Genomic DNA, 144,179 nt, shown 5'->3' with positions numbered 1-144,179 from the left:
AAGTACCTGGCAAACTGTAACCTGGCCATCCTATTTTTACAGTTAACCAGTGGTTTACATCTTGCAGTTTAGCCTCTGTAATTCTGTTCATGAAGTCTTCTGCGGACAGTGGTCATTGACAAATGACTCCTGAAGAGTGTTTCTGATCTGTCAGACAGGTGTTTGGGGATTTTTCATTATTATAGCGAATTTTTCTATCAGCTGTGGAGGCTTCCTTGGCCTGCCAGTCCCTTTGCGATTAGTAAGCTCACTAGTGCGCTCTTTCTTCTTAATGATGTTCCAAATAGTTGATTTTGGTAAGCCTATGGTTTGGCTGATGTCTCTAACAGTTTTATTCTTGTTTCTCAGTCTCATAATGGCTTTTTTGACTTTCATTGGCACAACTTTGGTCGACATGTTGATAAACAGCAAGAAAAGTTTCCAAAGGTGATGGAAAGACTGGAGGAAAGAGTCGGGGCTGAGAGCTCTCTTATACCTGCATTAAGGAGGCATTTAAACACACCTGAGCAATTACAAACACCTGTGAAGCCATGTGTTCCAAACATTATGGTGCCCTGAAATGGGGGGGATTATGTATAAACACAGCTGTAATTTTTACATGGTGAAACCAAAATGTATAAAAATACCCTTTAATAAAATCTGACAATGTGCACTTTAACCACATGTGACTTTTTCTATTACAAATCTCAAATTGTGGAATACAGAGGCAAATAAATAAATGATGGGTCTTTGTCCCAAACATTATGGAGGGCACTGTAATTCAATCCAAGTGATGGCAAAGCTGCAGCAGCTGCCTACACTGTCCAACTATCCTTCTACCCACCTTACACTGTGGAGATAACAGATAGGTTGCCATTCAGTATTCACCACATTCCTTAGGAAGGAGAAAAAACTGCTGCTATGTAACCTCTGGTTGAGAATATGTTGATTCATAGATCATAGATTTATAGAACTAAACAACATTGAAAGAGGCTGTTTGGCCCCAATTCATCCATGCCAACCTAGATTATATTCTACAGAACTATTTGCCTGCATTTTGCCCATATCCCTTTTTTAGAAGAGGATAAACTATTCCTATCCAATGTATTTGCCAAATGCCTTTTAAATGTTGTAATTATATCTGCCTTTGCCACCTCCACTGGCAGCTCAACCATATACCTACCGTTGTCTGTGTGCAAAATTTGCCCTTCTGATCTTTTATTAATTTTTCCCCTCATACCTTAGACCCATGGCCTCTAGTTTTTGAATCCCCTACTTTGGGAAAAAGACTGTCTGTTTATCCCTCTCATAATGTTATAAACCTTTATCATGTCACATCTCTGCCTCTTTTGCTCCAGAGAAAACAGTCCTAGCCTTTCCAGTCTCTCCTTATCTTTCAAACCCTCCAGTTCAGACAATATTCCTGTGAATCTTTTCTGCACCCTCTCTAGCTTAATCATATCATTTCTATAGAGAGGCAATCAAAGTTCCACACAATGCTCCAACTGCAGCTTTCACCCATATCGATTATACCTTCACCAGTCCTTGACTAAGTCAACAAAAGGAACTTGATTTGATGCTTTATCTGACCAACTTTAATTCCAATGGAAACAATTCCTTACAGTGTGTCAGGTCCATTAGGAATGCGAGGAGGACATTCAGGTCCCTGAACCATTCAGGCCATTCTATTCTAGTTGTTTTAGAAATCAGAGACCAAGATCAGCATCTGTTTGTCATTCAGTGCTAATTTGTACCTTAGCTTCATTTACCCATCTTCCACCCAGTAGTAAAGTAGGAATAGAAGAGATCAAATAATCCCTTGTTCCATCACTAAATTAGATCACTGCAGATTTGTTGCTTGATTTTATGTAGCTGTTGATACCCTTATCCAACAAACATCTATTGATCTTAATCTTGAAAAATTTAGCACTTTTTGTGAAAAAGTATTAACTAATATCACTCCTATATCATCTGGCATTAATTTTAAGATTATGTTTTCTAGTCTGGGTTGCCTCATAAAGGAATTCATGTTTCTGTATCCACCTTATCAAATCTCTTTATCAATTTTAAATGCCTCAAAACATTTGATCATTCTCACGGGAATACAAAACAAGGTTTATGATTATAATGGCAACCTGAGCCATATTTATGTTGTGAGATTGAATTCTACACAAGTGAGCATTTTGTTCTGGCCACGAACCTTCTCCTTTATCAAATACACATGGCTTGTGGTCTATCCCAAATGCACTTGCAGAATCACAATCACAATCATACTTTATCAGCCAAGTATGTTTTGCAACATACGAGGAATTTCATTTGCCATACAGTCATAACAATAAAAAGCAAAATAGATTTTAACATGAATATCCATTCAGAATGAAATAAAAGAAGTCTATTGGCAACCTAAAACATTCCAACTTTGGACATTCTGGCTATTTCTCCCCTCTGTAATCCAGAAACAGGACACCATGCCAAAACTATTCCCTCAAATAATATCCTATGGTATAGACATTGTCAGAGAACTGTCAGACTGGCTATAATATTTGAAAAGAGCCTTTTTTTTAATTAATCATTGATGCATAGCAATATCTCCTCTGAGGATCTGCCTTCACTCAATAGTTTTTCCCTTCAAATCAATACAAGACAATTAATTTTGATCAGCTTAACAGTTCCCTGCCACACACACACCAGGAAACTCACAAATTTGGTTTCAGATTAATGCTAACACATATCTGGGATGACAGTGGCAAGGGAGTTAAATTGATATTAGTGCTCATGAGTAGGGAGAGGAATTGAAGAAAAGCATACTGCAGAGTCCAAGTCCTTATTGTCATGTAATGATCCTGCCAGATGTGCATGACTAGTGGATAAGGGCAGAATTGACCAGCTACAATGCTCCGAGGATTTGAGTTTGAGTTTAGTTTATTGTCACGTGTACCGAGGTACAGTGAAAAGCTTTTGTTGCTGCTAACCAGTCAATGGAGAAACAATACTTGATTACAATCGCGCCATTCAGTGTGCAGATACATTTAGAGTTTTGGAGATACAGCGTGGAAACAGACCCTTCGGCCCACCGAGTCCATGCCGGCAAGCGATCCCCAAACATTAACAACATCCTACAGGCACTGGGGACAATTTACATTTATACCAAGCCAATTAACCTATAAACCTGTACATCTTTGGAGTGTGGGAGGAAACCGAAGATCTTAGAAAAACCCCACGTGGTCACAGGGAGAACATACAAACTTCATAGAGACAGCACCCTTGGTCAGGATCAAACCTGGGTCTTTGGCACTGCAAGCTCTGTAAGGCAGCAACTCGACCGCTGCATGATAAAGGGAATAATGTGAATAACATTTAGTGCAAGATAAAATCCAGTAAAGTTCAATCAAAGATAGTCTGAGGGTCTCCAATGAGATAGTAGTTCAGGACTGCTCTCTCAGAGGTAGGGGGGAGAAGAGCGAGTGGCCAGGGTAAACTCATCCTTGATTATACTGGTGGCCTTGCCGAGGCAGCATGAGGTATAAATGGAGCCAGTGGAAAGGACGTTGGTTTGTGAAATGATCTGGGCTACGTCCGCAATTCTCTGCAATTTCTTGCAGTCTTGGATGGAGCAGTTCCCAAACCATGCTGTGATGCATCCCAATAAAGTGACTTCACCAGTACTTTGGAGATTCAAGGAACTTTTCAACAAATTGAGAACATTCAGCCCATTATTTCAATGCTGGCTAAATATAAAACTAATCTTAATTCCCAGCTTTCAACCTACAACCTTTCAGATTATGACACACTGTGTACCCTTTAAGATACTTTTCAAAAGTGAAAACTATTTTTGCCTCCACTGACCTCTCAGAGAGAGACACACCCACCTCTCAGTAAAGCTACCGTACACAGATTCTATTATTTAACTCATCATTCAGAGGAGGCATTATTGGGAGTAGACACAAAAAGCTGGAATAACAGCAGGTTAGGCAGCATCTCTGGAGAGAAGGAATGGGTGACGTTTCGGGTTGAGACCCTTCTTCAGACTGATGTCAAGGGAAGGGGTGGGACAAAGATAGAATGTAGTTGAAGACATAAAGACTAGTGGGAGAACTAGGAAGGGGAAGGGGATAGAGAGGGAAAGCAGGGACTATCTGGTTAAAGAAGTCAATGTTCATACCGCTTGGGTGTAAAATACCCAAGCGAAATATGAGGTACTGTTCCTCCAATTTGCGCTGGGCCTCACTCTGACAATGGAGGAGGCCCAGGACAGAAAGGTCAAATTGGGAATGGGAAGGGGAGTTGATGTGCTGAGCCACTGGGAAGTCAGGTAGGTTACGACAGACTGAGCGGAGGTGTTCAGTGAAACGATTATCGAGCCTGCGCTTGGTCTCGCCGATGTAGAGAAGTTGACACCTGGAACAGCGGATATGACCTTTCTGTTCTGGGACACTTCAACTCCCCTCCCATTCCCAATCTGACCTTTCTGTCTCAATTGAGAGGGAAATTGAATTATTATTTTCCTATTGATGATCTTTCAAGAGATAAAAGATGCCTGCAGAAAGTTGGATGAAAGGCCTGCTGAATGTTTTGATGTCTTTGTTTTTATTTCATATTTCCAATGCATTCACATATATATGTATATATGTATCAGTGTCCACAGATACATATATACATGTGCACACACACACACACACACACACACACACAGATACATGTAAAAACAAATAATAATAATGTGAAAAGATAAAACCATTGTCCCCAAGTCTATGTAGTTCAGAGCTTATTTGGAGGATGTACTATTTAATAGCCTGGTGGCTGCAGGGAAGAAACCATTCCTGAACCTGGACTTACAGTTTTCAGGCTCCTTTACCTTCTTCCTGATGGCAGGGGTGAAATGAGTGTGTGGCTAAGGTGGTGTGGGTCTCTGATGATGCTGGCTGCCTTTTTGAGGCAGCGACTCCTGTAAATCCCTTTGAAAGTGGGCAGATTAGAACCTGTGATGGACTGGGCTGTGTTCACCACTTTATGCAGACGTCTGAAGGGTCTCGACCCAAAACATCACTCATTCCTTCTCTCCAGAGATGCTACCTGTCCCGCTGAGTTACTCCATCATTTTGTGTCTAAAGGGGGATTGTGATCGGTGTGTGTTTTGGAAGAACAGCACCTGATTATTTTGCTTGGGTAGCTTACAATACAAAAGGTATGAACGACGAATTCTCCAATTTCAATTAATACCCCCCACCTGCCTTCTCCCACCCTGTACAGACACCATCTGCAGTCAGGATCAAACCCGGGTCCCTGGTGTTCTAAGGCAGCTACTCTGCCGTTTCTACTCGCCAAAAAGTATGACTCCCAAGTGGGATTTATTTTGTTGCCTTCGCTAGAAGAACATATTTCTTCTATCATCTTCCCCCATCCCAGTCACTCTGCTCCTCTCCTCCATCTACTCATCTTCTATCACAGTGACTCCACTCCTCTCCTTCCCTTTGCTTTTCTCGACCCATAACCCTCTCTCTGTTTTTACATTTCACTCCTCCTCTTCGTTCCTTATTAGACACCCTTTTGTCTCTTTGGCACCTCTAGCCTTGTCAGGCGTTGCCCAACGCCCCCTCTCGTTTTCAGCTCCCCACCCCCTCCCCACTCCACTCAGTCCGAAGAAGAAATGTAAAAACAAATGGCAGCAGATACTGGTTTACAAAAAAAGGCACAAAGTGCTGGAGTACCTCAGCGGGACAGATAGCATCTCTGGGGAACAAATTGTCCGGGGATGCTGCCTGATCCGCCGAGTTACTCCAGCATATTGTATCTCAGTCTGAAGAAGAGCCATCTGTACATTAGCTCCACACAAAAAATCCCTCCACACATGCTGGATGAACTGCTGCGCTTTGTTTTTGTTTTTGCTCAATTAAACGTATGCGTTTTGATAGAATGGTAGGGTGAAGTAATGGTAACATACGTCTGTTGCTGTGGCGGAGCGAATCAAAGCAATTCAATGGCTCCAGTATATCACACATATGTCCCCTGTCACACATTGTATCTGGATCCAGAATTGTATGTTACTATTAACTTGCCAAATATATCTATTATCAGAATCAAATAAGCACTAAGAGGGCAATAAAGGACCATTGCTTCTAAAATTATTCTCTCATACCATATTTCCTTAGTTAGTTGCCAGTTGTTATTTCTTTCAAAGGCATGTTTCAAAACAGAAGGTCCCACTCCTATTAAATAGACACATTTACTGTGGACACAAAATGCTGGAGTAAAGGGTCTCGACCTGAAACGTCACCCATTCTTTACTCCAGTTTTTTTATGTCTACCTTCGATTTAAACCAGCATCTACAGTTCTTTCCTACACATTTACTGTGGAGTTTGTGCCTTTCTTACAAGGGGGTTATTGTATCGGCATTTCATTCTTCTCCCCTAAAATGATGTTTTAATTCAGTTTAACTTTCAGCATAAAGTTCCAACCAGTAAAACACAAAAAAAAGTTAGAGCGCTCAAGTTTTCTACTCGGCAAAAAGTATTGGACTCCCAAGCGGGATTTATTTTTGTTGCTTTTGCTCCCTGCTGACTCGCTCCACCGCCCCCTTCCCGTGTTATTCTCCACATTCTGTGCTCACCTCCCCCAAAACAAATCGCAGAATCTTTGCTGCACGAGTATTACCTAACAAAGAGCAACTCCTGCTCGTAATCCAACCCCGGACCGACTCTCTACACAAACAAACCCAACCAACTTTTAAGGAATGTTAAACATTAACTGGAAGATGGCTCAAAGCAACAATAATCAAGTCCTGGCACGAATCAATTCCCATGACAAATATTATTCTCAAAAGTTTCTTCAACCAAATCAGGCTTGACGGTGGGTTAGGGAAGGATTGCAGCGGGCGAGGGAAGATTCAATCGTTATCTGACAAAAGTAAACAAAAAGGGACTCGCTTCCGAGTTGACCTCAAACGTGTCTTCTCAATGCAATGTGGACATTGTGCAGCAATTGTAGCAAACGTTAAAGTCCGGCCGTGTGATGTGTTGATACGGTCGCTCCTACCTGTGTGCAGCACAGACTCGCAGTACCATCCAGCCATAGTTTGTTTGCAGTCATCCCAGAGGGAGAGCGAGGACCGCTGGGCAGTGACCCAGGCTGGACTCAGCAAAGAAACCACGTCCAGACTCAACGCCACGAAGACACAGATCAGGGCGATCAATTTAAACGGGCGAACGACGCGCACTTCATCCACAGCCATGATCCGCTACGAGTGCTCTCTTCGGCAGGAAGAGACGGACGGACGGACGCTCAGCTTCTCCTCCTCCAGCCCAGCCAACCGCAGGAGGCTGTCCTTCTGGAACTGATTAGTGGAGGCTTCTGCCCACAGAATCGTAATGCCTTCACTCACTGCCGAGTGCTCTGTTGATCACCCAGCACATTGGAATGACGCCGCATGCGGGTTTTCGGACTGCCTACACTCTATCACCGCCAAGGGCCTCTGGAAAGGCAATTAACGAGGAGAGCAGTTATTTTTTAAATTACTCATTTGATCTGCCGTGCCAGTGATCATAACTTATTTATTTCCATACAACCAAGTTTCATAGAATGATACAATGATTACAGCGAGGTAGAGGCCATTCGACCTGCTGAGTCTGTACTAGCTCTGTACTCCTGCCCTCTCCTCGAAGCTCGGAAAAGTTATCCACATAGTCTCGCCTGAGACGTGGGCTGCTGGTAACATGGCTGCTGAGTCTGGGTGAGCTGGGGATGCCATGGAAATTGGGGATACGATGATTGGCAAATGGGAAGAGTAGAGGTCAATGGGTAGAGGCCAACTTGGAGAATCCGCAGCTGGAGGCTGGGGAGAGAATAGAGTAGCGTGGAGAAGGAAGGGTAGGGAAATTAAATCGTAAGGAAAAGGATATGGGGTGAAAGAGGATGGAGCTGAGACGGAGTGAGGCGAAGGGAGGGAGTGGATTGGGGGAGGCAATTAGTGGTAGGTAGTCAGTGATACGGATACTGAAGAGCAAATTCTGAAGGAAGGAAAGGATCAAGATTGGTGAGAGTAAGGGAGCAAGGCTAAATAAAAGGGTATGGACAAGAGGTAACTAGTAGAGTGGATAAGGGAGAACCAGTCGATGTGTTATATCTGGACTTTCAGAAGGCCTTCGACAAGGTCCCACATAGGAGATTGGTGTACAAACTTAAAGCACACGGTATTGAGGGTTCAGTGTTGAGGTGGATAGAAAATTGGTTGGCGGACAGGAAGCAAAGAGTAGGAATAAACGGGTACTTTTCGGAATGGCAGGCAGTGACTAGTGGGGTACCGCAAGGCTCAGTGCTGGGACCCCAGTTATTTACAGTGTATATTAATGATTTGGACGAGGGAATTCAATGCAACATCTCTAAGTTTGCGGATGACACGAAGCTGGGTGGCAGTGTTAGCTGCGAGGAGGATGCTAGGAGGCTGCAGAGTGACTTGGATAGATTAGGCGAGTGGGCAAATGCATGGCAGATGCAATATAATGTGGATAAATGTGAGGTTATCCACTTTGGCGGCAAGAACAGGAAAGCAGAGTATTACCTGAATGGTGACCGATTGGGAGAAGGGGAGATGCAACGGGACCTGGGTGTCATGGTGCACCAGTCATTGAAAGCAAGCATGCAGGTGCAGCAGGCAGTGAAGAAAGCGAATGGTATGTTGGCATTCATAGCAAGAGGATTTGAGTTTAGGAGCAGGGAGGTTCTGCTGCAGTTGTACAGGGCCTTGGTGAGACCGCATCTGGAGTATTGTGTGCAGTTTTGGTCTCCTAACCTGAGGAAAGACGTTCTTGCCTTAGAGGGAGTACAGAGAAGGTTCACCAGATTGATCCCTGGGATGGCGGGACTTACATATGAGGAAAGACTGGATAGACTGGGCTTGTACTCGCTGGAATTTAGAAGACTGAGGGGGGATCTTATAGAAACATATAAAATTCTTAAGGGGTTGGAGAGGCTAGATGCGGGAAGATTGTTCCCGATGTTGGGGGAGTCCAGAACCAGGGGTCACAGCTTAAGGATAAGGGGGAAGTCTTTTAGGACCGAGATGAGAAAACATTTCTTCACACAGAGAGTGGTGAGTCTGTGGAATTCTCTGCCACAGAAGGTAGTTGAGGCCAGTTCATTGGCTATATTTAAGAGGGAGTTAGATGTGGCCCTTTTTGCTAAAGGGATCAGGGGGTATGGGGAGAAGGCAGGTACAGGCTACTGAGCTGAATGATCAGCCATGATCATATTGAATGGCGGTGCAGGCTCGAAGGGCCGAATGGCCTACTCCTGCACCTAGTTTCTATGTTTCTATGTTTCTAGATCCAATGTCTCTAACCTTGGGCTTGTGTGGTCAGAGTGTGACTAGGGTTCATATGCCTCCACATACATGTTTATGCTAAGTCTATGGCTGAGACTGTTGAACGCTGACTTTCCTGCTTAGCTTCAGCTCATCAAAAAACTGGATATATTATCACTGATTTCCTCATCCAGTTATTGATGTAAGTTGCTAATAGCCAAGACCTGAGCAGAGACCCATGCCAGAGTTCAATAGTTTAATCCTGCCACCTTGAAAACTACTCATTAAGTAATCCTCCACCCTTACTAATATGTCGAGTGGCTAAGCATCTCAGCCTTCTGAGGTTCTACCCATCATTGATACCCGCATTTGATGCTGAGTGTAGTCACAGGGAACACTACGAGCTCTGGCATCATCCCGGCAATGCTGCGGAAGATTGATACAGTTTAACTGCCTGTGCCAAACTGTCGCAGTACATCTTCAGTCTAGCTATCCATTGTCAAAGTAAAGAACTGTCCAAGCATTTCCTGTCAAGCTAGAGCAATACAAATCCAGCCAGACCCTATTACTGCACCATCTGTCCACTGTGAATAATCAGCAAAGTGGTAGAGATTGTTGTCAACAGTGCTATTAGACAGTCTTGCTCATAAATAAGTTGTACACCAATTGTCACGTTGGATTCTGCCAAGAGCATTCATTTCCAGACCATTAAAGTCCTGGCCCAAAAATGGACCAACTGGCACATTTCCACAATTGATTACCACTGAATCTAAGGCACCAACTAGTGCATGAAAGAGACATGGAATCAAGTTGAGCATTCTCTACTAATGGAATTTAAATAACTCAAAGGAAGATGGTTGTGACTGTTGGTGGTTATTCATCTCAGCTCTTGGACATCACCGCAGGACTTACTCAAATTGGTGTTGGAGGTCCAACCATCTTTAGCTGTTCCAATGATCGTTCCTCCATCATAAGGACAGAAATGTGGATGTTCATTGATGATTACACAATGAACAGTTCCATTCACAATTTATAGAACATGAAGCAATCCTACCTGCCTGAAGAAAAACATGGACAATCTACAGACGTGGAGTGCGAGGTGGCAAGCATAATCATCCCATTCATTTGCCCAAGAATGACAATCTCAACAAAGTTTAATTTGCTCTTCTTGGCATTCAAAGGCATTACCATCATGGAATCCTCCACCACCAACATCATTGGGGGAGGTCACAGCAAGAGCATCCATATATGGGCCTTGGTGGTATATGTGATCACTGACAAAACCAACAATAATGAACAGTACCTGAAGCGTACTACAATACAATAGACAATAGACAATAGACAATAGGTGCATGAGTAGGCCATTCGACACTTCGAGCCAGCACCGCCATTCACTGTGATCCACAATCAGTACCCCGTTCCTGTCTTTTCCCCATGTCCCTTGACTCCGCTATCTTTAAGAGCTCTATCTAACTCTCTCTTGAAAGCATCCAGAGAATCGGCCTCCACTGCCTTCTGAGGCAGAGAATTCCACAGATTCACAACTCTTTGGGTGAAAACGTTTTTCCTTATCTCCGTACTAAATGGCCTACCCCTTATTCTTAAACTGTGGCCCCTGGTTCTGGACCCCCCAAGATCGGGAACATGTTTCCTGTCTAATCCCTTAATAATCTTATATGTTTCAATAAGATCCCCTCTCATCTTTCTAAATTCCATTGTATACAAGCCCACAGTTGCTCCATTCTTCAACACATGACAGTCCCGCCATCCCGGGAATTAACCTTGTGAACCTACGCTGCACTCCCTCAATAGCAAGAATGTCCTTCCTCATATTTGGAGACCAAAACTGCACACAATACTCCAGGTGTGGTCTCACCAGGGCCCTGTATAACTGCAGAATTACCTTTTTGCTCCTATACTCAACTCCACTTGTTATGAAGGCCAACATGCCATTAGCTTTCTTCACTGCCTGCTGTACCTGAATGCTTACTTTCAGTGACTGATGTACAAGGACACCCAAATTTCGTTGTATTTCCCCTTTTCCTAACTTGACACTATTCAGATAATAATCTGCCTTCCTGTTCCTACCACCAAAGTGGATAACCTCAAAACACTAAAAAAGCTCAACAATATAGTAAGTGGAGGAAGCAATCCACTTGACTGTTCTCCCCCGCTCCACCATCAGGATGCAGCCCACCTGAACGTTCTCTCCCTCCACCATTGGGGTGCAGCATGTACCATCTACAGAATTCACTGCAGACTCTTTCAAAGCTTCATGGACAGCTCTTCCCAAAATCCATATCTTGCATCACCCTGGAGGACAGGTGCAGTTGGCACATGGAAGCATACCTAATTGCAAGCTCCCCACCTATCACACCCTGACCTAACTTGATCAAAATCCAGTCCTCACTAAATAGAATGCAATGGTTGAAATGGTTGGCTCATGACTATCCCCACAAGGACAGGTAGAGAAGGCAACAAATTGTAACCTTGCCTGAGAGAGCATCTTCCCATGAGAGAATCTTTATAAAATCATCAGGAAAATATCAGTAGAAAAATAGTTGATTCATGGACCAAAGGCCATGGTGTGAATCTTTCCAATATTCAGTAGGAAGATTTTTTTTCTTCTCCAGTGTGGGATGCTAGTCAAGTAGTCTAACAATGTGGAGATAGTATAGGGATTAAGAGATGGTGGTTTGTGTGTCATTAATATACATGTGTAAACTGATACTGCCTTTTCAAAACGATGGCCAGGGACAAATTGTAGATACGAATGAAGAAGTAATCAAAGTTTACATCCTTAAAGAATGGCAGAACTTATGATGCAGGGGTGCAAAGTGGAACTATTGTGGGTGAGTCTCTGAATGTCAAGTTTAGTTTAGTTTAGTTTAGTTTATTGTCATGTGTACTGAAGTACAGTAAAAAGCATTTGTTGCGTGCTAACCAATCAGCAGAAAGACAATACATGATTATAATCGATCCATTTACAATGTATAGATATATGATAAAGGAATAATGTTTAGCGCAAGGTAAAGCCAGCAAGGTCCGATCAGGGATAGTCCGAGGGTCATCAAAGAGGTAGATAGTAGTTCAGCACTGTTCTCTGGTTGTGGTCGGATGACTCAGTTTTGCCTGATAACAGCTGTGAAGAAACTGACCCCGAATCTGGTGGTGTGCATTTTCACACATCTATACCTTTTGCCTGATGGCAGAGGGGAGAAGTGGGAGTGACCAGAGTGTGACTCATTCTTGATTATGCTGCTGTCCTTGCCAAGGTAGCGTGAGGTATAAATGGAGTTAATAGAAGGGAGGTTGGTTTGTGTGATAGTCTGGGCTGCGTCCACAGTTCGCTGCAATTTCTTGCGGACTTGGATGGAGCTGTTCCCAAACCAAGCTGTGATGCATCCTGATAAGATGCTTTCTCTGGTGCAAAATATGGTGCTACGGTCCATGCTAAAGTAAGGGCGAATCCAGTCCCAGCCAACTGGATGAGAAGTGATAAGGAAGGATGTTATGACTGTCACTTAGATGGAGGTCAAGGAAGGAAGAAATTATCATATAAAAATCATTGTGTTTGTGTTTTGTGGTATTTATATTTTAAGGAAAGTTGTTCAAGGCTTACACATTTGCAAATTTGTATTCAAGGACTTAATCAAAATGTTTAACATATTTTGATATCTGCTACCCTAACAATTACCTTCACCAAAGGACTGTGGCAATGCAAGAAGAAGGTGCATTACAGCTTTTCTCCAGGGCATTTGTAGATGTGAATAAATGTTAGTTTTGCTAGTGATGCCACCTCCCAAAGGCTGTAAACTAAGTTAGGTGTTGAAGTGTGAACCCAGTAGTCAGGCGGCTCCAAACCTACAGCCCAGCTCAGAACCACTGGGCTTCTCCACAAAATGTCAGCTGCCAGGATTAGAGCAGTGGGGAGGGATTAGTGGATGCCATCAGCAATCAGGGAGTGGCCCTGAATAGGGCAAATAGCAATGGTCTTGAAGAGACAATCGAGTGGCAGTGGCAAATTTTAGGGAAGGCAGGGAAAGGGTGGTGGGGGGGTGTGTGGGTGGGGGGGGGGGTGGTGGTGGGGGGGGGGGGGGTTGGGGGGGGTGGTTGGGGGGGTGGTGGGGGGGGGGGGAGAGGGAGCGAGGGGTTTAATGGAAGGCTAGGTTTGGGGAAGGGAAGACTAAGGAAATCAAGAAAGGGAAGGAAACAAGTAAAGGGAGAAAATGAGTAAGCAGACTGAAGGAGATGGATAGGGGGAGAGGGGCAGAGGTGGCTTAGAATTGTTTCTGCACGTGCATGTACACATTGTCAGTTCAACAGAGCCTGGTCTCCAATTGTCTTTGATCTTGAATCTTCTTGTCATTCAACCAAGACCTCACAGTCAAGATCATGTGGTAGCTAATGTGATGTACATTATCTCCTAGTGAGAAGAATTAATGCACAGGCATTTTCAACTTCTCAGAACTGAGTGCAGACAAGTATTTCGCAACCCCAAGGGACTGCCTATGAAGAAGACGGTGATTGAAACGTGATTGAATCTGTTTCTTTATCTATTATATAACTTTTTATTGTATTTAAAGTTATATTATACTCTATATAACTTTTACTTTCAATGAATCCAATTTGTAACTTGCAGCCTGGTCTGGGTGTGCCAGTGCACCATGGTCTGAATGTGCCAGCCCTCCTGCTAGATGAAGCCCAAAATAGCACACGAGGGCGCATGTCAATTGTCATAAATGAATTATAGTAACCAAGAAACTCAGTTGGGCTGCCAGACAGTGTTATATTACTAGATATCAAGGATATAAAGTTACATATAAGTAAACACAAAATGCTGGAGTAACTCAGTGGGTCAGGCAGCATCTCTGGAGGGAAGGAATGGGTGACGTTTCGGGTTGAGACCCTTCTTCAGAAGACCCGCTGAGTTACTCCAGCATTTTGTGTCTATCTTTGATTTAAACCAGCATCTGCAGTTCTTTCTCATACAAGTAAAGACTTACTTTAAAAATTGCTGCTGGATACTGAGCACTGAAGAAATATTTAGTCCAGACCAGTCCAGTGTAACTCAAGCTTCCTCTTTGCAACAGAATAGACATTGTGCATTGCATGGCATGCTGGGCCTGTCCTTGTGAAACAGCATTTCAATCAATGACCTTGGGCATGCCACACAGGATTTGCTGGTAATACAAGATCAAATTACACATTGAATTAACTATGTAAAGAATTTCACTGCAGTGCAAGATGTCTGGATCGAATGATGCATTCCAGGCAAAGTGATTTTTATCTGTGCATGTGCACAATCCTTCCATTTACTGTTAGTACCACTAAACTCCATTATACCTGGACCAGAGATACTACATTCAGTCATTTTATATTTACTTATTGCAAAATCATTTTGTTATTTCATATTTTTTTTAATGCATATATTTATGTGGTGAGAATCCAAACTGGCAGAATTTCAGGCAATATAGATTCAAACAGTTACACTGCTGTTAGTTCTTAGTATGACCTGATTTTTACAAGACAAGATTACAGGCAGTATCCTATAATAGTATCTTTCCAACAATATTAAGATGATGGGCTTGCACGGTAGTGCTCTCGAATAGCCTTTTGCATTGGCCAGATTTCGCTAATGTGTCTCAGGATACATCCTGTACTTTTCTTCCAGGTTTCCTACTACATCCCAAACATGTGCAGGTGGGCCAATTAATTGGTCAATCTGAATTGCCTCAGTGTTACAGAATCTGGGAGGAATTAATGAGAATATAGGTTGCAGTACTATTAATATAAAAATGGGTGTTTGTATTCAGAAGGTTTAAGAACTGTTTCCTTGTTGTATTTCTTTATGACTTTATAATCATGAGTTTTGTAGATATAATGTGCTGGAGAAATTCAGTGGGTCAGGCAGCATTTCAGGAGAACATGGATAGGTGATGTCAGGTCCTGATCTTCAAACACTCTTTTTTTTCATTGACCAGAAGCTGTACTGGTGCAATGAAGGTAGTGGGGAATTTCATCATTGTTGTCTGCATTGGACAATACGTAGCTCTGGAGATATGAGAGGTAGTCCATATTTTCCAGGGTCGACTTGTCAAACTTTATTGTTGAAGGGTATTTCGGTGCAGTAGGGGTAGACAAGTAGAGGACATTTGATTTGTGGACAAAGTACTGAAGCTTTGCTTACACTCTATTTGCCCTTGCTTACACTCTATGCCCTTGCTTACACTCTATTTGCAACATTGGGAGATGTCATGTCACTCATATGTCTGACAACAGACTCCCCCAAAAAAGAGTAAAAAATAACCAAGTTCTGGGGAAACAGCAGGCCAGATAGCATCTGTGGAGGGAATTGTACGGACAACATGTCTGATTGGAACCATTCTTCAGACTCAAGAAGGTGCCGAACCCAAAACATCTTCTACCTCCCTCCATTGATGCTGCCTAGCCTGCTGAGTTCCTTCAGCACTTACTCAAGATTCAAGAATCTGCAGTCTTTTGGGTCCCTTCAAAAAATATCATGAGAAGACATAAGCAAGAGAAGACCAATTTCAGAACATCATCTTGAAGAAGTGCTACTAGACAACGAGCACAGGAGAAATATTTAGCAAAGATCTTTCCACCGTAACCTAAGCTTCCTTTTTGCAGCAGAATAGACATTGTGCATTGTGTGGCATGCTGGACCTGTCCTTATGAATGCATTTCATACATCCTCTCAAATTACATCCTTTTTTAAGAAAGGCCTCTTTCAAAACGTGTAGTGTTTCTGCCAACTCGTGGGAATTCCTGGCCCTAAACCGCATAAAATGGAGAATGAACACACAGGATGGCATGGAGAATCATGAGTTAATTCACCTGGAGCAACATAAATGAATGGCAGGAGTATAAATCTTCACAAAACCAGCAACACTCCTCAAGTATTTTGTGCCCCGATGTCTGTGTGTCACTTATCAGTATTAAGAATGGAAACAAATAATCCCTGATCTTGAGAGACAGCCTATGAATAAAGTATAGTAAAGATTTAGACTTTATTGAAAGAGCTAAGATTAATAAGTTCACAGATAATGCAAACATGAGTTTGTTGGTACAAACTGGAGGAATATTTCAAAGGGCTATTAAATCATGTAGAAAAGTGAGATTTTAAAGGGAACATGGAAAGAGAGCCCTGGATGTGAACATATGGGGATCTCTGAAGATGGCATGGCAGCCTAATTGGAGTATGCAAAATGTGTTCTGAATCCTTGGCTTCTTTATTGGAAGCATAGAGTACTAAATTAAGGAACACTCAATCTACTGGATGAACTCAGTGGGTCAAGCAGCATCTAGGATGGAAAGGATTGGTCAATGTTTTGGCTCAAACCCTTGCATCAGGACTGAGAGTGAAGAGGGAAGATAGCTAGTGTAATGGAGAAAGTGGGTGTGCTGAAACAAGAGTAATAAATAATTGGTAGACTGGGGTAAGTGAAAGATGATGGAAGAGGGAGCATTAACAGTATGGAGGAGAGCAGGTTTCATTGCTATCTTGCCAATCATGTGGGCTTTATAACATGTCTGAGGTTTGATCTTCAAAATACCCTTTTCTTCAGTTGATCAAATGCTGTGTGGGTGCATTGAAGACAGTGGTGAATTTTCATCATTGATGACTGCCTTTGCCAAGAGATGGTTCCCAGAATATTGGAGGTGGTCTACATTTGCCAGCATCTCACAGTTAGTCTTTATTGTGGGAGGACAGTGTGGTGGAATGGCGACAGGTTTGTGGAGGTCCTTTGTAGACAAAGTATGGAGGCTCTAATTACACATAGAAGGCTCCTTTGCTTGCCTGACACCAGAATTCTAAAATGCACAAAGCTGTGTCATGCAACAAGATCATCAGATGGACAGAGTAGAAATTCAAGCATATGCTCAAAGCCACCTAGAACAAATGCAACAACTCCACTACCACTGGGAATCTCTGGCCCATGACCACAGAAAGAGGGGAAGAAACATTGGAAAACCTGGAGTTCAGAGTTTGAGAGCACACAGAGTCTCTGTGCCAAAGGTGGAAAGAGGAGACTACTTCACCATCTTCCCCATCAACCACCAACTGCTCCATTTGTGGGAGAGTTTATGATCCCCACATTGGCTTCATTTGCCACTGCACTACCAACAAAACCCATGTAAAAAGTAGTCAAACCTTATTCCAAAGTACTACCTAGGAAGCATGATTGGAACTTAAGATGAATTGTCAGTTACGTTCAGAAATTGTACCTTTTGCTAGTTGTTGAGACTAGAATTTTGAAGTAATGAAATGGATATAGTAATGCAAGGTGATTGTAAAAATACCAACATTTATTGGGGGCTGAATTGTGAGGAAAAATAAAGGCTTGATATGTTGGGGAAGGGTTGATCTTTATAGAAGCTCCCTCTGTTGGAGGGAGGATAACACTGCGGTTAAAATAAAGAATGAAATGACTGTAAAGTTGTCATTCTAAATTTGGATTTAATTCATGGAAGAATTTGAATGCAGTCCACTATCATGTATTTGGCACTGGAGTGTGTTGCATTTGAGAACGTTGCAGGCATTGGCATGTTGCCTGCTCCTGGGGGAAGTGCTGATTTATATAAGTAACTCCATCTGGAGGAATGAGAGTAAATCTGTGGCTAAAGAAAGGACAATGGTTTTCAATCTATTTTTGAATTTAATATTGGGGGAGAAACTTGATGCATTTTCTTGCTACCATAAAATTCTGCAGTGGAATATCCTGCAAGGTGCGGTACGGTGGCGCAGCAGTAGTTTTGCTGCCTTACAGCGCTAGAGACCCGGGTTCAATCCTGACTACGGGTACTGTCTATACGGAATTTGTACGTTCTCCCTGTGACCGCATGGGTTTTCTTCAGGTGCTCCAGTTTCCACCCCCACTCCAAAGACGTATAGGTTGTAGGTTAGTTGGCTTTGGTATAAATTGTCCCGAGTATTTAGGATAGTGTTAGTGTATGGGGTGATCGCTGGTCGGTGCAGACTCAGTGGGCCGAAGGGCCTGTTTCCGCATTGTATCTCTAAACAAAACCAAACTAAATCTGGGGACACAAAATGCTGGAGTAACAGGGGACAGGCAGCATCTCTGGAGAGAAGGAAAGGGTGACATTTCGGGAAGGATCTCGACCCGAAACAGTCTGAAGAAGGGTCTTGACCCGAAACGTCACCCACTCCTTCTCTCCAGAGATGCTGCCTGTCCCACTGAGTTACTGCAGCATTTTGTGTCTACCTTCAACTTAAACCAGCATCTGCAGTTCTTTCCTACTAAATCTGGGGATATTGTATCGACAGAGTTAAGAGTGATATTGGTATTTTTTCCCTTTGAATTTACTGTAGTATAATAGTTTGGAAGATCGCATGATATTTCATTTCTTTAATTTGTTTATTATCCATAAAAGGAAGAACCACTCTGGTGCATGGAACTGTGCATTTCTAAAACTGACCTCTTGATTCCTGTAGATTAATGTTCTGGTGACTAAGGGAGAGAGTTCTGGCCGATTATAAAATCAACGCTTCCTGTTAGCACAGTACATCTGCAGCCTGGCATCATACTATAATGCCGACTAAATAAGTTCTATTATAAAGATACAAAATATGATGGTGACACTAACGACTGATGCTGCAATCCAGAGCAAACAACAAGCTGCTGAAGGAACTCAGTAAATCAGGCAGCATTTGTGGAGAAATTGGCTTATTTTTAGACAAAGCTGATGTTTCCTTTTGTGCAGATTAACATCGAGGAAGCACAGTTGAAGGATGGAGTTTAGTACAGGTAAAATACTTAATAGCATCGATGAAAAGAAACTATGGCTTTCAGTGGACCAGTTCAGTCCATACAGATTTAATTGAATTTTAAATGTTCAGGAGTACAGTTATTCTTGCAAAGACTTAAGGAAATCTGGGTATCTTCCCTCAAAAAGCTGGTACACATGGAAGTCATTTGATAATTGAGGGGGAGAAGGACTGCAGGGATTGGGGAAGGAGCCGGAGAGCGGGATGACAGAGACTCACCACCTCAGTGGGAGTAATAACCTCTTTCAAAATAGTCAGATAGATTATTTTAAAAGAAAAGCTCCTGAGGTTTTGGAAACAATGGCTCAAAGAACTAAATTGTGTATTCCTATTCCTTTGTTAAATATTGTGAGGAAATTGCCAATCATTTTTTTGCCAGCAATATCGCAGCAAAAAAAGTATGGGTACACACCTGGCCAAACATTTGGCTCACAATCTACAGTATTAGATTCATAGTCTAGAGCCATGAGTCAAATCCCAAGGCAGCTAAATAAAATTTTGCTATTTAAATAACAATGAAGTAAAATGCAAGTTTTCGTAATAGTGTCCATAAAACTATCAGATTGATAATAAAAACATTGTAGTTCATAATGTCTTGGAAGTACTTACACAAACTTGTTTATATGTGATACCAGATCTAGAGCAATAAAGTTGTCCTTCGAAATGTTAACACATCTTTGGCTACTACCATCCCTTTTGATATTAAATCTAACCTTAACTCCATCCCATCATAAGCCATCCGACAGTTTTTCTCATTCTGTCAGCTATCCCCATTTCCACCGGATTCTATACTTGATTGGAATGATTAAATCGCTATTTGTTCAGTTGCAATGGAAGAACCAGCATCTGCATTTTTGTAGAATTCAGGTTTACAAAAAAAGAGGCACATGGTGCTGGAGTAACTCAGCCAGTCAGGCAGTAACTCTGTATCTCTGCATTTTTGTGCCTCTTCATTTCACTATCCTAAATACTATCCTGCATAAGGTATGGTGAACCTCATTAATATCATATCATATCATATCATATATATACAGCGCGGAAACAGGCCTTTTTGGCCCACCAAGTCCGCGCCGCCCAGCGATCCCCGTACATTAACACTATCCTACACCCACTAGGGACAATTTTTTTAAATATATTTTTTTTAATTTTAATTTTTTTTTACATTTACCCAGCCAATTAACCTACAAACCTGTACGTCTTTGGAGTGTGGGAGGAAACCGAAGATTTCGGAGAAAACCCACGCAGGTGACGGGGAGAACGTACAAACTCCTTACAGTGCAGCACCCGTAGTCAGGATCGAACCTGAGTCTCCGGCGCTGCATTCGCTGTAAAGCAGCAACTCTACCGCTGCGTTACCGTGCCATGTCGATGATAGTGGAGCAGATTTAGTAATGAGCTGTTGGTGTGTAGAATACAAGAACTCAATTACTTTTATGAAAGGAGTAAATGCCGATATGCTGTGAAGGGATCTATTTTTGCCAATGGTTTAAGCGCAGGGCTATGAGAATTGTAGTTCTTTCTTCAAGGTTTTAGTTTTGGTAGCTTTCACATGGGTGGTAAAGTGCTGGCACAAAATGTAGGATCCTGCTGAAGCTTGAAGATCATCCCACATCCAAATACTAACTTCGCTTCTTTTCCACAGATGCTAGCTGACCATGTGACCATTCCCAGCATTTTCTGTTTGTTCTCTCCCACCACAGAATTATGTGAAAAACATAAGGTATTTGGGCTCATGATCAATGAAGTTTAGAAGATTAAGAAACAATGTTAGTTTAGTTTCAATTAGTTTTAGACGTGTAGGAGCCATTTGTGTTTATCAACTTTTGAAAAACAGCTTTTCCAATAAAGCTTAATGCTATACACTGGCTTTCGAAGTTTCCAATCTCCGTAGTCAGATCAACGCAGATAGTGCCTCTTATCAGTCTGTTTCAAGTTCAAAGCTTTTGCAATAAAACAACCCATGTTCCATCATTAGCTACACAAGCTCCAGTCACACTCTTAGAGCCAGTTATAACTTTAAATGACTCTAAGAGACAGGTTTACTTTATATTCCCTCACCGAGGATAGCTCTTGATCTATTCACTCTGGCTGTTCTCCTTGGTTCACCATACCTTATGCACCATACCTAATTCTTAGCACATTATATTATTTTGTATCCTGTGGTATTATTTTTGGACACTTGAGGGTTGTCGTGAGATGAATACTAGGCTTACGTCTATGGACTGGGAGGAGCCGGGGAGGAGCCAGAATTATGAGTATAATTGAGAATTTACTGACGTAATGCTTCAGACACGAAGACACGAAGAGCGACGGTAAGATATAAGTTCTTACCAAAAATTATACAACGGGAGATATACTAATCTGTTTGTATTACTACTTCAATAAACGACTAACTAAACTGAAACGTCGTGAAGATCTTTGTTGTTGTTTTGCGTCAAGGAATACTGCTCCGCTCCTTCGTCATACGGTAAGCTTAAGGACTTTATTGGGAAGGACTAAGTTGCCGCTATATTGTAAGAACATAGGTCCCATAGAAGTCAAAAGAGGACGAAGTTTTGTTAAATGGTATGGTGTAATTTTCACCTGCATGGCAAGCAGGGCAGTACATCTTGAGGTTGTATATACACTTGATACAGACTCCTGTATCAACACATTACGAAAATTCATTTGTCGACAAGGTCGTTTCATCTTTAAGATCAGATAATGGTACAAATTTTATCGCAGCAGAAAGAGAATTGTGAGAAGCTTTTAATAGCTTGAATCAGGACAAGATCCAGAATGCTCTGCTTCAGAAAGGGATAAAGTGGTACTTTAACCTTCCAGCAGGATCCCATCACGGTGGTGTTTGGGAACGATTGATCCGTATGGTTTGTAATGTGCTGCACTCAGTTGTTTAAACCAACAAGTTCTGGACGATTAAGGATTGCAAACTTTGATTTGTGAGGTTGAAGCAGTTTTAAATGATCGACCCATCACCAAGAGTTTTGATGATCCAATGGACCTACAAGCGCTTACACCAAACTATCTTCTTCAGTTGAAAGGCAAGCCTACACTACCACCTTGACTATTTGTGAAGGAAGATTTATACATCAGACGCAGATGGAGACAGGTACAATATATGGCAGATCTCTTTTGGAAACGGTGGATATGAGAATATTTGCCTCTGATCCAGGAACGACAATGGTAGTCAAAGGTGAAAAGAAGCTTCACTACAGGTGACATTGTTCTGGTGGCCGATTTTACTGCTCCACGTAGCTCCTGGCTAATGGGCAGAATATTAGAGACCATACCAGATGCATAAGGTTTTGTGCATACTATTCGACTTCAGACGAAGAGCAACATCTTGGAAAGAAGGATTGCGAAGATATGTGCTACTCGAAGCTGATACCTAGGTACTGCAAAGATTGGTGGCTATAAGATTGAAGAATCACTATAGTAGATTAGATGCCAACATATTGTACATGCTTTATTTTGATTACGTGTGAAGTTTTTATGGCTCCTTTTAATGTTTATTAGTAATTGTTTTGTTATATACTTAGAACAATTAGGGGCTGGTGTGCAGGAGCCATTTGTGCTTATTAGCTATTTTAGCATATTATATTATTTTGTATCCAGTTGTGTTATTTTTGGACACTTGAGGGTTGTCGTGAGATGAATACTAGCCTTACGCATATGGACTGGGAGGAGCCAGGTTAGGAGCCATAATAATTGAGAATTTACTGACGTAATGCTTCAGACACAAAGGAGCAACGGTAAGATATAAGTTCTTACCAAAAATTATACAACGGGAGATAATAATAATAATAATAATAATATTCATTTATTGTCATTGCAACGAGTACAACGAAATTAAAAAATAGCCAATCCTGACGGTGCGTAAAAACATATATGCAATAAATGCAAAAACAAATAAATACAATTATATTAAGTACAAAAGATTTTTTAACAGTGTTGCCTAGTGCAGAAGGTAGTGTTCAGTTCTCGTATGGCCCTGGGGTAAAAACTGTTCTTAAGTCTGTTTGTTCGGGATTTGATCGACCTGAAACGTCGACCAGAGGGCAGATGAACAAACAGACGGTGGCCGGGGTGGGATGGATCTTTTATTATTTTGCCTGCTCTACTGAGGCAGCATAGGCTGAACAGGTGCTCCAGGGAGGGCAGTGAGCAGCCGATGATCTTCTGGGCCGTCGTGATGACCCTCTGAAGGGCCTTCCTGTCCTTTACTGAGCAGCTGGCATACCATGTGGTTCTACAGTATGCCAGCACACTCTCGATGGAGCAGCGATAGAAGGACATCATGAGCTTCTCCTGCAGGTTGGTTTTCCTGAGGATCCTCAGGAAGTGGAGTCTCTGCTGTGCCTTCTTTACTGTGGTGATGGTGTTGGTAGACCAGGTAAGATCCTCTGCGATGTGCGTACCCAGGAACCTGAAAGCGGGTACCCTTTCCACACAGACCCCATTGATGTAGAGTGGGTCGTATTCTACACTGGTTTTCCTGAAGTCAATTATACTAATCTGTTTGTATTACTACTTCAATAAACGACTAACTAAACTGAAACATCGTGAAGATCTCTCTGTTGTTGTTTTGCGTCAAGAAATATCGCTCTACTCCTTCATCATATGGTAAGCTTAAGGACTTTATTGTGAAGGACTAAGAGATATCGCTTGAAAAAGGCCCTCCGGCCCACCGTGTCTATGCCGACCATCGATCGCCCGAACATTAGTTCTATGTTATCACAGTATGACATTCTACACACTAGGTGCAATTTACAGAAGCTAATTAACCTACAAACCTTTACGTTTATGGTATGTGGGAGGAAACTGGAGCTCCCGGAGAAGACCCACATGGTCAGAGGGAGAACGCACAAATTCCATACAGATAGCACTCTTAGTCAGGATTGAACCTGGGTCTCTGGCGTTATAAGGCAGCAACTCTACCGCTGCGCCACTTGCCGCCTTTTATTTTATTGGAAGATGTATTATTCTGAAGGCAATTGATGAGTAGATACTGAGAAATATTTTCACTTATGGGAGAATCTAGAATGAAGCCATAGAGCTTTAGAATAAGGGATCAGCCATTTAAAACGGAAGATTTTATTTCAGAGGACCATGAAACTTAGGAATTCTCTACCCAAAGAATCTTGGAAAATATTCAAAGTTGAGAAAGACAGATTTTCGGACTGTAGGAGACCCAAGGGTTCATGTGGGAAAATGGAAGGTGGCCAAGATAACATTAGCAATGAGTTTATTAAATGACAGCACACTGGAGGGGTCATATGCTCTGGCTCTGCCACTGTTTATTTTGTTCTTATTTTCTTACATTGGCAATGTTACTCTTGATTCAGTTGATTAAAATTGGACATGACAATTAGAAGGCAGGGTTCTCTGCTCCGCCATTAGGAGAATGGGTGTGACTGGTTTATTTTGTTCTCCTTTGCCTGAAGATGCTGAAGCCTTTTTATAATGCTCCTCAATCATGGCAGCCCACTGACTCCAGCATCTTCCTGGATGAAATTCCTATGGTTGAATCTTATTAACTGAGATGGAAGTTGGAGTAGTTATTACTTGAATAAAAATTCTAATCTTGCAGAACATATGAAGATGGAATCTCATTATTCAATGTTCTCTTAGCTGGTTGAAGATTTATTGTTAACTGGATGTAAGCCAAACTCTGTCGGGTCTGCAAAAAATTTCAGACAAAGCTAAAAATAAGCATAGTTGCAAATATTTTTCCATTTGTCTGGAAACATATGTTGTGCCATATGCTGAGGGAATCTCCTATGGTGCAATGTTATTGTGAGAATAATCTGCAGAAACTTTCTGTTACCTCTTCAGCACCATTTTAACTTTTGAAAGGTAAACATGAGTCAGCCTACTTTGCAATTTTGAAAGATTTGTGTGCACGTGACTGTCATTTAGCTCCGTACATACCTATGTTGTGAGTGCAAACTCTCATGAACAGCTTCGCAGATAAGCCTTGCCAAGAGATTTTGGTCTGCAGCACACACGGCTGGGACTTGCAAACTCTGGCATGGCTGCAGCTCTTAAAATACTTCAGTTGGTCAAGAAACGGAAATATGATGGGACAGAAAAATGGCTAAATAGTTCAATAATGTGAACAGAGGAAATATGTGGGTAGTTACTTATGATGCTACAGAATTGGAGGTCCTGCTGCAGGCAGTCCGTAAAACAATGTAGGCTTATTTCAAGCTGAAGACCATTCTTGTATCAGATCAGGTATGGCAGTTGCATGGAGGAGATTATTGGTTGAGTAAGTGCACAGTTACTCAGTTCACAGGATCCAAATAAGGACGAGATTTAATGGCATCAGGATAAAGCCTGTCAGCCGAGACCAATGCCACCCTGGCCATGCTTCCTGCCATCAGGAAGAAGGTATAGGAGCCTGAAAACTGTAATGTTCAGGATCCGGAGCAGCTTCTTCCCTACAAGCATCAATCTATTAAGCACTGCAACCTCCAAATAAGCTCCAAACTCCATAGACTTGGGGACATTGTTTTTGTCTTTGCACTATTATTGTTTACACAAAACAGTGGGTCATCTCTTGCTTTGCCATGAACTTGTTTTCTAAATTGTGTATTTTGCACCAATGTCTTAGATTTTTTGCAGTCTTTTTCTTTCCATTGTCTTCTAGAATTTATAACTAGAAAAGGGTGGACCCATTGGGCCCAAACCTCTCCAGCATTGATCGAGCACTCTCCCCTCCCCCACTCCCCCCCCCACTCACCCACTCCCTCTCCCCTCAACCCCTCATCCTCCCTAATCCCCCCCTCACCCACTCCATCCCCCTCAACCCCCTTATCCCCCATTCCTCCCCATCCCCTCACCCCCTCAGCCACTCACCCACTCACCATCCCCCCTCAACCCTTCTTAAAACATCCCCAAACCTCTCCTGCATTGGTCTAGCACCCTCCCCTTCCCCACTCCCCCTTTCCCCTCTCCTCCCTTCCCCTCCCCCTCCCCACTCACCCATTCCATCCCCCCTCAACCCCCCTTATCCATATACAAACATATAAGATGAGAGTTTTAGTAATATATCTATATATATAGATGTGTGCTCTTGCATGCTGTTTGAATATGTGTCCGTGCTGCTGCAAGTAAGATTTTCATTGTGCCTGTAGCATGTGCATGTGACAATAAATTTGACTTGACTCAACTCAAGATCAGAGGATAGATTCTACATTTTGCTTTCCCTTTCAGAGTAGAACTAACCCCAAAAGGACAAGATTCTTTGTGATCTCTACATCTTATTTAGAGGGTACCGTTAACATTTTAAAGTTGTTAATCTCCAATTTGTGTTTGTTTTCCACAGTTGTGCTCAACCATGTAATCTATCAATATTTTGCAAATTAAATCAGTGCCTACAACACCACCTATGTGTGTTTAACAAACCCAGATATATTTGCACTCTATTCTCATCAAAGTTATGTAATTAAAAACAGCGGATAATTGCAGCCTCAACACATATCTTTGTGTGATTTGGCACATACTGTCTATTAAAGTGTATGACCGGCAATGCCGATTTTCTGAACCCGTTGCTTTGCCAATTTTTTGCACCAATGCCTTAGGCCAAAAATTTGTCTTCGGTTCTTTGAGTTTTAACTTTATGAGGAACTTTGTTCCCCAATTGCTCAAGAGGATATAGAATTTCATTGTAATAATATCGGGTTAGATTTATTTAAGGGAGCCCAGATCCGTTCTCTTAAAGTGTCATCTTTGCACATTTACAAGTTATAAATACAGCACTGACCTCTTTCTCAGGGATTCACATAGAGATGGAAGCATTCAATTCTGGCCAACTCTCTCAATTGTAGAAACAAACCTATTATGTGCTGCTAAATGAACTATCAAATTTGCCTTACCACCATTTAGTGAATTTTCCATCTGATATGTTGTAAGAAGCCAAGCAATATAAAGGCAATGTAACTATACTTCAATACTTTGTAATCCTACCTTCAATGAATTTCAGAATAGTGAAAGAAAACACCAGAATCATTAGGAGAGAATGGAATAATGGAAGGATCAAATAACACAACAACAAATAAAGCAGATTATATCCCAGGCAGAGGCACATTTCCAACACATTGATTGTGTTCAATTAGTCTGTTATTTTATGAATGCTCTTCTTTGCCATTTTGTGTAAACAATGTTAATATCAATAAATTGGAACATGTAGTATTGGTTTTTAAGGCATAATGCAATTAAAAATCATTTTTTATCTGAAGTTATGCTTGTGATCAGTTTCAGGGAAGTCATGCCAATTGAAAAATGTTCCTGTTCTTAATGTCAAAACATGTAATTATTGATGTAACACACATATATAGCTGTATAGACAAAACTTGAATGAAAAGCTCATAGAAACATAGAAAATAGGTGCAGGAGGAGGCCATTTGGCCCTTCGAGCCAGCACCACCATTCATTGTGATCATGGCTGATCATCCACAATCAGTAACCTCTGCCCTGATTCCATTGAATTGGCGTCCACTGCCTTCACTGACCAGTTAGCCTGACATTGGTGGTGGGGAAGATGCTGGAGAATTATTAAAGAGATAATAATGGCGCATTTGGATAGCAGTAAAATGATTGGTCCAAGTCAGCATGGATTTATGAAGGGGAAATCCTGCTTGACTAATCTTCTGGAATTTTTTAAGGATGTGACAAGTAAAATGGATGAAGGAGAGCCAGTGGATGTAGTGTATCTAGACTTTCAGAAAGCCTTTGATAAGGTGCCACACGTGAGGTTGGTGAGCAAAATTAGAGCACATGGTATTGGGGGTAGGGTATTGACATGGATAGAGAATTGGTTGGCAGACAGGAAGCAAAGAGTAGGAATAAACGGGTCCTTTTCAGAATGGCAGGCAGTGGAGAGTGGAGTGCCACAAGGCTCGGTGCTGGGGCCGCAACTATTTACAATATATATTAATGATTTGGATGATGGAAATAGAAGTAACACTAGCAAGTTTGGGGATGACAAAGCTGGGTGGCAGTGTGAACTGCGAAGAGGATGTTAGGATGTTGCAGGGTGACTTGGACAGGTTGAGTGAGTGGGCAGATGCATGGCATGTGCAGTATAATGTAGATAAATGTGAGGTTATCCACTTTGGCGGCAAAAATAAGGAGGCAGATTATTATCTCAATGGTGTTAGATTAGGTAAAAGGGAAGTGCAACGAGACCTTAATGTCGTACAACAGTCACTGAAAGTAAGCGTGCAGGTACAGCAGGCAGTGAAGAAAGCCAATGGCATGTTGGCCTTCATAATGAGAGGATTTGAGTACAGGAGTAAAGAGGTCCTTCTGCAGTTGTATAGGGCCCTAGTGAGACCACATCTGGAGTATTGTGTGCAGTTTTGGTCTCCTAATTTGAGGAAGGACATCCTTGCTATTGAGGCAGTGCGGCATAGGTTCACGAGGTTAATCCCCGGGATGGAGGGACTGTCATATGAGGAAAGATTGGAAAGACTGGGCTTGAATTCATTGGAATTTAGAAGGATGAGAGGGGATCTTATAGAGATGTATAAAATTATAAAAGAACTGGACATGCTAGATGCAGGAAAAATGTTCCCAATGTTGGGGGAGTCTAGAACCAGGGGCCACAGTCTAAGAATAAAGGGGAGGCCATTTAAAACTGAGGTGAGAAGAAACATTTTCACCCAGAGAGTTGTGAATTTGTGGAATTCTCTGCCAAAGAAGGCAGTGGACGCCAATTCACTGGATGAATTTAAAAGAGTTAGATAGAGCCCTAGTGGCTAGTGGAATCAGGGGATATGGGGAGAAGGCAGGCATAGGTTACTGATTGTGGATGATCAGCCATGATCACAATGTATGGCGGTGCTGGCTCGAAGGGCCAAATGGCCTCCTCCTGCACCTATTTTCTATGTCTCTATGTTTTTTCCATGCTTGCTCTCCAACAGACTGAACTTACTCTTTTACGGGCTTTCACAATAATTGTCCTGCATTCCATCACAAATGGCTTTTGCTTCAGTGATGTCCCAAGGGATGTTTAAGCTTGCTCTCTCAAGCTCTTAATCAGTGTTCTGTCCTGAATTTATTATTTCAGCACATTCCTTACAGTCAACATCATTTTTTGTTTTTTCAATCATCATGGTTTGCTTCTTGACCGTATGCCATATTAATACAGAGTAAATGCATATTCTAGTTGCTTTAACAATCTTTGGAACACTATTCCACACAGCGCTCTGTGACATGAACGAATACATGATGAATTGGAGTTAGGCCTCTAAATGCACACAAATGCAAGTGCATCTGTGCACAATAGCCCGACTACTGAGTTGAGGTAATCTTGGTTCTGAAATGAAGGCAACATAGATTTAATAGCTTCCCATTGGTCCTGAAGAAGAGTCCCAATCCGAAAAGTCACCTATCCATTTTCTCCAGAGATGCAGCCTGACCTGCTGAGTTATTCCAGCATTTTGTGTCTATCTTTGGTATAAACTCTTATTGGCAGTCCCTTTTTATTACATTGCCGTTATAGAGTAGTTCCATTCCGGTGGGAAGCTTGTATTTGGTGAGGTACAGCATTATGGTCTACAAGGTTGATTAAAGTTTTGGAGCAATGATCTGGTCTGCCTTAAGACGAACTCTGCTGTTGATCTTTTGGTTAGGAAGCTAGTTTAGGTGAGGTCTTGAAGCATGGATTCATATTTATACCATTCTTAAGAAAGGTTTTCCATGGTCCCTCCCAAGTGATGGTGTCAAAGGTTGTGTTTGGTTGAAAAAGACCATGTACAATAATTGATGGAACTGAATTTCTCTTGAAGTTGATGCCCAGTGAAGATCATGCCCCTTGTGTCTCTGGATGGATGGAATTCACACTGCAATTCATGGAGCAGTTCTTAGCCTAATGGGAGAAGACAGTTGAGGAGGACTCCAGTGATGACTTTACCAACAGCACACATCAAAGACCACTCTGTAGTTATCTAAGTTGGATCCGTCTCTGCTTTTGAAGTCTCTAACATCCCTTGATACATGATCCTCTCCCCAGATGAGGGCAAAGTCTAGAACATCAGAATGGATACATGGTGGTAGTAGTGTATCACCTCAAACTATTCAGCCACCATTCCTGTCAAGCATCTCCTTCCCCATTTATGATAAACCCTGAAGGTTCCACAGTAGCCCTCATCAGTCACCTAAAAATCCTCAGAACCAGTGTAGAAACAAGTCATCAGTGATCCCGAGAGTCTGAGAAGGTAAGTTGAAAACACCCAGACCTATCAGAAACACCTTTAAATAAGATTGCATATTCACACCTTTATGTATGATATATTTTACAGCAGGAAGCTCGTGACAGATATTTGCAAATGTCTGCAGTGTTGCTCCATGGCCCCAGGTCTGTGCCATTGCCTATAATGCTACCATCTCAATCACCTGAGCTATCTTTCGTTTCATAGGTCATGTCCACAGGGACACTATATTCAAAGAGCCAAATGAAAAGAGGAAGTACCTGCCTGATGGCTCAAACAATGGCTCAAACAATGTAGCCTGGAGTTCTGCCTTTGCAAATCCTTGTGTATGTATAAATTCTCAATAAAATGTAATACAAATTATTTAATTTTGTACAAGAAAATCATTGTTTTTCTACTTTTAAGCACAATGGAATAATGGTCAATGGAGAGTAGAGAACAATCAGGCTAAGGTGGGAGGGGAGGCACTCAATGTGGAAAAATAGAACACTGGCTGGCAAGGGAACATTGAAGCAACTATTAATGTTCATCAAACTGTGTAATGTAACTCAATTCCTCCACCCTGTGGTACACATGACAAAGTACAGGACAGATATGACTGATAAAATTACTCGTACAATGTTGCCATTTCAGATCAAGTCTGAACTAAATCTTTATTAGAACTGATTTTAACTTTGGGTGACACGTGCAAACAAATTTTCTATGAAGTATTCTACAAAATTATTCTTGTGAAAGGTAAGTGAGGGGAAGAGAATTATAATTGAGACACAAGAGATTTCTCATACTGGAGTCGAGTAAAACAGAGTGCTGGAGCAATGTAGTCCCAATGATCATCTGGAAGATAATTACCCCATAACATTTGGATGTGCCCCAACATATGATGTTCAGTACAGAAGGCCAATGTGACAGTGGCCCAGTTTTGAATGCTAGTGGCATACCCTTGGCATTGGGCATCAAATAAATTATGGATAAGCTATGACCCAGATCACCCTACCACTGGTCACACATCAACATATCTGCATTTATTGTCCATCCCCATATTCTTTTGAACCAAGAAGTTTGCAAACCAATTTTAGGAGGCAGCTTGGAATCAACCAAACTATTGTGAGTCAATGTTCACATAAAGGACAGATCAGATCAGGGTGGTATATTTCCTTCCTCCAACATTTTTGTGAAGGAGTTGATTTTCTTGAAACAAGCTTTGTTTTTTTTTAAATCACTGTTACCGATAATGCTGCAAATATAAATGTTAAATTTTGTTGTTTGTGCACCTTTTCATTCCACAATATTGAAAGGCAGGCACATATTCCAGGATTTATTTAATTAACTACGATTATTTTCCTAGCTACCATGCTAAGCTTCACACATCTCTAGATCATCATTCCAGGCATCTGGTTTTACTGGTTCAGTTACTTAAACATACTGGTTCAGTTACTATAATAATCCATCTGATAAATTTATGATAAAAAACATGTACTACGAATTTTGCAGACACTTGCTCTGTCAAAAAGGTACAGGTTAATTCAGTGACATGATTCCAGTACCCATTTTCCAGTTTTATCCAACTTAATACCCAACATCACATTAACAATATTTTAAATCTTGAATGTTATTATCCCACATTTTTTTGTTGTTTCTTCAGATTTTTTGCCCAGATGAAAGTGAACTAAATAGATACGGGGCATCTGGTTTATCTCTTGTGTGTAGCTAAAGCATCTTCCTACAGTTCGCCCCAATATAAAGGGAAGGGAAGAATGCAGTTAAGGTTTCTGCTTCTAACCATAACCCAGTCAATTCTGCATCTCTCTTGGTCAACATGGTCCAGCCAGCATGTAAAGAATGCCACATTGGTTCCGATATTCCCTCCTGCCCATGAAACTGTTCCCCAGTTCTAGAAAAGGATGGAAGATAACCAGAGAAGGAATTCTCATTCACTGATGAAAGCATGTTCATATCTGTAAGCCTCTGTCATAAGATCTTGCAACTGGAATCATCCAGATTTTTCTCTCAAATTCATATTGTATCTGCAAACTATCCTTTCAGACTATTTCCACAATTTCAATTGGGAATATGCACAATTACTAAAATCGCCAAAATCACATAGTGCAGGCTGAAGATTCCGATTGAGTCCATGATGTCCTTCAGTTACTTTCTGAATCTCTGACTCAAAATCCCTGTGGATTTGGATCCAGATTCTTTCTATGATGTAAATAATAAACTTTGAATGCCCTTCATTATATAATTTGTAATACAGCAACATTCATTAAGATAACATAAGGAATTTAACTTCCATTTCTTTAGCAGTATCACTGATCATGAATGCACCTAGCATTTTAAACTACTGCATGAGGTGTTGCATTTTGGGATGTCTAACAAGGGCAGGACCTATACAGTGAATGGTAAGCCTCTAGGGAGTTGTAGAGCAGAGGGATCTAGGAGTGCAGCTTTATTGTTCCTTGAAGGTTGAGTCGCAAGTAGATAAGGTGGCCAAAAAGGCTTTTGGCATGTTGGCCTTCATCAGTCAGAATATTGAGAATAGAAGTTGGGAGGTCATGTTGCAGTTGTATAAGACGTTGGTGAGACCGCATTTAGAGTATTGTGTAACATAACATAACATAACAACACTTTATTGTCACTCGGCTTTTTACACCGAACGAAATTTCAGCAGTCACACAAAACACAGCAAAAAAGAAAAGAACACAGGACACCCGACCTCAACACAAACATCCATCACAGTGACTCCAAACACCCCCTCACTGTGATGGAGGCAACAAAACTTCCCCTCTCTTCCCCCCGCACCCACGGACAGGCAGCTCGACCCCTACCGAGGCAAACGACACGCACAGCCCCCGCAAGGGGATGGAAGGCCCCGCGGCCGAGCCGCCCTGGGCACCGAAACGTCCCGCGGCCGCACCGGGCGATGTTAAGTCCAGCGGCCGAGCTGCACCGGGCACCGAAACGTCCCGCGGCCGAGCCGCGCCGGGCACTGAAACGTCCCGCGGCCGAGCCGCGCCGGGCACTGAAACGTCCCGCGGCCGAGCCGCACCGGGCACTGAAACGTCCCGCGGCCGAGCCGCACCGGGCGATGTTAAGTCCAGCGGCCGAGCCGCACCAGGCACTGAAATGTCCCGCGGCCGAGCCGCACCGGGCACCGAAACGTCCCGTGGCCGAGCCGTGCTGGCGATGTTAAGTCCAGCGGCTGAGCCGCACCGGGCACTGAAACGTCCCGCGGCCGAGCCGCGCTGGCGATGTTAAGTCCCGCAGCCGAGCCGCGCCGGCGATGGAAGGCCCCGTGGGCGAGCTGCGCCCCGGGGAAGAGACCTAATAAAAGAAAGGTTTCCCCCGCCCCACCCCCACACCCCACCCCCCCACCACACATACACAGCCAAAAACAGAAACAAAAACCATCCCAACACCGACACAAACAAAAAAAAAGAAAAAAAGACAAACAGACTGCCAGAGAGCCGCAGCCGTTAGGCGCAGCCAACTCCTCCATGGTTCTGGGCACCATGTTATAGGAAAGATATTGTTAACCTTGAAAGGGTTTAGAGAAGATTTACGAGGATGTTGCCAGGACTCGAGGTTGTGAGCTATAGGGAGAGGTTGAATAGGCTGGGTCTCTTTTCCTTGGAGCGCAGGAGGATGAGGAGTGATCTTATAGAGGTGTATAAGATCGTGAGAGGAATAGATTGGATAGATGCACAGAATCCTTTCCCCAGAAATAGGGGAATCGAGAACCATAGATTCAAGGTGAAGGGAAAAGGATTTAATAGGAATCTGAGGGGGAAATTTTTCACACAAGGGTGGTGGGTGTATGGAACAAGCTGCAAGAGGAGGTAGTTGAGGCTGGGACGGATGGTCCCAATGTTTAAGAAACAGTTAGACGGGTACATGGATAGGACATTTGTAGGGATATGGACCAAGTGCAGGCAGGTGGGACTCCTGTAGCTGGGACATGTTGGCTGGTGTGGGTAAGTTGGGCCGAAGGGCCTGTTTCCACGTGGTATCCCTCTATGGCTCTATGAATCTATGAGGTTCAACCTGTTTGATTCCTCACTGATCAAAGCAGCATAGCACAGTCTTGTTGAGGAGTGGGACAGGGTTATGGTTTAAAAATCCTTCTTTGATGAACACAATTATTTCCAAGGTTAGGAGAAAATCAGGGAAGACAGTTCATAAATAATGATTGAATCTTAGGGAGCCTCATGTCTTTGGCTCATCTTTGTGATCAGGAGTTTGGACACAAATTCCATGGACTGATGGTGGTGGTTCCATGGAGTGATGTTGAAGGCACCTTGGTTTTTAAACTACTGCATGAGGGTTCATCCCATCCATTCCTCTCCAATCACTAAAGCAGCCTCATGAACGAGTGGGGCAGCTTTATTGAGGCTCTAAGCTGCCAGACCAGATGCTTGTCCATCATCCCAACTTGAATATAAACAGTCACACAAGAATATCATGAAATGCACCCCAGAGTATGGAAAACTCTCAACATTTCTGTCTTGTTATTTATTAATTTATGAACTCTTCCAAACAGCTGCTCAGCAAAAGTTAACTCAAAGCTAGTTTACAGTACGTTTTTGAGTGCCAGATAACCTATGGTAATGTGAGACTTCCATGTTGCAACACTATTTTTTGAACGCAAATAAAATTGATTCAGAGGCTGGAGCACAACATTTCGGAGAATCTGGCCATCAATGACTCTAGGAACATGTTGGTCATAACATTAATCATGATTCCCACATGAATCATGATTTCCCCATACATTTTAAAGGTCCTCCAGCTTTTATCTGTTGTTCTTTCAGTGTCTATTTACATTGGAAGAGAAATTTGTTGGAGGCTGCACTCAAAATTCACCTTTAGATCCATGGAAAATTTAACAGATATCAGCTAATGTTTTACCTTCTTGGCAGAATTCCCTCATTCTGAATGTTTGCATTGACTGTTGGACAGATTCAGGATGTCTCACAGGCAGAGGAAATGTTGCCAAAAAGAGAAGAAGAAAAATCACTGCCATCAGTCCTGTTCCATGGAACTCAGGCCCAATTAAATGATCATGAAAATGCAACCAAAAACACAAGTCGCTTGGATTCAATCTTTATTCATGACCTCCTCCTAAATTTGGACACATTAAATAAATTAAGAGGGAGAACAAAAGAAATGTCATCACGCAGTGAGTTTGAAAGTTGTGGAAACAAGGAACTGCAGATGCTGGTTTACAAAAAACCCCCACAAAGTGCTGGAGTAACTTAGCAGGTCATGCAACATTCCTAGAGAACATGGATAGGTGATGTTTCAGGTGGGGATCCTTCTTCAGACTGATTGCATGTGCGGGGGGGGGGGGGGGGGGGGATAAATCTAGTAGAGAAGAAGAGGAGGACAAAGCATGGCAGGTAATAGATGAACACATGCAAGGGGGGTTCTTCACAGGTAGATAGTTGCTCAAAGGCCAGAGAAGAAAATAGGTGTGAGACAAAAGGATTGAAGAGTTGTAAATTGTGAAGCCAGATGAAGGAATGTAGGTGGAGGGGAGGGGAGAAATTTGGCGAGTCATGGTGCAGAATAGTTGAGTGGGAAAGAAAGGGGAGGGAGAGGCAGGGTTGTTTTGAGATTTTAAAAAAATCAGAGAAACCTTGGGTTGCAAGCCACCTGAGTGGAATTCTCTGGAATTAATGTCCAGGTTTACTAATTAAAGCAGAATCAATGTCAAGATTTGGGATTTGGTCGAATGAATATTTGAAGTAAAGGGGATTGAAAGGAACAATATTGGTAAATGAATGGAACTATTTGTTCATACGAAGGTGATCATTGCACAGACAGGGTGTAAGGGTTGAAAGGTCACTTTTCACTGTATGACTTTTATGAATTTCCAGAGCTTTAATAATTCACTGCTACTCACATATCATGAGGAACTGTAGTGATGGGGAGCTGATGGAAAGGTATCAACTTTGAATGAAAAAATATTAAAAAGGAGAAAATATACTCTTATTCAGATGGAAATGCACCATGTAGAATAAAACATGCTGACCACAAAGTTCCAGTTTTGCAACTAGCTCTGTGCTGAATTTACTTTGTCAGTTGGATATTAGCCAAGGACAGAACTGGATATAACTCATAGGTTATAAAAAAGTCAGATAAAAAGTTGGCCCTGCTTATAGAATCAGGCAGGCCACATTTTGGATTTTGTGGAAAACTACTATCTTGCTAAGTCATACAAACACCAGCAATATCTATTTCAGTAGCACTTTGAACATATTTAAATAGCCAAAAGTGATTTACATTTTCAAACAAACTTGGAATAAGTTGCCTTTGGTAGTTAAGGCTAATTACCAAAAGCTTTGCAAATGAAGAATGTTTTAAGAAGCATTCTAAGTAAGGGGAGAAAATAGGAAAAATTTAGAGCATTAACACCAGAGGGCAATGAGGTCTCCTGGCCGGTCCACAGCCCTAAGCCGCAGGCCTGGCTCCCTGGAGAGGGAAGCCTGGTGATCTGCTGGCCCCTGAAGATCAGGAACTGGAGGGGAGGATGGCAAGAGCTGGCAATGTTTGCGGATGCTGGACAAAAGGCCCATTAAGAAGAACCGGGGTGTCTTCCCTTCCGTACCCTCAATTTCAGCTGCAGCAGGTGCTCCCTGGAAAACAAGGGCTGAAGAGGCATCCTCAATAAGAATGGTGATATAGTTGTATAGTAGTTTATTTAGTATATTTGTTTGACGTATTATGGTGGAGAGTTTTGTTTTTATTTATTTCATACTGTAAATATTATTGTAAATAATTGATTAAATTATTTTGGTTAAAACAAAGGGCTGAAGAAGGCCATGCAAGGAGAGGGACGACTGCTCGCGGGACAACTGGAACAGAGGCATCGCCTGCAACGGGCCTTTGCTGCAGCTGGGGCGGAAAATGGTGCTAAAATGGCCCTTTTGCCAATGGACTCAGCTCTGTACATACTTTACTAACCGGGGGATTGTGCTGATATATGGTGATAGACTTGCTGACCTATACACACAAAAAAAGTATTTCACTGTATCTTGGTACACGTTATAATAAAGGAACCATGAAACCGTTGCAGCTAGTAAAATTGTAGCTATTAATATGAGTGGTGCACATTCAGGGGATTCCGCGCCTAACCTGAATGTGTACGCCACTGCCATGACTGACTTCATCAGCAAGTGCGTAGAAGACTGTGTGCCGACGAAGGCAATCCGAGTGTTCCCCAACCGGAAACCATGGATGAACCGTGAGGTACATTCACAGGTTAAGGCCAGGTCCGCTGTATACAAGTCAAATGATCCCGAGCAGTAGAAGAGGACTTGCTATTATCTCCACAAATCTATCAAGGATGCCAAGAGACAATACCAGGACAAACTTGAGTCCCAGTAGAATCATTTGGACACACGCAGAATGTGGCAAGATCTGAATACCATATCTGGCAGCAAGCAAAGTCAGGCAACATCACTGGTGACAGTGTGGCCCTACCTGATGAGTCATTGGTTATTTGGGGAAGAACTTTAAATTTTCATTAAGATTCTGCACAGGGATATAGAAAAATATCCAAAACACTGCACATCTTCACTGTGATATTGAGAATCTCAAACATCGGCGAGACCAAACGCAGACTGGCCGATCGTTTCGCGGAACACCTTCGCTCAGCCCGCGTGAACCAACCTCATCCATGGACACTTTAATTCTCCTTCCCATTCCTACACAGACCTTTCTGTCCTCGGTCTCCTCCATTGTCAGAGTGAGGCTAAACGCAAATTGGAGGAACAGCATCTCATATTTCGCTTGGGCAGCTTGCAGCCCAGTGGGATGAATATTGACTTCTCTCACTTCAGGTAGCCCCGGCATTCCTTCTCTCTCTTTTCGTCCCCCACTTAATTCGCACAGGCTTCTCATTTTCACCCTACAAACAGCTTACAATGGCCTGTTTCCTTTATCATCGTTACTTTTTTTGCATATCTTTCATTCGTTGTTCTTTATCTCTACGTCACCGTCTATATCTCTCGTTTCCCTTATTCCAAACCAGTCTGAAGGGCCTCGACCCGAAACGTCACCCATTGCTTCTCTCCAGAGATGCTGCCTGTCCGGCTGAGTTACTCCAGCTTTTTGTGTCTATCTTCGGTTTAAACCAGCATCTGCAGTTCCTTCTTACACATTTTGAGATTTCAGCTCAGAATAGTTCCTGTCCTGAAATTTCAAAGATTCCGGGACAGTAACCATTCACTATGCTGAGTTAGTTAATGAAACCAAGTCTTTTTTTTCTCTCCCTTGTTTGAGGAATGCGCATGAAGGTTCATTACTAAATCTTTAAACTTGCTAAATACGACAAATAATCTGACGCAAGCCCAGTCTGCGTAAATAAAAGATAGAACAGGCTGCCCTTGAAACCTCCGGGGATAAAAAACCAGACTTGATCCCACAACTCACAAACCCGAAGCAGTTGCCTGACAGTTTTGGAAGATGGAAACTGGAAGTTGGAGGACACGAGTAATCGTTGCAATTGTAACTTTACAGTTGGTTTATTCCAAGGTTGGCGAGATTAATGTTAGTCTGATGTGGTCTGGTCTGGTGCAAAAGAAAAAGGTGGAATAGGCAGTCCCTGGGCCACGAAAATGTTCCATTGCTGAGAACTGCTCGTAACCCGAATTTTCGTAAGTCGGAAGGGACAGAAACTGCGTGTGGGGGAGGATCAAAAAGCAGCCGTGTCGGGGCAGCGGGCTGGGGCGGGAGGAGTGGCCGCCAGCAGTGAGACTGCTCGGGACTCCCGTCCCATCGCGTCCCGTCTCGGCTCGGGTCGAGGGCGAGGAGAAGGAACGCGGAATTGCCCGGTTCCCACCCAGCAGAAGATACCTACAGCAGCCGGCAGATCTATCCCCACACGGACCTCCGAACCAAAGATACAACGGGCGCGGCGACTCAAACCTCTCATTCCTCGGCTCGGCCTCTTTACTGCAAATCACTCGATGCGCCTCACAAAACCACCTGTGAAGCTTTTCTATTAAGTTAAGGAAGTTTAACTTGTTTCAAGAATTGTTTAAAAACTCATCGGAAATATTCGTAAAGTTAAAAAAAACTAAATTAGGTTTTTTAGAGATCAAGGGCGGCCTGTATTTTTAAATACATATCTCTGCACCCCCCCCCCCCCCCCCCATTATTTGCTTAATGAATTGGCAAATGTGGTCCTCTGGCAAAGCGACCAGGAAGGTTCCAGACCATCAGGACCTAGGAATTTATCTGCCTTCAGTCCCAACAGTTTACCTAACACCATTTCCTGGCTAATGTGGATTTCCTTCAGTTCCTCCTTCCCACTAGATCCTTGGTACCCAAGTATTTCTGGGAGATTGTTTGTGTCGTAATGAAGACAGAACCAAAGTACTTGTTTAACTGTTCTTCCATTTCCTTGTTTCCCATTATAAATTTACCCGTTTCTGACTGTAAGGGACCTATATTTGTCTTCACTAATCTTTTCCTCTTCACATACCTATGAAAGCTTTAATAGTCAGATTTTATATTCCCCGCAAGCTTTCTTTCATGCTCTATTTTCCCCCTCTTAATTAACCTCTTTATCCTCCTCTGTTGAATCCTAAATTTATTCCTGTCCTCCGGTTTGCTGCTTCCTCTGGCCAATTTATATGCCTCTTCCTTGGATTTAACACTATCTCCAATTTCCCTCGTTAGCCACGGTTGAGCCACCTTCCCCGTTTTATTTTTACGCCAAACAGGGATGAACAATTGTTGTAACTCATCCACGCAATCTTTAAATCTTTGCCATTGCTTATCCACCGTCAACCCTTTAAGTATCATTTGCCTGTCTATCCTAACCAATTCCTGTCACATTCCATTAAAGTTACCTTTCTTTAAGTTCAAGCCCATTGTCTCTGAATTAACTGTGTCACTCTCCATCTTATTGCAGAATTCTACCAAATTATGGTCACTGTTGTCCAAAGGGCGTTGCACAACAAGATTGCAAACTAATCCTTCCTCATTGCACAATACCCAGTCTAGGATGGCCTGCCCTCTAGTTGGTTCTACATATTGGCTTAGAAAACCATCCTGTATACACTCCAAGAAATACTCCTCCTCAGTGTTGTTACCAATTTGGTTGGCCCAATCTATATGTAGATTAAAGTCGCATCAATAATCAGATTACACCCCCCCCCCCTATCAATGATTGAATGAAAATGTACAAGGTATGATTATACTAAAATAGTGGCATCTTCGTTGGCATGAATGAATTGGGCTGAAGTGCCAGTTTCCATGTTGCACGACTCTATGAAATTTTGGGGGTGAGGTAGGGTTTGGGTCACTAGATGTTCGAATGAGTAGAAATTATAAAGAGAAAGAGTAGTAAGTTCAATCTATTTCAGACTGCAAATCCCATGCTGTGCACAGACCTTGTATGCACAGAACAAATAGTGCAGGATGTACTTTGCTTGGTATTTAATGCTATTGGTTGTGCCTGATGGCCTCTTGTGCGTGTGCATGTCATTGGCACAGAGAAGCTGGGAAAACAACTCAGAATAGACTTGAGGCCCACTGTACTGGATTGTGTTCAGTACTTAGATTTTTTATGTTTTTCCACCACACGATGTACAAAAGAAATTGCACAATGCAATAGATTTACAAGTCCGATTTGTTGTTTATAATAGATTTTACCTATTTTGTTTTGGGATGAGAATCTCAATAATCACAACAAATGCACTGGAGATGTACTGAATGTGGATTAAAATAAATTGGTATCAATGGATTGATGGCCTATTGTGATTCGCATTAGGCAATTTCCACCAATACAAAAACAATTTACACAATTTATTCAGTAGGATTTGGCCCGACCCCATTTTATAGAGCGGTATCATTAAGCTAGGGCTGGTCGTATTAACATTTCTCTTACTACATGGAGATTTGCTGAATATTTGTACTGCTCTTGCACACATCTTGAGATTTACAATTGAGAACATCTCTGATGCACAAGATTGGAATATGTATTCTGGAATCTTTCAATAATTATATTTAATCCAGAGCATTCAACTGCTAAAGTAAAGAAGTATGTTTTTAATGTGGCTTCTCCTAATATTCTGCACAATGTGAACCAGAAGGCCTTGGAAACCATAGGTGTAAAATACTATATTGCAATTTAGGTGGATTTCCACATGTGTAAATCCTACAATTGGAAAAAAAAATCCACATGAAATCAAGCACAATTATCTGAAAGAATGCAATGCAATTATAACAAATTAATTCCCCGTGTGATTTTTGAATCATGGCCACTCGTGACCACTCCTTCAGGGTTTTGTGCAGTATGGATGAACATTGAGTTTTTTTCTCCTTTATGCTTCTAAAATGTGCTTCTGTTATATTATTGAGTTTCCAGCTGCTTCCAAGTGGTCTGTTCACCAGTAATCTAAAGATGTTGACTGCCACAATCCTCCATCATGATCGAAAGATACGTGAACTTCTCTTGTGATCAATGGATGCATGTTTCTTAATCTGTTACATTCTAACCAGAGAGCAGAGAGAATGAACTAATTTACAGCCATCAATTATAAATTTAATCTGTTCATTTATTTGTAGATTTTATTTATTTTTCATTTTTTAATTATCCGGTATGTCTTTTTATTTCAAGTTGGATACAATGCCCATCCCGAATGAAGTTTCTCAGAAGTCCCCTGTTCCTCGACGTCTTTCCCGGAACACTCCCTTCTGGAGGATGGTCACTGGCAGTAAACCTGTTCAAGCCACCTGTCAGCATGATTATGAGTGTAGCACAAAAACTTGCAGGTAAAACCGGTGTGTGATCATTATTATGGGAACAAATTGTATTCTTATACATAATCTTCAGCATATTGTGTAACTGCTTTCAGACTTGGAAATTATGCACATGGTGTGCCACCTGTAGATTAGCCATAAATATTAAAACAACTTTCATGCAAGGCTTGACTGCAAATGTGCAGATGCCTCCTATCCCTTTGTTTAAAGGTTGATGGCTGCAGATGTGATACCATGAAAAATTTACGATACATTTATATTCTGTTTTAATTAAGCCATTTTTTTCAACTACAATACAGCATGGAAATGAGCTCTTCGACCCAACTCATCCATGCAGATCAAAATGTCCATCAAAGCTAGTCCCATTGCTGCATTTGACCCATATCCTCTCAATCTTTTCTGTCCACATACCTGCCTAAATTTATTTTAAATACTCAGGCATCTCGTTCCATATATGTCCCATTCCCTGTGTGAAAAGGTTACAACTCAGGTTCTTATTAAATCTTTTCCCTCTCACAACTTATGCCGACACCACCTCTGGCCCAGGCTCCAGGCCGGTCCGACCAACCTTCACCGACAGGCCAGGGTGCCAACGTCAGCCCATTCAACCTCCCCGGCTGCTTCCAGACTGGACCTATTGCTGCCACGACCGGCCCACACAGCTTCCTCAGCCGCTTCCAGGCCCGGTCTACCGCTACCGCCAATCCTTACCTGCACTCCGGCCGTCCAAGAGCTACAACCAATGATTTTGCTAATTCTCACCTTTCCCTCGGCCACCAGCAGGCCAGGGCCGTCAATTCACCTGGACTCCAAGCCCAGTTCCAGACTGAGAATATGAAGAAGGTGTCGACTCTAAAAGTCACCTATCCATGTTTTCCAAAGATGCTGCTGAGTTACTCTGCCCTTTGTGTCCTTTTGTGCTTTAACCAGTATCTGCAGATGTTTGTTTCTACTACGTAAACAATGATAATTCTTTACTCGGTTATAGCGGACAATTGGTAATAACAGTCACAAATTTCTCCCCCCCACCATCACAATGGTCCATTATAACAAGATTTGAAATATTATGTAGTTTACGGTATTGGCTGAATCATTTTGGTAGGATTATTTTGCTGAGCAGAAATATGTTGTCATTTGTGCTTGTACAAAATGGCTGTTTTATGAGTTCAAATGTAAACATCAGGTGAGCCTATTCAGTGGCAAATATGGTGCTACCGGTAAAAAAACGTTAACGGTTTCTTGGTAAAGAAAAAGTAACTTTTATCGCTATCTTTGTTTGAAAACAAAGTGATGTTGGAAAATAATAAGGAATTGCTGAAGGTCCTCTTCAATTGTAGGAAATCCAATAAGTGCTTCACATTCTCATGTATAATCCATGTTTCTGCATTTCACAGGGCCAAACAGTGTACACATTCTAAATTTGTGGCTTGAGGAAATATTGTCCTTGTATAATCCATCAAGATGAAATAAATTAAGAAAATTAAATCAGGATCAAGAATGAAGTCTATCTACTCAACTGTTTTCCTTCACATTTATGTTCTGCAAATAAAAACTTTGCATCAAATCATTCTCGCCTGGACTAGCTGCCAGAATTGCCACTGCAGTCTTCTCATGCTTGTACTTATTTAGCACAATATGGAAGAGCAACTTTACTATTTTTGAAGCATTTTGGAAAGGTTCAGTGGTCCAAAACAACATGGGGTTCAATTATGGAAATGTGTCATCACATAGAATGTCCTGGACGATATCCGAGAACCAGGCGACATGGGTTTAAGGTGAGGGAGGAACGAATTAAAAGGTACCCGAGGGGCAACTATTTTATACAAATGATGGTAAGTGGCACGGTAATGATGGCACGGTAGCGCAGCGGTAGAGTTGCTGCTTTACAGCGAATGCAGCGCCGGAGACTCAGGTTCGATCCTGACTACGGGTGCTGCACTGTAAGGAGTTTGTACGTTCTCCCCGTGACCTGCGTGGGTTTTCTCCGAGATCTTCGGTTTCCTCCCACACTCCAAAGACGTACAGGTTTGTAGGTTAATTGGCTGGGTAAATGTAAAAATTGTCCCTAGTGGGTGTAGGATAGTGTTATTGTACGGGGATCGCTGGGCGGCACGGACTTGGAGGGCCGAAAAGGCCTGTTTCCGGCTGTATATATATGATTATATGGAACAAGCTGCCAGAGGAGGTAGTTGAGGCTATCACAACATTTAAGAAACATTTAGACAGGTACATGGATAAGATAGGTTGAGAGGGATATGGGCCTTACGTAAGCATGTGGGGCAAGTGTAGTTGGGGCATGTTGGTCGGGATCGGCAAGTTGGGCCGAAGGGCCTGTTTCCACACTGATTGATTCTTTGACTCTATATCCAACCCTAGAAATGATTGAAATTCCAGGACACTATCCCTAAAACAAGAGATCAGGCAAGTTCAAAAAGTGTGCTGAGAAATATGTGAGCTTCTAAGTAGTATAGGTTAAGGCAATAGCTTTAAGTATTTTTTTATTCAGCATTAGTACCTTGTCATAAAGTTTTCAAAATTCAGTCATCCAAAAGTAATTTCACATTTTCTACTTTGATATTTTGTTATATTGTAATCAAAAGCACTTATTTCAATAGGTGGACACAATATGCTGGAATAACTCAGCGGGACTGGCAGCATCTTTGGAGAGAATGAATGGGTGACGTTTCGGGTCGAGACCCTTCTTCAGACTCTCTGAAGGGTCTCGACCCGAAACATCACCCATTCCTTTTCTCCAGAGATGCTGCCTGGCCGCTGAGTTACTCCAGCATTTTGTGCCACCTTTGATTTAAACCAGCATCTGCAGTTCTTTCCTACACACTAATCTCAATACTTTGGCCTGGAAATAAAAATATTTCAATTGTACTCAACTGTTCTTCTTCTTCTTTCGTGTCCATCATCCATATTTAAAATGTTGACATCGCTGTCATCGTCCGTCCTGAAAAGGACGCAAGCTTCCGACGACAATCAGTGGGAGCCATCACTTGTTGCAATAGATGATGGTGGTAGCAGAATTAGCTCAGGAGACTTCCAGTTTCCAGCCAACTTAACTGTAAAATCTCTCTACCACTTTGAATATTTTGTTTTCATAGTGTATTTTAGTTATGGATGACTCGGTATTCCTCTTTTGTTCAACTAGATTGTCCCAATTTCATTGTTTTTGAAATATTAAACAAAAGTATTCATTTTCCTCTGTCCCTCTCTTCCCCTCCCCTTCCCAGATCTCCGTCTTCCTGTCCACCAATATCCTTCCTTTGTCGTCCCGTCCCCCCACACCCCCGCTGACATCAGTCTGAAGGGTCTCGACCCGAAACGAAACGTCACCCATTCCTTCTCTCCTGCCAGATGCTGCCTGACCTGCTGAGTTACTCCAGCATTTTGTGAATACCTTCGATTTGTACCAGCATCTGCAGTTATTTTCTTACACTTCATTTTTAAAGGTGCACAACTAATAAAACATAAATAACAAAGAGTAAAAAGGGAACTAATCAAATTAAATTATAATGTTATTTCTACCAGGCATTCCAGTCCTCTTGGAGCCTGAACAATTAATAAGGGCACTGGTGGACACCATTACCCAGTTGGTGTACAAACAATAATTCACACTATTTCTGTTTCAAGGGAAGAGTCTTGGAGACACAGTACACTTGGTGGTGCAGCTGGTAGAGCGGCTCCCTCACAGTCCCAGAGTCAGTGGTTTGATCCTGACCTCGGGTGCTGTCTATGTGGAACTTGCACGTTCTCCCTGCGACCCCACGCGCAGTGCCCACGCGCCCAGCACGTGGAGGAGCGAAGGCCGGGCATGCGCAGTAACGGCAGGCGCAGGGACCGTGGTGCGCAGGCGTAGTGAGCGGAGCGCCCCCTGGCGGTGGTTGGCAGGGCCGGTGGGCGGGGCGACTCGGTGCCAGCGAAGTCAGCGGCAGTTTCTGCCCTGGGCAGCAACAGGTGGCCGCGGCAGAGGGGGTAGTGTCAGGCTGCTCGGTCGGCGCGGGTGCAGGGGGATTGCCGTGCAGCCGGACAGCAGCTGCTGAGCCCCATGATGAGGAGCCGCAGTAACTCCGGGGTGCGGTTGGACTATTACGCCCGGCTGGTGAGCAGCACCATCCTGTGCCATCAGGTGGGTAATTGCCGGCAAGCCGACAGAGGAAGAGGGTCTCCCTTCAAGTAACCCAGGCTTGGTGACCAAGACTCACACGTTAAACAGCCCGCGGCTCCTTGAAACTCATTCGTGAAACTTATCCGTTGGCTTCGAGCCAGTTTCACAATGAAATCTTAGTTATGAAACGAGTCACTGCAGATGAAAACAGACTGTTCTCTTTCATGAGAGTTTGACAGTTCATAACTTGTGCCAGGCAGCCCGCAACCGCAGCAGGTCGAACTGGCGAGCGTTGAATCTTTGCTAGATGCTTTTTTCTCATACCTGGGTCTGGGTGAATGGATGTAGTTTTCCTCAAAAGATTGATAATGTCAGCAAACATTCCAGTACCAGTGCCTGCTTAGAATTTGGGAAGTTTTGGAAGACATGTAATAATTGTCTACCTTTTAGATATATAAAGGGTAGAGTGAGACTGAAGCCGAGGTAGGCTGGCGTTCTATCGCATTCAGATCATTTCTATTTTATGTGCTACCAAATTTTAAAAGTTTTTAAAAATAGTTTATTCACAAAATGCTGGAGTAACTCAGCAGGTCAGGCAGCATCTCAGGACAGAAGGAATGGGTGACGTTTCGGGTCGAGACCCTTCTTCAGACTCAATAGTTTAGTCTGAATTAGAAATCAGGTACTCCGGCAGCATACATGGAGAGATGATTAATGTTTTAGCCTAATGACTTTTCATCAGAGTTAGAAAAGGTTAGAAATAGACATTTATTGTTATTATGAGGAAGGGGAAGGATGGCAAGAATATTAGTGACCGGGGTGTCTCTCAAGGGAAACAATGCTTGTTGTAAGGAGGTGATGAATGAAAATAGTGAAACAAACATATGAAAAACATTTAAAATAAGACACAAAGTGCTGGTGTAACTCTGGGTCAGGCAGCATCTCCGGAGAACATGGATAAATTATGTTTCGGGTCTGAATCCTTCGGATTTCTCTCTAAAAAAATTATTTGTCTGAAGAAGGATCCCGATCTGATGAAATGTCACTTAACCTTGTCCTTCAGAAATGCTGCCTGACCTGTTCAGTTACTCTGGCACTTTGTGTTTTGCAAAAGAAAAATATTGTTTGGATTGTGAGTTACAAAACACTGAAATGAAACATGATGTTAAAATGCTCAGGAAGTTTGGCAGCATCTGTGGAAAGGGAAAAATAGAGTTAATGTTGCAGTTAGATGAGTTTGCATCAGAACTATCCTGTCCCCATCCTCTTCTGTGCAACTTAAAACATGTTTCATTTCTAATCTTCTCTAATTTGGAAGCAATGTCTTAAATCTAAAACACTAATTCAGTGTCTCTCAACAGATTTTGCCTGACCTATTTATGTCATTTTCTGTTTTTATTTCAGATTTCTAGTTTCTGCAACTATTTGTTTTTTAATATCTGGATTGTTACTACAGTACTAAATTACTACATTTTTGTGTGCATCACCCAGTAACTATAATGTAGAACTGAGGGGGTGAATGAAAAGTTGATCTATTTTGAAGATGTCAGCTGAGGGAAGACAGGTGGAAAGAAATAACAATTATCCACCTTCAAGTTGTGTCAGCTGATGTTTAACTGCCTTGAATTCTAGCAGAGTTGGTGAGGGGCTTTGTTTGTATGTACATTCTAAAGGAAACCAGCCAATAAATTTGCCAGGTTATCGCTGGGAATCCTTCCGAGCTGAACGTGATGTTGCACTCACCCTGAGAGCACATAAATGCATCTTACACCTCTGAAATAATAATTTAAACTATTATTTAATCGAGCATACTCCTTCCCTTGTGCACTCTGCCCCCATTCCGAACCACTTATCCATCTTTTGCTGAAGGCACTTGTAATCTGTAAAAATGTGCTTCTTTTTAAATTGTAGTAACATACAATTTAGAACAGGTGGGAAGTATGAACTTGTTTTTAGTTGTTGGTTGTGTCCACTGGTTGAGAGCTGACCCTGCAGCAGTGATCAGTTACATGGTGAATTAAAATAGACTTAATTAGAGACATGTCGTAATATACAGGTTCTTGACATTTCAAAAATTTCCGTTTGATAACCATGTGGGAAAACAGTTCTGATTGGAACATTTCTGCATACTTCATCCCCTTTCAATAATGCTAAAGAAAAAAAGAAATTATAATTAGAAATGTATTTAATTCAAAACTGATTTTCAGTCATTTTACTTCTGATTTTCTTTTTAACTGTTGACGTTTCATAGCTATCATATCACTTTGTTTTTCTCTCATGTTAGATCTGTTCGTGTTCTCTTCCCTCCTTTATGATTGTTGTCCCAGAGTTGCACAGTTCACAAAATGATATTAGATGAAGGCTAAATATATACCATGAAGTTTAACCACTACTTTAAGTTCATCTTTTGTGGATTCCTTTTCCAAAGTAGTCAACAATTGAACTATTAAGCTGAAATCCATGTCAAATTTATACATGCTATTAATCGGTATTTAATTGTAGTTAAGGTAGAAACAGAAAGCTCCAAAATGAACCGTCCATATTATTAAAACAAGTTAGAAGATAGAATGGTACAGCACAAGAACAGTCCTTTCGGCCCACAATGTCTGTGCCGAACATGATGCCAAGACCTACTCTTCACAGCCTGCACATTAATCATATTCCTCCATTTCCTGCAAACCCAGATGCCTATCAAAACGTTGCTAATATAAAACATGTGAGCAGATGAATTTAAATTGATTTACTTTTTCAGTGTTAAGATTTATATACATGTATTTTCACCATCCACATAGAGAACTTTCTGTCAAAGCATTAAAAATAGTCTCCTTGGTGGAAGATATGAAGGTGGAACAGACAATGGCTATCTGTGCCCTGTGATTTGCAGAATAATATCACCACTTCCAACCAACATATGGGTACATGTGAAAAGATATGCTTGGTTATCTACCTGTCTATCTAGTTTTCTTTTCTCTTTGCTCACCGTCCCCTACACGGTTCCATTTGTCAATCTTCCCCTCCCCGTCTGTTCTACCTATCATTTACCAGCCTCTATCCAAACCTCCTCTCTACACCCCTCATATTGCTATATACAGTCCATCTTTCTTCTTCTCCTTCAGTGCACTCAACCCAAACTGTCAATACAGCCTTTGGTCCACTGGTGCTGCTTAACCTGCTAAATTCTTCCAGCATTCAGTTTCTTGTTTTAGATGCCAGCATCTACAGTATGCTTTTTTCAAACAACAGCAAATGTTCTCTCTTGCCAGATGTCATGTTTCTGGGAAAGACATAAACCTCAGATGAAAATCCAAATGCTAATGTGGGGAAAGCAGGCAAATTCTGCTCCATTCCCTTAAAATAAATTTAGATGATAAACATATTCAGTATCCATCCATTCAGAATTTCAGTGACTATAACATTCTGCATTCCACTTATCTTGCTGTTCTGTAAAAAAAAGAAACTTACTTTTAACCCGTATAACAAATTTGTAATTGGCAGAACTAATGCAAAGTGGCAACAACCCTTCTGCATCTAATTCAGCTCTAAGCTTAAAACCTTTACTGTATTTTATAGTCCTTGTAGCAGAAATACTTTATTTATTTAGACATGGTCTTCCATTAACATCCTTAAAGATTATACTTTTCCAGGGTGAAAAGATGCTGCTCTCTAAGTTAATCATAATGAAAAGTTTTTGAGAAATTTTGAACATATAGTTGCATCAATTTTCAAGTGAGTTATTGTTTGAACAGCACTTATGTAATTTTAATGTTTAGTTTTTGAATGTATTATAGCTTAACTTTTGTCCTGCTGCTTTCCCCACACCACATATTCAACTAGAATTGAAATATTGTTTTCACTTTTGATGTTGTTCAGCACTGTTAATATTATTTCTATTAATCCAACTTAGATAATAGTATAAAGATAGTGAATAATTTTGAATGACCGAACAGCAAAGGTTTTTCTGCTGGGATGGTTTTGTTTTTCTTTGTTTGCTGGGCAAGGGGAAAAGACAATAAATCTGCATATTGTACAATTTTATGACTGCATGGCTCACAAATGAAAGGCGTGCATAACACCTGCTCTCTTTGTCTAGCTATCAAATGGTAATTGCCTGGTAATAGATATATTCTGGCAGAATACAAATTTTAGCAGTACAATTGTTATTGTATTGCATTGTTAAGACATTTTTCTATGACTTAATGTGCAGGCATCCAATACTCAATTTAGTTCAAACAATACTCCCTTTAGTTCAAACAATTCAATAGATCATTAAATAACCTTAGTTGACATACATTTGATTATATCAAGGAACATCCTTCGCACCATTTGATTGCAGTAAAGACAAGATAATTCTAGAGATGTGGGATGAAGCACACGTTGAGAATGCATGGCTGGGTCCAAATAATTCTAGTAAATGTTACTGTAATAATGCATTCTGCCATTGGAAAATATTTTTATTTCTAACTCATTTAATTTTTCATTTTAAGGCAGTTTTGTTAAAAAATAAAACATTCAATTAGGAAGTTAGAATATTGTCATAAATGTGCTTTTTTGTGGCAGTTTTGGAATTCAATGCTATGCAAATAAATTTGAGTGGAAATTTGAGGGAAAGCATGTTTTCAAACCTTTGCTATCAGGGGTGTCATTTGCTTTTGGTATATCACTGATTGCTTTAAAAAAAAGATAGTCTAGCCCAGAATGGCAGGATTGGAGAGAGTATTATGGTTGGCCTCAGTGTTTGGTTGAGAGAAGGAAAAAAGTTTATTTCAGATTTCCTTCCATTGATCAATAGCTCGTGACTTCAATTGGAAATTGTTGTGCTCCCCAAGGAAATAAGATTGTGTTCCATATTGCATGCATGGTTTAGAAAAGTAAAGTGCCCTCCATAATGTTTGGGCCAAAGACCCATCATTTATTTATTTGCTTCTGTACTCCATAATTTGAGATTTGTAATAGAAAAAAAATCACATGTGGTTAAAGTGCACATTATCAGATTTTAATAAAGGCCATTTTTATACATTTTGGTTTCACTATTGAAAAATTACAGCAGTGTTTATACACAGTCCCCCCATTTTAGGGCACCATAATGTTTGGGACACAGCAATGTCATGTAAATGAAAGTAGTCATGTTTAGTATTTTGTTGCATATCCTTTGCATGCAATGACTGCTTGAAGTCTGCGATTCATGGACATCACCAGTTGCTGGGTGTCTTCTCTGGTGATGCACTGCCAGGCCTGTATTGCAGCCATCTTTAGCTTATGCTTGTTTTGGGGGCTAGTCCCCTTCAGTTTTCTCTTCAGAATATAAAAGGCATGCTCAATTGGGTTCAGATCGGGTGATTGACTTGGCCACTCAAGCATTGACCATTTTTTAGCTTTGAAAAACTCCTTTGTTGCATTAGCAGTATGTTTGGGATCATTGCCTTGCTGTAGAATGAACCGCCTGCCTATGAGTTTTAAGGCTTTTGTTTGAACTTGAGCAAATAGGATGTGTCTATACACTTCAGAATTCATTATGCTACAACCATCAACAGTTGTATCATCAATGAAGATAAGTGAGCCAGTACCTTCTGCAGCCATACATGCCCAGGCCGTAACACCCCCACCACCGTGTTTCTTCGTCTCATCTGTCCACAAGACCTTTTTCCAGAACTGTGGTTGCTCTTTTAAATACTTCTTGGCAAACTGTAACCTGGCCATTTTGAGGCTAACCAGTGGTTTGCATCTTGCCTCTGTATTTCTGTTCATGAAGTCTTCTGCGGACAGTGGTCATTGACAAATCCACACCTGACTCCTGAAGAGTGTTTCTGATCTGTCGGACAGGTGTTTGGGCATTTTTCTTTATTATAGAGAAAATTCTTCTGTCATCAGCTGTGGAGGTCTTCCTTGGCCTGCCAGTCCCTTTGCGATTAGTAAGCTCACCACTGCTCTCTTTCTTCTTAATGATGTTCCAATATAGTTGATTTTGGTAAGCCTAAGGTTTGGCTGATGTCTCTAACAGTTTTATTCTTGTTTCTCAGTCTCATAATGGTTTCTTTGACTTTCATTTGCGCAACTTTGGTCCTTATGTTGATAAACAGCAATAAAAGTTTCCAAAGGTGATGAAAAGACTGGAGGAAAGAGTCGGGGCTGAGAGCTCTCTTATACCTGCATTAAGGAGGCATTTAAATACCCTTGAGCAATTATAAACACCTGTGAAGCCATGTGTCCCAAACATTATGGTGGTATAAACACAGCTGTAATTTCTACATGGTGAAACCAAAATGTATAAAAGTTGCCTTTATTAAAATCTGACAATGTGCACTTTAACCACGTGTGATTTTTTTCTATTACAAATCTCAAATTGTGGAGTACAGAGGCAAATAAATAAATGATGGGTCTTTGTCCCAAACATTATGGAGGGCACTGTAAGTGCTTGGACGTTGAAGCAATATGCAAAGATGTGGGGGAACAAGGATACAGTAAGACTATAATACAAGTGTATATGGTTGTGTCACCTTTCAGCAATGTCAGAGAGGCTACATCACTTTTGAACCTGTGTGGATGCTATATAGCTCTTCTTAAATAGCTACTCCTTTATCTCAGATTTGTCTAACATTATCTCTCATCTCAATAATGGATGAACAAAAACCTACAACAACATTTTCCTGATCTATTATCATTGATCCCAGCACAACCGCACTTTGTCGACCTCAGTTTCCATCTCATTGAGTTGGCTGTAGCTGTGTTAGATGTTTTGAAAGGTTGGTGTTATTTTTTAAATGAAGTTAGATTTACATCCATTTACCCCGTCTATATTTACTACTGCCCTATTCCACTTAAAATGCCAAGTTGTATCTCTGCCTCAGATAATTTGTTACCAAAGCATTCATCTTTGTTTTTGTTATTTCTATCCTTGACTATTCCAATGGTCTTCTGGGCATCTTTCACTGCATAAACTTGAGCTCATCCAAAACTCTGGTACATGTATTAAGATATGTTTCATTCACCCATTACATTTTCATTTGGTCCATTATATCGAGTCTCACACTAGCAGTCACAAAATCTGTTTTCAAGTCTCTCCATGCCCTTGCACCTGTGCCCATCTCTATTGCATTTATCTAACCCAAAAATATAGCTTTTTCTCCTTAGATTCTGGTCTTTGTGATTCTGGTTTTAAGTTTTAAATGAACTAGAGTATTTATTTACAATAAAGGTAGCATGTAAATCTAAATCATTATTTTAGTGCCAGTGAAGTCTTGGTTAATTTTAGATTAAAAAGCTGTTTGACCAGCAGGAAAGTTACATTGAAGGATGAATATAATAGTTTGATCATAAGAGTTGGCGATATGCGTATGTGGTGGTGTGGGGTGCAGAGAAAGGAAATCATGATTGAAGTTAACTGTATAAATTGTGAAGGCATTTTAAACACACTGGCCTTTCGTGCACACCCTTTTGAACTGTGGCATTTAGCCGTCAAGAGAGGTTTAATGGTACATTTGGGTACCCCATTTCCCTGCCCACCACCCCACCTCGTTCTCCTGTATTCCTTTCTTCCTGTATAATACAATAGACCGTTTAATCCACGATATTTCCTTTTATCCTTTTTTTCCCCATCAAATGTTTCACACACCCACTGAAGAACAACACTACTGTCGTTTGTGAAGATGGATTCAAAATATTCATTAATAACCTAACCAACCCTCTCTATCTCCACACATAGGTTACCCTTTTGTCCCTAAGAAGGTTTTGTTCTTTGCTAGTTATCCCCTTTCTCTACATGTTGTTATTAAATGCTTGGATTTTTCTTTAATCCTATTTGCCAGTACCTTTTCTTACCCTGTCATTAATTTCTAATTTCACTTTTAATTCCATTCCAGTACTTTGTGTCCTTCTTGTTAATTGATATGGCACTATGTATTTGTTGCTTAAAACCTATTCATAATCTTTTCTCCTTTTGTGTAGCATTCTGTAACTGGATTACTGCCTGCCACTGCTGATCAGCAGAATGCTTGGGTGCGTGATAACGTGTACAGCATCCTGGCTGTCTGGGGTTTGGGAATGGCCTATCGCAAAAATGCTGATCGCGACGAGGATAAAGCAAAAGCTTATGAGCTCGAGCAGGTAAGTAGCGGCACATAGCATTTCTGGCAGTTCTTTTTACTAAAGAGGGAAAATACTTTTCACAAAACATAAATTTGTTTATTTTTTCCTTGCTTTTACTGGCAGTATCACGAGTATAAGAAATTAATAATGACCAGATAATAAAATTATTATTCATGTACAAGTACAGGATTACTTTCATTTGCCTACTATATTGGTAAGGAACCATTATTTTTACACTTTCGATTGGAATCTATCCTCTATTTATTGCAACGCAATCCTGATTCACTGACGTAGGTTTGTGATCTCTTACATGTTGGCTACTCTTGAATGTGATCTGGTTATGCTGGAAATTTCCTTATATTAATCTTCCAAAATGTAGTCATTTTTTCCAGTATTCTATCATTATTGAGGCTTAATTAATTCTTGTCAGACTGTCCGATGAATATTGTGGAGAGAAGGAACTTAATGCTGGCATGGGATTTCATCATACAAAGACAAAAAAATGCATTGTTAGAAAGGTAATATTCAGTGGCTCTAGAACAATACTGAAGAAACTATGATGAAACTGCACATTGATATTGAGATGCTACAATTGCAAATTTCTGGGATAGTAATAGTGCTGGGGAAATCAGCCACGATTCCTATTGTTGAATATCAAGTGGGTGTAAAAATGAGGCGTCATTCTGCTTCAGTGTATCTGAATAATTTGTTCCGGGTCCACATGAATAATGGTTACTTGAAAGAAGATTCTCAAAAACATTCAAGCATCCATTATGGGAAATTATTGGAAAAAACTTGGAGAAGAGATTATATATTTACAGTAATGCACAAACTCCATACTCCTCACCCCATCCTACTGTGCCGACATTTAGCTTTGCTCCAATGGGACTTATTTACATAAAAACCCATCATGTTTACACCACTTAGGATTGATAATATTGAGAAAAGCAAGCAAAGGTTAGTTAAACATTTCTGAAAAGCTTCTGGAAATTAGCTATGTGGTTAGATATTCTTGTTTAATTTATCAAAATATGTTTGCAGTGTGAGTGAAACATTTTATTGGACCGACTGAGTGATTGTAACTTAATCTCTGAACAGTTTGAAAATGTCATGTGAAAGCTGAGGTTGGTGCAACAGTGCCAAAAAAGAGTTGCAAAGGGTCATGACTTGGTAGGAATTGCTGACTGCATATTAACATGCACTGGTTTTAATTTCATCTTCCAGAGTGTGGTGAAACTGATGCGTGGATTGCTGCACGCTATGATGAAGCAGGTACAAGATCATTCCAGGTTTCATATCATATCTTGTGCATGTAAAGTGATTAGTCACATTTAGCATTTTGAATTATTCCAACTTGATCTAGCAGTGTATTTGAACTACTTAAAAAAATAGCAAATGTCATGTTTTTCATCTGACAAACATATTTGGAATATTTAATCCTTGTTTGCATCCTTTAAAAATATTTTACTGTTTTTATGTATTCTCTTTAAAATCAAAGTTGGGAAAATTTAACACTGAATCATGATTTGTTGATCCTTTATTCTCAATTTGGACAAATATTTTGGAGTGAATGGAGGTATGAAATATTATAACCCAGTGAAGTGATTACCAGTCTTAACCACTATAACATAATTTTTTACCTTCTGCTGAAGAGATTCTGTGATTCTCTTGAAGATACAGCAGCCTTTTGGTATCTTGCCCAAGATGTCTTTTATCTTGGATAAGTGTATGCAGAAGATGTGCAGACCTTTTGGCTTTGGGAAATGTCACATCTTATTGGTCCTTGGTGTTTGTGTGCACTTTTCCTGGGAGTCGCTGGATGGTCTGAATTGTTCTTCCCTCCTAAAACGCGGAACAGGAAGCTAATTCTATGAGCTCATTTGCTGTATATTGTGATCTGTCTTGAGGCATTTCACTGCATTTGAACAATTGGTTGCCAATGCAAGATATTAGATCAATGTGTACATCAGTCAGATAAATAAAGTGAAATATACACTATGCAGGTAACAAATAAGGTTTGTTTTAGCAGACTTCCTTAAGTCAATTTTATCCATATGTCGGAATGTACACAAAAAACATTTGACATGGGAACCATACCTTGGTAACCAGTTTGTAATAAATTACATCAAAAACACAAGAATGATAGGAATTGCTAAAAGTGGGGAGAGAGAGAGAGGAAACTAGTTTTGCTGCTCATAAGAACAAATGTATATACGCATATTTGACTTTGGAGTTGAGTAATAATATTATGGGAGTTTGTTTATATGTAGAGGAGTCTCTAAGTTAGACATTCATAACCCCATGAATAGCCTGTAAAATGTTGATCAGTAGGAAGGTGTCAGCATTGTGTGTTGTGTGTATTACTATATTTTGCCAATGCAAATAATACAACTTTTTATACACGTAGATGAATAAAGTTGAAAAATTTAAGAAGACCTTGAGCACAAAGGATGCACTTCATGCAAAATATGACAATGCAACATGTGACACAGTGGTTGATGATGATCAATGGGGCCACCTGCAGATTGATGCCACCTCCCTTTATTTGCTTTATCTTGCACAAATTACTGCATCAGGTAAGTAGATCTGATATTTCTCCCGAGTATGGGCATGCCACTTGACAGTTTCAAATTAATGATGATTGTAATTCACCAGTTCTGGTGTAATATTGTATTGTAATACAATAATTGTATTCACCAGCAATTTGTAGAGTTAATTTTTGATATCATAATTGCATGCAATTAACATAGGAAGTTTAATTGGCAATGAGATTTAATTTGGACATTCTTGTATTTCATTTTCTTCAGGTGACTGTTTACTTTCATTCATAATTGTGAACCAGTAATACTGCATTATCATCAAACTTTTCCCGATGAAGTACTGATGAATACTTTTAAAGGGGTTATGTTCCCTCACTGAACAGGCCTCAAACATACTGTAGTTGTGGCATTTGCAAGACTTTGTTTTCATTCAAAATGTCAAGAAATTCTCATTTCCAGTACTCGTTTTTCAGTCAATACTCCAGCTACCAGAGCCCAATATAAGCGATTGAAAGTGTATGTTTTTTTTTTACTGGATACGTGCTGCTTGCTATTTTATGTAAAACCAAACCTGGATCTCGTTAGAACTCATTCAAGAGTGAAGTAGATGCAAGTCCCTTTGCAAATGTCAATGAGAAGTCTTTTAACCACAAACTGGAGTAGCTCATTACCACCTTCCACCAAACTCTCCCCTCTCCATCTCTATGCACTCCTAGATTGTAACTGTTCTATCCAATCATTCTCCATGAATCCTGCAGCCACTAATTTCAACCGCTCTGGACCTGCGTCCCTGCATTTGCTTCCCCTTCTCTCAAACCTTTGGTGAACTTCCTAACACTGGTAGAAACAAGGAATTGCAGATGCTAGTTTAGTGCTGGAATAACTCAGCAGGTCATATACAGTGCTGGAATAACTCAGCAGGTCAGGCAGCATTTCTGGAGAACATTGTCAGGTGATGTTTCGGGTCGGGACCCTTCTTCAATCTGAAGGAAACAGGCCCTTAGGCCCATCAAGTCCATGCCGACCATTGATCATCACTAGTTCTATGTTATCCCACCCTCATCACTCCCTTTATATTACGGGCATTTTACAGAGGCTCAATTAATCTACAAACCTGCATATCATTGGGATGTGGGTGGAAATCAGAGCACCCGGAGGAAACCCATGTGGTCATAAGGAGAACATGCAAACTCCACACAAACAGCACCCAGGATCGAACCCCACTCTCTGGCACTGTAAGTCAGCAGATCGACCAGCTGTGTTACTGTGTCGCCCTGTGTATAGTTAAAGACATGCTGTTTTACTGAACGTTTTGGTAATCAGGCAACTGAATTATCGTACCACAACTGGAGAGCAATATTGAACTATTTAACCTCATTTGTGACCCTCGGAATATCATTGATTGGACTTTATTGGCTTTACCTTACACTAAAAGTTATTCCATTATCATCTATCCATACAATGTAAATGGCTCGATTGCAATCATGTATTGTCTTTCCACTGACTGGTTAGAATGCAACAAAAGCTTTTCACTGTACCTCGGTACACATGAGAACAAGCTAAACTGAACTGAAATGAACTGGGGTTTTTTAACAGTGGTGTCAGCTATGGTTTATTTTCCATCACATATTTGCTGGGACTATTTCTGTTATAATGCTTGGTTTCACATAGACCTTTGAATTCCTAGACCATTGTTTTGGATACTTCCACATTTCTGCATTCCACTTCAACCAAACAAATCTATGAATTCCTTTTTAGAAAAACACAGAAGCAGTTATGAACAACTGGAACCCAAATTTCTTGGTTGTAATTGTGCTGCCATATCCAAACAATAATCTCATTGAATGATCTCACATGACAAATGAGTAGTAGAGCTGCACATTTGTTTTGAATTTGATTTGTTCTGCCTTCGTCCACTGACCATGTTGATAAATGTTGATTTTTAATTCATAAAGCAGCTGGAAAGAACAGACAAAGAAGTTACATTAGGCAACTTCACCTTGGTATTGAAATTCTTTTAATGATTTAAAAATTTTAAAAAATTCTTTAAAAAAGATTTAAGACTTTTCCTGAAATGTAAATTTTGAAAGCTTGTGTGACTTTTGAGTTTTTTAACCTTTTTGCAGAATTTTTCAATGACGTTTGTTACATACATTTCAAAATCATAGCTGTTGTTTTGTTTTATAAATTTACAGACTGCAAAGTTTCTAAGAAGGTTTTTTGTTTGATTTCTTCATTTAATTGTTGTGAACATAACTCCTTGAGTTTCTTGGTGATTCCATTGAAACAAAAATGAGACAATGTCATAATGCCAAATTTTACGAAATGAGAATTTTAATGGAAATCTCGGCATTAAAAATGTCTATTTTCTATTCTCTTCCACTCCCCTCCCCACCGCAGGGCTTCATATAATTTTTACTTTGGATGAAGTGAATTTTATACAGAATCTTGTATTTTATATCGAAGTAGCCTACAAAGTTGCAGTGAGTATTCAGATATCCTGAGTCTTCTGTATTTATTTCCCATCTTTCAGGAAGAAAAATTGTGGTATGTTCAGTGGTGAATGTGACTTAAATTTCTTACTGATAGGTTTGTGTTTAGTTTAGACTCACAGCACAGAAACAGGCCCTTGGGCCTACCAGGTCCATGCCGACCATTGATCAATCATTCATACTAGTTCTGTGTTATCCCACCTTCTCATCAACTTCCTTCATATTGTGGGCAATTTACAGAGGCTCAATTAATCTACAAACCTGCACATCATTGGGATGTAGGTGAAAACCGGAGGAAACCCATGTGGTCACAGTGAGAACATGCAAACTCCACACAGACAGCACACAACGTCAGGATCAAACCCCACTCTCTGGTACTGTGAGACAGCAGATCTCTCAGCTGTGCCACTGTGTTGCCCTGTCTATTGTTAAAGACACCCTGTTTTACTGAACGCTTTGGTCATTTTTTAATTTGTTTTCTGTATTTTCACCACCAGATTTGTTTAAAATATAGGTTTGGTAAGAAACTTCTGAGCAGCTTTTCCCTGTTTTCACTTACATTCCTTTTGTGGAATCTTGTTGCAAGATGGCAAGGCATATTGCTGCATTTTAGTTGTGCAGTTTGTCAAAATTAATGATTAATTGTGTAATTTGCTACTGCGCTTAGACTGCGTCTCTACTGTTTGGGTGAGAAATCGAGTCAAGCCAGAATGTTTGACTTTCAAATACAGTGAGCATTTAATATTCTTGCATCCAATTTACAGGTTCAAAATGGATGTTAGGAAATTAAGCAGTACGGTGACTTGGGTGGGATCTATGAACAGGCTTGGGTGACAGGTGAATTTGTTGGGATGTTTTATTTTGAATTTGGGCTTCTAATAGATCCTATGCTGGATATATGCTGTCTGTGATGCATCCAAAGATATGACAGGATGAATTTATCCCTGCTCTGCTTATGGAATCCCCAACTGGAAAACCAATAACTAACTGTGTGTGAAAAATGAAAAAGGTTTAATGTCCTTTCTAAATCTGTAGAGAGAGAAATCTTTTAAAAAAATGCAAGGCAGTTTAAACAATGAACTAAGCAAACTCTAACATTAGCGCTCTGCTATTATTTTGCAGCTTGATTAAGTGCATTATTAATACTTGAGCCAGTAGATTTGAATACCGAGTTTTGGTCTGTAGTGAGATAACTGATCACAGTCATGGTAGTCAAGGGCCTGTCCCACTTTAGGCGATTTTAAGGCGACTGCCGACAATCGCGAGGAGTCTTCCAAGAATCGTTGTGGATCTCAGCGCGTCGCTGAGAAATCATCCGGAGTGAAATTTCTCGGCGACAGCTGGCTTGTCACCAGGTGTCATTGCTTATTGCGTGCGCTGTCACATGCTGTCCCCAGGTTTGCTAGGTTCTCTTAGATGCATTTAGAAGCACATTATATTAAAATAAGTAGTCATTTAAAAATACCATAAAATGCTTGTGTTTAACCAATTTATTTACCGTCAGGACATTTGACAGGTAGATTGGAGGTGACTGTTTGACGGTCAGGTAAGCGTGGGAATTTTGCGATGTTTATCGCCATCAGCCATTACATTTAAAGTGGGCTCCCAACCCAGATATGCAACCCAGAAACCAGATATGCATCTCCCGTACATTTTCAAAGAATGCCGACACACTTTTCACAAAAATCCACTTAACCACTTTTTAATAGACAATAGACAATAGACAATAGGTGCAGGAGTAGGCCATTCAGCCCTTCGAGCCAGCACCGCCATTCAATGCGATTAGTGAACTGGAAGTCAATCCAGTTAATGCCTTGTTACAGTGATGCTTGGTTTTTAAGTATCCCATACAAGATGTTATAGTTCAAAACTCTCAAGTACGTCCCGACTTGTCAGTGATTTCAGCGAAAATTAGGATGCCGGAGAAGCATTGCCAGCGTGGGAATTTCGCGATGTTTCTGAAGACGCTGTAATCTCGACCTGACTCGGCATTGTCGTGGTCATTGTCGTCGGGTAAAAGAAAATTTTGGCGATCTGCTACGACTTTGACAGTTGCCGGCAGTCGCCTTAAAATCGCCTAAAGTGGGACAGGCCCTTAAGGCACCACAGTTGGCCTCATCTGTTAGACAAATGGTCTAAATAGTTTGCTATGTTATTCACAATAGGTTTTGTACTTCTTGAAATTTGTGACCTTTTTCACTTTGTTTTATCCATGTGTTGAATATGGATATCACAGGTGCGGGCACGCTTTAATATTAATCACAAAATTCCTGTGAGAATGTGGTGGTGACGTCCTGCGCTCATCATATGTTAATCCAATCATTCCTGGGATCATTCTCGTAAATCTCTTTTCCTTTTGTGACAGGACTATGGGATGTGGGAACGTGGTGACAAGACGAACAGAGGAATTCCAGAACTTAATGCCAGTTCTGTAGGTATGGCCAAAGTAAGTATTTAGTTACGATTTAATGCCAATTTTATGATAAAATATTTTGAGTAGGTACAAATGAATGCAGAATGGAAGATGGTAAATCGGACACATGAGCACTGGAATAGTCTATCTGGCAGAAACAAAGGCGTGAATAATGGTTTCAATCAAACATCAAGTTTCAGCAATGTTACAGAGATTTAGAGATTTCAGGCATTGATATCATTGGATTGATGGTCAGAAGCTCATAGGAGAAACAAGCAAAATTTCAAGGCTGGGAACAATCTTCATTTATTTGCCAGGGATCAAAATGGGACCCAGAGAAGAAATGTAAAAAAATTAACTATTTCCAAAGATCACAAGGAATATATATTTTTTAAATGGTTACTATAATTGACACAAAATGATGAAATTAAGTATTATGGATACTATAATAGCCAATATCTTTGAACCTAGATGTAAGGTCTTGACCAAAACATGGATTTTTCTTATCCCTCGACAGATGCTGCCTGAGCCACCGAGATCCTCCAGCAGCTCTTTTTCATTGCTGTATGAAGTACTAAAAGTTACTTGTGTGTTTTTCACTCTTTGTGCATAAATTTAACTAAGAAATGTAATTGTGAACCTTCCTCCTCTCCAGCTTCATGCAAGTCTTTGTAAATCCTGTTTATATGAACAAAATCTGCTGAACTCACTCTAATGGCACCAGATTAATTGTTCATCTTGTCTGTCTGAAGGTATTAATACTGGGATCTCTCTTTTCCTTATTTGCTTCCTGGCCATCATGGTGTGTTTATTATATTCTGCAGAGCAAATATAGCATCAGAGGTACAAATTGTCTTTTAGAGAGCTGCATTACAAACCAATCAGTTAAAACTTTTATGTTAAAGAATGGTCCTTATCGTTTTATTGTTCTTCTTTTCCTTGTATCGTTTCCTCCATAATCTCAATATATTGCCTATTACTATTACATTACATGGTTAATATGTTTAAGCAAAGTATACATTTACCTTTTAATGATACGCTGTCAACTAATCCGTAACTTGTTTACACATGAAGAATGTTGTACCCAAGACTACGGGTGATAATCAGTGGAATCCAAGTCCTTCCTTTGAATTAATCGTGCTTCTGACAAAGCGATCCAAGATGCAGGTCGCAATACAGGTCCTAAATGAGTGAGGAATGTCCTGACAAATCACTAAAGCGGCCAGTATGTTTGAACCCCTTTGGCATCTATTTATTCTGTCATCCTGTTTGTGCTGAGATTCCAGGCATTGAAATTTACCTTGATCTTATGGGGGGATAAAAATCTTAGATTCTTTCCCTGAGTTTAGATGAAGTAGAAGTTGCTTTAATTCTGCAAGAGAGATTATAATCATAATATTAATAATCATACTTTATTAGCCAGGTGTTTTGCAACATACGAGGAATTTAATTTGCCATACAATCATACCAATAAAAAGCAACAAGACACACAAAATACATTTTAACATAAACATCGACCACAGTGACTCCTCCACATTCCTCAAAAGAAAAGGTTCAATCTCTTCCCTTCTTTGTTCTCCCGCGGTCGGGGGCCTCGAGCCTTCCGTTGACGGGGCGATCGGTTCCCATAGCCAGCGGTCGAACCCTCCGTGTCGGGGCGATCAAGCACCTGCATTGGGGGGGTCTCAGCTTCCTTGCGCCCGGCGATCGGACCCTGGGTCGGGGCTAGTCGAACCTCTTGCGACTTTGGAGCTTCCCGACATCAGTCTCTACCCGAGACTGAGAGCTCCTTGATGGTGAAATCCGCAGGTTGCAGTTGGAGCATCGATCCCAGGCAAGGGATTGCAGGCTTCAGTGGTTAAGTCCACGGCCCCGCGGTGGGGCTCAAAGTCAGTCTCGAGCAAGGCAGCCAGCTCCATGATGTTAGGCCGCAGAGCGACCGGAGATACGATTTAGAAAACAATCGCATCTCCGGCAAGGTAAGAGATTTTTTTTTAAATTCCCCCGACCCCTCCCCCACCCCCCACATAAAACAAACCAGAAAGCATTCTTCTTTCGTGTCCATCATCTATGTTTCAAATGTTTGGCCAGGCTCTTGGACAGCCTTCTCATTTGCCCCCGCTAGATCTTCCAGACAGCATTGTTCACCAAGAAGTGGGCGTCTTAGAAGGTGTGGCATGGATTGTACAGATGTTTCACATTCACATTCTGTGTCTGCCATGTCTGCATAGCCCCATTTGCTCATATTGGTCTTGCATCATCAGTCCATCCCTGATCGAAGCCTATTGAGGGACTTCCAGGTCTTCCAGTCACACCTGTGACCAGGTGGTAGCTGGTCCTTGGTTGGCATTGGCAGCTTTTCATGGTGGTGGTTTTCACTGCGTTTCTTTTCCCACAAGGCCTGTCTGGTTGCTTGAGGAGACTGTGACAGTGGCTGGACTGTGTGAAGGAAGCTCTTCCTCGACTTCAGGCGGTTTGGGGCTGGGTGATGGGAGTGACAGGAATGGCGGGTGTCCCCAAATTGCCTTCGACATTCAGTTCTACTGGCAACTGATCTGCAGATTCCTGGTGGAGCAATACCGGCCAAGACATGCAAGCTATCCACATCCATTGGTTTTAGGCAGCCAGTAATGCATCTGCAGCTGTCATTAAGGGCGGCATCAACTTTCTTCGCATGAGATTATCTCTCCCAGACAGGACAAGCACACTCTGCAGCAGAGTAGCACAGCGCAAGAGCAGTTTACTGCAGTGTGGATGCATTGTTATCCCACGACGAGTTGGCCAGCTTGTCTAGGAGGCTGTTCCTCGTCCTCACTTTGCCCTTCACTTTTTCGATGTATTGCTTGAAGGAAAGTGTTCGATCCAGAGTGACCCCGAGATAAACAGGGTAGTCACAGTGTCTCAAAGGGACACCATTCCATGTTAAGGACAGCTTCCTCCCAGCTTTGCGATTACGAAGGTGGAACAGGCTAACTTGGGTCTTAGCAGGGTTTGCCTTCAGTTGATTGGCCTTGTAGTAGTTTGTCAAGTTGCCTAAGGATGATGAGAGGGTACCTTCTATCTCATCTATGTGGGTGCTCTGGGGTGCTATTCCAAGGTCGTCAGTGTAAATGAAGCTTCTCGGCTCTGGGAACACTGTTCATTAGTGTATACATTGAACAGCACGAAGCAAGGACGTTGCCCTGAGGTAGGCCATTATTTTGTTTCCTCATCTGCTGCGTTTACCATTTAGCTCAATAAAAAAGCATCTATTTTCCAGTAACAGTTGAATCAGTTTGGTCAAGTGGAAGTCCTCTGTCATGTCATGGAGCTTGTTGAGGAGCAGCCGGTGGTTCACAGTGTCGTAGGCAGCTGTCAGATCAACAAAGACAACGCCAATTGGTCCATTCCTCTCAAAGCCGTCCTCAATGTGCTGAGTTACATTGAGCACTTGACTGGTACACGATCTCCCAGGCCGGAACATTAACATATACTTTTTCAACACACTAAAAATAACAAAAAAGACGAAAAGACAGACTGCCATCACTGATGGCGCCACCCGATGGAATATTCTTTGTGACAAAAGTGGGGAAAAAATGAAGTTTTAGTATAGAAACAAGAATGTTCCCTAGGATGTTTCTAAAATTACAGTTTAAGCACAGTTCTGAAATAAAACCCTTTCTATTTTCACCACAGGCAGCTCTGGAAGCATTGGATGAATTGAACCTTTTTGGTGCTAATGGAGGCCCTAGATCAGTCATTCACGTCTTGGCTGATGAAGTGCAGCTTTGCCAAGTAAGATCAATGGAACAATTTTCAATTTAACGTGTTGTTGTTAACCTATATTTTAGAAAATGTGATGTATTGTGTAGAATTGTAATTATTATGAAGATATGCAGATTTAGCTATTACTATTCAGAGTATGACACCTGGCATTTTTGGAATGCAATGATTTCTGTATAAATACTTGTTTTTCAATCCTTAAATATAATTTCAATAAAAAATAATTAAATAACGCCTTCAGAGTTATGCGGTTGTCATACACCATACAGTATAGGCTACAAATGAATTATAATTTTTAGAAAATATAAAATTTCAAAATTTGGCTTCAACAACTTAATTTTTCACAGCTTTGTTGCAACAAAGCACATTAAGTGGGCATTTAAATATCTTTGGGCTCTAGTGCTAAGGAATACACAAATAAACTCAATTTTCTCGGTTGTTGGAATACTGAAGAGGTGACTGGAACTGAGTATGCCAATATTGTTGTTCCTTGTTTTAAATATTTCTTGCGTTCTCTTTTTGTTATTCAATGTTTTGAACACTATTGCTTTCCTTTCACTATTAACACTGATTTGCTGATCAAAACAGTGCTGATATAAAATTGACTTTAAAAAAATCTTTCTTAAACCTCATGCAATGGATTTTTTTGATTAAGATGCTACTGTTGCTTTCCACCTATTAGAGGTTTAATGGCATTGATACTTATAACCAAAAATGTTATCTTGGTTTTCCAAGTACTGTTAAGATCTATCTTGCCATAGAAATCAACAGTGTGCTCAGTTCGCCAGAAGGTTTCTGTCAAGAAACTTACATTTTTTTCTCTTGCCTTGCAGTTGTTGTACAAAATGCATCTCACACGGATCAGAAATTAGGTTATTTTCCACTGCATTGCATTTGTGATATGTAATATGCTTGAACTGATTTATGTACTTAACGTGAGATATGCTGCAGGCGATCTCAAAGGAATATGATTTTTTAAAGTAACCTCTGCATGTCCCTTATCTCTGGGAATACCTAAATAGAACATTAAATGAATTTCATAAACTATGGGGACTGTGGTCAGGGATGGGGTACATTTCCATTGATAAATTATTTGTGAAGAATGATATATTAACTGTTGATAGCTTCCAACTTGCAGTAGTTTTCTCTGGGTGCACTGTAATAAATTAGCCAGGCATAAATTGTCTGCTTTCCACCATTAGTATAAAAACCATTTGCATGATACAGACCTTTAAGATGGTAAAAATATTACAGGCTGTATTGTAATAGGATTAAGAAGAGATGTAGGTATCAAACATCTGAAGGCATTGTTACTAATCATGGAATGTTTTCATTTAAAGGATCATCAATGGGATGGACTAGGAGTAGCAGTGACATCTGAGGATTGTAACAGTGTGTGAGGTTAAGAGATTGGGGGAGGCCATGGAAGGGTTTAAAGCTGGGCATGAAGTTTAAATTTAAATAAAGTTTTGATGGATTGTGAGTTTAGGTAAGAGAAGAATGAATAGGTTTGTACAAGTGTGAATAACAGAGTTTTGGATGTTCAAGTTAATGGATGGTGGTAGTTGAAAGGCTTGACAAGAATGGATGCAAAGTTGCACAAAGGGCTTCAAAAGCACGGATAAGTATTTTGGCAGCAAAGGAACTGAGGCTGTGAAGGGAAATATAATGGGGATACATTCAGGCAATCTTGATGATGGAGCATAGCTTGATAACAATGAGGAGAGGGATGGAACTGGTGAAGATCAGCAATGATAGCCTCACTGTTCCCAGTTTGGAGTTGGAGGAGCTTTCTGCGCACATTGGAGGCAAAGAATTTGCAGGTACATTGAGAATGGGACCAGAAGAGGGCAGCACCATTTGATTCTGATTCAGGAGAATGGTGTGTTTAAACATGTTGAAGGCTGCAAACATTTTGATCAGGATGAGGAAGGAAGAATTTAATGTGATTACAATTGTAGAATAGAATGTTGCTTATTTACTTTAGTAAAGGGCATGACTGAAATCTGGTTTAAACAGGGTTATTAAGGCATGTCATGTTTTAGTTTAACTGTTATGCACTGTATTACTTTGGTAAGTTTGTGTTGTAAGTAATGGATAAAGGTTATAAGGTATGCATTCTGGCAGAACTAAATTAATAAATAGGAATTGCAGGATTGGTCTCATACCCCAAAGAGCATCACATTAATAAAAAAAATTGATGAAAATCTGTTTGTTTTATTCCAGTTTATTCTGCAATCAATGTTGCCAAGGGCATCAACATCCAAAGAGATTGATGCTGGTCTTCTCTCAGTTATCTCTTATCCAGCTTTTGCTGTAGAAGACATTGAGCTTGTCGACAAAACTAAACAAGAGATTATCAAAAAGCTACAAGTAAGTCCTTTCTCCATCTTGCTTTTTACTCCTTCTGTTAAGACTGACTTGTGTCTTTTGACTTGTAACAGTTCTTTGTCACCTTCCAAATTAGTCATCTTTAATAGCTCTTTGTGGGTCTATCTAAAATGGGTCACACTTTAGCTCAAACTGAACAAAGTACGTAGCCTTCAGCAGAACTTAAGGTATCTTATTCCTCTCTATTTCTGCCTCTGGAGCATCTGAGAATGTTGTGAATTGTATCAATGAATTAGTGAGAATGGTGGGGGATTGAGGGCGGTTAAGTTCTTAAAGCTGACATCAGTGAGGTTGGAAGCTGGAACTGTGACCTCTGCACACCAGTGAGACAACATTGGTTCCCAGTGGGATGTATGACTGGATTCTATTGGGAATTGGGTTTGTGAGGGTTTATTAAACGCCATGTGCTGTGCCATGACTGAGGTAAGACACTGGAGATGGTAGGTCAGATGCTTTGATCCATTGTCTTGAACCGGTATCACATTGGTTGCCTTGTCAAGCAACATTTTTGAATAGGACATTCAATAGGAATGACAACCATAATAGCTGATGAGCCAAGGGTAGGGTGTCAGTGGCTGTCAATGTACTTGGCTTCTTCTGTGCAGACAATCCTACTTTCTGCTACTGCATGTGCTGAGGGTGTCGTTGAAAGAAGTAATATGGCCCAATACCAAGATATCAGTGCAGCGGATCTTAGATAGCTCCAAAACCATTATATTCATTTTTCATGATTCAGTCCCCTGTATGATATGACCTTTGTTTAGTGCACAATTCTGACTTTGTTAATTCTCTGTATTACTTCAATACAAATCTCTCTATCCTCATCATGCTACATTGTTTATAGTGAGATTTTATGGAGGCTTTTCATTTGATGTTTGCAATGATTTGGCTTTCCGATGTACATCTATTCCAGACCCATATACTTGATCTACTACTGTCCTCTCAACTCCCCACCATCTAACTCGCCATTTAATAACTTTTACCTTTCATGTTAACATGTGGTTCTTTTCCTTGTATTTGCTTTGTATATGCTTCCAGTTTTAGTGTAAGATCATCAATACAAAATGTTGATTTCATTTTCTCCCTTCAATGCTGCCGAGTTTGTCTGGCATTTGCGGTTTGGTTCCCATATCTTCTGCATATCATTGTTTTCCTGCTTTTTTCATGGAGCCTCTCAGCTAAACCCTGACATATGAGGCAACATATGTGTTACGAAAGTTATGAAACAGAAAATGGATTCAATTCTCACATATACATTGCCGTATACATTCCCCCACAGGCTAATGCTAACCTAGCATTAGCACAGCTGCACTCGGCCATCAGTAAGCAGCAGGATGCCCACCCCAACGGTGCCTTCATTGTTGCAGGGGACTTCAATCAGGTCGACCTACGAGCCTCGCTCCACAAATTCCATCAGCATGTGCAGTGCCCTACCAGGGGCTCAAACACACTGGATAAGGTGTACACCAATGTAAAGGACGCCTACAGAGCTCTCCCCTGCCCACCCCTGGGACAATCCGATCACCTCTCACTGTTTCTACTGCCCGCATACAAACCCCTCATCCGCAAGACCAAACCCACAATAAAGACGGTCAAAATATGGCCCGAGGATGCCACCCTACAACTCCAGGACTGCTTTGATCGCACCGACTGGGACCTGTTTGCACAACAGGCCACCTACGGTTCAGAGATAGAGGTAGACTTGGAGGAATACGCATCCACTGTGCTCTCCTACATCAACTGCTGTGTGGAGAATGTCACGGAGGACAAGGTGATAAAGATGTTCCCAAACCGGAAACCCTGGATGAACAAGGAGGTACAGAACCTGCTGAGGGCACGCAACAATGCCTTTAAATCTGGTGACACTTCAGCATACAGTGTTGCCAGATCACACCTAAGCAAAGGTATTAAAAGGGCCAAAGACACCCATAGGCAACGGGTGGAAGACCACTTCAACACCACGGACACCAGAAGCATGTGGCAGGGTGTCAGGGACATCACTGGCTACAAGAGCAGCCCTGCCTGCCCCCACAGCGATATGGCATTGACCAACGAGCTTAACACCTTCTTTGCCCGCTTTGAAACTGGCAAAACCACCCTGAGTGAAAGAACCCCAGCCGAGGCGGTGGGACAGGTCTTGCAACTGAGCACACAGGAGGTACAACGCGCTCTGCAAAGGGTCAACCCACGCAAGGCTGCAGGACCGGATGGAGTTCAAGGAAGGGTACTGAAGGACTGTGCTGAACAGCTGGCTGAAGTATTCACCAGGATCTTTAACCTGTCATTATCTCTGGCTACGGTCTCCAAGTGCCTGAAGTCGGCTATCATAGTTCCGGTGCCGAAAAAAGCAAAGATCTCCAACCTGAACGACTACCGCCCGGTTGCCCTAACGCCGATAGTCATGAAGTGCTTTGAGAGGCTGGTCCTCTCACACATCAAATCCAGCATCCCTGACTCACTGGACCCACATCAATTTGCATACAGGGCAAATAGATCCACAGAGGACGCCATCTCTCTGGCTCTTCACACTGTCCTAACTCACCTAGAGAGACAGGGCACGTACGTGAGGATGCTATTCATAGACTATAGCTCCGCCTTCAACACGGTCATCCCCACCAAGCTCATCACCAAACTCCACCAGCTAGGCCTTAGCTCGTCATTATGTGACTGGATCCTGGACTTCCTGCTGGAACGACCGCAGGCAGTGAGAATGGGCCCGCACCTGTCCTCCACTATCACCCTGAGTACCGGCACACCACAGGGCTGTGTTCTGAGCCCCATGCTCTACTCCCTCTTCACACACGACTGTGTTCCTGCATTCGACACCAACACCATTGTCAAGTTTGCAGATGACACAACGGTGATCGGGCTGATCACCAACGGGGATGAAACAAACTATAGAGCGGAGGTGCAGAACCTGGCGGACTGGTGCTCGGATAACAACCTGTCCCTAAATACCACCAAGACCAAGGAGCTGATCATCAACTTCCGTAGGTCACATAACGGGGAATATGCCCCGATCTCTATCAACGGGGTCAGTGTGGAGAGAGTGTCCAGCTTCAAGTTTCTGGGCACTCACATTTCGGAGGACCTAACATGGTCCAATAACACTGCTGCGCTGGTCAAGAAGGCACAACAAAGACTGTTCTACTTAAGAACACTGAAAAAGTCTGGTCTACCCCAACAGCTGCTGACGACCTTCTACCGCTGCACCATAGAGAGCATCCTAACGCATGGAATCCCTGTGTGGTACCTCAACTGCACGGAGGCAGAAAGGAAAGCTCTACAGCGGGTAGTCCATAGAGCTCAGAGGGCCATCGGAACACAGCTACCAGACAACACACGATGCCTCAGAAAAGCCACCAGCATCCACAAAGACTCTTCACACCCCTGCAACAGTCTGTTCGAACTCCTTCCATCGGGCAGACGATACAAGGCCTTCTATGCCCGCACCTCCAGACTCAGGAACAGCTTCATCCCCAGGGCCATAGCTACTATGAACCGGTCCTGCTGAGCCGGATGGCCACAACGCATAGATCAACTTGCACTTTACCCTGTCCAAAACTGTTACAACTGTTTGTTTCGTTGGGTTGCTGCTGTCTAAATTACCTAAATTATTGCATCGTATGGGAGGCGCATTCCCAATCTCGTTTTCCCCCTGGGTACAATGACAATAAAGATATATTGTATTGTATTGTATTGTATTGTATTGTAAGAAATAAAAGTAGTTTTGCAAAAGTAATTCTATTTAAAGAGGGATTGCATAGTGCAGGAACAATTGAAATTACTGATCATTTGGCAACTAACTGTGGTTATGCTTTTGTGTATCAGGGTCGTTATGGATGCTGCCGGTTTCTTAGAGATGGTTATAAAACTCCAATTGAGGTATGGTAGAACGTTGTTTCCCAAATGTATTTATCTTTTTGTCCTTCGCATAAGTTTGTAAAATTAGTTTAGATATCATTTTGGCTTTGGGCTTGGTTTTCCTGGTTGAGCGCTTATCCTGGTGTTATAGCACAAGAACTTTGTGTTTTAATTGTAATCTTGCATTGAATAATACTGTGAGTCTTGATGATCCATGTATGATACAAATCTAATATGCATTTCCCTATGATACTTTGAACCCTGGTGTCATATTTTAATCAATATTTTCGAATGCTAAGTCTCTACGCCAGTGAATGTGATATATTTTGTATTGTAAAATCAGGACACTGGTCTTTTAAAAAAAAATTTAAAAATTTGTTTACCATTAAAAAAATTGCAAAGTGTCTGGGATCAAAGAGTGAGAGATTACAGGCTCTTTTTAAAGGTACAGTGAATTTAAACAATCGTGACATGAGTGCAGGAATCTTGAATAAACAGAAAATACAGTGTTTTTATGGCCAAAGTTTATGTCAGAGCATTTGACTTTCATTTCATTAACCATATTTCTTTCTTGGGAGGAATTTACATGCAATTTTTAATGGGCATAGATTGACGTATTCCATACTGAAATAAATCGTCTCATGTCAAGCGTTGTTCCTTGGTTGACCTGTAATCCATTCTAAACCTAATGATAATTGGCCAGGGAGTAAATGTTCCTCCAGGAGCTGTGATTTATCAGCGTTCTTTGAGAATTCTAATTGCTAATTGCTATCTATCTCATATTCCATAAGGGAATTGCATATTCCCCCAATAGATCAACTTGATCCACCATTCAGTTGCTTGATAATTCAAGAAAGATCAAATTCTTGTTCATAGAGATATTTGTGTGAACTTTCATTTTACTAATCTGATGTATTAGTGTTTGCTTTGCCAACAGATGGTAAGGAAAGTGCAAATGGCTTGCACTTTGGTGCACTTGTTTCATTAATCCAGAATGTCACTTTATTATTTGCACAGAATTCTTCTGTTTCCATTTCTTCAGCTATAATGGTCTGTCATATTTTAGGACCACACCAGACTTCATTATGAAACTGCAGAACTGAAACTGTTTGAGAACTTAGAATGTGAATGGCCATTGTTCTGGACGTATATGATACTTGATGGATTGTTCAATAAAAACATACAGCAGGTAATAGAAAGAGTGAGATGCAAAAAGATGCATGTTTAGATAATTTATTGGGGCAGTAAACAAACAATGTTTACATATTTATTTTCATTATTTGAAGTCGGGTGATATAAAGCAGCAAAGAATGATTGCCCTGCAGGAGTCTGCCTGGTACAAGTTAGCATGCCTACCTCTAAATCAATTCATCTCAACTCCAGAAATTTGACCATATAATCTTCATTGACTTCATTAGTGAACTGAGTGAGTACCGTTGTCTTGCAGAAGAGGCTGTTTTTTTAACGAGATATTGAACTAAGATCATCCCTGCACCTGCAAATAGATTTTTTTTCCCCCATGGCATTATTTAAATAAAACTCCTGCTATAACCAGCCAAAACTCATCCACCAAACCTCTCCGAATCACATGATCTAATTGCCCATTTTGTGATCTGACTCTCTATAAATTGCCTGTAGCATTTCCCTACTTTTCAGAAATAACAATCAGAAATATTTCCTGAGTTCATGAATGGTGTTATGCAAATACCAGTTCAATGCACCGATCCTCATTCCAATTATCTCTGGCTGTTCCTGCTGGTAAACACCTTCCCCTAGAGTCATTAACGCACTGCACTATCTTGAGGCTTGCAGTGGAATTTTGCAGCACCGTATCATGGATTGGCATTACTATCCGCCTACTCATTCTACTTATACCATGTGTGACACATGATGATTGTGCTACCATCCCAAACTATTTGAAGGTGCAGGAATGATCTTAGTTCAAAATCTCTTTAAAAAAACATGCCCATGATTGCTCAACAAATTTAAGTCAATCAGCATCTCTAACCCAAACTCAATGGATGGTATTGAGCCATGTTTTGCAACTAAAAGATATATTCCCACCGTATTCACAACCCATTCCCCAATTCCGGCCAACATGCAATAAAATGAAATAGGTACATCAAAGAGTTTAAAAAATATATAAAACTGCCTGAATGTGCCTGCAAATAAATAATGTTTTATTCCCATACCATATTTTGCCGATTTGTGGATGAAGAGTAAAAGGGTATGTTGAACTTTTATTTCTGTCAGTTCTGCTTCTAGAAAAGTAATTTATTTAAAAAGACTTAACCTATCATTGGACATTTGTAACAAAATGATTTGCTTCCTCTTCAAAGGTTGAAAAGTACAGGGAAGCTTTGCATGCAGTTCTTGTGCTGCGCCCAGGCGGTATCCGTTTAGTACCAGAACTTTATGCTGTTCCAGCTGAAAAGGTAATTTTTAAATACTTTCCAATACGTGCATGGTATCTAATCCTACTTTGCAGATGAATACTTCCAGACTGAGACTGGTAACAATAAAAAACAGCATTAGAAGTATTGGTCTCAACAGTATTTGATTTCTGTAATGTTGTTTTGGTAATGTATCCTTTTAAGACTATTCTTACTATGTGAAGGAGTTCTAACCTTCTGCTTAATCTTTTCTGTGCAAGTGCAATAAGTTGAGATATGGGGAAGCGGTATGTGGAAATGCCAGTCCAGTTCATTAAATGAGACATTTGATATGACTTCTATAATGATTACATACTGTTTAATCTCTGGTATCCATATCACATGTTTACCAAGTTATAATTAAATATTGCTGCTGATGGTGGGCCTTTCATCCTTTTGTTTTGCATTCCAAATCCTTTTGTTACTCCTTTAAGTACAATTCTGACAATTGCTGATGAATATGAGATTCTATATTAATTTGGTACACCTCAGCAGATGAACTGTACTAACATCTCTCTGTGTCAACAATCAATGATTTGCCAACTTCCACCAGATGTTTAATCTTCTAGAGATAATCCTTGATCTACTGTCTTGATCTACTTCCCTATTTACATACAAGAAAATAAAATTATAACCTCCCAATAACTGATTTTTTTCTAAATTTAGTAACTTGAGTAAATAGCTTGTAGCATTAGCCCAGCTTGAACTTGAAACAAATAAGAAATCTATCATTACATATTTTACACTGATTTAGTTGTTTATTTTGTCACGGTGTATGCCATTTTTGCATGAGTGTCAGGCGGGAACATTTCTTCAGAACATTAGGAGAGACAAAGATACACAGTGGATGGAATGCACTGGGGTTGCTTACCACTCTTATGCAATCCACTTGCAAACATATATTTTTAATCCAAAATTATCTAGGCCAATTATTTGCCTCAGTTTAACCTTGCAAAAAAAGAAGTATTTGATTATTTTCATAATTAGTTGTTTTTTTGTGTACATCTGAATTCAAATTATATTTATTGGACATTGGGCTGTGTACAACATTTTAGAGGAACTATTAGTCTCTACTCTATACATTTAGTTTAGTTTAGAGATGCAGCGCGGAAACAGGCCCTTCAGCCCCTCCGAGTTCCCACCAACCAGAAATCCCTGCACATTAACACTATCCCACTACTAGGGACAATTTACATATACACCAAGCCAATTAACCTACATACCTGTATGTCTTTGGAGTTTGGGAGGAAATTGAAGATCACGGAGAAAACTCACGCAGTCATGGGGAGAATGTACAAACTCCATACAGACAGCACCCGTAGTCGGGATTGAACCCGGGTCCCCAGCACTGTAAGGCAGCAACTCTACAGCTGCGCTACCGTGCATTTATCACTGTTTCCATACTTTGTGCCAAATATTTTAATTACTTCCTAATTCCTGTATTACATGTCCATTCTTATTTTGAATTTCCTCTCCTTAAATATTATTTTTTATATTTCTGATTCAAATTTAATATGCTTTTTTTTTCTTGCTAAAAATGAAAGTTTTGTGTTGAGTGCCAGATAAAGCATTCTTGTCTTTCATAGAGTCATAGAGTGATACAGCATGGAAACAGGTCCTTAGGCTCAACTTGCGCACACCAGCCAACATGTTTCAGTTACACTAGTCCCACCTGCCCACGTTTGGCCCGTATCCCTCCAAACCTGTCCTATCCATTTACCTGTCTAACTGTTTCTTAAATGTTTCTTAAATGTCAGGATAGTCCCTGCCTCAACTAGCTCCTCTGGCAGCTTGTTCCATACCCCCACTATCCTTTGTGTGAAAAAGGTTTCAGTGTAATGTCTGTGAATAATGCCCAAGTAGATCTAATGAAATAGAGAATGCTTCATAATTAGCAACTTACACATTTTGCTTTCCAGATGGACGAAGAGTATCAAAACCCTCATACTGTTTCAAGGATCTCCATGGGGAAGTTGCCATTCATGTGGGGGCAATCCTTGTATATACTTGGATGCCTTGTTGCAGAGGTAAATGTCACAATTATAAAATAATGCAATATATAAAGGTTACAATTTTTCTGATTAAATGTTTTAAGATAATGTCTTCATACTTCATGTATCTATCAAACTTTTTTTGTGTAGATGGCTGTTATGTGTACATTCCAAGTGTTTTTCATTGATCTTACTAATCATGCAGTTAATTGCACAAAAGCACACAACTAATCTGAAATTTATTTCTGCTTGTTAGACGATTTTGTGATTTTTTTAAATATAAACACATGAAGATTAAAAAAAACTTGTTTTCCTTAATCAACTACATTCAAGCTGCAGTGAAATGTTTCCGTCATTTTTTTATTTTCTGATTTCACTTGGGTGATGTTCCAAATTTTATTTGCTTCTGATGTCTATCTTGTTAATCCCTTTTACCTCGCATCTTTATTCCTAGATTTACTGGTTGTTTTTGTTTTGGCCGCTATTCTTACCAGTTTTCTTTAATTTAATCATTTATAATATATGGGTGAGTCTCTGCAACGGACTGCATATATTTTCCATTACAAATTGAGAAAGGATGATTGGCCCCCTATAATGTCTACAATTTTTCTGGTGATGGTATTCCTATGTTGTTGTGGAGTGATCCAGGATTTAGACATGGCAGCCATGGTTAACTGGAAAGATCATTACCCTGTTTATTCTATTCTGTGGAACTCATTATATAAATGGTCTTAATGGAGAGATATAGGAGGTCCTTTCTTCCCGCTGCTGTGAGACTTCACAACCAGCACCTCTCCCAGCAGACGAGTCAACAATAACAGTTAAGAACACACAGAAAACTGATGACAATTTATGTATCTTTTATTTATAATGAATGATCTCTTGCTCTCTTGCTATCTGCTGCTGTAACACTGTAAATTTCCCCGGTGTGGGAAGAATAAAGGAATATATTATTATTATTATTATTAATGAGATAACTATAACAAGAATTTTTCCCTGTTCCCCCAATGTTTCTACTGCATCTGATAGTCCCATTGTGGCCTCCTTCATATCGCCATGACCAAATGTGGACTAGGTCACCATTTCGGCAAACAGTTACATTCTTTCCACCAAGCCTTGCTGGATCTCCTGGATGCTAACCATTTTAACTTCCAACCCATTCTCAAATAGATCTTTCTGTTGTGGGCCTCCTCCGTTGCCAAAATGAATCCACTCACAAACTGGAGCAACAGCGCTACATATTCTGCTTACAACCCAACAATATGAACGTAAAATTCTCCAATTTTAAGTCATTATCTATTATCCCAGCTCTTTTTCATGTGCCACCCCAACCCTGATGCGTATCCATTCCTCCACTATCCCGCCCAAGCTACCTGCTCCTTTCCCCTCCTTTGTATTGTCATATCCTATCCCAAGACCCTTATTTCCCTTAAATCCTCCTTCCCCCCATCCCCTTCCACCTATATCCCACCCTCTGGCCTTACATTTCATTCCTCGTCTCCCTTTATGTGACACCCTTTTGTCTCCTTTTTACCTCTAGTCTTTGTCACTTACTCCACCATCTGCCAGTCAAAACCCCCTTGCCTTTATCCTCCTATCATTTGTCAGGCTTTGTCCTGCCCCTACCTCCCTTTATCAGCTTTTATCCCTATTACAATCAGTCTGAAGAAAAGTCCCAACCTGAAATGTCACTTGTCCATTCCATGCACAGATGCTGCCTGACTGATTTTGTTCATGAATCCAGCATCTGCAGTTGTTTGTGCTTCAACCTTAATATGTCCTTTGGATGACATCTTTAGAAACATAGAAACATAGAAAATAGGTGCAGGAGTAGGCCATTCGGCCCTTCGAGCCTGCACCGCCATTCAATATGATCATGGCTGATCATCCAGCTCAGTAACCTGTACCTGCCTTCTCTCCATACCCCCTGATCCCTTTAGCAAAAAGGGCCACATCTAACTCCCTCTTAAATATAGCCAATGAACTGGCCTCAACTACCTTCTGTGGCAGAGAATTCCACAGACTCACCACTCTCTGTGTGAAGAAATGTTGGGCCTTAGTTACTCTTAAGGCTCATAGAGGCATGGAAATAGGCACTTTGGCCCAACTCATCCATGCTGACCAAGATGCCTCATCCAAGCTAGTCCCATTCGCCTGCATTTGACTCATATGCCTCAAAACCTTCCCTATCCATGTACCTATCCAAGTGTCCTTTAAATGTTGTTTTTGTACCTGCCTCAACTACTTCCTCTGGCTGCTCATTCCATATACCCACAACCTCGGAGTGAAAATGTTGCCCCTCAGGTTCCTATTAAATCTTTCTGCTTTCACTTTAAACCTATGTCCTCTGGTTCTTGATTCTCCTACCCTGGGTAAAAAATTCTGTGCATACACCCTATCAATTCCCTTCATGATTGTATATATCTCTGGAAAATCACCTCTTAGCTTCCTGTGATCGTGGAATAAAGTCTACGCTTGCCCAATCTCTCCTAATAGCTGCCTTTGAGTCCTGGCAATGTCCTCGTAAATCGTATCTGCATTTTTTCCAGCATAATGGTATCTTTCCTATAGAAAACTGAACACAGGACTATAAATTTTCCACATTTATACTCTAATGTTTTATATTTTTGTACATGAGTATTAGCAAACATTTTCAGAGTCTGGATAGCATTTGGAATGCACTAAACTGGTCATATTTAATGCATTAAATTCGATGTGCCCTGATATTCCACTGTACAGGGTTTAGAGATACAGTGCAGAAACAGGCTCTTCAGCCCACCGAGTCTGCACCGATTCCCGTGCACTAGCACTGTCCTACATACTAGGGATAATTTACAATTTTTACTGGAGCCAATTAACCTACAAATCTGCATGTTTTTGGAGTGTGGGAGGAAACCGGAGCACCCAGAGAAAACCCACCAGCTCACAGGGAGAACTCCGCACAGACAGCATCCATAGTCAGGATCGAACACTGGTCTCTGGCGCTGTAAGGCAGCAACTCTATCGCTACACCACTATGTTACTCAAGCTTCGTGCTCAGTTGGTCAACTCGCATGCTTATAAATAACACAAATTGGAAAGTGGAATAGTAATTCCATCCAATACTTCCCTTCTCTACCTCTGCCTCAGCTGAGTTGTGTTGACTACAGATTGCAAATCACAATTAGAGCCCTTGAGGCATGTGTGCGTTCACTGTGCTCCATCCTATAACTGGGGGAAGAAATCTGCAATCTTATTGTAAAATGTATTTCCTCTAGGGATTTCTTGCTGCTGGTGAAATTGATCCATTGAACAGAAGGTTTTCAACTGTTCCTAGACCGGATGTTGTAGTACAAGGTGTGTTTTTAAATTAATTTCTAGTTTATCATTGTGACAGTTTTCATATTAGAGGTCCACGTGGCACCTGTTTTCAAAAACACTACAAATAAGGACAAATTGTGTATTTTTCAATTTTGTTGAGCAAGAATTTGCAAATGGAAGATGTATTTCATTTATATGAACAAATGTTAAGTCTGAAGTTCATTTTTCTATACTTATTCTGAACATACCATGGTAAGCTTGCCCATGTTTTATTTAAGGTTGGTTCAAAAATTTTTGCTAACAAACAAAAAGCCATTATGTTTGATGTTTAGTCTGTTCTTCATAATTACAACCCAGGTCTAACCAGTTTGGCAGCCATGGTGTCGCTGGGTAGGAAATTTGGATATTTAAGGAAAGAATAATAATATATTTCCAAATCGTGACAGTGTCTGAATTGGAGGCAATTGACAAAAATCTGTTTTATTGCTAAAGACCTCTGTTTCAGAAATAGTCACGCTTCCAACCATGCTGTTTCATCAAGACTGATATCTAAAAAGAATGCAGAAAATTGACCTTGTCTATCCTGTGCACAAAAAACTCAACATATACAATATGGCTAACGACCATCTCTCTATTATCAATAAAGAAAATGATGGAAGCATCATGAACACAACTAACAGGCGTCCCTTACTCACTAACAATCTACTCCTGGACTATTGGACTGCATATCTCATGCGACTTTGGTCCGATATGAACAAGTGTTCCAGTCCAGAGGAGAGGCAACAATAGTGTTTGACCTTGCTTAGCATCAGAGAGGCCCAATCAATTTGAATTGGAGCACAAAACTGCAAATTTGGAAAAAAATCCATTGAAAATGAGATCAGGCAAATAGAAGGTTGATTCTCCACAGACTGCAGTTTTAAGTTTCACACTAGATGGTTTTAGTTGTTGCTCATATCATGCTAGGTATATACTTTTAAGAGTTTTTCTGGACCGTGTCCAACGCCCAGCCTATTTCATCTAAACTGTTTCAGTTTAAACTGTTTCATCAAATGATCTTACACCATATATATTGGAATGGTTGTTGATGATTCTATTTTCTAGTCCTCAAATAATGAAGCAGTCCACATTCATATAAAGAAACAAAATGACAATGCTCAAGTATGGGATAATAAGCATCAAATTCTGGCCATGCCATGACCATGTCTGGCAATAATCATCTTTTTTAGTTTTTTTTTAGTTTTAGTTTTAGAAATACAGTGCGGAAACAGGCCCTTCGACCCACCGTTCGCACCGACCATCGATCCTCGTATATTAACACTATCCTGCATGCACTAGGGACAATTTTACATTTATACAAAGCCAATCAACCTACAAACTTGTAAGTCTTTGGAGTGTGGGAGGAAACCGAAGATCTCGGAGAAAACCCACGTGGTCATGGGGAGAACATACAGACTCCATAGAGACAGCACCCATAGTCGGGATCTAACCCGGGTCTCTGGCACTGAAACCGCTGTAAGGCGCTCTCTGCTGAGATGGTGCATTTTCCTGTCCCTTTTTCCTTTGTTCTTGTTAGTTGTAGAAGCTTGTTTGTAAATCTGATCAACAATTTCTGTTGCTCTTGAAGTCCCATTGCTTGCTACTGTGCTTTTAAGTCTGAGTACGTATGTGGAATACATCTTTTTGGTGGATTTCAGGACAACCTATAACTGCGGCACGGTAGCGCAGCGGTAGAGTTGCTGCTTTACAGCGAATGCAGCGCCGGAGACTCAGGTTCGATCCTGACTACGGGTGCTGCACTGTAAGGAGTTTGTACGTTCTCCCCGTGACCTGCGTGGGTTTTCTCCGAGATCTTCGGTTTCCTCCCACACTCCAAAGACGTACAGGTTTGTAGGTTAATTGGCTGGGTAAATGTAAAAATTGTCCCTAGTGGGTGTAGGATAGTGTTAATGTACGGGGATCGCTGGGCGGCACGGACTTGGAGGGCCGAAAAGGCCTGTTTCCGGCTGTATATATATGATATGATATGATATGATATGATATGATATGATATATAAGAAAGTCTTGATGTAGTCAAGGTCACATTACTATGAGCATGAAATGTCATCGTATTGAAATGTGGTCTGTTAATCTCTCTGCTGAAAATTGCTTTGTTGGTGATGCCACATTTGATCTGAGACAATAAACTGAGTTGTTTGACATTTCTAGCAGATATGAAAGATTGTATGTTTTTCAAAAATGAGCAAGGAATTCTCTTGGTGCCCTGACAAACATTCTTTTATTCAACAAAGAAGTTAAAACAACAATCGGGAATACTTGTCACAATGTTGTAGAAGCCGTACTTGCTGTTTGCAGATTGGAAGCTCTTCATGTAAAAAAAGCACACAAAGCAAAAGGCAGTATCATGTAGAAAGAAAAGGCTTACTTAAATATTGCAAAATGGAATTCCAGTGGCCTGGAATTGCTATTCAAATTAAATTTCAGGTTTTCTATTTGCATATTTGGAACTAAATTTTTTAAAGGAACTACAATGGGTTGAGGGAATGGTCCATGTCAAATAGTGGCAATTTGAATTCAAGGCCCAAGAGAAACACATATTACCTAAACAATAGCTTGGAAGCAATGGACAATTGTAACAATACTTCACTTTTTCCATATTCAAACAATTTAGGAATTTTTTCAATTGCTAAACACTACTTCACAGGTACGAAAAGTAATCATAAAAGCAAATGGGATATTGGTCTTTCGTGTATGTGTTTTGGAATGCAAAATCTATAAAGTTGAATGATATAATTTAAAAATTATCACAGAAATTTAGTAAGCTAGGCCCAGAGGAACTAATTTCTCTGTTATGGGAATCCAGAACAAGACAGCATAATGTTAACAGAATGATGTTACTTATAAGTGAAGTTAGAAAGCACTTTTACCCCCACAAGGAGAATTAGAAATTTTGATTATTTCTTTCTCCTTCAGAAACCAAAATACTTTTAATTGTTATTGTTATTTGTTTGATAGCTTCTTTTGAGTTTGGAGAGAATATGGGCAAGTGGAATTAAAATATATATCAACGTGATCTTGTTGAGAGGCACAAATTTAACTCCTGAAGTGTTTATTCTAGTTTCTGTTATACCAAAGAATTTGCATGATTTCAACCCACTATTTAATTTGTTATAGACTAAACAATCAGAAATGAACATCATCACACACTCTGTCTTTGCTTTCCCATGCACCCTTGCAGTGCCACTAAGATTGACTAGATGGGTATTCTTGAGCTGTCTACTTAAGTGAAATGAATAAATTGTAGGTAGTTTTGTGCTTTGATAAATGCCTTTGTGAAACTAAGATTTGAAAGGAACGTCATGTCATGATGGAACTGGATTTGAATTCAATGCGCAGCAGTGAAAATTTCCTACATTTTATTTCCTTCTAAAAATGTCTTTGTGTTTAATATCAGTGGCAATAATAGCAGAAACAGTAAAAATAAAGAAAGTATTAGAGAAGCATGGAATCAACGTTGAAACTGTAACCGAAGTTATGCCGATCCGTGTACAGCCAGCTCGAGTTCTTTCTCAGATCTATTCAAGACTAGGTGAGAGAATCTGGTTCGTTCTTTGCGTTGTTTATGAAAATTAAATTACTTCTACAATGAGATTTACTTTGTATGTTTACTGGATGGTAGTGCTTTTCTGTGGAACAATAAGAGCACTAAATTAGCTAGTAATATATATTATATTAATATATATATAAAATATATTAGTAATCTAATATATTTTGATATCATAAATTTTATTTCTGAGAAAGGATATGTCTGTTTCATCTGTTCATTGTCAGCACTAAATCATAAAAGAAATTGTATCAAACAATTTGCCTTGTCCATCAGCAATATATTCTACCACTGGAATTGTACCAGCCTTTTTTGCACTGTGGTAAATTCTTGTTATAGATATCTAAAGTTCAAAGTTAGCATATAAGCAACACAAAATGGCAAAAGACAATTTAGCAAGATTAAGTTTGCATTCCCTAATTTTGAAGCAATTTTGAATAATTAGAGTCCTAAGGCTGGATATCTCAAGTTATTCTGTGCTTCAACTTCTCCAGGCTGACCTGATCTAATTCTGTTGACAGGTTGCAATAAGAGAATGGCATTAAGTGGCCGGCCTTACCGGCACATGGGTATTCTTGGCACATCAAAATTGTACCTTGTAAGGGATGAGATCTTTGCTTTCACTCCACAGGTAAGTTAGATGCACTATATTTTCAAAAGCATTTGATTTTTTTTTTCAATGAAAGTTTCTCCTTTTTGATTTGCTGTGTATAATTTCATTCTACAGAGATTATTCCACACGTTCATATTCACATTATGCATATTGATTTGAACATAGGCGCAAAAGTGAATTATTTTGTCCCACAAACTTTTTCATTGAGATAATAACTAATTTGTGATCTGACTTTATGTATTTTGCCCATGAACCTTCCACCATTGGAGAAAATTGGCCCATTTACCATTTGCATAAGTGTTTCAAACTGCAATGTCCTAAATTTGTACTTGAAATGCCTCCCTAACTTTATGTCTGTCTCCTCATTTGCATTCCTCAACCAATAAAAATGTATCAATAGGATCTATCAATCCTATTGGCTCTCTGTTCTGTTTTTAATATGATCAAATCACATCTTGGATACCTCAATTCTTGGGAATACAACCATAGCTTTGTAATTTCAACTTCATTATTGACCTCTGCTGTTAAATTTGCTAATTTGTATCCTTGCCTTTGTAACTAGTCTTTTGTCTCCCTTCTCTCACGCACCTTCCTAATAGTTATTAATTTATACCCTGTTACATGAGCTTCAAATTTAGTTTGCAGATTCATATAGAAGCTTTTTCTTTATATCTAAAAAAACATTTAAATTACATCTACGCACTATTCATTTTCCACTATTTTCGTTGCCTCTTCAAAATTTTCAGTCTGCTTATTCAGGCTTGATTTGTCTATCATAAATGCATCTTGGTGTACTGGAATGCCCAAGGGAAATGGGGATATTAGTTTATTTTGTGTTTTAGTTTTGTATGCTAATAATTTTTTTTTAAATGTGTTTTTACAGTTTGTTGATCAGCAGCAGTTCTACCTTCCCCTTGATAATCGCATGATTGTTGATATGCTTCGAACAGAGTTATCGTTTTTATGTCATTGCTGGAGAAAGACTGGGCGGCCCACTGTAACATTTCCAATTATACAGTCCATGCTCAGTAAGTTAACCTCATGATTTCTCTAGAATTGAAAATATCTGCAATTTTTAATAAAATCCCTCAAACACTTAAATTTGTTAGCACTATTAGTTCCATATGATTCCACGGGTCCTCGAAGCTCTGTGGTATCTTGCAGGTATCAAGTTCTTAATTTCTGAGCCAGTCAGTGAGTATCAACAATTTGACTGAGAGCAGTCTAACTGATGTCACCTAACATCCATGTGTGGTTGTAACAGGAGTGGGAACCAAGTTAGATTATAAATTCATAATATATGTAATACATTTTAATATAATTTTTAGCTGGTGCAAAGTTAAGATCTAATGCTCCCATTTCTTGGTTGGCATGAGTGCCCTTAGATGACCAAAATACCAGCAATAGGGCATTCTGGGTTGGTGACAGAATGCAAGGGAGTATGCCAGGTGGAAGATTAGGATGACAATCAGTATACGACAATGATTTGGCCCAGGGATCAATATTTTGGATTCCAACCTTCCAATCGGCTCTGTTCACTTCCGATAAATGGCAGGAAAAAAACCTCCGGCTATTTGAGAGATTGGTTAACGTGAAGGTTGTATTTAGATTGTTTTCTACTGTTTAAACTTATAAATATCTCCCAGGAACAGAATAGCAAGCTGGAGGATATTTTGTTAATTTCAAGGTTTCTGATTAACCGGGTACTTTAAACTATGCATCCACTAATAGACAATTTAACTTCCAATCAAACAAGATTAGGAAATGTAGGACACTTAATTTGGTGCAGGACAAGCTACTGGAGATCATAGCTACCAAAAGTTTAAGGATCAATTCTTCAGGCTGAACTTCAACCTGGAGAATGGAGACATCTGGCCATAATAAGGGGGTTGTCATTGAAATCCATCACCTGTTTTGGAGTAGAGTGTTTCCAGTGGCAGCCTAAGCAAACATTGCAAAGGACTTCTAAGCTTCTGGCTCCTTTTAGACTCAATCATCTCATCTCATTCATGTGACATACACCATACTTGGCACTTCTTGGTAGTATTTAAATTCCAGATTGATCAATCAAAAATGTATGTAAACAAAATTCACACCAAAGGATTAAAAGCCAAATCAGACTGCATACAGCCTACTAATTGCTATATCATTAATGTATCTATTTTTGCTTAAATGTTAATTATGGCTTATGAATTTACAAGGTATGTTACACACATAGTACATGCTCTCATCTGATACAACGGATAAACCTTATCTGCACCTTCTCCAAAGCCTTCACATCCTACCTGTAATGGGGTGACCAGAACTGCACATAATAGGCCCAAACTGGTAGGACCAAAGTTTTTAAATCAATAACATGATTTCCTGACCCTTATACTCAATGTCCTGACCAATGAAGACTAGCATACCATGTACCTTCGTTAGAACTTTATCTACTTGTTTTTTACTTTCAGTGTTCATGTTTTCTTATATGCAGATTTCAAATTATACATGCATTTGATTAGCCAGTTTAAGATTATTTTCTTTAAAAAATAATCGGAGTAGTAAATAAAGTAAATAAAAGCAAGCAAAATGGCGACATTGAATTACAGTGGAAATAACCAGTTAGTAAGAAATCACTGATTATCAGTGATTATAAAAGAGAACCTCAATGGAAAATGGATGGATGTCATTAGTTTCATTTTTGATTGTAAATTGAATGGTAATCCCATTGTAATTATTATTTTTAAAATGTTTTATTGTGAATGTTGCAGTTGATGATGGCACCAGTTTGGATCCCTATGTTCTGTCAACATTAAGGAAACTCCAAGATGGATACTTTGGAGGAGCCAGGTAAGTAACCCAAGAACCCCCACATAACTTGAACCTTGCACATTTAAAAAAAATAGTAGTTGAATAATTATGAAGAACAGATATAATTTCTAATAGTTCCCTCATTCAGGCAGGATTGGACTAACCTGTAGTTACCTTTCTATCTGAGAAGATGTAGGCAGAAAACCTAAAATCTGATGTATACATCTTATAACATGGCACATGAGAGTGCAGTTGAAAAATGTGGCCATTGATAGTTTTAATAATCTTGAGTAAAAAAAGAAATTGCTGGAAGAAGCCGGGTCAATGTTTCGGGTCAAGCCCCTGCGTTAGGACTGAGAGTGTAGAGAGAAGATAGCCAGTATATTGAGGCTGGCAGCTGGTAGATGGAGCCAGATAATGGGGAATGATGGGCAGATGCAACCAGAGGGGAACATTCCAGCATCTGCGGTCTCTTGCGTCTCCATTTTAGAATCTTCCTTGTCCTGCCCATGCACATGATTTTAAAGTTAATTAATTGACAAACATTCCTGTAGTTGATAGTGATGTTTAGTATTGGTTATTGTTAATAAGATAGAGAAAAGGAAAGATTACCAGATTTTTTTCTATTAATTTTTTTTGCAACCAAAAACATGTTGATTTTGCTCAAATACAGATCCATGGATGCTAATAATGTTATGTCATTCGCTGTGTACACTTGGGAGTCATTGATAGTTGTAAGAAATATGAACATTATCTGATTTTTTCCTTTCCTTGCATGAAGCATTGAACTCAAAATGTGAACCTTTCCCTGCTTTAACTTGATCCAAAGTTGTTTGAGTCTATGTAGCTATGAAGTTCATCCCTTATGGCCTTCAACTTTAGACACCACAATATTCAATTTCTGACTATTTGTTTGGTCTTCGGTATTCTCTTTGTGTCTGAAATGTTTATTTTAGTTGAGTCTGTAGAGTAACCTCTAGGGTAGAAGTACTTTTGCAAAGCATTCATCATGGTTTAAATTTCTAAGTAAGTTTATTTTTCTATTTTAAGACCAGTTACATAATTGTGTGGATTAATCACACACTACAAAGCTCATTGTTTTACTATCACTACCTTTGAGCTTAAATTGCACTTTAACTTTATCCTTGAACTATTTCAATGTGGAACTTTTACCATATTTGTTGATCCTATAAATCTAAAGGGCATGAAGGCCGTCATTTGGGTTATTGCTCATTGTTGCTCTGGTTTAGGTGTGATTTATGAGACCCTTAGTACAGGAAGTGGGTCTGATTTGTCATTTAGTTTTCAAGGGTTAGTCTTTTTTGATTGGTTTTCCAATTACTTCACATTTCACATCAGGAATGAGAAAGTCACCTGCATTTAAATGGCTGGCCAACTTGGGCAGCTTGATCAAGAGATGAAGATTGCAGAAAATCACTTGTTTATTTGTCGTTTGCAGAGTTCATGCAGCCAATTTATCAACGTTGTTGGTAACTTCATGCTGCACACGACTCAGTTTTATGGATCTTGGACCTGATGGTAAGACTCTTGATGACTGGTCTGATTCATTCTATAAACTGCATCCGGGAGAGGATCTGCATGATTTAATGGACATAGACCTTGGTAAGGATGAGGATCTACACAATTCCCATTTATTTAACTATATAGACTTAATTCTAATACTGACATTGATTTCTCTGTGTAGCAGTATAGTTTTTTAGAGTTAGATTATTTTCACTATATTAGGGTGTTGTGATAGATGGTTGCATAATATTCTGAGCAGTTTTATTTAGGATCTTCAATTCTAGTGTCTATTGATTTCAAAAGTGTGCAACATTTACTGTGTTATTCTTATATATTTCAAATTCATTTAAAGTTGATATGATTGGAAATCTTCACTAGTGTTTCAGTACATATAGTTGAGTTTTTCATTATTAAACCATTCAGTTCAACTGACATTTTAAATAAAATATTGGAATGATATGGACCTTTTTTCAGTTGAGTGCACCTATGTCGACGGTAAACAGTTAAAGTCATTTATAAAGCAGTTGTTGATCTTGTTTTACTTCAGAATGTTCTCGACACGGTATCAAGTTGTGGTTGCATTGTGCTTGCTTGGCAACAGTAGATGACGTCCTGTTCTCCTGCTCATTTGCTGCCAGATAAACCCATACCTTTCCGCCATTTTGGCACAGTCTTCCCTTTCATTCATTCATTTATGAAGCTACTTGCTAATTATTGTGTTGGTTTCTTAGCTGGATCCTTCTCTCACCAGTCTTTCAATAATCCCAACCAAAGTGGATGTTGGCTATTCTTTAACTTCTCCCAATCCGTCATTTTGGCCAGCCCAAAAGGGGGGAGTATTGAACCAAGGGAACCTTCCCTGTGTCCCACTGGATAACAAGCAGAGTGCCATGGGGATGGAGTTAGGGCAGCACCCTCCTCCTCCTACTCTGCTGGTCTGGTTTTATTGATCAATAGTCCCCTAGGGTGTTGGCTGGTCCATTCCCTGTTTTCTGGGACTGACGGGACAGGGAGCAAGCCACTCATTTCTCCCTAGTCTCAAACACATTGTGACCATCTTTTTTTGATCAAGACAAAATATAATTTGAGTAAGTCATGGCAAAACATAATCCAGAGTTAAATTTTGCTCCAAATATTTGGCAATGTCATGTCACTCAGCATTCTTGGTAAGCCAATTTAGGAGACTTGCTTGGACTGCAAGAAATGAAGTCCATTCACTGATGCAGGTGCCAGGATACTCCACTAGGACTGTATTGTATCATGCAGTATTTGTGAGCACTAGTTGTTGCCTGCAGTCGGTTACCTATTTAAGGGTTGTGTTATGTGTCAGACTGCTCTCTGGTTGCAAAAAGTTTATAAAAAGTTCTAGAGAGGCTGTGAAGAGCCTTTGACAGGATGATTTTGATTGCATAAATCAGGCAAATATTCATGACAAATTGACAAACTGTGTTCTGAAGGACAATTGATGTTCCATTATAAACATAGCACAAAAAGTAAGGAAATTTGTGTTTGGTAGATTATTTCTTTATTGTAACAATGCTTCTTGGCAATAAATCTTATACCGTTGGAAAGCCTGTTTATTCCCCTTTTAAATGGTGCCACATTTGTAAGGAACATGCATTTGTGGGATGAGCAGCAGAGCTGAGTATATGGGTTGCGCCCATGAAAAATTTGCCAAATCTTCTCTGCCAATGCCAAACAGCTTATTCTGCTGTTGCTATTGACTCTTGTTTTGAGCTTCTGGTACCACCAGGTGCTGACAATCAGGTGCCTGATTGGCAGCATCTGTGAGCATGGGCCCTGCTACAGTGGTCAGTAGGTGTCTGCTCCAAGAATCGGCATGCCACGTTTGACTGATCTGGATAGGGCCCATGCGATAGGGCAACTTCAAGCTGGTGTTCCGCAAAACCAAGTTGCGGCATTATTTGGAGTGAGCCCTAGTACCATCTCCAAAGTGAAGGCCAAGTTCCATATAACGGGGGATGTCAGAGACAGGCCGCAAAGTGGGCGTCCCAAGAAGACGACACCCGAAGAAGACCGTTTCCTCACCCTGTCAGCACTTAGGAACTGTAGACTGTCTTCTACAGATTTGCAGTCAAGGTTTGCAGGACGATATGGCCGACGGCTCTCTGCCCAGACAATTCGGAACAGACTGCACGCAGCCGATCTCCGGTCTCAAAGGGCTGCCAGGAGGCCTGCCATGACTGCCCTTCACCGTCAGGCCCGTTTGCGCTGGTGTCGGCAACACGTGCACTGGAACCTGAACATGTGGAGGAACGTTATGTTCAGCGATGAGTCCAGATTCTGCCTACGGCAGTTGGATCATAGGATCAAAGTGTGGAGAAGACGCGGAGAACGTTATGCTGATTGCTGCACCGATAGAGTAACATCTTTTGGTGGAGGCAGTGTGATGGTGTGGGGCGGCATCTCCCTCACTGGAAAAACGAGGCTTGTCATCATTGGAGGCAATCTCAATGCAGAGAGATATTGAGATGAGATTCTGCAACCAGTGGCAATCCCATATCTCCACAGTCTGGGACCGAACTCTATCCTCCAAGATGACAATGCTCGCCCCCACAGAGCAGGGTTTCTCAGAGACTACCTCCAGAATTTGGGAGTGGAGAGGATGAAATGGCCTGCCAGCAGTCCTGACCTCAACCCCATTGAACACTTGTGGGATCAGCTTGGGCGTGCCGTTCGTGCCAGAGTGACCAACACAACCACGTTGGCTGACATACGACAAATGCTGGTTGAAGAATGGGATGCCATCCCACAACAGTGTGTGACCAGGCTGGTGACCAGCATGAGGAGGAGGTGCCAGGCTGTTGTGGCTGTGTATGGTTCTTCCACATGCTACTGAGGCTCCTGTTTATTAAATGAATAAATTGTTAAATTGCCAATATGTCTTGTTTCTTCAGACTTCAATCATCTAATCCACCAAACAACACCGAACAAGAGTCAATGGCAGAATAAGCTGTTTGGCATTGGCAGAGAAGATTTGGCAGATTTTTCATGGGCGCAACCCACATACTCAGCTCTGCTGCTCATCCCACAAATGCATGTTCCTTACAAATGTGGCACCATTTAAAAGGGAAATAAACAGGCTTTCCAACGGTATAAGATTTATTGCCAAGAAGCATTGTTACAACAAAGAAATAAGCTATCAAACACAAATTTCCTTACTTTTTGTGCTATGTTTATAAGTAATGACAAAATCATATTAGCCTTCTGGTAGCTGCAATATTGAAATCTTTACCAGAGGTTCAGAAAATAAGTTGCTTAACTTTCAAGAATGAACATTTGAAAGGTTATAAAAGGCCACGATGTTTATGGAAATGCCCTCTAAATAAATTGGAATGAATGTTAGCCTGCTTGAAGCATTATTGTATTCATCACACATGGACCAAACGTAAGAATAATAAAGGAACCATCTGGGTCATTTGAATGTGACTGATGTGAAGATCAGGGTCTGGTGGGAAACATTGCTAAAATTGTTATTGGAATACTCTGTACCAGTGTGTTTATTCAAAACTGCCTGACGTTTTAATTGTAGAAGCAAGGGCACATTCAAAACTGAATTGAGTGTAGCAAATATAAACTGAGGCAACTCAGACGTGTCCTTGCAGAAGGAGAACTGTTAAAGTAAGAAAATGCACTGAATGGAGGTTTACATAATATTATGTAAATAATCAATAAGGGGAGAGCATTTTATGTAGGCCACACGTGGTAGTAAGAGAAAATGTGATTTCAAAATTAGAGCAGAAATTGATCATTGATATGAATACTGATATTGCTCTATCCTGACAGTGGATATGTATACCAAATACTTAATGATATGCCGATAGCCAGTAGTACATTAAAAGTAATGCAAAGAAATAGTAAGGTTTCACTTTTGTGAAATCTTGAGAAATTTAAGACATACGGAATGTGTAATCCATTTTAATGGGGAAAAGGACAATTCTTCTGAGATCATATATTCCACTTGGGTACCTTGTATTCGGCTTGGGTAGCTTATACCCCTATGGTATGAACATTGAATTCTTCAAGTTTCGATAATTAACCCACAACCCCCTGCCTTCCCTGTGTCCCACTGGATAAGAAGCAGAGGGCCATGGGGATGGAGTTAGGGCTGCACCCTCCTCCTACTCTGCTGGTCTGGTTTTGTTGATCAGTCCCCATAGGATGTAGGCCAGCCTATTCCCCAGTTTCTGAGACTGACAGGACAGGGAGCAAGCCACATTTCTCCCCAGTCTAAAAGAGACTCAAACGCATTGTGGCTATCTTTTTTTAGTCACGATAAAACATCATTCAGTAAGTCACGACGAAACATGATCTTAAGGCTAAATTTCGCTCCAGATCTTTGGTACTTTTAAGCCTCATGTCATTTAGCAGACTGGGTGAGCATTTATTAAAGTTTATTAGGTAAATTGTTCATAAAAAGTAACAAAAGTGGGTTTATTCAGACCACAGAGGAATGATGAGTAGGGTGGGCCTAAATTTGTTGCGCTATCGTGCACCATTTTGGCTGTGTGGAGGCCATGGTAAACACATAAACATATAAACATATACACACAAACAAATCGAGAGTTTTAGTAATGTATAGATAGATAGATAGATAACAGGTTGAAGACTTTATTATAATACCCAAGAATTTTCCATAAATATGCTGTACGTGTATAATAAAATTACGAATATGAAATTGCGAAAATTTCTCTCAAAACCCCTAGCGACCTCTCACGGAACCCTAGGGTTCCGGGGAACACCGGTTGAGGAACGTTGGCCTAAACGCTCATGTAGATATTTCAAATGACGAACTGACCAACTGTAAACCCAGACCTTATGCACTAAAGGAGTAGAAAATGAAATTAACAAACTTGAATGGCATGGAGTATTGGTGAAAGTGGTGCATAGCGAATGTCACCCATGAAGGGTGAAACCCAAGCCCATTATTGGTACAGACGTTGTAAAGTGGTCATTCATGGAATGGTACAAAACAAACAATATATATTTCCACATCTCAAGACATGTTTACCAAGTTGAAGGAACAAAAATCTTAATTGACAACGACTGTCAATGGAACCTGATAATACCAAAAAGGTTTGTGGTCTTGTATGAAGTTGCAGCATTCAGTAAAACTGTCATTGAAAATATTCAAAGAATCATGTATTAATGCACCAATTGGTTCAATGTTGTTTGTGTCACCATGTTGCCTTTCTAATACAGTGGTTCTGGAAGAAGAAAGCCTTCAGGCAATTGATATGACCAGAAGACTTCAACAACATAATGTGAAGCTAGAAAAAAAAAGTTTTTTCTTGCAAAAGGAAGTAATTTACTTAGATTAGAGACTTAATGAAAGCATCTTACAGCCAATTGGAGAAATTAGGAACCATTGAAAGAACCAGGGAGCTCCAGAAATGCTACTGAACTTTCACACTTAGATATAATCCAAAACTTCTGCAGCAGTGGTGATTGTAACTCCTTCAGCTGCTAAAGAATGTCATACATGTTGAGTCTACCTACAGAAAGTATAGACTGTGTGAGAAAAGTCTTAGAAGTGAGCCATGCAATATGATATCAACTGTGCCAAAACTTGGAATGATTATATCTGTGGAGTAGGGACAGTAATTAGGCAATTAGTCATGTTATACCCAGTGGTGTTCAGAATTCTACAGCTCGCGCATCAGGAGCTGTGAGCAAAATAGAAGGCCTCCTTGGGGGAGATATTGCCAATTGTTTACGGAGTTGCAGTTTTTGCTAGGAAGACTGTTGATGCAAGTTGTGAACCACATGCTGTTTTGGTCATTCAGGGATACAACTCTGCATCCTTGATACTTTTGTTCTGGGCATAGCAGAGGTGGGCGAGCCTGTTGTTTCAATATGACTTTGACCTTGGATACAGAATGTCCAGGCAAAAGGCTTTGGCAGTTGACTTGGTTATAAAACATAAAAATTGTATCTTGTATCACAAAATAGAACACTGGAAGCGCTCAGCTCATCAAGCAGCATCTGTGGAGGCAAAAGGTGTAAGTTGATGTGTCAGGTCGAGACTCTACAACAGGAATAAGAGGCAAGAGGAAAGATTGCCTCTTATATAGCAATGAGTGAGTATACGTGGGCTGGGGAGGGGGGTAGGGAGAGGGGACACAGGGGGTGTTGGGATTGAGGCCTGTAGGTAGAACCTGATGGGAAGGGAATAATGGGCAGATGAAACCAAATGGGGCAAGGCAATGGGAAAGACGAACAAAGGGAGAAGGAAAACAAGATGGAAGGTTGAGTGTGTGTGGGAAGAGAACTCGGGTGTGGACTACCCAAAATTGGAAAATTCAATGTTTATACCATTGAGTTATAAGCTATCCATGCGGAATATGGGATGTGGGGTTTTGTTCCAGATTCCCGCATCTGCAGTCTCTTTTGTCTTCAAAATTTGTGGAAGCTGTGGAAGATAATTTTCACATCACAACAGTGAAAGTAGCTCGGGCTACACGGAAAATTCTGCTTTGATGAAAGTCTATGAAATATGATATGGAACTGGACAAATTCAGGCATATGTCTCAATGAGAAATGAATCTATTTTGTTACCAATGCTACATAATTTCCGCCAATGAGAATTTGTATGAAGTGGATGTTTATGATTGTGATGTTGAAGGAATTGCAGAGGAAGAATATAAGAAACTCGTGCGAAGTATTTGCATTTAGTAAATTAGAAGATAGTGGCCGAAGATTTGCCCAGTGGTCTAGTGGTGGAATGATTGATATGTCAGAATAACCCAAGAGGACAGCAAAGAAAACTAAAGTTGAGGGTAAGCTGGTTTATACCCTCAACAACTTCTCCTTTGACTCCTCCCACTTCCTCCAAACCAGAGGCGTAGCTATGGGCACTCGCATGGGCCCTAGCTACGCCTGCCTCTTTGTCGGGTACGTCGAACAATCCCTGTTCCGGACTTACACCGGCCCCATCCCCGAACTCTACCTCCGCTACATCGACGACTGCATTGGTGCTACCTCTTGTACCCATGCAGAACTCACTGACTTCATACACTTCACCTCCAATTTCCATCCTGCCCTTAAATATACCTGGACTATCTCCGACATCTCCCTCCGGTTTCTGGACCTCAGCATCTCCATCACAGGAGACAGACTAGTGACGGACATTTACTATAAACCCACTGACTCACACAGCTATCTGGACTACACTTCTTCAAACCCGGTCCCCTGCAAAAAGTCTATCCCCTACTCCCAATTCCTCCGTCTACGCCGCATCTGCGCCCAGGATGAGGTGTTTCACACTAGGGCTTCGGAGATGTCCTCGTTCTTCAGGAAACGGGGCTTCCCCTCCTCCATTATAGATGAGGCTCTCACTAGGGTCTCTTCTACATCCCGCAACTCCGCTCTTGCTCCCCCTCCCCCCTCTCGCAACAAGGACAGAATCCCCCTCGTTCTCACCTTCCACCCCACCAGCCAGCGGATCCAACAAATTATCCGCCAACATTTCCGTCACCTAAAACGGGACCCCACCACTGGCCATATCTTCCCATCCCCTCCCCTCTGCGTTCCGCAGAGACCGTTCCCTCCGCAACTCCCTGGTCCACTCGTCCCTTCCTACCCAAACCACCCGAACCCCGGGCACTTTCCCCTGCAACCGCACGAGATGCAACACCTGTCCCTTTACCTCCCCCCTCAACTCCATCCAAGGACCCAAACAGTCTTTCCAGGTGAGACAAAGGTTCACCTGCACCTCCTCCAACCTCATCTATTGCATCTGCTGCTCTAGATGCCAACTTATTTACATCGGCGAAACCAAGCGCAGGCTCGGCGATCGCTTCGCTGAACACCTGCGCTCGGTCCGCATTAACCAAACTGATCTCCCGGTGGCCGAGCACTTCAACTCCCCCTCCCATTCCCAGTCTGACCTTTCTGTCATGGGCCTCCTCCAGTGCCATAGTGAGGCCCACCGGAAATTGGAGGAACAGCACCTCATATTTCGCCTGGGCAGTTTTCAGCCCAGTGGTATGAACATCGACTTCTCCAACTTTAGATAGTTCCCCTGCCCCTCTTTTCCCCTCCTCCTTCCCAGATCTCCCTCTATCTTCCTGTCTCCACCTATATCCTTCCTTTGTCCCGCCCCCCTGACATCAGTCTGAAGAAGGGTCTCGACCCGAAACGTCACCCATTCCTTCTCTCCCGAGATGCTGCCCGACCTGCTGAGTTACTCCAGCACTTTGTGAATAAATACCTTCGATTTGTACCAGCATCTGCAGTTATTTTCTTATACTATATAAAGTCAATATGTCCCTTCTTCCTCTCCCCCACTTCCCTTTCCACTAGCTGGTTTCTGAATGAGGTGTGGTTTCTAAAATAATAGCACCATCATTTGGCTTTGTTAAAACCCAGTGTTGAGGAAAGCATTTAATAATAATAATAATAATGCATTACATTTGTATAGCGCTTTTCTAAAAACTCAAAGACGCTTTACAGGGTTTACTAAAACATAGAAAAAATAATAATAAATAAGTAAACGAACAGAAAAGAAAAAATAAGGTGATGTGACGGTCAGTGGTTGAAGGCAGTGCTGAACAGGTGAGACTTCAGTGATGTTTTGAATGTGGTGAGTGAGGAGGAGTCTCTGATGGTCTGAGGTAGTGAGTTCCAGAGGGTGGGAGCAGCGATGGAGAAAGCCCTGTCCCCCCAGGATCTGAGTTTGGTCCGGATGGGGGGGGACAGGAGGTTAGCAGCAGCAGAGCGGAGAGTACGGGTGGGAGTGTGTCTGTGGAGGAGGTCAGTCAGGTAGGATGGGGCCAGGTTATGGAGGGCTTTGTAGGTCATGAGGAGGATTTTGTACTGGATTCTCTGGGGGATGGGGAGCCAGTGGAGCTTGTAAAGGACAGGGGTGATATGGTCACGGATCGGGGAGTGGGTGAGTAGACGGGCAGCGGAGTTCTAGATGTATTGGAGTTTATTGATGATTTTTGAGGGTGAACCATAGAGGAGGCTGTTACAGTAGTCCACATGGGAGGTGATGAAGGCGTGGATGAGGGTTTCTGCAGCTGTGGAGGAGAGGGACGGACGGAGACGGGCGATGTTTTTGAGGTGGAAGAAGGCTGTCTTGGTGATATGTTTGATGTGTTTGTCGAATGAGAGGGTTTGATCAAAGATGATTCCAAGATTCCGGATGTGAGGGGAGGTGGATACTGGGAAACCATCAATATTGAGGGTGAAGTTGTGGGTGTATTTGGTGAGCGTTTTTGGTCCAATGATGATGATTTCAGATTTGTCGCAGTTGAGTTTGAGGAAATTGAATTGAAGCCAAGATTTGATTTCAGTGATGCAGTTTGTCAGGGTAGAGTGTGTGGAGGTGGAGATTGACTTGGTGGAGATGAGGAGCTGGATATCATCAGCGAAGCAGTGGAACTTGAGACCATGACGGCGGATTAATTGACCAAGGGGGAACAGGTACAGGATGAAGAGGAGGGGGCCGAGAACTGAACCTTGGGGGACACCTTGAGGGAGGGGAGCGGTGGGGGATTTGCAGTTATTAATGGAGATGAACTGGTGCCTGTCGGAGAGGAATGATTTGATCCAGGGTAGGACAGTGCCGGTGATGTTAAAGGTGGCATTTATCAACAAAAACTCAAAAATCTGTTCCAGTGAATTTCAGGGCCAAAGTGCTTTGAGTGCAGGAACATACAGTGAAGGACAGCGAGAGTTAGAATGGAACACATTTTGTAATATGGATGAATCAAAATTATTACATAAGATACAATCCATGCTACTTGTTTTCCTTTATGGATTTGAAATTAATGTCAGTCATTCAGTTTTGTAAATGGGAATGCGTTACCCATTCTGTGTAAATTGGAATCAATATTTATTGTATGGGTTGTTGAAATCCTCATCATCATTACATACAAGGTGATTCTTCTTTGCATGGGTGATAGGACAGCATGCTACTTTTCACTGATTTTTTAAATAACGTGGCATGGCATCAAGTTGGTCTGTTTTTAAGAAATGATACACAGAAGAAGGACATTTTTGCTTCATGCTTTGGGAGAAGATATTGCCGTTCTAAATGCATTTTATTTCAGGTGCATCATATTCAGTGGTCACTTTTGAAGCTGAATCATTTAATTTTTGCTTGCTCTATGAACTCTATGTTGTTTTTGATGGGCAAATGAAGCAGGTAAATATTATTCGCATCACATTCGGAATTGCGTGACATCATTTCGCAAAGCGTATTGTTTGCATCTTTCTTTTGCTCTTTGCTGCTCTCTACTCTTCAGCAGAAATAAGCAAAAATGTACAGTACTTGCTGAGATCCCCAAATTAGAAATAATTTATTCTTAATGTTTCATATCAGAAGGAACTAGTCATCTTAAAAAAAGACAGTTTGGGAATTTAGAGTACAGTCTTACCCATAAGATTTCAGTATCAGAATTCTTAACTTTCAAATGTTTAAAAGTGCCAAATCTCATTTCCTCCTTTTGACCTCCCTTATCTAATGCTTTAATTCGAACTATTACAATTGTTACTAAGTTTGAATATCATTTTTATTTTTTTGTTTATCCATACGCTGACAAAAGTTGGAGGAAAGGAAATTGTCGACATTGAGATTTGCGTCTGGGCATTTTTTTTGCATACCCGTCTCTCCTTCATCCTCCTGAAGACGAGCTGAAATACTGTACATTAAACATTGACAGCTGATTGGACCTTTTCAAAGTGGTATCCAGTTTGTCAACATTGAAAGGTGATTTTTTTTCAGGAGAATAAATTACAGCCAATCTGTGACCTTGCCTGATATCTACATATTCCCATAATGCGTATTTGATAATTGTGTATTCATTTGAGAAATAAACCTTGATGGTAAAAGTGATCCCACGGCTAATTGACCACGTCAGCGACAGTCTTAAATAAAAGTAGGTAATTAACCAAAGTTCTTGCTTCTGCAGTACAGCCTGCAGGTGCACATTTAACTGCTGACAGCAACTTCCAGATTTTAATATTCAAACCTGCCTACTCCTGTCACTTTTTGTGGTTTTGCAGAACAAGAAGAGTAAAGGACCAGCAATTTTGCAACCATTGTTTCCATAAATACTGGACATTGTGTATTTCTGCAAATTGGCTTTGGGATCAAGGAATGCTTGGATCTTTTGCTTTTCTCGATGAAGTAGCGGGTTGAAGCCTCATCAAAAATTGCCTACAGCTTGAAGGCCTTGCATTTTCTTACACTTTCTTTTTGACTGTATGTTCACTTGCTTCCTGCCTTCTAATCAGCCCAATGTGTTGAATTCTTAAATGGCTACTGCAGAATGCTCATTTTATATGCATGCATTGGGAAAGTCAGAGCTCAAACTCTCTGTGCCTGCCTGCCGATCCGAATCGAGCTTATGTCTTGCTTGATGTCAATCAAGAGTTTTTACTAAGTTTGAGTTATTCGATACCATGTCAGAATACCGGGATGAGCTAACTGTGTACTTAACCAAACTGCTTGAGAAGAAGCCGACAAAATCTGCTCTGTTGTCATCTGGAAAGAAAACGAGCCTGCATCGATTCCGCGACGCTGCACATGCTACACGGGACGTCGTGTCTCTGGCACATAAAGCAAAGGAACTTGACATCCAAAGTTAGTTTGAAATCGTTGATTGATTTTAAAATATTTTTTTCTGTGACTTTAAAAGCAGTTTGGTAGGGAAAGCAAAGTTCTTGTACAGACTAAGCTAGATGTTCACATGATGGGCTATGCAGTATTTGCTTCAAGACATATGGGAGTGGGGGGAATCCTGTTTCACAGCCTTAATAGTAACTGAGATCATTGCACAACTTTTCATTTCTAATTAAATACGTTAATCTTTCTTTGCTTTCATATTTCAGAAAATGGTTTGAAATTTTAATAGAGTACATTTTTACAATAGAATTTTATGTGACAAATGTACTCATTATAATTGGCATCTATGCATAGTATTTCAGGGAATTACATTGCAGTCTTCTGTATGTCATGTGGGCACATACAAAAGTACATACAATTATGTCAATTATGCATACACATTGCTTAACATCATTGTCACGGCACTGCTGTGAGATCGGGAGATTGATGGCAAAGGGTGGAAGCTTCGGGCAACTGGTGGCATTAGTCAATCGGAAACGAGATTTGGTATGATCATATTGATCAACTATGTTATTAGATAAACAGGCAGTTGTAGATTGTGGGAGGTGCTGCAGAGACCATCAATGAAGACAATGGGAATGAGACTTGTTGATGGGAATGAACACTGACAAAATCAATGAAAGAAAGACCTTTATAAAAGTTGATAGGTGCTCGGACTACCCGTAATTTTAACAGGGAAGGCATGCTTCGGTAGACTTTGCATCTGATGACCAGATTCTTTTCTGCACTGAAGAGGAAGCCATAATTCTACTTCTTGCTTCATTTGGCTCTTCCAAATCATATTCCCAGCACCTTCAAATAACTGGGCAAAAGGTTGGTCTGATTCTTGCTGCAGAATACAGTGCTGCTTTTGTTCCAATTAACACTTGGCCCAATCGACAGTTGAAACTAATCATGGATTGGAAGGATGAGAGGGGATCTTATAGAAACATATAAAATTATAAAAGGACTGGACAAGCTAGATGCAGGAAAAAAAATCCCAATGTTGGGGGAGTCCAGAACCAGGGGCCACAGTCTTAGAATAAAGGGGAGGCCATTTAAAACCGAGGTGAGAAGGAACTTTTTCACCCAGAGAGTTGTGAATTTGTGGAATTCTCTGCCACAGAGGGCAGTTGAAGCCAAATCACTGGATGGATTTAAGAGAGTTAGATAGAGCTCTAGGGGCTAGTGGAATCAAGGATATGGGGAGAAGGCAGGCACAGGTTATTGATTGTGGATGATCAGCCATGATCACAATGAATGGTGGTGCTTACTCAAAGGGCCGAATGGCCTCCTGCACCTATTTTCTGTTTCTATGATGCTTATTGATCAAAGCAAAAGATAGGGATGTTATTCACTTATTGGGAGCCTTTGACATGACATTGTGCTGAGTTCACTACCACTTTAATGCTTGCAACCTTACTGTGGACTTGGCAAGGTTTTGGATTCAACACAACCAGGGATAGAATTGCCCATGTACAGGACAGGGTGGCCAAGTTGTTTAATTAGCTTGGACTGAGAGTAGATCTTCAACAGAATATTGCATAAATATACTACACGTGAAAGTCACTGACACAATCTAATCAATGTGAGGAAAACACTAAACTTTCCCAACAAATCTACGGTTGGGCAAGCTACAGGAAGAAAGTCAGTTGTTTGTAGTTCAGAGGAGGCAGAGAGGCACCTCTTTAATTTCAGTGGTGGTAAAGTTGCTTTCATGCAAACAAATGCCTATCATTAACCAGATTACTTATGGAACCACTACTATGATCATTGCCAATAGTTGTTTCTGTGGAGTAAGTTACACTCCTGCAAAAATAGCCTTGATCTTGATGAGGCATTTCTAAGGTCACAGCTATTGTGCCTCATGCTTTTAACAACTGTATGTGTTAATGGGTGCAATCTGTAAACCTATTGTATTGCAATCATCTCAACAGCCAATTACATTGTGGCTGCATACCCTTGAGATTCGGCCTGTTACATGTTCAGATCAGAATGTTCCTAATGTAAAATTAATCTCATGTAAGTAATATTTGTACTTTGATTTACTTTGATTCTTGGGAGAAGAAAAGCCCTGTATATGACTAGTAATAACTTTTTCATACACTGCTTGACAAAAATGAGAAAGTTCCATACTAATGGATTAATTTCAATTATGGTGGTCAAATTTGATCATAATTTCTTGTTTTCGCTTTAAAAATGAGGGGAGCCACCTACCAAGGGATTCTTGATGCCCATAACATTACAGAAGATTAGATAAGCAACATGAACTAAATCTTTCAGCATATGCATCTATAAAATCTATTCTATAAAATCTATTCGGCCATTCATATTTTATACACTACGTCTTCAACCAGTGGATATTGAATTCTTGTGAGTTGGGCACGATAACCAACACACTTACTGATGTTTCTGCTGGATATCAAGATATTCAGGAGGACCAGTTGGACAATTTATAAATAGAGGCAACCCCTTGTTATGACAGTTTTGGTAATAGAAATTTGCCCTTGCAGAATTCGCACATCACTACACAATAAAAAATCTGTAATACGGAATTTATGTGGGAAAAAAAAGTAGATACTTTTTCAACTTTTATTTCTTGACACATGCAGATGATGCAGGTTTACATTATGAAAAATCATGATGTGTAAGGTATTCCACCTACTCCTATCACCACTTACTTTTAAGTAAAGATCAGTGGAGTGGAATGAATTAGTTCTTTCAAAAGGCTGGCACAGACACATTGGTAAAATTGATTTATGCAGAGCACTAAAATAGAAAATGCTAGATATACTCAACAGGTAAGACTGCTTATGTGGAGAGAGGAACTGAATTAATGTTTCAGATCAAAGACCCTGCATCTGAACTGTGATGAGGAATTTGAGGATAGAATAGAGCATTAGGACGGAAAAAATATGGCATTGGGGTGCATGTTAGAATTAAAATCTAAAGCAACATTACTTGATAGTTCGTAATTAAAACAATATTTGATCTAAATAGTATATAATATTTGAAATATATTTTTTCTTTTCTTTTGTATTATAGATGTCACTTTCTATCTACCCAACAGCTTGTTAACTGAATCAAGTTACAAACTTCATCTTGCAACTCCATCCTCAAACCCAGATACTCCAGAGGTAATAATTACTTGAATGAAATTTATATTTTGTTAATTGTTCTGCAGGAGATTGGAGAAAAGCTGTTGGATATAACTGATTTTCATTTTGGCACGAAACTGCATGCCAGCTCTGGTCTACTCATTGAGTTCAGTATGGGAGCGGGAGCTTGGGCTGAATGTTCTCAACATGCACAACAACCTCCCCCACAGTATCTGCACCTTGTCTGAGGAGGTGCAACAGTTATTAATTTAATTGGAAGTAAATAGCTACAGCTGTCTCGGATAAAGGTTTACTAATTTAAAAATTGTGCTAATGTACAGTGAAGTCAGAAATCATAGAGAATAAATAAAAACAGTAAAAAACACATACATTGGTATGTCCTGTTGTGAAGCATGTTATCAAAATGCATGTTAACATTTAGTGTGTGTGTATGTGTGTGTGAAGAAAGCAATAATAATCTTAATTCAGAAACAGACCAGGTAACTTGAATCTACATACTGTTTGTAGCTAATTATAGGAATATTGAAAATTTATCAAAAAACCCAGTATATTTGTCCAAAGCACATCAATTACCTGAACAACGCTACCATTTTTCATGATGTGAAGGCCCACTGTACTCAAATGTATTTTGCAATCAATGGTGGACATACTGACCCTCAGGGTAGGGATACATGAAACGGGTAAAGATACCAGAATGTGGTCTGGATATTGTACTTAAAAGCTACTGTACACGTGTACAATGTGTAGTGATGGCTAACAGAGCAAACTGACTTATCACATTTGGATAACTTTATATAAAGCATTGTTTCTCCCCATCTTGCTCTTGGTGAATTAATACATTCACAGTTCTGGGATTTCGGGGAGTAGCGAGAATGTATGATGCTGAAAATATATTTGTTATTATGAAGAAACATAATGTCTGCAAATTTTGCAGTATAGTTACAGGAAAACATCAGCATTTCTTGTCATTATTTTGTTCAGCCCACAGCAATTTTGAGATTTCCAAAATAAGGAGATATGATTCGCTGATGTGTAAACTGTGCTCCAGCTCCGGTCTTTTCATTGGGTTCATTGTGAGAAAGAGAACAGGTTATAAGTCCTACACTGGAGTATCTGCACCTGCTCTGAGGGGTGCAAAGGCTATTGATTTGAATGGTCTTGGAAATGAATGCCTACGGTCGTTTTCTTATTTAAAAGTTGTGCTGCTTAGGAATTAGTTTTTAAAAACTTCTTTAAAATCTCTACTGCCTTGTTAATTTAATCTTCCAAACCTGTTTAAAGGTGCTTACTACACTGAAAGAGTTTACATTTTAAATTTATTGAAGTTTTACCTTTCATTGTAAAGCTTTTTAAACATATTTTTGCTTTTGAATGTGTGGATCACATTAAATCATTGACTGTTTCCGTAAGATTTCGAACAGACAATTCCAGCTGAGTCTGTAGTCACGACACTCAGCCATTTCCACATTTTATGGATGTGTAGCTTGGGCAGTTCGTGCTGATGCTCCCTATGCCCTAGAAGGCTCTATTGACATGGTAGATTCTTCCAGTGGTTTCACCTGTTCCCACTTGGAACATTGGCAAAGGTAATTTTATGCTTTCATCTATCGCCACCATGTGGTCAGTGGCGAAGCAAACTGCAAAATATATCCTATTGACCTCTGTGGATCGTTACTTTTCAGGAGAACAGGTTGCTTTGAGGTAATAGAACATAGAGCATAGATCCTGCGATACAGCAACAGGCCCTTCGGCCCACAGTGTTTGTGCCATCCATAATGTCAGTCTAAATTAATCCCATCTACCTACACATGGTCCATATCCCTTAATTCCCTGCTTGGTCTGTCAAAATACCCCCTAAATGTTGTTTCCATCATTTCAGTTTGAATAATTTAAATTGACAGTAAAATAGCAAAACAAAATGACTCTGAAACTATTTTATTTCACCAAAGTTATTTCAATAAAACCACAAAGCTCTGAAAGCTGTATAGAAAATGTTGTATAGATTGATATCTTATTTATGTTTCCCTCAAAGCCTAACTGGACATTTCTTTCAGGATTCACCAGAATTTCTCTTGGGCTCTCTGTCACGACTTTGCTCCTTCTTGGAATTCTCCCATGACATCCGCTTGAATGTATCCTGTATCTTGGACCTCAGTCTCACATCCTTTTTGCTTACTTTGAATTGAAGATGACCAGCAAGTTATTTGCATGAATCTTCCAGAATTTCAGTGACTTCTCCCAAATCCCATCTCTACATTAGTGCCTGTTCATGAAGACTGTACCCTTCACCTTCACAGAATTGTCTTCCTTTGTCTTGTCAGGCGCTGCTTCCTCCCCTCCAAGTTAGGATGCATCAGGCCTAGTCTCATTCTAAGCCAGTGTTCATTAACATTTTAGCTGGGGTATAACTGTCTGGAGTTGTGTATTAACCTGCACATCAAGAGGAAAATTCCAATCTGATGCTTAAAGGACTTTTTTAAACTGGTTTCTCCAAGTTACTTCTTAAACACAATGCAATGGAGGGAGCATTCTGCTGCTACATTTGAGGCGGGTTGAATGTGGAAGGAAGTGTGTGTTTTCTGCAAGAATGCGGCACAATATAGAATAGATTTAAACGTGCCTGATGCGAAGCATGTTACTCTGGTGAGGCAAGTGTGGACTAAATTGACGCCCGTTTCTTCATGATTCACTCACTGGTAAAGCAGGATTCCACCAATCATGCTTCTAGCTCTTTCAAGTGGCTATTAACGCAAGGTCAATATGTTTTTTAGTCCCATATGGCCGTATTCAAATAGGACTCATTGAAAGGGTCTGATGGGTCATTTCTACAAATGAACAGGAATTTGTGGGTTGTGAGCTCTGCAGCCCTTGAAAACTGTGGAGATATCACATCTGTCCTTCAAGTGCTGGTCCAATTTAGGATAGTTCAAAAGAAAACGTGGGCCACTATTTTTGTGTGGATAATGACAAGTAGTTGAATAGGATGTTGCTTCCTTGAAGTGCTCTGAGAAATTTCATGTCTCCAATGGCTAAAAGAATTGAATGCTTTGTAAACATCAAGACTGGATTTCTTGCTTTCACCCAGAATTACTCATACACCTGCTGTAGCACAGTGTCCCTTTGAGTAATATTTCCCTCAGCCTGTCCCAGGAAGTCTCATCAACAACTTTCACTGTACTGAAATGCAGACTAGGGACATTGTCTTATTTGAAAAACTCTGTTGCATGATTTGAACTGACAGAATGATGGCTGATAATACTTAATTGTCTCTGAATCAAAGTAAAATCTGACATGGATATCATGGATTCAGGAAGGCATTGGTGTAGTTTTGCCTGCTATAACAATAGTTAAAGAAATAGGAAATACATTTTTTACTTCTGTAAACTCATAAAAAGATCTTGCGTTAGAAAGAATAATTCAAAATTTGCGCTGTTGCAGAGTCTATTTTAGGCAAGCCTTCTCCGTCTGATAAATGACTGGGGTCAATTATTGGAGTCGGAGTGTACAGACACGGCCCCTTCAGCCCAGCTATACAAATAAAATTGACTTGACTTGACTAACCCCATTTGCATGTCTTTGTTCTTTACCCTGCTATGCCTTGTCTATTTAAGTATTGTGTGCTATTTTGGAATAAGATTATGGCTAAATATTTTAACCAATTCTTTACAATCTTTAAAACTTACTGTTAGCTGACAGTAATATATTTGAGATGCAAGAGGAACTTGTCAGGCCTGGCAAATTTTGCAGGTAATTTATCTTAAGACACTTCAGAATGCAAAAATCAACTTTGGGGAAAATTGACATAATCTGATGAGAAGTCTCTTGTATAATTCAATGAGGTGGGTTAATAAAGGTTAGTGGCAGCAACAGTGTGTTCTTGCTATATATTTACTGGAATCTCCTGATCATATCTGGAGAATTAAATGTCATAAACATTGCATTCAACTCTGGAATCCTAATTACACTTTATTGATATTTCAGATGGTGTGAAGGATATACCAAATAATGAGGAAGAGACTAAATAGGAGTGACAGGCTCTCTTCCCTAATTAGGAACTATTTAGGGTTTTGATTCTAAGCATAAATTTTAAGCTAACAACCAAAAATGCTAACATGTGATTTTTCTTTTTCAACCCATGATTTTGGTCAGCATCATACAGTGTGCAACCAATATTAGTTGTGCTTGATTGGGAGGAGTTGGCTGCGCCTAACGGCTGCGGCTCTCTGGCAGTCTGTTGTCTTTTTTTCTTTTTTTTTGTTTGTGTCGGTGTTGGGATGGTTTTTGTTTCTGTATTTGGCTGTGTATGTGTGGTGGGGGTGTGGGGTGGGGGTGTGGGGTGGAGTGGGGGGGGGGCGGGGGGAAACCTTTCTTTTGTTGGGTCTCTTCCCCGGGGCGCAGTTCGCCCGCGGGGCCTTCCATCGCCCGGCGCGGCTCGGCTGCGGGCCTTAACATCGCCGGCGCGGCTCGGCCGCGGGACGTTTCGGTGCCCGGTGCGGCTCGGCCGCTGGACTTAACATCGCCCGGTGCGGCCGCGGGACGTTTCAGTGCCCGGCGCGGCTTGGCTGCTGGACTTAACATCGCCGGCGCGGCTCGGCCGCGGGACGTTTCGGTGCCCGGTGCGGCTCGGCCGCTGGACTTAACATCGCCCGGTGCGGCCGCGGGACGTTTCAGTGCCCGGCGCGGCTTGGCTGCTGGACTTAACATCGCCAGCGCGGCTCGGCCGCGGGACGTTTCAGTGCCCGGTGCGGCTCGGCCGCGGGACGTTTCAGTGCCCGGTGCGGCTCGGCCGCTGGACTTAACATCGCCCGCTGCGGCCGCGGGACGTTTCAGTGCCCGGTGCGGCTCGGCTGCGGGACGTTTCAGTGCCCGGTGCGGCTCGGCCGCGGGACGTTTCAGTGCCCCGTGCGGCTCGGCTGCTGGACTTAACATCTCCCGGTGCGGCCGCGGGACGTTTCATTGCCCGGTGCGGCTCGGCCGCGGGACGTTTCAGTGCCCGGTGCGGCTTGGCCGCTGGACTTAACATCGCCAGCGCGACTCGGCCGCGGGACGTTTCAGTGCCCGGTGCGGCTCGGCCGCGGGACGTTTCAGTGCCCGGTGCGGCTCGGCCGCGGGACGTTTCAGTGCCCGGTGTGGCTTGGCCGCTGGACTTAACGTCGCCAGCGCGGCTCGGCCGCGGGACGTTTCAGTGCCCGGTGCGGCTCGGCCGCGGGACGTTTCAGTGCCCGGTGCGGCTCGGCCACTGGACTTAACATCGCCCGGTGCGGCCGCGGGACGTTTCAGTGCCCGGTGCGGCTCGGCTGCGGGACGTTTCAGTGCCCGGTGCGGCTCGGCCGCGGGACGTTTCAGTGCCCGGTGCTGCTCGGCCGCTGGACTTAACATCGCCCGGTGCGGCCGCGGGACGTTTCATTGCCCGGTGCGGCTCGGCCGCGGGACGTTTCAGTGCCCGGTGCGGCTCGGCCGCGGGACATTTCAGTACCCGGTGCAGCTCGGCCGCGGGACGTTTCAGTGCCCGGTGCGGCTCGGCCGCTGGACTTAACATCGCCCGGTGCGGCCGCGGGACGTTTCAGTGCCCGGTGCGGCTCGGCCGCGGGACGTTTCAGTGCCCGGTGTGGCTCGGCCGCGGGACGTTTCAGTGCCCGGTGTGGCTTGGCCGCTGGACTTAACGTCGCCAGCGCGGCTCGGCCGCGGGACGTTTCAGTGCCCGGTGCGGCTCGGCCGCGGGACGTTTCAGTGCCCGGTGCGGCTCGGCCGCTGGACTTAACATCGCCCGGTGCGGCCGCGGGACGTTTCAGTGCCCGGTGCGGCTCGGCCGTGGGACGTTTCAGTGCCCGGTGCGGCTCGGCCGCGGGACGTTTCAGTGCCCGGTGCGGCTCGGCCGCTGGACTTAACATCGCCCGGTGCGGCCGCGGGACATTTCAGTGCCCGGTGCGGCTCGGCCGCGGGACGTTTCAGTGCCCGGTGCGGCTCGGCCGCGGGACGTTTCAGTGCCCGATGCGGCTCGGCCGCTGGACTTAACATCGCCCGGTGCGGCCGCGGGACGTTTCAGTGCCCGGTGCGGCTCGGCCGCGGGACGTTTCAGTGCCCGGTGCGGCTCGGCCGCGGGACGTTTCAGTGCCCGGTGTGGCTTGGCCGCTGGACTTAACGTCGCCAGCGCGGCTCGGCCGCGGGACGTTTCAGTGCCCGGTGCGGCTCGGCCGCGGGACGTTTCAGTGCCCGGTGCGGCTCGGCCGCTGGACTTAACATCGCCCGGTGCGGCCGCGGGACGTTTCAGTGCCCGGTGCGGCTCGGCCGCGGGACGTTTCAGTGCCCGGTGCGGCTCGGCCGCGGGACGTTTCAGTGCCCGGTGTGGCTTGGCCGCTGGACTTAACGTCGCCAGCGCGCTTTGGCCGCGGGACGTTTCAGTGCCCGGTGCGGCTCGGCCGCTGGACTTAACATCGCCCGGTGCGGCCGCGGGACGTTTCAGTGCCCGGTGCGGCTCGGCTGCGGGACGTTTCAGTGCCCGGTGCGGCTCGGCCGCGGGACGTTTCAGTGCCCGGTGCTGCTCGGCCGCTGGACTTAACATCGCCCGGTGCGGCCGCGGGACGTTTCATTGCCCGGTGCGGCTCGGCCGCGGGACGTTTCAGTGCCCGGTGCGGCTCGGCCGCGGGACATTTCAGTGCCCGGTGCGGCTCGGCCGCGGGACGTTTCAGTGCCCGGTGCGGCTCGGCCGCTGGACTTAACATCGCCCGGTGCGGCCGCGGGACGTTTCAGTGCCCGGTGCGGCTCGGCCGCGGGACGTTTCAGTGCCCGGTGCGGCTCGGCCGCGGGACGTTTCAGTGCCCGGTGTGGCTTGGCCGCTGGACTTAACGTCGCCAGCGCGCTTTGGCCGCAGGACGTTTCAGTGCCCGGTGCGGCTCGGCCGCTGGACTTAACATCGCCCGGTGCGGCCGCGGGACGTTTCAGTGCCCGGTGCGGCTCGGCTGCGGGACGTTTCAGTGCCCGGTGCGGCTCGGCCGCGGGACGTTTCAGTGCCCGGTGCTGCTCGGCCGCTGGACTTAACATCGCCCGGTGCGGCCGCGGGACGTTTCATTGCCCGGTGCGGCTCGGCTGCGGGACGTTTCAGTGCCCGGTGCGGCTCGGCCGCGGGACATTTCAGTGCCCGGTGCGGCTCGGCCGCGGGACGTTTCAGTGCCCAGTGCGGCTTGGCCGCTGGACTTAACATCGCCAGCGCGACTCGGCCGCGGGACGTTTCAGTGCCCGGTGCGGCTCGGCCGCGGGACGTTTCAGTGCCCGGAGCGGCTCGGCCGCGGGACATTTCAGTACCCGGTGCAGCTCGGCCGCGGGACGTTTCAGTGCCCGGTGCGGCTCGGCCGCTGGACTTAACATCGCCCGGTGCGGCCGCGGGACGTTTCAGTGCCCGGTGCGGCTCGGCCGCGGGACGTTTCAGTGCCCGGTGCGGCTCGGCCGCGGGACGTTTCAGTGCCCGGTGTGGCTTGGCCGCTGGACTTAACGTCGCCAGCGCGGCTCGGCCGCGGGACGTTTCAGTGCCCGGTGCGGCTCGGCCGCGGGACGTTTCAGTGCCCGGTGCGGCTCGGCCGCTGGACTTAACATCGCCCGGTGCGGCCGCGGGACGTTTCAGTGCCCGGTGCGGCTCAGCCGTGGGACGTTTCAGTGCCTGGTGCGGCTCGGCCGCGGGACGTTTCAGTGCCCGGTGCGGCTCGGCCGCTGGACTTAACATCGCCCGGTGCGGCCGCGGGACGTTTCAGTGCCCGGTGCGGCTCGGCCGCGGGACGTTTCAGTGCCCGGTGCGGCTCGGCCGCGGGACGTTTCAGTGCCCGATGCGGCTCGGCCGCTGGACTTAACATCGCCCGGTGCGGCCGCGGGACGTTTCAGTGCCCGGTGCGGCTCGGCCGCGGGACGTTTCAGTGCCCGGTGCGGCTCGGCCGCGGGACGTTTCAGTGCCCGGTGTGGCTTGGCCGCTGGACTTAACGTCGCCAGCGCGGCTCGGCCGCGGGACGTTTCAGTGCCCGGTGCGGCTCGGCCGCGGGACGTTTCAGTGCCCGGTGCGGCTCGGCCGCTGGACTTAACATCGCCCGGTGCGGCCGCGGGACGTTTCAGTGCCCGGTGCGGCTCGGCTGCGGGACGTTTCAGTGCCCGGTGCGGCTCGGCCGCGGGACGTTTCAGTGCCCGGTGTGGCTTGGCCGCTGGACTTAACGTCGCCAGCGCGCTTTGGCCGCGGGACGTTTCAGTGCCCGGTGCGGCTCGGCCGCGGGACGTTTCAGTGCCCGGTGCGGCTCGGCCGCTGGACTTAACATCGCCCGGTGCGGCCGCGGGACGTTTCAGTGCCCGGTGCGGCTCGGCTGCGGGACGTTTCAGTGCCCGGTGCGGCTCGGCCGCGGGACGTTTCAGTGCCCGGTGCTGCTCGGCCGCTGGACTTAACATCGCCCGGTGCGGCCGCGGGACGTTTCATTGCCCGGTGTGGCTCGGCCGCGGGACGTTTCAGTGCCCGGTGCGGCTCGGCCGCGGGACATTTCAGTGCCCGGTGCGGCTCGGCCGCGGGACGTTTCAGTGCCCAGTGCGGCTTGGCCGCTGGACTTAACATCGCCAGCGCGACTCGGCCGCGGGACGTTTCAGTGCCCGGTGCGGCTCGGCCGCGGGACGTTTCAGTGCCCGGTGCGGCTCGGCCGCGGGACGTTTCAGTGCCCGGTGCGGCTTGGCCGCTGGACTTAACATCGCCAGCGCGGCTCGGCCGCGGGACGTTTCAGTGCCCGGTGCGGCTCGGCCACGGGACGTTTCAGTGCCCGGTGCGGCTCGGCCGCTGGACTTAACATCGCCCGGTGCGGCCGCGGGACGTTTCAGTGCCCGGTGCGGCTCGGCCGCGGGACGTTTCAGTGCCCGGTGCGGCTCGGCCGCGGGACGTTTCAGTGCCCGGTGTGGCTTGGCCGCTGGACTTAACGTCGCCAGCGCGGCTCGGCCGCGGGACGTTTCAGTGCCCGGTGCGGCTCGGCCGCGGGACGTTTCAGTGCCCGGTGCGGCTCGGCCGCTGGACTTAACATCGCCCGGTGCGGCCGCGGGACGTTTCAGTGCCCGGTGTGGCTCGGCTGCGGGACGTTTCAGTGCCCGGTGCGGCTCGGCCGCGGGACGTTTCAGTGCCCGGTGCTGCTCGGCCGCTGGACTTAACATCGCCCGGTGCGGCCGCGGGACGTTTCATTGCCCGGTGCGGCTCGGCCGCGGGACGTTTCAGTGCCCGGTGCGGCTCGGCCGCGGGACATTTCAGTGCCCGGTGCGGCTCGGCCGCGGGACATTTCAGTGCCCAGTGCGGGTGGCCGCTGGACTTAACATCGTCAGCGCGACTCGGCCGCGGGACGTTTCAGTGCCCGGTGCGGCTCGGCCGCGGGACGTTTCAGTGCCCGGTGCGGCTCGGCCGCGGGACGTTTCAGTGCCCGGTGCGGCTCGGCCGCTGGACTTAACATCGCCCGGTGCGGCCGCGGGACGTTTCAGTGCCCGGTGTGGCTCGGCTGCGGGACGTTTCAGTGCCCGGTGCGGCTCGGCCGCGGGACGTTTCAGTGCCCGGTGCTGCTCGGCCGCTGGACTTAACATCGCCCGGTGCGGCCGCGGGACGTTTCATTGCCCGGTGTGGCTCGGCCGCGGGACGTTTCAGTGCCCGGTGCGGCTCGGCCGCGGGACATTTCAGTGCCCGGTGCGGCTCGGCCGCGGGACGTTTCAGTGCCCAGTGCGGCTTGGCCGCTGGACTTAACATCGCCAGCGCGACTCGGCCGCGGGACGTTTCAGTGCCCGGTGCGGCTCGGCCGCGGGACGTTTCAGTGCCCGGTGCGGCTCGGCCGCGGGACGTTTCAGTGCCCGGTGCGGCTTGGCCGCTGGACTTAACATCGCCAGCGCGGCTCGGCCGCGGGACGTTTCAGTGCCCGGTGCGGCTCGGCCGCGGGACGTTTCAGTGCCCGGTGCGGCTCGGCCGCTGGACTTAACATCGCCCGGTGCGGCCGCGGGACGTTTCAGTGCCCGGTGCGGCTCGGCCGCGGGACGTTTCAGTGCCCGGTGCGGCTCGGCCGCGGGACGTTTCAGTGCCCGGTGTGGCTTGGCCGCTGGACTTAACGTCGCCAGCGCGGCTCGGCCGCGGGACGTTTCAGTGCCCGGTGCGGCTCGGCCGCGGGACGTTTCAGTGCCCGGTGCGGCTCGGCCGCTGGACTTAACATCGCCCGGTGCGGCCGCGGGACGTTTCAGTGCCCGGTGTGGCTCGGCTGCGGGACGTTTCAGTGCCCGGTGCGGCTCGGCCGCGGGACGTTTCAGTGCCCGGTGCTGCTCGGCCGCTGGACTTAACATCGCCCGGTGCGGCCGCGGGACGTTTCATTGCCCGGTGCGGCTCGGCCGCGGGACGTTTCAGTGCCCGGTGCGGCTCGGCCGCGGGACATTTCAGTGCCCGGTGCGGCTCGGCCGCGGGACATTTCAGTGCCCAGTGCGGGTGGCCGCTGGACTTAACATCGTCAGCGCGACTCGGCCGCGGGACGTTTCAGTGCCCGGTGCGGCTCGGCCGCGGGACGTTTCAGTGCCCGGTGCGGCTCGGCCGCGGGACGTTTCAGTGCCCGGTGCGGCTCGGCCGCTGGACTTAACATCGCCCGGTGCGGCCGCGGGACGTTTCAGTGCCCGGTGCGGCTCGGCCGCGGGACGTTTCAGTGCCCGGTGCGGCTCGGCCGCGGGACGTTTCAGTGCCCGGTGTGGCTTGGCCGCTGGACTTAACGTCGCCAGCGCGGCTCGGTCGCGGGACGTTTCAGTGCCCGGTGCGGCTCGGCCGCTGGACTTAACATCGCCCGGTGCGGCCGCGGGACGTTTCAGTGCCCGGTGCGGCTCGGCCGTGGGACGTTTCAGTGCCCGGTGCGGCTCGGCCGCGGGACGTTTCAGTGCCCGGTGCGGCTTGGCCGCTGGACTTAACATCGCCAGCGCGGCTCGGCCGCGGGACGTTTCAGTGCCCGGTGCGGCTTGGCCGCTGGACTTAACATCGCCGGCGCGGCTCGGCCGCGGGACGTTTCGGTGCCCGGGACGGCTCGGCCGGGGGGCCTTCCATCCCCTTGCGGGGGCTGTGCGTGTCGTTTGCCTCGGTGGGGGTCAAGCTGCCTGTCCGTGGGTGCGGGGGGAAGAGAGGGGAAGTTTTGTTGCCTCCATCACAGTGAGGGGGTGTTTGGAGTCGCTGTGGTGGGTGTTTGTGTTGGGGTCGGGTGTCCTGTGTTCTTTTCTTTTTTGCTGTGTTTTGTGTGGCTGCTGAAATTTCGCTCGGTGTTGTGCCGAGTGACAATAAAGTGTTGTTATGTTATGTTATGTTATTCATTTGAGTGTCTATAACAGTTAACTAATCTGAAATATTTAGTTGGTCTTGTTCTCATCCTGCATTAGGTTTCAGCAGTGAACACAAAATATTTGCCGACAGATGAGTCTGGTGAAGTAGACTGCAAAGCCTTGATAGAATTGTTGCAGAAGTGTTCAAGCTTGCAAGAACAGGTTGAAATAATCCAGTTAATCTATGTCACAAAGTAAGACTATTCTGTTTAAAAAATATAATTAGATTTTTATTAAAGATAGTGATTAATATGTGGTTTGATTCTCTTCACTGTTTCTCTTTCACCACCCATCTGTTCTAATGCACAGGGGTATAGATTGGAATATACAGCATGAGGAATATCCTGAACTGACTGTCTATGATGTCTTAATGGAGTTGTACACAAAAGCTGGCAATGAACAGAACTGGGGACTAATCCGTTATATTTCTGGCATGCTCCATAAAAAGGTGGAAGAACTTGATGAGGTAATGAACATCAAAGACTGCCATATTAAACTGCACCGTGCCTAATATATGTAGTGCCAAATGTATTGTCTACTTATTTGCCATAAATCTTTTGGAAGATTACGTGCTCCTTTAATTGCTTTATTATGTTGGTTCTTTTCATTTTTTTATTGAAATGTCTGTGCGTCTCAAGATGATAAACTTCATAATAAATGGTTTTATGAGTGTAGGAGCCATTTTGTGTTTATTATCTATTTTAACATATTGTATTACATTGTATCCTGCTGTATTATTTTTTAGACACCAAGAGGTTGGCTTGAGTTTAATATTAAGCTTACGTATAGGACTGGGAGGACCCAGAGGTGTGGCTAAGGTTATGAGTATAAATTCTTCCAACACTAACGTAATGCTTTAGTGTGTGTCATCAGGGCAGTTTAGACACAGGTATCTTGGCTGCCATAGAATATATGAGAAGTGCCTACTGGATATAGGAACTAATAAGTAAGTATAGGTCACGAAGGAATGACAATAAGAAATTAGATTCTTGCCAAGTTAATGACAAGAGATATGTTAATATGTTTTTTATTGCAACTTCAAATAAATGACTAACTAATTGAAACATCGTGAAGATCTCTCTGTTGTTATTTGTGTCAAGGAAGTATTGCTCCCGTTCTTTCGTCAACGGTAAGCTTAAGTCTTTATAGGGAAGGTGAAGCTGCTGTAACAATGAGAATTTGTAAAGTTTCATCTTCTTGCTGGGGCACAGTTTCTTTATATCTATGTACATGTTCTAATTTCTGCTGCATGCAATTTTGCTCTATTTTTCTTTCATCAAATGAAAGTAACAGGTGCTTTGAAAACCAGTTGTTTTTATAGTAATAGTCCTTTGTAGTTTAAACACCAACACTCAGCCTGGGCAATGAATGATATGCGGTTATTTAAGTACAAAGAACATCACACCTGAACATTGACATTTTCTATTTATGAACTTGTCAACAAACTACAGGATAATCAGGACACCTTGGCTCCTCATTGCTGACTTGTCAAGTTTGAAGCATCCTAACCCGAATTGTCACCTATCCATGTTCTCCAGAGTTGCTGCCTGAGTCTTTACTCGATTAACTTTACTTTATTAAGTCTTTACTAAGATACTGCAGCACCTTCATTGTTGGTAATTTAAGGCATCTGTTGTAATAATTGCTATATTTTTAAGTAAACAATCTTCTCATGCTGTACTCTAATGATATTTGTCATAGGCCTGTACAACTCTTTTGTCAAATCAGAAGCATCTGACTGTTGGCCTTCCTCCTGAACCACGTGAGAGAACAATTTCAGCGTGAGTACATTCAATACTGGATATAAAGTCATTAGTTGAGATCATGTTTACTGTTGACTTATGCTTTTGCTTTCTCATTAGACCCTTGCCTTATGACGAACTTACTAAACTGATTGAAGAAGCTAGTGATAACGATCACAGTTTGTTCATCCTCACACAGGTTGGTTCATGCAGCATAAAATCCATCCAATATAAAATCTTGTCATTATATACTTACAGCTTTAACAATCTTTTTCATTGTCATTGGATTACTTCAGCTAATGTTGAACAGAGCATACATCCAATGGAAAAAAATTGTAGAAACTAAAAATGTGAAATAAAATCTGAGAATGCTAGAGGTACAGCATTCTCTAGCAAGAATGCTAGAGAGAAAAACAGGATTATTGATTCAGGTTCATGACCTTTTACCAAAGTTTGAAGTAAAAAATGTTTTTAGTTATAGAGAAGGGTGGAGCAAACAAAGGGAATGTCTACAATAGGATGTAAACTGACAGATACTAAATGGCATAGGTGGTCATGGTGCTGACTGAGAGAGGATGGTGAAGGTATGTTAACTTCAGCTAAATAGCGATATAAGAAACTGCAGATGCTGCAATTTTGATGAAAAAACAAAGTGCTGGAGGTACTCAGCGGGTCAGGCTGCATCTTTAGCGGTCTGAAGAATGGTCCTGACCTAACATCGTTTATCCATTCCCCCCATAAATGCTGCCTAATCCACTGAATTCCTCCAGCACTTCTTTTTTGCTCAACTGTAACTAATCTGTCTGGAGGAGAATACAGAATACAGAATACAGAGCTTTATTTGTCATTCGGTACCGAGGTACCGAACGAAATTACGTTACCAGTAGTCACACAAAAAAAAAAAAGAACACAAGACACATAACCCCAACACAAACATCCATCACAGTGACTCCAAACACCCCCTCACTGTGATGGAGGCAACAAAACTTCCGCTCTCTTCCCCACGCCCAAGTCCCCGTGGCCGAGCCGCACCGGGCGCTGAAACATCCCGCGGCCGAGCCGGGCGATGGAAGGCCCCGCGGCCGTACCGTGCGCAGCTAAGTCCCACGGCCGAGCCGCGATGGAAGGCTCTGCGGCCGAGCCGCACCAGCGATTTAAAGTCCCATGGCCGAGCCGCACCAGCGATGTAAAGTCCCGCGGCCGAGCCGCGCCGGGCGATGTTAGGTCCCGCGGCTGAGCCGCGCCGGGCGATGGAAGGCCCCGCGGCCGAGCCGCACCAGTGATGTAAAGTCCCGCGGTCGAGCCGCGCCGGGCGATGGAAGGCCCCGCGGCCTAGCCGCACCTGGCGCCGAACCGTCCCCCGGCCGTGCCGGGCGACGGAAGGCCCCGCGGCCAAGCCGCACCAGGCACTCTTAAGTCCAGCGGCCGAGCCGAACCGGGCGGAAGGCCCCGCGGGCGATGGAAGGCCCCGCAGCCGAGCCGCGCCCCGCGCCGCGAGGAAGAGACCTAAAAAAGAAAGGTTTGGGGAAGGGTCTCGACCCGAAGCGTCACCAATTCCTTCTCTCCTAGATATATTTTGCCCTGGTAAATACACACGAGATTTATTTGTTTAACATTTCGCCTATCTCATGGTTCCATGTATAGATGACTTTGTTTACCTTTAAGGGGACCTCTTCTGGGTCCTGGACTTTCTCACCACCAGGCCCCAAGTGGTCAGGATGGGGGAACACACATCTAGCCCCCTCACCCTGAACACAGGATCTCCCCCAGGGTTGTGTCCTTACAACCCAGGGTTGTGTCCTTACAACCCAGGGTTGTGTCCTTACAACCCTTGTGTCCAGGGTTGTGTCCACATGACTGTGTGGCCAGGTTCAGCTCAAACTCCATCATCAAGTTTACTGATGACACTGTGGTGGTGGGCCAGATCTCCAACAACGATGAGAAGGCCTACCGGGAGGAGGTGGTTGATTTGGCACTCTGGTGTCGGGACAATAGCCTCCTCTTGAATGTCAAAAAAACTAAGGAGCTGATTGTGCACTTTAGAAGGGCTCAACATCCAAGGACGTACACGCCACTGGAAATAAATGGGTCTACTGTGGATAGGGTGAGCAGCTTTAAATACCTGGGAGTCCACATCAAAGAGGATCTGACATGGACAACACACATTGCCGCACTGATGGATAAGGCAAGGCAGTACCTTTATCACCTTAGACAGCTGAGGAAATTCAGAGTGTCTCTGAGGATCTTTCAATGCTTCTACTCTGGGGCTGTAGAGAGCATCCTGTCCGGCAACATCACAGTCTGGTTTGGGAACAGCTCTGCCCAGGACTGGAAGGCCCTGCAGAGTGTAGTGCGTTCGGCAGAACGCACCATGGGAACTACACTCGCCTCCCTGCAGGACCTAGACATCAGGAGGTGCTGATCATGAGCAAGCAGGATTATGAGGGACCCCTGCCACCCCAGGAACGGACTGTTCCAGCTGCTACGGTCAGGCAAACGCCTCCGCTGTCATGCTGTAAAAACGGAGAGGATGAGACGGAGTTTCTTCCCACAGGCTATCAGGACTGTTAACTATTATAACCCCGGGACTAAATTTTCATTTCTGTATTAATTTTAAGTTATATGCTGTAATTGTAATTTTTTGTTGTTGCTCAATTCGCAGGCATTGCCACTTTCATTTCACTGCACATCGTGTATGTGTATGTGACAAATAAACTTGACTTGACTTTACCCTAATTCTGCCAAAGCTAACTGATGTCCGCTTTTGCACTCCTGATTTCCCAAAGTATAGTCCTACATTCCTTATACTATCCAATGGAGTCACTTGATTCCAGCTGCTTATTCCTGACATTTGCCTCTATTTTAATTCTTGCAACGAGCTACAATATCTCTTATCATCAAGACTTCCCTACTTCTCCCAACCTTGCCTTTCACTCTAACAGGAACATGCTGGCCCTAAATGTCACATTTGAAAGCCTTCCATTTCCCAGAAATCCCATTATCTGCTAACCTGCTAAATTTGGCATTGCCCTAATTTAGTACTTCAACCTTTGGACCAGTCGTATCCTTTTCCCTAATTGTTTAAAAACCAATAGAATTATTGTCACTCGTCCCAAAGTGTTCTCCCATTAACACCAGTCACTTGTCCTGTCTTGTTTCCCAAAAGGCAGTTGAGTTTTTCCACTTCTCCAGTATGACCATCTCGAATGAGAATATTTTCCGGAATACACATAACAAATTCCACCCAATCCAAGTTGTTGGGTCTATGGTCGTCCCAGGCGATATTATAAAAAAAGACACAAAGTGATGGAGTAAGTCAGCAGTTCAGGCGGCTCTTGGGAGAACATAGATAGGAGACATTTCAGGTTCGGACCCTTCAGAAGTCTTAAGAAGGGTCCCTATCCAAAACGTCACCTATCAGTCTGAAAAAGGGCCATGGCCCGAAACGGAGCCATCTACGTTCTTCAGAGATGCTGCCTGACCCGCTGAATTACTCCAGCACTTTTGTAAACCAGCATCTGCAGTTCCTTGTTGGTCCAGTCGATATGATAGTGGAAACAGTTATTTTCAGAGGAGTATTGGATAAATACTTGATGGATGAACTAAATATGTAGGACCAAGGAGAAATGATAGAAATGCGGAATGAATTTTGAAAATCTGTTTCAAAAAGATGATACAGGTTTTATAGTCCTTTTTCTGTCCAGTAAGATTTTCTGAATTCAGAATTTGTTCTGCATGTTCAGTCAACTACTTTATTTTGCATCCATGATTTTTTTGATTTTTTGATAGGAAGTCATGGTTTATCTAGCAATGTATGCAAGGACAGAACCCAGTTTGTTTGCTGAAATGTTCCGTCTGCGTATTGGATTAATTATTCAAGTCATGGCATCTGAAATGGCCAATTGTCTGAAATGTTCAGGTAAAGTTTCTGTGAAGCATCAGCACATGAAGTAAACTGTCTGAAAATAAATGCATGCAGTCAAATTATGTTGCTTTGTATGTAACCAAAACACGAGAAAACATTATTGTGTTGATAGGATAGGGCAAATTGTTTTTAGATGTTGCAATCCAGCTGAGGAGTATTATTTAATTGTTTGTTGAAAACATTTACGAGGAGATGAAAGTGATAGGATGGTATTCATGATTATACATACGTTATGGAGCGAGTGATTTTCAAAATAGCATAATATTTTTGCTTCCTATGGTTTTAAGTGATATCCAGTTCCAAATACTTTCTTGCAATGTTTCCATAGTTGTATATATGAGCAGAAAATATGTGAACCACAAAAGAAGAACTGTGATTCAATATTGGAGTATTGTGTGAAGTTCTGGTCTCCACACTATAGAAAGGAGGTGGAGGCTTTGGAGATAAACTGTAAAAGTTTCTTTAGGTATGTAAACTGACTGTAAAAGTTTCTTTAAGTTTCTTTAGGTATGTAAAAAGGAAAAGATTAGTGAAGACGAATGTAGGTCCCTAACAGTCAGAGACAGGTGAATTTATATTGGGAAACAAGGAAATGGCAGAACAGTTAAACAAGTACTTTGGTTCTGTCTTCATTAAGGAAGACACAAACAATCTCTCGGAAATACTAGGGGACTGAGGATCTAGTGGGATGGAGGAACTGAAGGGAATCCACATTAGTCAGAAAATGGTATTAGGTAAACTAATGGGACTGAAGGCAGATAAATCCCCAGGGCCTGATGGTCTGCATCCCAGAGTACTCAAGGAGGTGGCCCAAGAAATCGTGCATTGGTGATCATTTTACAACGTTCTCTCGATTCTGGATCAGTTCCTGTGGACTGGAGGGTAGCCAATATAACTCCACTTTTTAAGAAAGGAGGGAGAGGGGAAAACGGGAAATTATAGACCAGTTAGCCTTACATCGGTAATGGGGAAGATGGTTGAGTCGATTATTATAGATGTTATAGCAGCGCATTTGGAAAGCAGTGACGGGATCGATCAAAGTCAGCATGGATTTATGAATGGGAAACCATGCTTGACTAATCTTTTGGAATTTTTTGAGGATGTAACAAGTAGAATGGATAAGGAAGAGCCAGTGGACGCGGTGTATCTGGACTTTCAAAAAGCCTTTGACAAGGTCCCACACAAGGGATTAGTGTGCAAAATTAAAGCACATGGTATTGGGGGTAGGACATTGACATGAATAGAGAACTGGTTGGCAGACAGAAAGCAAAGGGTAGGAATTAACGGGTCCTTTTAAGATTGGCAAACATTGAATAGTGGGGTGCCACAAGGCTCGATGCTGGGACCCCGGTTGTTTCCAATTTATATTAACGATTTAGATGAGGGAATTAAATGTAACATCTCTAAGTTTGCGGATAACACAAAGCTGGGTGGCAGTGTGAACTACGAGGAGGATGCTATGAGGCTGCAGGGTGACTTGGATAGGATGGGTGAGTGGGCAGAAGCAAGGCAGATGCAGCATAATGTGGATAATATAAGGATATCCACTTTGGTGGCAAGAACAGGAAGGCAGACTATTATCTGAATTATGTCAGATTAGGAGAAGGGAAGGTGCAACGAGGGTGTGCTTGTACATCAGTCACTGAAAGTAAGCATGCAGGTACAGTGAAGAAAGCCAATGACATGTTGGTCTGCATCGCAAGAGGATTTGAGTTTAGGAGCAAGGAGGTCCTACTGCAATTGTACAGGGCCCTGGTGAGACCACATCTGGAGTATTGAGTGCAATTTAGGTCTCCTAATTTGAGTAAGGACATTATTGCTATTGAAGGAGTGCAGTGTAGGTTCACCAGGTTAATTCCCGGGATGGCGGGACTGACGTATGATGAAAGAATGGGTCGACTGGGTTTGTATTCGCTGGAATTTAGAAGGGTGAGAGAGGATCTTATAGAATAGAAACATATAAAATTCTTAGTGGATTGGACAGGGTAGATGCAGGAAAAATGTTCCCGGTGTTGGGGGAGTCCAGAACCAGGGGTCACAGTGTAAGAATAAGGGGTAGGCCATTTAAGACTGAGATGAGGAAAAACATTTTCACCCAGAGAGTTGTGAATCTGTGGAATTCTCTGCCACAGAAGGCAGTGGAGGCCAATTCACTGGATGTTTTCAAGAGATAGTTAAATTTAGCTCTTGGGGCTAAGGGAATCAAGGGATATGGGTAAAAAGCCGGAACAGGGTACTGAATTTGGATGATCATCCATGATCATATTGAATGGCAGTGCTGGCTCAAAGGGCCGAATGGCCTACTCCTGCACCTATTTCCTATGTTTCTATAATCGAGGTGGTTCACCAAGATGTTAAAATCATGAGGGGAATAAATAGGGTGAATGCACATTTTTTCCCTCCAGGGTAAGGGAATGGAGAACTATAAAACATAGATGTAGGGCGTCTTGGTTGGCATGGAGGAGTTGGTCCACAGGGCCTGTTTCAATCCTATTTCTACATTCCCTGGTTGGTGTATATTAGAGATAAGGAAAGTTTGGACAAACTTGGATTTATTTTCTCTGGAATGTCGGAGGCTGATGGGAGACATGATAGAAGTATATAAAATTACAAGGCATCAATAGGGTAGATAGTCAGAGTCTTCTTCCCAGGATGGAAATGTCAAATATGCATGGGCATTTATGATGTGATGGAGAAAGTTTAAAGGAGATGTGCGAGGCAGGTTGTAATGTACAGAGAGTCGTAGGTGCCGAGAATGCGCAACCAGGAGAGGTGGTGGAAGCAGATATGATAACAACACTTAAGAAGCATTGGATAGAAATCTGAACAGGCAGGGAATAGAGAGATATGAATTATGTGGGCCAATGAGATTAGTTAGATTGGCATAATGGTCAGCAGAGACATGGTAGGCCGAAGGACCAGTTTCTGTACTGTATTGTTCCATATTGTGTGTTCCATCTATGTGAGTGACTTAGATGATAAAGGCAACTTAGCCACAGGGCAAGATGAAGCATAATGCAGAGCAATGAGACTATTCATTTTGGTACGAAGAGTAGTAAAATAATATTTTTCGTAGCTAAAATTAATTAATGTTGGCAAGGAAAATCAAGGTGTTTTGGTTAATCATCATCATCATATCATATATATACAGCCGGAAACAGGCCTTTTCGGCCCTCCAAGTCCGTGCCGCCCAGTGATCCCCATACATTAACACTATCCTACACCCACTAGGGACAATTTTTACATTTACCCAGCCAATTAACCTACATACTGAAATTCCTGCAGAGTTATAACTGATATATTTTTGGGGTGCAAGATTAAGACAGTTTTGCTGAGGTTATCAGCCATACCTTGTTTTACATAGAGGACAAGTGACTGTAAAATTTTTAATTTAGCAATATTTTGTAAATTGAAAAGACTGAATGAAGTACATTGTAAAAATGTTGGTACAGTGCAGGGAGAGTGCCATACTAGTTGCTTCAAAAATTAAAGACACGAAAAAATAAAAAATCAGTTTTGTGATAGCATAAATAGAAAGTTCATAAATTGAGGAATAGCTGTACAGGAGTTTGCTGAGATCATATCTGAAGTTCGATGCACAGTTTTAGTTTTCAGAAATGAGAATGTAATTCATGTTTTAAAACTGATTTCAAGAATATTCAGCAAGAGGTGGAGTTGCTTGTCAAGATATCCACCAGATATGTAGCTCCAAGAAGAACTAACCAATGCCATAATAAGTATCATGATCTGAAATCTCAAGGTGAGATCGCTTAAAACTTTCACCCTATTTTCAATTGCCTTGCCATCTACTGACGTACTCTTAAACCTCTTAAATACCACTATAATATCTGCCTCCATCACACCACTGGCAGTGCATTCCAGGCACTCATCATCCTCTGTGTAAACAAAACCTGTTGACCCGCATATCTTCTTTAAATTTTGTCTCACTTGTTTTAAAGCTATGGCGTCTAGTATTTGATATTTCCATCCTGAGAAAAAAATTCGGAATATCAACCCTTTCTAGATATAGGTCCCACCTGTGTGTTATTAACATTCTGAAACATCCAGAGATGCCAGTTCTCTCATCTTAATGATTTTCATCTTTACCAATATTGTGCTTTTATTTAGGTAAATCAGCAACTCAAAGTTTAATGTCTGTGAGACCTTCTGACCTGAAGACCCTTCTTCATCATATCCTCAGTGGAAAGGAATTTTCAGTTGAAGAAAACAGTTAGTTTTTTTTTTAACCTAATTTATTATTTTGCCAAAATATATGTATGATTACAAAATGAATAAAATGCATTCCTCAGTAGTAATAGTCAATGCTCAGCAAGGTGACCTGTCCAAGAATAGTGTCGTTAAAATAGCTCTTTCTGAAACAACATGAATATGGAAAGAGAAAATAAGTTTGAGAGGCACAGGAACATCAGGAAGGGAGAAATTGCCTCTTAGATGCAGAATGATGTTCTGTGGGAATGTCACAGCCTCCTGCTGTGACATTCCCACAGCCACAATGCCATGTGGCCTCCTGCAACGTAATAAAAGATTAAATAGTGACTTATAATCCAATTAGATTTTCCCAGCTTTCTTAAACATTGACTTAATTATAAACTGGGAACAATGTATATCTGATTAATCACTAACCTATGTATCAATTGGTCTCCTATGGAAGTTTCATAAGTGTGTGATAGTGTCCTGGGATGAATTGTTCCATCCATTTAAATATAACATAAAAAAACAGCTCTTTGATAGTATAAAGTGGTGGCCTGGTTTCACATGGAACATTGGCTGGTTTTGGATTCTTCCTGGAGAGAAGATATCAAGGTCTTGGAGAAACTGCTTTGGATATTAATGATTTCCTATCTGGGCTGTCTTAGAAAGTTGTGACATTCTGCTGTGCAAATGTACAGGGTGCCAGGCAGTATTGAGATCCTCAAAATTCTGAAGACATTTGATTCCTCCTTTGTGGAAAGATTAATTAAATGAGAGTAAAACCATTTGTGCGTTTCATATTTATTTCTAGTCGGAGCTGGCTTATTTTGTTATTTTTCATCTCCTTACAAGAACTGAGCAATCATATGTCTTCTGATGTTCCCATTCCATATTTACTCCCCTGTAACATTCTCCCTGAAAGTCCATCCACTCTCTTGGTTCTCCTGACACTCACCCACACAATGGACAATTTACAATATCCAATTAACCTAGCAGCCCACCTTTGGGATGAGAAAAAAACAGAGTATCCCCAGGAAGCCATGTGGTCACAGGGATTTGTCTTTATCCATAACAATGAAAAACATATCTGTGGTCTGATCACAGCCATCAAAATGCTTTTCAGCTGGCATGATTTCCATTTTCTCTGGTTGATTTCCTAAAACTGAATATGGTCTAGCCCACCTCCTGAACTGCTAAGGTGCTGATTTAAACCAGTTGCAATATTTCTGGATCTTCGTCAAAGCCAGCTTTCAGAACAATTCCATTCCTACCCCTGAATTTCCAGCCACAGGATGTATTTTATAGTAATTAATTAACCTACCAGTCAGCATCCTGTTGTGTAAAGAGAGGAAACAAGAGTAACAGGGGAGACACCCACATGATCAGAGAAAGAACATGCAAACTCCACACATAGAGCACAGTCAGGATTGAACATGGACCACTGGACCTGTGAGGCAGCATCACAGCTTGACCACATATAAACACTGATGTTTCCCGAGAAGCAGTGAATGCCATAAAATGAGCTATAACCTTCTCATTGCCTATCCACAGTTGATCAATCTACAAATAAATCGATTTATATCCATGATGTGGATCACACTGGAGTAACAAAAAGTGAGAGAGCTGGAATTAGTAAACTGAAGGTTGACATAATGCAGGTGAGTAGACTTTATGACTGATATATGTATAAATATTTAGAAATGCTATCGAAGAATGCAGCATTGCCCAGTTGAAAAAGACCAAGCTCAGTTACCCAGTTGTAGTCAAGGTGCACTGCAACATTCATTAGCACATTGAAACATTTAGTCGACTCAGTAGGTGCAGTTCTTGTAGAGTAACTCTTAATGGGGAATGCGTCAACAAAACAGGATCCAATTGACTGGCACTTGTCACCCAAAAGCAACTGTATTGGGATTTGTGCAGCATCAGTGGAGTTACTGTCAGTTTGAAATAATGGCCCAAACTTTACATGGAATAGCAGTTAGGATATTTTAATTGTTGAAGGAAACTGGACGGTAAAGAACTGATTCTGCACGTAAATGAGGAAATTGCCATGTGAATTGTTTCAATCAATCTTAAGCTTTTCAGGACTGATACCTTGCCAAGAGATTTGCGATTAAAGCACATAATGATTCATCATATAACAGTCAGGAATTTGGTACATATTTCTCATTGGTACATTCCTCTAAACAAGTATTGAGCTGGACCATTCAGCTAATTATTTTTAGCAGCATTATGTCTTATTTATTGACAAGCAAGCCGTCTGGTACTACAAATTTACTTTAAACATTTGTAATTTGATTCCTTTCACTTGCAAATATTCCTGCAGACTTAAAATTTAAAAATAGAGTATTTTTAATTTTTCCTTCAGTCTTTATCTCTTTCTTTTAATCTCATCTTTTGTTTACCATTCTTTCAGTTGAATGTGTCATATTACAATGAATTAAATATAATTATTTTTGCACATTCTGGCTTGAACTCCAGTAAAATTCATTTACCTCTGAAGAAGAGCATGGGGATTGTGCTCAACTGATTGGCACCTGTTGAATAGAATTATCTTGTGCTCATCGCATTTTAATTACTTTTTTAGTTATATTTTTTCAATGTAACCCAAAGTGAGAACAGCCACATTGTGTCAGTTGTTTTGGTGAAGATGCTTCCACAGAGTTGTTGAAAGGGGATTTCCTCAATTTAGATTCGGTCTTAACAAAGGAATTGGATTTGCCAAGTGAAGATGGTGTTTGAGTTGGGGAGGAACTTGCAGAGGTTATGTTCCTTTGAGTGATTAGCACTCACTATAGTTTACTTGCTAATGTTTTTCTACATTGCTTAAGTACGCAAACCTATGCCATTTACATGAAGCATTGCAATTCTCAAGGTTTTGGAAGATATTCTCCAAGTGAAACTGAGTGGGAAGCAGCACTAAATTGTTTTCAACCACACCGACCACACCATGCCTTAGTACAGCAGATTGAAAGTAAGAGACATGTCATATTGGGAGGAGGCCTCACAGAAGCAGAATGAAAAGCCATTGGAAAAAAGTTAGAACCAGAGCCCAAGCACACGCTGCAAAAATTTGATAAAATAAATCATCAATGTGTCAATGCTTCATAAAATGGCATAGCCAACTTTAAAGATTATATTGTCATATCCAACCAACACAGTTTTCCCACTTTTGACTGAAGTATAATCAGCAAGTACAATAATCATTGCTGATCTACTCTCACCACATAATATCTTTATTTTTCATCTTTTTAAACATATATTCGTTACAACCTGGAGCTCAATGCTCTTAAGACAGTGGAATCGATAGTAGACTTTAGGAGAGCTCCACCTCCCCTCCCCCCTCCCCCCACTCACCATCAACAACACCACAGTCACATTTGTAGAGTCATTCAAGTGTCTTGGAACCATAATCTCCAAGGACCTTAAATGGGGGGCCACCATTGACTCAACAGCTGTGATGCAATCCAACTGTATGCTTTCCAGTGTGCATCTGTAGAAGTTTGTAGTAGTCATTGGAGACATGCTGAATTTCCTCAGTCTCCTCAGGAAGTATTGATGTGCCTTCTTGGCCGTCGCATCCATGTGGTTGGTCCACGACAGATCATTGATAATATTAATGCCAAGGAAGTTGAAGCTCTCAACCACTTCCACATCTGTACCATTGATGCTAATGAGAAATATATTCTACTGTGATTCTAGGGTAAGTTGATTTCTAGCTCCTGGAATTTGGAGATGACTTTAGACGGCATTATGGTGTTGAAGGCAGCACTACAGTTGACAAGAATCAAGAGTGTTTTATTGTTGTATGTCCCAGATAGAACAATGAAATTCTTACTTGCAGCATCACAACAGAATATGAAAACATAGTACACTGTAAACAATATAATAAATGAGAAAAAATGTTCAGTGTGTATATATGTACACATACTCGCATATACACACATTATTTATATATATATAAACAACACACATATGTACACAAAAAAAATAATAGTGCAATGATAACAATAATAGTGCTTGTAGTACAGAGCTTATTTGTAGGTTGTAGTGCTTAATAACCTAGTGGGTGTAGGGAAGAAGCTGTTCTTGAACCTGGACGTTACAGTTTTCAGGCTCCTGTACCTTCTTCCCGATGGCAGGGGTGAAATGAATGTGCGATCAGGCTGGTGTAGGTCTCTGATGATGCTGGTTGCCTTTTTGAGGCAGCGCCTCCAGTATTTCCCTTTGATGGTGGGGAGGTCCAAACCTGTGATGGGCTGGGCAGTATTCACAACTTTTTGCAGTCTTCTTCGCTCCTGGGGATTCAAGTTGCCAAACCAGGCCGTGATGCAACCAGTCAATATGCTCTCTACTGTCCACCTGTAGAAGTTCAAGAGAATCCTATCTGACATACCGTCTCATGAAGTAGGGGAGTTAATGGGCTTTCTTTATAATTGCATCAGGGTGCTGGGTCCAGGAAAGATTTCCAGAAATATGCACACCCAGGAATTTGAAGCTTTTGATTCTCTCCTCCATCGTCCCGTCGATATAGACAGGTTTGTGGGTCCTCATCTTTCATCTTCGAAAACCTACAATCTGTTCCTGGGTCTTACTGACATTGAGAGCCAGGTGGTTGTGTTGGCACCATTTGGTCAATGATCGATTTCACTTTTATACTCTGACTCATCACCAACTGTAATTTGTCCAACAACAGACTTGAAGAAGGAATTCACACTGCGTTCGGCTACACAGCCGTGTGTATAGAGTGAGTAGAGCAGGGGGCTGAGCACACAACCTTGAGGTGCTCCCGTAATGGTTGTTATTGAGGAAGTATTTTTGCAATTCAAACAGACTATGATCTGTTGATGAGGGAGCTGAGGATCCAGTTGCAGAGAGATGTGCAGAGCCCCATTTCTGAGAGCTCGGTAACCAGCTTGGAGGAGATGATGGGATTGAAATCCGAACTGTAGTCTATAAACAACAGCCAGACATATGTTTTTATTGTCCAAATGGTCCAGTGCAGAGTGGAGAGCCAGTGAGATTGCATCCTCCGTTGACCTATTGTGGTGGTAGGCAAACTGTAATGGGTCGGGGTTCTTGTTGTGGTAGGCTTTGATATGCGCCATAACCAACTTCTCAAAGCACTTCATCACCACGGACATTAGTACCACTGATCGACAGTCGTTGAGGCATGTCACCTTTGGCTCTGGTATTATTGATGCCCTCAAAGCAGGTGGAAACCTCAGACCTCAGTAATGAGAGGTTGAAAATGCCCGCCAAAAATCTAGCCAGTTGATCAACACAGATTTTGAGATACCAACAGGTCCAGATGCTTTCCGAGGGTTCACCCCCCTAATGGATCTTCTGACATCGGCTTCTGTGACTAATACCATCAAGACGTATGGTCGCTCGAGAAGGCACATCAGTGTTCTCCCTATCAAAGCATGCATAGAACGCATTGAGCTCATCAGAGAGTGATGCTTCACTGTCGCTTTTGCTGCCCTCTGATTTTGCCTTGTAGGAAGTGATGGCATTCAAGCCCTGCACCAGTTGCTGAGCATCCCATAAAACCAATCGGGGTACAGAACAGTTTCAAGAGAAGAGCTAGGCTATTTAGAACTATAATCAGAAGAAATTTCAGCAAAGAATGGGTGGTGATTCTTTGTAATTCTTACGCCAGAGGCTGTGTCATTGATTGCACTCGAAACAAATATTGATAGATTTCATGATATTAAGGGATTTAATGGATATTGGGATAGAGCAGGTAAATTGCACTTGAGTAAGAAAACAATCAAGATCTATTTTTTGAATTCTTAACACTGTCCGAAGATACACGTCGGAGCAGAAAGTTATGGTATCGTTGTGTTCAAAGGAGGGGAAGAAAATATAAAATACATATCAAGTTGACATGATAGTAAATGGTATAGTGTTGTTAACAGTTGAATTCTGGCATCAATGATTCTGTTATTTGATTAATGCAGCCATTAAAATGCTTAACTTTAAAATTATTTACAGTTTGTGACACTGATATATCTGATTTTTTTCTATATTAATAGATGGATAAGCGTAGATTTTCTGCTGATGTTATCAATACTGAGGTGATATATTTGTAACTGACATTATAAGTCTTGACAATTTTTCCATCCTTTTGCTTTTCCTAATACCTAATTACATTTTTACAGAGCATTAAATCCTGTGCATTGTTTTGAAGTTTCAGCTTAACCATCAGTTTAATGTTTTCATTTACAATAACAGTGCATCACAAATGCAACAGTGTACTCTACAATCATGTAATTTTTGCTGCATGCTTCAATTAATTTTATTGGATAATCGCATATGTTCCAGAATAACATATTTAATCTTAAACCTCTGTTTTAAAAACTCCAAATTTCTGGATAAATAGCTTTATATAAATTGATTTGCAAAATCAAATAATTTACTTTTATAGCCTCCACAATCTTCTCTCTCCATCTAATACTCTATAATTTGGGTGGGAAAGCTGGTACTTATTTTGCATCTCTTCGCAGCAGCACAGTTAAAGCATGGGCTTCATTAGTCTGAGGAATTAAACCAGTGCACTCCTTTTCCTTAAGATAAGTAGGTTGATCACTGCTCTTCAAGAACAGCCAACAATATTGATTTAAATGTTGAGTCAATAGCAGAGAATAACATAGTACATAGAACAGTGCAGCACAGAACAGGCTAATATCCATACCAAAAATTATGCCAGGTTAAACGCATATCCTCTGCCTGCACATGATATGGATATGACCCACATCCCTCTATTCCCTGCATATCCGTTTGCCTGTCTAAAATCCTCCTAATTGCCACAATCGTATCTGCCTCCATCACTATTCCTAGCAGCACGTTCCACTCTTGGGTAAAAAATAATCTTTAATTTTTGCCCCTTGCATTGTAAAACTATGCCCTCTAGTCTTTAGGGGGGGGTCAGACTGTCTAACCTGTCTATGCATCTCATAATTTTAGACACTGTTATCAGGTCTCCCCTCAACCTCCAATGTTTCAGAGAAAACAATCCAAGTTTTTTTAGTTTTTTTTAAATATTTATTTTTATTGAAGGAAAGATACAATACGAATGACGTAATGCATTACATTCCCCTCCATTTTGTTCTTTATATATAACAACAAAAATAACCCTCACCCACCCTCCCTGGACACCCCTTTGCAGCTGATATGTTCACAATACATCATATCACAAATACAAATGCACAATTTGACAGCAAAACCTCTACATTCTTCCAAGGCGCAGGCCCATACATATCTACATGTCAGATGGTTCAGGATTCTCTCATTCATTATGCATCAGCCGTCCTGTGAGGTAATCGGCAATTGTGTAAACAAAAAGAAGTAAATAAATAAAAGTAAAACATAATTAAAGGCAGATCCCCAAATACAATCAAGTGCCCTCAGTCAGTGGGTAGTTCTTTTAGATTCTCAAAGTATAACAGAAAAGGTTCCCATTCTGAATAAAACTTTTTCACAGACCCCCTCAGTGTAAATTTGATCTTTTCTAGTTTCAGAAAAAACATTACGTCCTCTAGCCAAGCGGCAGCAGATGGAGGAGTTGTAGATTTCCAGACCAGCAAAATTCTCCTACGGGCCAAAATGATGTGAATGCAATGATGTCAGATTGGTTTGCATTTAAACCCAAAGTTCCATCTGTTACGCCGAATACAGCTGCAAGTGGGCAAAGCCTCACTGTCACCCCAAGGACTTCACTGATGGTTTTAAAAACCAGTCCAGTAGTCACCAAGTTTGGGGCATGACCAGATGCGTGAGCTAGATTGGCTGGAGAGAAGGAGCACCTGTCACAGCCAGCGTCTGTCCCCGGATATATGTCGGCAAGCCTAGCTTTGCTTAAATGAACCCTGTGTAAAACTTTGAATTGTATGAGCCCCAATCTTGCACATGATGACGAGGAATTAACTCTTTTCAGTGCTTCTGTCCAGCATTCCTCAGACAGATCCATACCAAGGTCATCCTCCCACCTAGTTTTAATTTTGTTCAGGTTTTGATCCCCTAAAGACATCAATTGAGAATATAATGCAGAGATCAGTCCTTTATTTGCAAAGGTAAGAGTGAGTTTATCCAACCCTGTGACAGACGGGAGATCAGGAAAAGAAGGGATTTTTTTCATGGCAAAGTGGCGGATCTGAAGATATTTATAGAAATGATTATGTGAGAGGTCATATTTTCTGCACAGGTTATCAAAACTATCAAATATGTTGTCAGTGTATAAATCCTTAATGCACTTAAGACCATTCAAACCCCATTGTCTAAAGGTTGAGTCAAGTGTAGAGGGGGGAATAAATGGTTACTGTGAACGGGACCCAGAACTGAAGCTGATGTGAACTTATAGTGACAGCGAAATTGATTAAAAATTTTGAGGTTGGATAGTACGACAGGATTGGATGTGAATCGAGAGGATTTCAATGGCAGGGAAGGGAGGAATATTCTAAAGCTGGAAGAGACGAGGAGTAACAAGACTGTGACTCAAGCAGATACCAGTCTGCATCTGGTCGGTGGAGCCAGAATAATATCTTTTGGATATTAGATGCCCAATAATAATGAATAAAACTGGAAAGGCCCAGTCCACCTACTTCACGACCTCTTTGGAGAGTACACTTATTAACCCTTGGAACCTTATTGCCCCATATAAAGGAGGTTATAGATTGGTTAACTTTGTTAAAAAATGACTTGGATAGGAAGACTGGCAAACACTGGAACAAATAAAGAAATCTGGGAAGTACAGTCATCTTCACCGACTGTACTCTCCCAGCCATAGTAAGTGGTAGACTTCGCCATCTCTCAAAGTCAGCCTTCATTTGGCTAACTTGAGGCGTATAATTAGCTTCAAACAGAGATGTAAAAGAGTGGGTAATGCGTATTCCTAGATATACAAAACCATCTTGAGATAAGGGAAAAGGCAAGGATTCCTGTCTGATCTGTAGGGCTAGGTTGATGGGGAAGCATTCACTTTTTTGGAGGTTTAGTTTATAGCCAGAGAAAGTTCCAAACTGATCTAACAATGACACAATTGCAGGGATGCTAGCTGCAGGGTCGCTCACATAAAGGAGGAGGTCATCGGCATATAGAGACACACGATGTTCCATGTTTCCTCTCCTAATGCCCTGAAATATTGTGGTTAATCTAAGTGCAATAGAAAGAGGCTCAATTGCAATCGCAAAAAGAAGCGGAGACAATGGGCAGCCTTGGCAAGTGCCCCGTGTTAATGGAAAATACTCAGATCGCAAATAATTTGTCTGTATACATGCTAAAGGTGAGTAATATAATAGCTTGACCCAGGCTGCAAATTTTTTACCAAGTCCAAACCTCTCCAAGACTAAACAAGTATTGCCACTACACTCGATCAAACGCCTTCTCCGCGTCCAAAGAAATAACAACCTCCGGACGTGGAGAAGCACTGGGCGAATAAACCACACTGGCCAGCCGACGGATATTAGAAAAGGAATGACGATTTTTAATGAAACCTGTTTGATCTTCTGAGATTATTTTGGGAAGTTGGCGTTCTAAACGGCGAGCCAGCGCCTTAGCCAAAATCTTTACATCTACATTCAAAAGTGAGATAGGGCGATATGATCCACATTGAGTCGGATCCTTGTCTTTTTTGAGAAGAAGTGAAATAGATGCCTGTGAAAGGGTGGGGGGTAAGGAACCATTTTCCAAAGATTCTTGAAACATTTCTAAAAGAACTGGTGTGAGCTTATCCTTAAATTTCTTATAAAATTCTAATGGGTAGCCGTCAGGGCCCGGGGTCTTACCACTCTGCATCGCCATAATGGCATTATTAATCTCTTCCTGCCCTAGAGCCTGATCTAGATCTTCTGCCTCTTCTGGTTTAAGAGTGGGTATTTCCAAATTATCTATAAAACTTTCCATATTCGTTGTGTCTGAGGGGAATTCTGAGGTATAAAGAGAAGAATAAAAGGCTGTGAAATTATTATTAATTTCTTTTGGATTGCTTATTATATTTTGGTGTGTGTCCCTTATCTGAGGAATAAGTCGTGACGCGGCTTGTCGCTTCAGCTGGTGAGCCATAAGCCGGCTCGCCTTGTCACCATATTCATAATAGAGACCACGAGTCCTGAGAATGAGTTGTTCTGATTGGTTAGTAGATAGAAAATTAAATTTTAAAACAATCCAAGTTTGTCCAACACCTGAAAGCTAATATCCTCTAATCCAGGCAGCATTCTGATAAACCTCTCACATCCTCTCCTTTTTGTAATGAGGTGACCAGAACTGCACACAATACTCCAAATGCAGCCCATTAGTTGTAAATCTTTTGAAACATGCTGAAGATTTTTTTTAAAAGGTGCTGTATGAAATAAAGGTTTTTCCTTTAATGGTTTTTTTTAAGAACCTAAATAAATTCTGCCATGAAAACTCTCTTTCAGAACTTTATTAATTTTTTGGGGGAAAAAGATATCTATAAATTGAAAAAGCAATAAATGTTGGAAATACCCAGCAGTTCAAATATACTAAATTGACCTTTCGGATCTAAACTAACTAAAAGTAAAATTGATATGAATTCATATCACACTTTTTCATAACACACTTTTCCAACATTGAATGATCTGAAGGATTCACATCCAATGGAATGACAGATCATCAATATACAAGATTAACCCTTTTCCCCCTTCCATTGAAATATGAATTTTATGCAGCATATTCTGTTTTTATTTGAGGTTTTCAGGATGTACAGCATTTTGCTTCCGGAAAATTGCTGGAAATGTGAAACAAAATAGAAAGTAGGAAATACGCAGAAATGAATGTTCAATATTTAAGAGAAAAATAGGTTAATATTAAAATTAATTGGTTAATTTTATAGGTTATTAAATATAAGTGGAATTTTACCCCACTTTTAAAATTCATTTAAAAAAATTTAAGATTTCTGTTGAGTAAAATATTTTAACCATGGATATTAATACTGCTTTCTGCATGATGTTTAAAAATGAAATAACTTTTATCATGTAAGTTCATTTTCAACATTTAGATCACTAACTTCCAACTTGCTTTGCCAGCTAGAAATCTACAGAATCATATTGCTTACAGTATGTTTTTTCATCTAATGCTATTTCTTACCCTTATAGACGGAAACTTTCAAGTCATTGAGCAAATCTGAAGGACTACATGACTTAATGATTTCTGTTACGAATGTTGCATATTTATGTTGCATACGTTGGTATTTGATTATCAGAATTGCATAATCCTAATTTATGTAAAAAACAATTGCACATTAACTGCATTGTGTCTTGTCCTTAGTCTGATTTTCTATGGTCTCAAGAAAAGGAGAGGCCATGTGAAAGAGTAGCATTGGGTGAAAATTCACTCAAATAAGGAAACAAACATCAGTCTGTTTTTGTTTGAGTTACTGCACAAAATGAGTTCAGAGAATCTCAATTCATGAGATCTTATTTAAATGTGACCAACTTAATTTAATAATTTATTGGCTGTTCTTCCAAGTACAGATAAAATTGTTGCAACTTAGACTTTCATCATATCATATCATATCATATACATACAGCCGGAAACAGGCCTTTTCGGCCCTCCAAGTCCGTGCCGCCCAGCGATCCCCGTACATTAACACTATCCTACACCTTTGTCTTTATTCAGTCGTTTGTTTACCCTAAACACACAAATATCTCCGTGACCCTTTGGTGATCCAGGTAATGTCTTCGATTTGAACCTTTGAATATAACATAACATAACATAACATAACAACACTTTATTGTCATTCGGCACAACACCAAACGAAATTTCAGCAGTCACAAAACACAGCAAAAAGAAAAAAACACAGGACACCCGACCCCAACACAAACATCCATCACAGTGACTCCAAACACCCCCTCACTATTTAATTCTTGATCATTTATGTTAACTTAATCTATTTTAATTGTTCCAACAAATACATCGAAGAATTAACAGAAAGTTTTAATTCTCCCAACTATTGGTTGCACAGTGTGTAACTTGTATATGTCATGGTGAAAATGTTAGAACTATTTAAAGATGTTGAAACAGGGCACTTGGAAGGATTCAATATATTCAGGCAAAGTGAACATGGCTTTGCGAAGGAGAAATTCTAAGACTCATTTATTGGATTTATTTGAAGAAAGTAACATGCAGTGTGGATAAAGGGGAACTGGTGGATGTACTAAGATTTACAGATGGATGCAGGGGATGGGCAGTAAATGAGGGGCTTTTTAAGCCCACTCTTGCCATCGGTGCCAAGATCTTAAATAAGCATTTCAAAGAGTATCTTGTGTTTTCCTAAGGCAGGTGCAATTAACCAGTGTATAGTTGGGTTGTCATAATGACCCCTTCCTCAGTAGTAGCCCTAAGAATCTGAATGTTAGCTAATTTCTTCAGACTCGTATCTCACAAGCATAATCGTTCCAAAATGTGAAGCAAAACTATAGCTGATACTTTTTTTCTGGGACTTTCCTGGGGCTGAGGCTTTATTCGGCACTGGTGAAGACAGGTTTGGAATATTGTGTGCGGTTTTGGACCCCGTATTTTAGGAAGGTTCTGCTGGCCTTGGAGAGGGTCCGGAGGAGGTTTACGAGAATGATCACTGGGATGGTTGGGTTAACGTATGAGGAGTGTTTGAAGGCTCTGGGCCTGTACTGGAGTTTAGAAGGATGAGGGTGAAATCTTATTCAAAAAATGAAAGGCCTAGATAGAGTGGATGTGGAAAGGATGTTTCCAGTAATGGGAGAGTCTAGAACCAGAGGGCACAGCCTCAGAGGAAAAGGACGTATGTTCAAAAGGGAGATGAGAATTTTTTTTAAACATACAGTGGTGAATCTGTGGATTATATTGCCTCGGACAGCTGTGGAGGCCAAAGATTGGGTGTTTTTAAGGTAGCGATTCATAGGTTCTTGGTTAGGAAAGATGTTATAGATTGGGTGTTTTTAAGGTAGCGATTCATAGGTTCTTGGTTAGGAAAGATGTCAAAGATTATGGGGAGGAGGCAGGAGGATGGAGTTGAGAGAAAAAAATAGATCAGCCATGATTGAATGGCAGAGCAGACTCAATGGGCTGAATGGACAAATTCTGTTCCTATGTCTTATGGTCTTACGATCTTGCATTGGCCTATTTCTATTTGTATGGGAGGGTGATCTGGAGGGTACAATGCTAACACTCCTGTAGAGTGGAACAGATTAATGTATTTTTGTTGCATCTACTTCTTCAATCTCTCTGAAGATTTAGTGAAGTTACACTGAAATAAATAACAAGCCAAGAAACCTATTTTCATTGTATAGTAATGCACAGAAAAATGGGTTGTGATCAGTATTAATTCATTTAAACCATTTACAAGCTTTATGTAAGTAAAATAGACATTCTTGGACTATACCTGTTGTATTGCTCGAAGCAAAAGCTTTCTTGTTGCAGTCTCTTTAAGCAGTTTGGCGGCCTCCAATTTTGGTATTATATTTTTTTGGAATGCTTATATTCATCAGAAAAGTTCATTGCTTGTCCATCATATCATCATGGTGTTGGATGGGTGCATTTTGTCAATTTTGTATTTAAAAAACATTAAATACTTAGGTGACATAAATATTTAAGTGTTATTACAAGATTAATTGAACAATTATGCCTGGACTTACAATGTTTGATTAAAAACCTGTAATTGTCACAAATAATCAAGTTTAGCAGGTAACACAATTTAGTTGGAAAGGCACGAAATGCTGGAGTGACTCAGTTGGTCATCAGCATCTCTGGGTAATTATAGAGAATATTTTTTTATAATTTAGTTGGATTTGTTTGTTGATAGTTAGCCTGATCAATCCATTATATGCATGATTTGAACATGGATAACTTGAGCAGAATTAAGTTGTTTTTCCATGTCTTAAAATATATTAGCAGGTACAGTGAATTAATTAATTTGCTTGGTACATTTTTCAGGCACCTAGGCTGTCCCTAAAGATTGATTCTGATGAATTGGATGATAGTGATTTTGTTAATGTACGCCATGGACAGTGGTTGCGGCGAAGGCGCATTGATGGTGCACTCAACAGAGTCCCCGTTGGTTTTTATCAACGAGTTTGGAAAGTGTTACAAAAGGTCAGTGTAATCTGTGCGTACAATTTTTATGTTTTTGTAGTAAAAATGTGTCCTTTCTGAAGCTAAAGTCCGTTTTTATCTGTACTTGCAGTGTGAAGGACTGTCGATTGAAAATTATGTCCTCCATTCATCTACGACAGAAGAGGTAAACCACTATGTTATCTAATTTAGCTGACCCCCACCGTAAAAATTGTTTCGTTGGTGAACTGCAATTGTAATATCACATCAACCACCAATGACTGACTAAATGCAAACAAAATGAAAGCAAAAAATTCTTGAAATATTCTGCTGGTTAGGAAGCATTCTTTGAGAGAAAAAACCCCTTTTTGGGTTAATAATCTATCAGAACTGGAAAAAAAAATCAGTTAACAGAATTTCAACAAGATACATGAGATCCAGGGTGGCTTGGTCATTTAGAATTTAATTATCCAGCACTGAGATGAGGATGGCCGCCTGCAATTGTCACTATGTTACAGAAATGTTACTACCTTTGTCAACTGTGACTTTTGCTACACCCTTGCTGTGAATTAGATGCAATCTACTTACTTAGACCTCAGCCATAAGATAATTTTTGTTTTAGTTTCTATTTGACCAGTCTTCAATTGGTCATCCAGTTCCTATTTATATGTTCACAAAGGTCATTTTATGTTTCCTTTGAATCAATCTCGTACAGTCTCTCTACCTTGTTTCTCAGTTCTTAGAATTTTTAACATTTGCCAGGGTTCTCTGCCATATTGTGAATGTGACTTATTAATATAGATGGTAGGTGCACATTTTCATTTACAATGCTTTTTTTTCTGAATAGATGACTCCAGGTGAAATTAAGTTTGCTGTTCAAGTGGAGACGTTCCTAAATTGTGTGCCACAGCCAGAATATCGGCAGCTTCTTGTGGAGACAATCATGGTCCTGACTATGCTGGTGGAAGTAGATTTACAGTACATTGGTAGAACAATTCACATTGAACACATTGCACAAATGGCAAATAGCTTATTTATGGAAGAACAGGTAAAAACAGATTTCGTCATACATATCAGCGATTTTTTTTTGCCTGGTTCCAATCCTGTTACTCACTAGGTTTTGGAGAGAGAGGGAGAGGGTAGTCTACAAAATACTGTTTTTACCCAGTTATTGTACTTTAGGGCACAAATTCTATCCTCTCATGTTTTCTCCATCTATGCTACGACTGCTTTGGAAATTTTTGAAATAGTTAAGAATGGTGACTAGGTACAAGAGATCAAATCGGAAACCAGAGTGGTTAAGTTACCAGACTGATATTCAAGGACTTAGACAATTGACAGGTATGTAGGTTAATTGGCTGGGTAAATGTAAAAATTGTCCCTAGTGGGTGTAGGATAGTGTTAATGTACGGGGATCACTGGGCGGCACGGACTTGGTGGGCCGAAAAGGCCTGTTTCCGGCTGTATATATATGATATGATATGATAAGGAAGAATATGCATGCCTTGCCACTGAAACTTACAAAGCTTTTAAATGCAAGGAATTTAATAAATCTAGAATTTTAAAAAACTTGAATAATAGTAGTCATGAAATTAATGGATTGTTATAAAACACACATGATTTATGAATATCTTTCAGGGAAGCAGGGAAGGAAATCAATTGACCTTGTATGGTCCATGTGATTCATAGTAGTGTCCTCAGATGTACCTGATCTATTGGGTGACAGTAAATCAGATAATTAGGGTTGGGTGATAAAGACCTTAGAAAAACAAATAAAATATATAAAACAATCCATTATACCTCAATTTATTTTGAGTACAAACCATTCATTCTGTTTAACAATGATGTGGCATTAACTGTATACTCCCTTTTTTAGACTGCTTTGGGAGCAGACGATGAAATGCTGGAGAAGGATCCTGCCACTGGAATTTGCAGTTTGCTATATGACAGTGCTCCAAGCGGTCGCTTTGGTACCATGACTTATCTTTTGAAGGCCACAGCAATATATATCGAAGATTTCTTACCAGAAGATGGGTGCCAAGTTCAATGAGCTGATCATTAAATTGATTGGCTCAAATTAAATCACAAGACCTGAGAACCAAGAAGTGCAATAAATTGCATTAAAATTGGATGTTATGAGACACTATTAATCCAGAAACTTTGTCCATGTTGAGTCACTCACAGTTGCAAAGACAAAATTCCTTTGAATGAAATACTTAAATGACCTAGTGTATTTTTTTTAATCCCTTTTTAGTCGAGATTGTGAAAGATCTGGGATTTTATATAAATCTTTTAAGGTGAACTGGTAAATTCAGAAAAGTTGCATCATTAAATAAAGCAAAACTTCATGCATGGCTTTGTTGCAGCCTATCAGGCTATCTGCTAAGGAATAACTTATCAAGTCCTGTATAAACTCATTGGGACTAAAAGCATGGCACATGATATGAAAACTATGTATTTTTGATGTATAATATATTTTAACAGTAAAATTACTTCAGCATCACTTCTCATCATGTTTTCTGTGTAACATGACACTGAATTTGCATTAAGAATACATAGTTTTCATGCTGGAGAAAGGTAAACCTCAGGAACAAATAAAGAAATGTAATGTAAAAGTACTATTTCATTCACTCTGACAAGAACCAGAGATTTGGGTCCTGTAGTTTATATTTCTTTATTATTTATAATTTTTAAAAGACATTTACACTGACAATAATGATCATTGTAACACAACTGCTTTGACTTGATATATAAGAAACTTTATTTTAGAAGCACATTTTAAAAATCATTAAGAAGCGAATCCTTTGTCTAGTTTGGCAATATGCTTATATTTGCTACTTGCTTAATAAGTTGCTTGTGACTGAGCTGTTAAACATATAAAACTGCCTTTATCATTTGCACACAAGGATGCTCAAGCGTGTTGAATTATTTGCAATTCCATTCATGAGGCAGCTCAATTACTTGGATTGTCAGATATATACTCCACAAATATAGAAATTTGTGCTTGAGCATCGTAGTGAAGGGGTTGAAAGCTGGAAAGCTCAGAGAGCAGGGTATCCGTTTTAGATGAAGCTTATGAAGATGTCATATTCTGGACTCTACAATGGCCTTGAAATCTGCACCATATTCTAATAACATATCAATTATATTTCTCTTGATTCAACTCACTTCTATGGTTTACCTATCCTCAAAAAATCTAGACTAGTTACTAAAATATTTTATTAAAACAGCAAATTCACTGTGAAGTTGTTTACATTTTTTTGTTGTTGTGCCAATAGTTTTAACTGATCCTATTTTGCTTAAACTATTTGCACATATGTAATGGATTTCTGTTGTTGGCTTTTTTTGTGGCCTCCCAAATCCATGCCATCTTCCATGATTGAAACTCTCTAATCTGTTTTCTGCACTGGCACAACACTGAAAGGGCACCAAAGTCACACTTGTTAATGTGAAGCACAATCCTTTTTTTGACCTAGCTGTAGCCCATGACATGATTAATAAATACATCCTCCTCCTCCACCCCTTTCCTGTTATTCAGTAGTGTGATCATATCTTCTCTAATTTTACCAAATGCTGTTGCTTGAATATCCCTTGTCATTGCTTTTTCCAGTTCTGCAACGTCCTTGTCCATGCTCGAACCTCTCTAAATGGCCCATCAAAGATTCAAAATCAAGTTTTCCCTTTATGGCCGTCAAACTTCAGAAAGGATACATTTCCTTGGAGGAGTTCGCCAGAAATGTGTAGAAGTTAAATTATGAGGGTGGTTGCAGAAACTCCTTGACGATAGTGAAATTAAGGGGCAACATGATTGAGGAGTTTGTGGCACCTTTATGTCCTGGAATGGCAAGACTGACATAAGAAATGAAAATAGATCAGTTAAGGATATATTTATTGGATTATAGAAGAAGAAGAGTGGATTTCATTGGAACCTATAAAATTCTAACAGATTTATACAGACAATAGAGGGAGGATATTTCTGGTTATTGGAAAGTTCAGAACCAAGGGTCATCGTCTAAGGATAACGGGGCAAACCATTTAGAACAGACTAGACCAAGTGGACCCATTGGGCCCAAACCTCTTCTGCATTGGTGCAACACCCTCTTCCCCCCCTCCGCCCCCCTCCCTCCTCCTCCCCTCCCCCTCCCTCCTATCTCCCCCTCCCTCAACCCCTCCCCCACCCCCTCCCCTTCCCCCACTCCATCCCCCTCAACCCCCCTTAACCTCCCTCCTCTCCCCTCCCCCCTAGGAGATAGATTTAAACTTTAAAATGTGATTAACTTAAAAAACATACCACCGATTTCAATGAAACTTCTTCCATTAGCACCAAAAGGACGACGGTGAGTAAGGTGGGCCTAACATTGTCGCGCTATCGTGTACCGTTTTGGCTGTAGTTCAGGAACAAACAAACAGACAAACAAATGAAAGTTTTAGTATATAGATATTAGGAAAGATATTTTCACCTAGAGGGTAGGAACCTCTGAAATTCTCTAGCACTGTAGCCTGTAGAAGCCAAATCAATAAGTAAAGATATTTAGTGAATTAATTGCCAAAGGGAACAAAGAACTTGAGAAGAAAGCAGGACAGGATTTTTCATGGGTAATTAACCATGATAATGCTAAATGGTAGAGTAGGTCTAAGGACTGAATTACCTATTCCTACTCCTATTTACAATGTTTCTATTTCTGTGTCTTCTGTTAGGGAATTCAGAATAATCAGAGTAGACTATTCAGAGATTGTGGGTTCTAAAAAGAAAAAATTTGAAAATTCTAACGTATTTTTCTTCCTCATCTCCCCACTCAAAAATAAAGCCCACAGAGATCAATGAAAATCCAAACTTTTCAGAGCTCAGAGCTTTTTCTGCAGTTATCCAAACCTTTTGGAACACCATTACTTATACATTGTGCAAAGAATCATTTTTGTAGCTCTCTGAAACTTTTCCAAGACCACTTTTGGGATAGGCATGTTGATACAGCAGGTGGAGGTGCTGCTGTGACCTACATTCACTCTGGTGTTGTCTTTGTGAGATTGCATGGTCTCCGTGACTTCCAAGGTATTCTCCATGTTCTCGCATTTCCTCCCACATCCCAAAGTTGCAAATGTTAATGTGCAGGTGACTGATAGAATCTGGGGGTAGTGATGGAAATGTGGAGAGAGGAATTAGTCTAAATGGGTGCTTGATGACTGAACATGGACATGAAACTTTGGTGATCACAATAAAAACTTGCTCATTTCCTTTGAATCACCACCAGTGTACCTTCATCAACACCCAGATTATTAATAAAACCCTGAATAGTGGAAGAACTGATCTGTGGGGGACATCACTGTTGTTGAGACTTCAGATTGATCAACAGTCTTTAGTTGCATTATTTTTGGCACAAGATTAGAGTCAATTTCTAACCAAATGTACATGGGTGGTTGGGAAGCATATTGTATACTTGCTTCCATAGATCGAAGCAGTTAGTGTAAGAGTCAAGCAGCCTTTTAGGACTTTGAATAAGCTGCATTTGGAGTATTATTATGTGCATTTCCGGTCACCCCATTACAGGAAGGATGCGGAGCCTTCGGATAAGGTGCAGAGGAGGTTTATCAGAATGATCCTGGATTAGGAGGTATTTGCTTGGTTGGACAGACTTGGATTGTTTACTCTGGGACGCCAGACGTTGCAGGGAGCCCTGATAGAAATATATAAAATTATGAGAGGCATAGATAGGGTAGACACTGAGAAACTTTTTCCCAGTATAGAAAAATCAAATACTAGAGGGCATAGTTTTAAGGTGAGGGGGCAAAGGTTAAAGGAGATTTGTAGGGCAATTATATTTAAACAGAGTGGCGAATGCCTAAAACATGGTGCTGGGGTGGTGGAAGCAGAAATGATAATGCCATTTAAGAGGCTTTTGGATAGGTTCATGAATATGGAGGGATATGGATTACATGGATTATGTGCAGGCTGATAAGAGTTGGTCCTGGCATCATGTTTGACAGATATTGTGGGCCGAAGGGCCTGTTCTTGTGTTTTATATTCTATCCAAAATTCCTCATGATGACTCAAACATCCCAGCCCAGAAACCAGATCACAGTCATGTCTTTTCCAGCAAGATGAAATTGAAAATCCATGTAACCTGAAGTAAATCATGTGACCATTTGTGGGTGAAATCTCACTATTCATGAAACTTAACTGAG

At 41.9% G+C, this 144,179-nt stretch overlaps 3 protein-coding genes across 6 annotated transcripts in view; 2 read left to right on the top strand and 1 right to left on the bottom strand.

Annotated features, from left to right (window-relative positions):
• The window catches only part of LOC144600370 (transmembrane protein 47-like), a 15,483-nt gene extending 8,158 nt beyond the window's left edge, over positions 1-7,325 (bottom strand). The window contains exon 1 of the mRNA XM_078411943.1: positions 7,013-7,325. Coding sequence (XP_078268069.1) covers positions 7,013-7,208 — 196 coding nt within the window. The 5' untranslated portion in view covers positions 7,209-7,325. The remainder of the gene's footprint in view (positions 1-7,012) is intronic.
• Positions 7,326-38,676: 31,351 nt separating this feature from the next.
• leap2 (liver-expressed antimicrobial peptide 2) lies at positions 38,677-44,735 on the top strand. The gene is made up of 3 exons (XM_078412331.1): positions 38,677-38,837; positions 41,932-42,086; positions 43,469-44,735. The coding sequence occupies exons 1-3, from the start codon at positions 38,769-38,771 to the stop codon at positions 43,503-43,505; spliced, it is 261 nt and encodes an 86-aa protein (XP_078268457.1). The 5' UTR covers positions 38,677-38,768; the 3' UTR covers positions 43,506-44,735.
• A 1,298-nt stretch (positions 44,736-46,033) lies between these two features.
• Positions 46,034-141,429, top strand: phka1a (phosphorylase kinase, alpha 1a (muscle)). Of its 4 annotated transcripts, none has more exons than XM_078412325.1 (32): positions 46,034-46,209; positions 54,130-54,288; positions 55,495-55,542; positions 56,678-56,846; positions 59,211-59,293; positions 61,668-61,748; positions 65,391-65,489; positions 67,704-67,850; positions 71,700-71,753; positions 72,799-72,921; positions 74,072-74,167; positions 76,084-76,191; positions 79,413-79,491; positions 82,910-83,044; positions 83,581-83,690; positions 84,556-84,700; positions 86,426-86,504; positions 87,925-88,004; positions 99,430-99,603; positions 102,670-102,761; positions 114,129-114,265; positions 114,381-114,537; positions 115,773-115,852; positions 115,934-116,012; positions 119,603-119,732; positions 123,867-123,968; positions 125,502-125,608; positions 129,992-130,033; positions 137,883-138,041; positions 138,133-138,186; positions 138,847-139,047; positions 139,876-141,429. In XM_078412325.1, exons 1-32 carry the CDS (start codon positions 46,129-46,131, stop codon positions 140,047-140,049), a joined length of 3,564 nt encoding a protein of 1,187 aa, XP_078268451.1. In that variant the 5' UTR covers positions 46,034-46,128; the 3' UTR covers positions 140,050-141,429. The 4 variants fall into 4 exon arrangements, with proteins under 4 accessions (XP_078268451.1, XP_078268454.1, XP_078268452.1 ...); XM_078412328.1 differs by having other exon boundaries at positions 87,925-88,088; XM_078412326.1 differs by lacking the exon at positions 129,992-130,033.
• The last annotated feature ends 2,750 nt before the right edge of the window (positions 141,430-144,179 follow it).

The sequence above is a fragment of the Rhinoraja longicauda genome, chromosome 15 (assembly GCF_053455715.1).
Source record: "Rhinoraja longicauda isolate Sanriku21f chromosome 15, sRhiLon1.1, whole genome shotgun sequence".
Classification (NCBI taxonomy): domain Eukaryota; kingdom Metazoa; phylum Chordata; class Chondrichthyes; order Rajiformes; family Arhynchobatidae; genus Rhinoraja; species Rhinoraja longicauda.
This window is presented reverse-complemented; position numbering and strand designations above follow the sequence as displayed.

What these genes read in the sequence shown, in the direction of transcription:
- phka1a (XM_078412328.1), top strand. Translation starts at nt 46,129, where the DNA reads ATGATGAGGAGCCGCAGTAACTCCGGGGTGCGGTTGGACTATTACGCC. An exon ending in AATTATACAGTCCATGCTCA is followed by an intron (nt 84,701 to 86,425) that starts GTAAGTTAACCT and finishes TGAATGTTGCAG; the next exon opens with TTGATGATGGCACCAGTTTG. An exon ending in AAAGGAACTTGACATCCAAA is followed by an intron (nt 99,604 to 102,669) that starts GTTAGTTTGAAA and finishes TTTGTATTATAG; the next exon opens with ATGTCACTTTCTATCTACCC.
- leap2 (XM_078412331.1), top strand. Translation starts at nt 38,769, where the DNA reads ATGGAAACTGGAAGTTGGAGGACACGAGTAATCGTTGCAATTGTAACT. An exon ending in TACAGTTGGTTTATTCCAAG is followed by an intron (nt 38,838 to 41,931) that starts GTTGGCGAGATT and finishes TTTTATTTCAAG; the next exon opens with TTGGATACAATGCCCATCCC. An exon ending in TGTAGCACAAAAACTTGCAG is followed by an intron (nt 42,087 to 43,468) that starts GTAAAACCGGTG and finishes TGCATTTCACAG; the next exon opens with GGCCAAACAGTGTACACATT.